The 144,179-nt window shown below is 43.2% G+C and overlaps 4 protein-coding genes across 5 annotated transcripts in view; 1 reads left to right on the forward strand and 3 right to left on the reverse strand.

The window, feature by feature from the left end:
- Positions 1–10,743, reverse strand: part of paox (polyamine oxidase) — a 17,119-nt gene extending 6,376 nt beyond the window's left edge. Inside the window, exons 1-8 of the mRNA XM_035753845.2 lie at positions 10,506–10,743; positions 4,402–4,578; positions 3,987–4,117; positions 3,707–3,894; positions 2,714–2,904; positions 920–1,089; positions 710–795; positions 499–611 (exon numbers count right to left, since the gene is read on the reverse strand). Coding sequence (XP_035609738.1) covers positions 499–611; positions 710–795; positions 920–1,089; positions 2,714–2,904; positions 3,707–3,894; positions 3,987–4,117; positions 4,402–4,578; positions 10,506–10,665 — 1,216 coding nt within the window. The 5' untranslated portion in view covers positions 10,666–10,743. The remainder of the gene's footprint in view (positions 1–498; positions 612–709; positions 796–919; positions 1,090–2,713; positions 2,905–3,706; positions 3,895–3,986; positions 4,118–4,401; positions 4,579–10,505) is intronic.
- An 18,195-nt stretch (positions 10,744–28,938) lies between these two features.
- On the reverse strand, positions 28,939–93,294 carry rassf4a (Ras association domain family member 4a). 2 transcript variants are annotated; one of them, XM_052498296.1, is made up of 12 exons: positions 93,142–93,277; positions 92,874–92,918; positions 51,768–51,831; positions 51,490–51,565; positions 39,647–39,762; positions 39,479–39,561; positions 36,794–36,957; positions 36,178–36,279; positions 36,026–36,077; positions 35,673–35,794; positions 33,537–33,634; positions 28,939–29,362 (listed from the first exon to the last, which is right to left on the reverse strand). In XM_052498296.1, exons 3-12 carry the CDS (start codon positions 51,809–51,811, stop codon positions 29,299–29,301), a joined length of 921 nt encoding a protein of 306 aa, XP_052354256.1. In that variant the 5' UTR covers positions 51,812–51,831; positions 92,874–92,918; positions 93,142–93,277; the 3' UTR covers positions 28,939–29,298. The 2 variants fall into 2 exon arrangements, with proteins under 2 accessions (XP_052354256.1, XP_035609739.1); XM_035753846.2 differs by lacking the exon at positions 92,874–92,918 and having other exon boundaries at positions 93,142–93,294.
- On the forward strand, positions 61,858–65,374 carry LOC118369459 (uncharacterized). The gene is made up of 4 exons (XM_035753848.2): positions 61,858–62,011; positions 62,220–62,349; positions 62,919–63,002; positions 64,302–65,374. Exons 1-4 carry the CDS (start codon positions 61,948–61,950, stop codon positions 64,435–64,437), a joined length of 414 nt encoding a protein of 137 aa, XP_035609741.1. The 5' UTR covers positions 61,858–61,947; the 3' UTR covers positions 64,438–65,374.
- Positions 93,295–98,066: 4,772 nt separating the features above from the next.
- Positions 98,067–103,655, reverse strand: tmem72 (transmembrane protein 72). Its single transcript, XM_052498297.1, has 5 exons — positions 103,336–103,655; positions 100,741–100,807; positions 99,927–100,001; positions 99,547–99,683; positions 98,067–99,315 (listed from the first exon to the last, which is right to left on the reverse strand). Exons 1-5 carry the CDS (start codon positions 103,409–103,411, stop codon positions 98,903–98,905), a joined length of 768 nt encoding a protein of 255 aa, XP_052354257.1. The 5' UTR covers positions 103,412–103,655; the 3' UTR covers positions 98,067–98,902.
- Positions 103,656–144,179: the final 40,524 nt, after the last annotated feature.

Genomic DNA, 144,179 nt, shown 5'->3' on the forward strand with positions numbered 1-144,179 from the left:
GGGGCGCATTGGTCGCTCAGACCTGTGTTAAGGCCCCTCGCTCCGGCGGTTAGCCTAGCCAAGTTTAAAGGGGCTGCTTCCTCATCGGAGGTGCACGCAAGACCCGATTCCTCGAAATCCTCCAACTCCAGGAATTGGAAATAGGAATGGGGTTGCCATTAAGCTGGGGGAAAGATTCATTCACAGGAAGTCAAGGCTGCTAGCTGATGTTAGCCAAGAGTCTTTTCAGTCCAAGCTAGGCTAGATGGCCTTATTGACCAAAGCAAGGTCCGTTTAGAATAAGTGACTTAACACTATACTAAACAATAGAGCTACCCAAGCAATTCCACTGTGGGGAAGCAGGAATACCTAGTAGTAGCTAGTTCGCCTCTACGAACAAAAAGGGAACAAAAGATTAAACACACTACTGACTGAAGTGTAGATTACAGACATGAAAGTACAATGGGTTAACCTGCCTATGAGGCATGTGATGGAGGGGTTAGATGTTAGAAGGTTTACCTGTGAACCTGCGTATCAGGTGTGTTACGGAGTGTGTGACGTCCTGTTCTGGCAGAGTCTCCATGAACTCAGACTCATGACCAGCGATCCAGCCACACAACACATGGCCATACCTGGAGAGACAGGGGTAGAGAGGGGGAAAGAGGGTGAGAGGCAAGAAGCGTGGGGAGTTCAAGACTGAGTTTTTAGTTTGTGTGTAAGTCTTAGTTACCGCTCAGTGGGTTTGAGGACAGTGAAACCAAACAGTTTCTTGATCCAGAGTCTCTCCACATCTGATACCTGGTCCACCAAGTCTGACTAGAGGGCAACAGTAAAACTACTGTTACTGTCTGTGTGTTTGCAATGATAGATCTATATTGTGTTCCTCAAGGATATGTTTTGGGCCCAATACTCTTTTCACCGCATGCTTTGTGTTTCATACCTCGTCTTCCCAGACCAGGTATATGACCTCACAGTCGTCGTCCCACCAGGGTTGGTCAAACTCCACAAAGATCTTGTTGTTGGTTCCAAAGCCCATCCTCTGAACAGAGTGCAGCTTGTGGAGGGGTAGAGGAGGGGAGAGGAGGGTACCATGATGCTTCTTCAGATAACCTGATAGAATAATAGTAGATATTATTAGGTACACTGAACAAAAATGTAAACACTTCATGTAAAAACTATTGGTCCCATGTTTCATGAGCTGAAATAAAAGATCCCAGAAATGTTCCATATGCACATTATGCAAATTTCTCTCAAATTTTGTGCACAAATTTGTTTACATCCCTGTTAGTGAGCTTTTTTCCTTTGCCAAGATAATCCATCCACCTCACAGGTGTGGCATATCAGGAAGCTGATTAAACAGAACGATCATTACACAGGTGCACCCTGTGCTGTGGACAATAAAAGGCCACTAAAATGTGAAGTTGTCAAACACAATGCCACAGATATCTCAAGTTCTGAGGGAGCGTGTAATTGGCATGCTGACTGCAGGAATGTCCACCAGAGCTGTTGACAGATAATTTAAATGTTCATTTTTCTGCCATAAGCAGCCTCCAATGTCATTTTAGAGAACTTGCTAGTATGTCCAACAGACCACGTGTAACCATGCTAGCCCAGGACCTCCACATCCAGCTTCTTCACCTACGGGATCGTCTGAGACCAGTCACCCCTGACAGCTGATGAAACTGGGGGTTTGCGGAACCAAAAAATGTCCATACAAACTTTCAGAAACCGTCTCAGGGAAGCTCATCTGCGTGTTTTGTCGTCCTCACCAGGGTCTTGACCTGACTGCAGTTCAGCGTTGTATCCGCCTTCAGTGGGCAACTGCTCACCTTCGATGGACACTGGCACGCTGGAGAGGTGTGGTCTTCAAGGATTAATCCTGGTTTCAACTGTACCGGCTTGCTGATGTCAACATTGTGAACAGCATGCCCAATGGTGGCGGTGAGATTATGGTATGGGCAGGCATAAGCTATGGACAACGAACACAATTGCATTTTAGCGATGGCAATTTGAATGCGCAGAGATACCATGACGAGATCCCGAGGCCCATTGTCGTGCCATTCTTCCGCCTCCATCACCTCATGTTCATGTACGGCCCCATGTCGCAAGGATCTGTACACAATTCCTGGAAACTGAAAATGTCCCAGTTCTTCCATAGCCTGCATATTCACCAGACATGTCACCCAGTGAGCATGTTCGGGATGTTCTGGATCGGCGTGTACGACAGCGTGTTCCCGCCAATATCCAGCAACTTCGCACAGTCATTGAAGAGCAATGGGACGACTTCCCACAATCAACAGCCTGGTTTTCTGACACACGCCCCTACTTTAAAAAAAATAGTTATCTGTGACCAACAGATGCAAATCTGGACTGATTTCCTTATATGAACTGTAACTCAGTAAAATCTTTGAAATTGCTGCATTTATATTTTTGTCCAGTGTAGTTTTGGAGGTTGTTCTAAAAATAAAAATTGTAAATGAGAGAAGAGAGACATGGCATGGTGCCTATTTTAGGTAGCCTGTCAGCACAGAAAACTAAGACTTCCAGTTCTTTGAGAAGGTACGGTCACAATGTTTGTTACTGGTTATAAAAGGTTAATGTTTAGAAACTTAGAAGAGATGTCATAAAATGTAATATAAGATAACATTTTAACAGTAGTCATTTGACATCTGTGTGTGTGTGTGTGTGTGTGTGTGTGTGTGTGTGTGTGTGTGTGTGTGTGTGTGAGACCTACCGAGAGGGACAGTGAGGATGACGTGGTCCGCTGGGATTCTCTCTCCATCTTCACACTCCACCACTACAGGGTACTCTCTCCCTCCTTTCCTCACCACCCTCTGCCAGTGGACACAGCTGACTGGTCGATGGTAGGAGACTATCCCAGTAGGAAGCTCTTTCATCAAGTTGTCGATTAACCCTTCATAACCTCTGAAAGAGACAGAACAACAGTCTAGTCAAGTCACTCACACAGCGATGGCACTCAGCGGTAAACTGAGAAAGGTGCAATCGATGTCTATACACACACACACACAGGATTTTTTGACAGCCTAATTTAGATATTTTATGCTTAGAATTTACGACATTTGGTAGGCTATTTGTGACTCAACTTGTTTAGAATTAGACACACGCAGCTTCTCTTCGGTCATTACTTGTTGCCCTAGAACACTTAATAAAGCCTTGCTCACCAGAATAACATCATAAAATCAATAGAATAAATGTATCAATAATCTAGCTGACGTCTAAAGTTCTTCTTTAACGTTTAGAGACCTGGGAGAAACTGCAATAACCCGGAAAGATGTTCTGTAAAACTTCCAAATGACATCAGTTTGACCGGTTTTATGAAAAGCTGTGAAAACAATCCAACAAGATTCGGATAACAATATTTCAGTTGGTCTTGGATGCATATTTTATGTGGTTAAAAATAGCCTACTGTCAGCTTTATTTCTCCGAAAAAGATAGCACGTTTGCTAAGTACTTAATGGTCCATTCGCAGTCTCTCAAGATGCTGAAATAAATACAGAAATTCTCTCCACTTCTGTTCCAGAGACAAAATTGTTGCTTGCCGTAAAACGATACACCAAATGTCAATTTTGTATCCTACTAATATTATATTAGGCTACATTGTGAGAGGTTATAGGAGTACAGTCATTGTGCAGATTTCAGTTACTATTCCATTTAACCCAGCCGCACCCCTGCTTTCTCCATCCCCTGCGAGCCCACACAAACTGACCGGGGGAAGGTGCAGTCCAATCCAGGCAAGGTCTTGTACAGTCCAAAGGCTCCCAGGCCCAGCGTGTCCAGAGTGTGTGTTCCATTCACACAACACTCCACCTTCAACAGAGTACTGATCAAAGACAGACGGACAGACTGACAGGACAGACTGTCACCTTGCCACCGCTCTGCTGCACGCTGACGCACCTACACACACACACACACGCACGCACATTTAACAGGCAGACAAGAGATATAGGTATACGGTGTGTGTATGTGTGTGGGCGCATGTGACATACCTCTGTCCTTATGAACTCTCCAACACTGCTATACGGTTCTCCTCCCTGTTCGCTGAACTCGCCTCCCTCCTCCAACACCTCAGCAAACAGCTCTACAGCAGGACCCGTCAGCTCTGGAGTCAGCTTATGACCTGGTAGAAACATAACACAATGCTAACGAACTACTGACTAGCTAAGACTTTGTATGAGCCAATGTTTTTTCTATGGGGTTCATACATTGACCGACAAAAAGAAAAAAAGGGAACGGAGAGCGCATCCACAGTTTGGTCTGTCGCTTGTACATACACAACTCATGTTAGTTCAACTCATTTTAACTTCTGACGGACAAAAAAACTGAAAAAAAAAAACTGACTGGGTGACATAATATTACATTTTCATCCATTAAAATCAGTCTCTGTCTGGCCCAACTTTTTACCAGAGCTGGAGAACCAGTTTGGTACCCATGGTGGGTGACCTCCTATAGCCAGGTCCTGGTTCTCCGGAGTCAGGCTCTCTGGGTCCAGCAGGCTGTACTGTCTGGACAGACAGAACACTGGGTTAGCCTCCGACGGACCATGGATCCAGTTAGCACCAATCTCTATGATGTTATTACCTAGAGGAGAGAGTGGGAAGGGAGAAAGAGAGAGAGAGAGAGTGTTATACATTCAAACAAGTTATAATAAATAACAAGTGCTATGGTTTTATGATACAGACTGCAGTTAAAGACTCATCATGGTTTGATATATTACCGCATATTGATAAAGCTACAGCCTACTGTATCACATGCTTTTTTGACAATGTTTATTGACAGCGGTCATATTCAATGAGTGTTGCCCATTTATAAATTCTTCAGTTATTCTGCACTCTGGCACAATCAGACGAGAGTGCCCTGAAATCGAAGTAGATGGCCAGACTGCAGGAATGTCCACCAGAGCTGTTGCCAGAGAATTGAATGTTAATTTCTCTACCATAAGCCACCTCCAACGTTGTTTTAGAGAATTTGGCAGTACGTCCAACTGGCCTCACAATCGCAGACCGCGGGAAGCCCACGCCACCCAGGACCTCCACATTTGGCTTCTACAGGATTATTTAGGGTGGGGGGGTTATTTCTGTCTGTAATAAAGCCCTTTTGTGGGGGAAAACTAATTCTGATTGGCTGGGCCTAGCTCCCAACATGACTGTGACATTGCACAGTCAGATTATGGCTTAATAAATTTATTTAAATTGATTTCCTGATATGAACTGTAACTCAGTAAAATCTTTGAAATTGTTGCATGCTACATTTTTGTTCAGCATATATTGGATCTTTGTCCAGCTACTGTGAAACGTTTGGATGTGGGTAAAACCATCCATAGTCTGCGTTGTTTTAACATTATATGCCCACAGGGAGAAAGGATGGTACCTGTAAGTGTGACACAGCCTATTTAGAATTTGAATTTTATTATTCATTCTCTTTTTAGGCCTTATCAATAATTAATTAATGTAATCTTGTTTATTGACAATGTTTGGCATGTCCATGCACAGCCATAATGCAATTTACAATAGGCCTAGATCCTATTTCAGTGCGAATGCTATTGCAGCCATGCAATTACTTAGAACAATGTAGACTGCAAACAGATGTAAGTTAACATATTTATCAAAGATTGGTCTACATTGTTATTTTATTTCTGTAAGCCAGTAGCCGATGTGAGTAAGATCTTTAAACAGGTCAACATTCACAAAGCTGCAGGGCCAGACGGACTACCAGGGCGTGTACTCCGAGCATGCGCTGACCAACTGGCAAGTGTCTTCACTGACATTTTCAACCTGTCCCTAGCCGAGTCCGTAATACCTACATGTTTCAAGCAGACCACCATAGTCCCTGTGTCCAAGAACACCAAGGTAACCTGCCTAAATGACTAGCGACCCGTAGCACTCACATCTGTAGCCATGAAGTGCTTTGAAAGGCTGGTCATGGCTCACAACACCATTTGTATACTGCCGCAACAGGTCCACAGATGACATAATCTCTATTGCACTAAACACTGCCCTTTCCCACCTGGACAAAAGGAACACCTATGTGAGAATGCTAAAAAAATTGACAAAGACTCCAACCACCCAGCCATAAGACTGCTGAACAGCTAACCAAATGGCTACCGGGACTACATGCATTTTTACGCTGCTGCTTCTCGCTGTTTATTAACTATTATCTGTGCAAAGTCACTTTACCCCTACCTACATGTACATATTACCTCAATATAGCCCCGTTATTGTCATTTTATTTTTGCGCTTTAATTTTAGTTAATTTAGTAAAACGTTTGTTTTTTCTTAACTCTTATTTTCTTAAAACGGCACTGTTAAGGGCTTGTAAGTAAGCATTTCACGGTAAGGTCTACTGCACCCGCTGTATTTCGGCGCATGTGACAAATAAAATGGTATTTGATTTGATTTCGAAATTAGCCTTGCTGTCACCATTCAGACATTGATACCACATATGCATTTGCTCGTCGTGGAGTTTGTCTTACACAGTGTCGTGCATTTTAGAGTTGAAGAATGTAGAATCAGTTTAACAGGTGACAAAGAGATTATTTTACTATTGTAACATGCAGTGGGGAGAATTCTATTGTCCCCGTCAGGAGTCCAGGCTTTTGACATAGATGGTAGAGCTCTCATCTCTGGACCACACAAGCCTGAGATTGCATACTGCTAAGGCGCTCTCTACATCGGTCAGCAACATTGGTGACCAGGGTGGGATCCTTTCGATCAGTGGAGGCTGTTGGAAGGAGCTATAGGGGGACAGGGTTATTGTAATGGCTGGAATGCAATGGTATCAAACTCATTAAACTTACGGAAACCACGTTTGACTCTGTTCTATTAATTCAATTCCAGCCATTACAATTAGGCCACCTCCTATAGCCCCTCCCACCAACTGCCACGGCTTTCGACATCCCTATGGGGCCTAGGCACACAAATTCTCCTAGAGAGAAGGGGGAACACTGAAGTATGCGTTGATGACAGTTCTACAGTCAACAGAGGCCCAGGCTTTTGGCATAGATGGTAAAGCTCTCCTTTCTGGACTGCAACATGGTAAGATTGTGCCCTCCACAGCACTTGATATACATTGATTGGTAGTTTAACCTATAATTAGATACTTCAAATACTGCCTGAGACACCTTTGCTATTTGTCTCCGTACTCAATAAATGGTGAAACACGGTCATGGTGTTCTTTGTTTTCGAATGTATATGCATGAAACACACATCATGAAAACCATGTCTCACACTCAGTCATAGTTTGTAGAATAACAAATGGATTGGTAAGATTTAGGCACAGTCACCTTTTATGAGGTTAGTGGGAAAGTTAATCATTTAAACCACCTAAATATACGCATACTCACTTAACATTTAGTATTCATCATTCTCCATACCTTACCATGGAATTGGTCAGCTGCTATTTGAGAACTAATCTGGTTTAGAAATCAAAGTGGTTATCTTATTACACAGATTGTATCGCAAGGTGCCACAGTGCTTTCAGAAAGAATTCGTACCCCTTGATTTATTCCACATTTTGTTGTGTTACAGCCTGAACTCAAACAGATTAAATATATTTTTCTCAACCATCTACACATAATACCCAAAAAGTGAAAACAATTTTAGAAAAATGAAATACAGAAATCGTATCTATATAAGAATGCACACCCGAGTCAATACACATTAGAATAACCTTTGGCAGCGATTAAGACTAAGCTTAATCGCTGTTTAAGACTAAGCGCTTTGTACACCTGGATCGTACAATTTTTTTATAAAATTCTTCAAGTTCTGTCAAGTTGGTTGTTGATCATTTCTAGACAGCCATTTTCAAGTCTTGCCATAGATTTCCAAGCAGATTTAAGTAAAACTGTAACTAAGTCACTCAGGAACATTCTTGGTAAGCAACTGCAGTGCATATTCAGCCTTGGGTTTTAGGTTATTTGTCCTGCTGAAAGGTGAATGTCTCCCAGTGTCTGTTGGAAAGCAGACTGAACCAGATTTTCCCCTCTAAGATTTACCTCTATTCTGTTTCTTTTTAATGTAAAAAACGCATTAGTCCTTGCCGATGACAAGCATACCCATAACATGATGCAGCCACCACCATGGTTGAAAATATGAAGAGTAGTACTCAGTGATGTGTTGGATTTGCCCCAAACTTAAGGCTTTGTATTCAAGACAAAGTTAATTTCTTTGTCACATTTTTTAGCAGTTTTACTTTAGTGCCTTGTTGCAAACAGAAGGCATATTTTGGAATATTTTTAGTCTGTACAAGCTTCCTTCTTTTCATTCTGTCAATTAGGTTAGCCATGATATATCAGACCTATACCACAGGTATGACAAAACATGTATTTTTTCTGCTCGAATTACGATAGTAACAAGATTATTATAGCAATAAGGCTCCTCGGGGTATTGTGGCAACGCATTGCATCGTGCCTAAGAACAGCCTCTAGCAGTGGTATATTGGCCATATACCACACCCCCTTGGGCCTTATTGCTTAAATATGTTTTGGCAAATATGCATATTGCAGCAGTCTCCAACACGGAACCCAAACTGTCTGTGCGCGCACCATCGTGCATACATTTATTTCGCCCCCGCCCCCCCCCAATGCGATCACGACACGCAGGTTAAAATATCAAAACAAACTCCGAACCAATTACATTAATTTAGGAACAGGTCGAAAAGCATTAAACATTTATGGCAATTTAGCTAGCTAGCTTTCACTTGCTAGCTAATTTGTCCTATTTAGCTAGCTTGCTGTTGCTAGCTAATTTGTCCTGGGATATAAACATTGAGTTGTTATTTTACCTGAAATGCACAAGGTCCTCTACTCCGACAATTAATCCACACAAAATGGCAAACCGAATCGTTTCTAGTCATCCCTCCTCCTTCCAGGCTTTTTCATCTTTGAACTTATATGGCGATTGGCATCTACACTTTCATAGTATATAACCAATGAGGAGTTGGGAGAGGCAGGACTTGCAGCGCAATCTGCATCAGAAATAGAAAGGGGTTCTGTTTTAGCCCATGGCATCGCAGACGCTCGTTGGCGCGCAATGATTGAATAACATAGATTTCGAAATGTATTTTGCGACGCGGGTGGTGTAGTCAGCCTCCATTCTAGCATATATGATTACACACCTTTCCACCTTTTTGCTTTTATATGGGATTCTATGCAAAGTATATTATTGAATGTTTCGTTAAGCTTGCAGCTAGTTCCTTGAAATGAGACACTCATGCCAAAACATTTTAATTCACTGACAGAGATATGGATTAAACACAAATTGACGTTTGTAGTAGCTGGCTAGGCTAGTCAAACTGTAATATTGCCTAGCTTTCAATAAATTGGCTAAATGGTCAACAATGTTACCTCTTCACAGGATCAAAACAAATCGTATTGCATGCTGCATATTTCAAGTGCACTCGAAAACAGATATTTATCTATAGCTATTGTTGGATCCTGTGTTTTACATTATAGCCATTACCATATATATATATGACTGAATATTATCTGCTGTTGGCTTGTGTGGATGTATGTATGTGTTATGCAACATAGCTGACTTGAAACATTGTTAAAAGCTTCAGGGCCATGGGCCTTTCTCATGATGGAAATGATGGAAAAAAGAGAGGAACTGTGCAATGAGTTAGGGGTGGCACATTCAGAGCCAGGTGCGAGTTAACCGTATGGAGCATGAGAGCCTGAATGTTCTTCACATCTATCAACAGAAGCGCCAAGAGGCGGGGACCCGCCTGAGCGCCTGCAATAGGCTGAGCAAGTTTAAACCACGCCCAGTCTCTACTGTGATAGGCCAACAGACGTGTTGGAACTGTCTATCACAGTATAAAGAATACTGTTTTACATACGTCTTGTCAGTTCTATGTTCTGCGGCATTACAGTGAGCCCGTATATACGAAAGTTGCATTTGCCATTTATTACTTAGCTAATAAAAAAATACATAGTATAAAATCGGTGACTCATTGTTATATTTATCCTGATACCAGATTTGAATTTACGCAACCCTAACACTATTCCTCTTCATCTGACAGGAACTTGCGTTTTCACAACAGGCTGTGTTTACGACTAGAAACAGTAGATAGAAGATTGGCTGTCTTCATCGCGAGGTGTACGAGAGTTCAAATTCAGCCGTTCGCCACATTTTCTCGAGTAGACCGTGTTGAAGTATACTTTTTATGAGAAAATTCAAGGTGCCAACACCTGTTATAGTCATGATAAGAATGTTATACTGTCATATGCAACAACAACCAAAAACGGCTCCTTCCTAAGATTGGGATCGATCAACTTCACGTTTTTCGCCTATCATCTTGATGGCTGCAGTTGGTGAAGTGAAGACATAACTTCATGACCTTTGAACACATGATTTTTGTAAAGTTCCTGCAGTCGAGATATAAGCGTAAATCGGACGATTTTATCCCCATAATGCAACACTTTGAAAAGCGGTGACAATCGACTTGGCAAAATTAAGTTATCCGATCGAACGCACCCCTTTCTTTCCTCATGTTCCCTCTACACTCACCCATTTTGCCTGTCTTTATCCTTCCTCCACTCCGCCCCGTCGCCTCCAGGATCCTCACATTGCGGAAACCATGTTTGGTTAACTTCAAAGCTGCTCCAATACCAGATATTCCACAGCCAACTATTACTATCTGCGAGTCCAAACCGTGCCGCAAAGCCATAGCGGTATCCTCCAGTCTATCAACTGGTCTCCGTCTCTCCCTCTATCTTCTTATTCTTCTTCTTCGATGGGGTTTAACGGCGGTTGGCATCCAATGTTAATGGTTCATTACCGCCACCAGCTGTACGGGGTATTGAATAAGAACAACAAAAAAACATTCCGGGAAAGGTGGAAAACGACATCACACTAAATAAAACACGTAAAATAACAAGTAAAATAAAAACACCATACTTCTTCAATCACAGTCCACTCCAAAATGCATCCATACTTAACATTGCTTTCCCACCACACGCTGCTTTACATTTTCTCACCGCCTCCAGATGAGAGACAAGTTGGACGCTCATTAACCTTGCCACCTCATTCTCCTTCACCCTTCATAGGGCACTCCAAGAATTCAGGTGCATGTTCACCACCACAATTGCAGCATTTCTTCCACCCTGCACACTTGACATATGACCAAATATTTTACATTTATGACACTGAATGGGCTTGTGCACAAAAGCTCTTACTGCGCATCTCATGAATCCTAAGTGTATATGAGAAGGGAGCAGTGGCCTCACATCTTTTTTTGGGGGGGCTTGCCTGTTTGGCATGTTATTTTAGCATTAATACGTGTCACATATCAGTTTGCAACAATGTAAAAAATATATACAGAATTTAGTTATTAAAGCTGCATACAAACTTTGTCTCTTTTTTGTTTTCTTGAGTAAGGCAGCTCAAATGCAGGTGTTTCGGGCAAGCTCAGTGCTTTCTGTGGTGGTGGTGGTGGTGGTGGTGGTGGTGGTGGGGCAAGCCAGCAGAAAATACGGAGCGTTGCGCCATGATTGGCTCAGTGTTCTCTCACTCATGGGGACACTACTTCACCGTCAAGTCTAAGGGTAGACCTAAAAAATGTTTGCCCTTTGGATGCTGCCATAGAGTTACAATAGAAGTGCCCAGCCAAGAAGGCTCAAGGTCATTGGCCACAGATAAAATGACGTCAAATCACATTATATGTACAGTAGCTTTGATTGGACTGATCGTGTAAACGTAATACTTTCACAATCTTAGCTGGCAGTCATCATCATGAATAAAGTCAACAATCTAATGGTAAATCCTTTTTAATCCATGTCATAATGAAGAGAAAAAATGAAGAGAAATTATAGATAAAATGTATCGATGCTCATCGGCCATTGGACATAAACATTACACAACAAGCTGGAAATTGCAACTTCAACAATGAGAGGTTTGGAAGGAATCAGTGACAGTGGCTGTGTGGTCCCAAATCTGGAATTAAGGGTCTATTTTACAAGTTTAAAATGCCATGCTGTCAATGAAGCTCAAAACTGTTAACTTGGAACTGTGAAAACTTGACTTCAGTGAGTTCAAGTGAACTGGGAAGTCAGAAATAAACGAGCTCCGACTGGGAAAATACGCTTTGAACGGTCATCCAACTCAGAATTTGTAAATCCGTCCTCTTTCTAGAGCTACGACCTGAAGACCACGTCATTTGTTTTGAAAGTATCATAAATCCAGAGAATGCCAGACTTGATGACAACATTTTCCCACGAAGGACCACAGCACAACAAGGTGAGTCCAAAAATGTATTATATGCTGCTGCATAAATTATGTAATATGTCGGGAAATGTATATTCTGTAGCTAAGAATGTGATACTACGTGTATGTTGTGCAGTAAAATGTTAGTAGCCCATGTGCCTCACCCTAATGCTTTGGTCTATTTACCCCTATTATTTTGCCTACTGTTCTGACTTGGTGGTGCACATGTAGCCTATAACCAGACTGCAATTTCCGGGCAATTTCTCAGCCAAACGTGAAGAACAAACAGAGCTATTTCGTCTACAAAAATACGTTTTTGGGAAAAAATTTACTTTGGCTATCTACCCGGGAGTCTCGTGAGTGAAAACATCTGAAGTTCATCAAAGGTAAACGATTTAATTTGATTACTTTTCTGATTTTCGTGACAAGGTTGCCTGCTGCTAGCAAGGCATAATGCTATGCTAGGCAATCGATAAATTTACACAAATGCTTGTCTAGCTTTGGCTGTAAAGCATATTTTGAAAATCTGAGATGACAGGGTGATTAACAAAAGGCTAAGCTGTGTTCCAATATATTTCCCTTGTGATTTTCATGAATAGGAAGATTTTCTAGGAAGATTTATGTCCGTTGCGTTATGCTAATTAGTGTCAGTCGATGATTACGCTCCCGGATCCGGGATGGGGAGTCACACTGGGGGCCTGTTCGGCCCGCCTTTTCCTGTAGTCCACGATCAGCTCCTTTGTCTTAATCACGTTGGGGGAGAGGTTGTTGTCCTGGCACCACACGGCCAGGTCTCTGACCTCCTCCCTATAGGCTGTCTCATTGTTGTCAGTGATCAGGTCTACCACTGTTGTGTCTTCAGCAAACTTAATGATGGTGTTGGGTCGTGCTTGGCCATGCAGTCATGGGTGAGCAGGGAGTACAGGACGGGACTAAGCACCCACCCCTGAGGGGCACCCGTGTTGAGGATCAGCGTGGCAGATGCATTGTTGCCTACCCTTACCACTTGGGGGCGGCCCGTCAGGAAGTCAAGGCACTATAGTGTTGAACGCTGGGCTGTGGTCCTTCTGAACTCAGTTGGTCACATAGGTGGCGCTTTGTCCAGATGGGAAAGTGGGTTGGATGCCCCGGGACCACATCATATGTGGATCTGTATGCATGATGATGATGATGATGATGTTGTTGATGTAAGTCATGAAAAGCATTCCTGCACTAAATGGCTACCAACATGATTATATTATATCTGTTAACTTATAGCAAAACAGTGCTGAACAGCATCCTCACCATAGGTGTTTCCCTTTGTTTTTGCCAGAATGGGTAGAAAGGGCAGTGTGGATGCGAGGTGAGATTGCATCATATGTGGATCTGTTGGAGGCACGTGGCATGCTGGTAGAAATGAGGTCAAAGTTTTTAAGTTTGCCTGCATTTATGATGATTAATGATGATGATGTTGTTGATGAGCATTTTCATGACCTTATGGCATTATAAAGCTTTTGAGTGTGGTCTAGTGCCAACATGTGGTGCTATTCAAATATAGATCTGTGCTAGATACTGTGCTACAGCAAAACAGTGCTGTCAGCGTAGCATCTGAGACGTCTTAATATTGACCACTTCCAGCATTGAGAAATATACACTGGTATTTCCTGCTTTACCAGACATTTTTCTGTCTTGCCCATGCAGGAAAATCAGCCAACTGTTTATTATCTTGTCATTTTTCAAATGGATGACGATGGTGAAATTTGACACAATCTCTGTGTGGATGTAAAGGTTCCACATTTTTTCTTCCTCTGGTTGCACGTGGCATGCTGGTAGAAATGAGGTCAAAGTTTTTAAGTTTGTCTGCATTTAAATTTACCTGCATTAAAGTCCACTAGGAGTGCCTCTTCTGGATGAGCATTTTCTTGTTTGCTTACCACCCACTCCCGTCTAATCTCTCTGACCCTATTAAACAACCTCTCCCTTTCTACATCATTCATTTCACAACACAACCGTTTCCTCTACCATACAGTCATTACACATTCCAGCACCATGTTTCCCTATCAATTTCAAAGATGAATTCAGTCCTGTATGCCCTAATCTCATCCTACACAACATAACCTCCTCCCTTCTGTTCCCATTATATGAGAGCATCTCCCGTACAGATTTCCTTGTACATGTACTATAAAAATGTGACAGGATTACTACGTTCATTCCATTGTCTCTGGAATCCAAAAGAACTGAATTTCAATACAATTTTTTTGTAACCCCAATAGCAGCATCATTATTTCTAGCCAGAAATCGTCACGTTCTGACTTTCCAGATCTTAAACTACACAAAACTGATGTAGAGTCCAAACATATTACTACTCTTCTTGGTTGCACCTCCTCTATCCACTGCAATGCAGCAATTATCGCAACCATTTCTGTTGAATATACAGATAAATCATTTGTTAGTCTCTTACATAGATTAATATCGAACTCACGAATAAATACACCTGCTCCTGTCTTCCAATTCATGGGATCCTTTGAACCATTTGTATACACTGCAAAGCGAGAATAAAACTGATTACTTGTCACGTCCTGATCTGTTCTGATCTGTCACGTGTTCTTGTGATTGTCTCCATCTCCTCCAGGTGTCGCTTATTTTCCCCAGTGTATTTATCCGTGTTTCCTGTCTCTCTGTGCCAGTTCATATTGTATGTTCCCGTGCTCCTGTTTTCTATTCTCCTTTTCTAGTCTCCCCGGTTTTGACCCTTGCCTGTTTTTTTCTGGACTCCGTACCCGCCTGCCTGACCCTTCTGCCTGCCCTGACATCGAGCCTGTCTGCCACTCTTTACTTCTTGGACTCAGAATCTGGTTTTGACCTTTTGCCTGTCCACGACCATTCTCTTTCCATCCAAACTCTAACCATCTGCCTCCTGTGTCTGCATCCGGGTCTCGCCTTGTTCCCTTATATTACTAATATCTACATCCACTATTGTTCCTACATTAACTTCTTCACACCACTGTTTATTTTCTTCAGACTAAGATCAACATATGGTCTTGTATAAAACTATGGTGGCACATTTCCTAATGCCACAGATGGCCATATAACAATATCTCGGTGTCCATATTCTTCAACCCTTTTTCAAATCTCTGGGCCAAAACCCCTCTTTTGATATCATTCTTATTCCCAGCAGTCTTCCAATACTGTCAGTGTAGGATGATATACTATACTACCCTTCAGTCTTGCCCATTCTGCCAGGGCTAGCTTAACTCTTCTAAGGGATAGTGGCATTTCCCCAGTATCTAATTGTAAAGCCTCAACCGGTGTAGTTCTAGATGCAAAACGCAACAGCAATGTAAAAGCCGCAAAACCATATACAAAGCACGCATCCATTATCTATGGACGATCTCATCAAAGTACAATAAATATTCAGTAAAGATAGCCCATTTGCCCCCCAATCATGCCCAACTATTGTCCTCATTGTCACGTTCTGACCTTAGTTCCTTTGTTTTGTCTTTTGTTTTAGTATGGTCAGGGCGTGAGTTGGGTGGGTTGTCTATGTTAGTTTGTCTATGATTTTCTATTTCTGTGTTTGGCCTGATATGGTTCTCAATCAGAGGCAGCTGTCAATCGTTGTCCCTGATTGAGAACCATATTTAGGTAGCCTGTTTTCCATTGTGTTTTGTGGGTGGTTGTTTTCAGTCTTTGTGTGTCTGTGTTACGCCCCTGAAAACAGGGGAGAAAAAATCACGAGAGTGATACGGTGTTGTTTTCTCAATTCAACTTTTAGTTCAATAATTGTACAAAAGTAACACATTACAAAACAACAGAAAAACCATTATACAAATAACACAGCAAAATATCTTATTAACAACACACATGTTCATTCACAATCGACATAAAATGGTAGCTACTCTCAGTACGATGCTATTTTTCGCTACAACCGAGCAGGGCTCATATTACTCTCTTCAAACTTAACTCTAACTTCCTCAAGATGTTACTAAGACACACCTTAAACACTCTTGACATGTTAGCGAGTTATAACATTTAAATTACATTTTTTTTTATCATCAACAAAGTACCTGAAAACAGGGGATAAATAATCACGAGAGTGATATGGTGTTGTTTTCTCAATTCAACTTTTAGTTCAATGAGAAAAGACCGTGATTTCCCCAGGAATATGGGTGGAGACCAGAGCAATCGATCTCCGGCTCATAGATTAAGAGCATTTCGTAGATCACAGATTTAACACTTTTAGGCACCACAAAATAAAGTAATCAATATAATGTTTACACATTACTCTCACAATTTGTACCCTTTGTACGCTTGACGGATTTGAACTTTAACACAATTATGAATGTTTTCAATCTCTATCAACTAATACTGAATGCATGATCTTTTTAACCTTATATGTTTTAAGATCCTCACATACTATGAACTTACTAATACTTTTTAATGTATAACAGGCTATGCATATTTCCTTTAACCTGTTACATCTGCACCAGACAGAACTGTTTCGGTTGTTTCTTTGTTGTTTTGTTATTCAGTGTTCAGTTTACTTTATTAAAAAGATGAACATGTACCACGCTGCGCATTAGTCCTCACCTTCTTCCCACGACAGCCGTTACACTCATAAGATGTAATACTTTCTTACAATTAGTCTCAATACATGTAATGTGACATCTCCATGTAAGCTTTTCATCAAACTATAGCCCCAAATAATACAATTCTGTTACCCTTTCCATTCGTTCTCCAAAAAATTAAACACTAACATCTTCCTTTATCTTTTTATTAGTGAACAACATCTGGCAAGATTTAGATAAAGATAACTTGAAACCCCATAATAAGGACCATTCCTCTACTGCTACAACAGCACCTTGCATTTTCTCTATTACATAAGGAATATTCATTCCCCTTTTCCAAATTGCACCATCATCTGCATGTAACGCTGCCCCTATACCCTTTCCAATATCCCCAAAGATATCATCAATCATCAACGTGAATAAGATAGGACTAATAGCACTACCCTGTGGACTTCCATTTTCCACCTCATATTCTCTTGATGACACCAATCCCAGCCTAACCTGGAAGATTCGGTCAAACAAGAAATCCATAATCCAGTTATATGGGGTAGATGGGGTACTTGAGAAGACCATAGGCCTACTGGTAAAATGCACATGAGTGGGTACTTTAGGGGTACTTCGGGCAGAGCAAATTTCATATGGTAACTGAAAAAGGTTGGGAACCACTGTTCTAGATAATACATCAATCTTCCTACAATCAACTTTTCCATTCATTTAAAGAGATTTGATGTACATGCAATAGGTCTATAACTAACAGGACTGGATGGATCTTTACCAGGCGTGACAAAAGGCAAAACCACAGAACGTTTCCATCCTGATGGTAGCACTCCTGTCCTCCATATTTTGTTAAATAAACTCAAAATCTTTCCCAAAACTGCTGTAGGCAGATGTTTAAACATATTGTAGCATAATCCATCCTCACCTGGAGCAGTGCAACCCCACCCCTCTAAAGCCCTTTCAAACATGGCGAATTCAGCATCCAATGAATCTCCAGAATCACACTTCTTACGGTTTACATCTTGATGCATTTGTATAATTTCTTCCTTGCGTCTTTTACATTCATCTCGTAGATTGCCAACTTTATGCACTGCTGCAAAAGCTCTTCCTAGAGCGTCTGCTTTTTCTTTGTTTGGAACAGCCATAACATATTTCTCAGCTATCACAGGTATCTGTCCTGTCTGTCCTTTCCCCATCATCCTCTTTAGCATTTTCCACACATCCCCCAGTTGTGTTTCCCTTCCTATAGAAGAACAGAAATCCCACCATGCACCTTTCTTTGTGTTCTTAATGACTTTCCTATAGCCCAATGCTCTCTTTCTCTGAAAGACTATCATGCTATCAAATGTCAAATTATTCTTCAACGTTTTAAAAGCATTATCACGATCAATCACCTTATTACATACTTCCGTCCACCAAGGAACTGTCTTTCCGCTACCATCCCCCTCATCTTATTGGAATAGCCAATACGGCAGCATCCAACACGACTGAATTTACAGGTGCAGCGCAGTCTTCTACTGACCTTTCCATTGACAATTTATGACTCTCCTTTTTACACAAAGTGTAAAAACGTTCCCAGTTTGCTTCGTCAAAGCACCAATTTGAAACCAGTTCCCTTTTCTGAAAACACAAGTCAAGCTCTATGTTGCACATGACTGGGAAATGATCACTACCTATTGTGGAATCGATTGTCAAATCCTGCTCACATATAATGGAGTAATAGAACGGAGGAGGACACCAATGTAAGATCTAAACATGACGATGTACCTCTAGTCACATTTACCCTTGTCCCCCCCGACCATCGTTTATAAAAACGAGTCCCCTCCGCTCCATAACATCTTCAACCACTTAACAATTGGCATCTGTGGTATTGCTGCCCTACAAGGTGTTATGCACATTGAAATCTCCACACCATAGCTCCTGATCACCTTTACTGGATTTCGCAACTATGTCCAACTCAGATACAACGATGGGCTTACAAGGATTATTTGTCATTAAAACACTCCAGTCTGAACTTAAATGACTTAAACCAGGTAGAACGTGTGTAGAAATGATAATACATTTGCATTTTTTATAATTCAATCTTTCCTCAATAACAGTATTTTTAAATATTGGCAGAGCCATTTTGGTTGATTTCATGGTGTCAAACCAGTGAGTTTATTTGACTAGGAAAGTCAGTTAAGAACAAATTCTTATTTTCAATGACGGCCTAGGAACAGTGGGTTAACTGCCTTGTTCAGTGGCAGAACGACATATTTTTACCTTGTCAGCTCGGGGATTCAGCTCGGGGATTTGCAACCTTCCGGTTACTAGTCCAACGCTCTAACCACTAGGCTATAAAGAAGAGAGAGAAAAGAGGGACCGGTTAAATTTTTTAAGTGGGATGCTGCAGTTTTGCACGTTGTTATTTATTTTTCCTTGATATGGAGCAATATTCTATTATTATGTTGTTCAGATTGTATTCGTTTTGAATTGTTACATTTATATGCACTTTTGTTAATATACATTAAAAAAGTTCTACTTTTAATGCACGTGTGATAGCATTGAATGGTTAGATTTACATGCACTTTGTTTATATACATTAAAAAGTTTTCCTTCAAATGCTCATTTTTAATAGCATTCTTTGTCATAACAAACCGATGCATTTTTAAATACAAGGTGGTTAATGTAGAGTATGAGTTCATCTAATAATTTATTTAGAATTGTTTTAACACCAATCATAGTCAAACTACCACAAACAGTTTGACTTGAAAAAATATAAAACATATTTTTATTAAAGAGCCATTTGGCAGCCAAAAGAGCCGGCTCACTGAAAAGACCTGGAATTCCCATCACTACTCTGCACACCTCCTCCACCACCTCCCATTCCTCTTGGGTCAGAGCATGAACAGGTGCATTGACAACGGCCAGGGTAGAGATGATGACATGCTTTGACTCAAGAAACCGCCTCAACTTATAAAATGTTGAATTCCACCTTGTAGTGCAGTCTTGTTTTAGGCCTCAGCTCAGGCATCCCCATCTGGCGTTGTGTAGACTTAAGTTTTTCAGCACCTACTGTGCTCCTGTGGAAGTATTCCACAGCTGCTTTCACTTTGTCCACAGTGGGCTTCATCACCTTCAGAGCATCTCTTACAATCAGGTTGATTGACATGGATGATGGGTCCATTTAAACATTTTCATGGCTTTGGTTATGTTAGCTGCATTGTCGCTAACACAACAGACCACTTTTCCATCTACTTGCCATTCTCTGGCCACTCTCAACAGTTCCTCTGCCAAGTTCTCTGAGGTGTGTCTGTCGCTGAACTCAAAGCAGTCCAGAAGACAGCTAGACATTGAAAAATCTTCAATGAAGTGACATGTAACAGACATGTAAGAAGTGGTTGCCCTTGATGTCCAGCAGTTAGTGGTAAGGCAAACTGCAGTAGATATTTGGACTCTTTCCCACGCTGAAGCCTGTGTGCTCTCGTACAGTTGTGGAATACTTGATTTTGAAAGGGGTTTCCTGCTAGGAATGGTCTATATTGGATTTAGACTATTGCTATAATTTCTAAAACCTCTGCCCTCCACGATCAAATATGGCTGGTAATTGGTGTCGAACATTTTAGCCAGTGCAATATCAATTTGTCCTTGTTTTGCTACAGACATAGACTTTGGCATAAACTGGTCCATAGAAGACTGCGTTGCTGTGGGTCGCGGAGTAGGCCTACTTGACTGAGTGGATACATCTCCACGTATGGAGGTGCTGGCTACACCACTATCACTAGCAGGCCTACTTGACTGAGTGGATACATCTCCACGTATGGAGGTGCTGGCTACACCACTATCACTAGCAGGCCTACTTGACTAAGTGGATACATCGCCATGTGTGGAGTTGCTGGCTCCACCACTATCACTAGCAGGCCTACTTGACTTAGTGGATACATCGCCATGTGTGGAGTTGCTGGCTCCACCACTATCACTAGCAGGCCAAGAAGTGTTTTTATTTGAGATTTTGTTTTGGCAAATTCTACACTGTGCTCTAACATTGTCTACATTATTAAAATGCATCCAAATGCTACTGTGCTTCCGACTCATTTTCCAGATGTTGTTTTCACAGCTGTCCTTCCTCTCTCTCCTCAGCTGCTAAGTGTGTGACTGTGAGTGAGTTGGCTCGGGCCTCCCTCACGCATCTCAAATCAATTTTTTATTTATTTGTCACATACACATGGTTATCAGATGTTAATGCGAGAGTAGCGAAATGCTTGTTCATTGGTTGACACTGTGTGTCTTATTTGATTTATTTTTTAGTTCTTTGAATTAATTAATTCTATTCATTTAAATCTTTTGATTATTCATATCTTAATTTTAAAACAATTTTTATAAATAGAATCGGCTCTTCTGATATGCGAGCCGGCTCCCAACTTTCTCCTACAAGAGCCGCTCCTAGAGCCTGGTTTCCGAACGACCCATCACTAGTCCTGAGGAGTATTTCTGTTTATAAAAAAGCCCTTTTGTAGATAAAAACTCATTGGCTGGGTCTGGCTCCACAGTGTGTGGGCCTATGCCCTCCCAGGCCAACTAATGGCTGCGCCCTTGCCCAGTCATGGTGAAATCCATAAATTAGGGCCAAGTGAATTTATTCCAATTGACTGATTTCCTTATATGAACTGTAACTCTGTAAAATATTTGAAATTGTTGCATGTTGCGTTTATATTTGTGTTCAGTATAATTTTCCACATTGTATTTTGGCGATTATTTTTTGCGATGCGAATATTGGGTCTCGACAGGCAACCTGGTTCAATTCCGGTCCCGTCTCAAAACCAGTTGAAAACCCCTGCTCTTTTCTATCACTTCTCAGAGAGACAAACCCAGGTATAATATAATCCAATTGCGGTTTAAGCCATGTTTCTTGTACAGTATATCCGGTAAAACATCTAAATAATGTTTCAACTACTTCAATTCTTATCCATTGGCTATCAAACTCCTAGCATTCCATTGAACAACAAAGACCACCATAATACTATTGATTTGAATTCTGGTTCAACATCCGATGTATCATTTCTACCGTAACTTCAGATATCCCTAGTCTTTGGCTGCCTTACTACTTTTGTTATTCATGCAGTCATATTGATTTCCCAACACGTGAAGTCCAAGAGGTCTACATATTTTCCGACCATGGTCCTCTCTGTAATTGACCATTTATGCTCGCGTATCCCATTAACAACCCGGCTGAGTTTCCACTGGCGCCTTCGGAGCCGCCACTATCTGCCAATGTGTTTTATCTGCAGTAATTTGAACCCTAGGTTTGTTATTCACTTTCCGAACAGCGTTAGCATAGGATACATTGTTTGTCATTTTGTACCGCTGCGCTTCCATGGCTTTATGTTGTACTTCACATCCTTCGTGTGATGCAAATGTTCTCCGTCACAGTTACAACGTTTAACTTTAGCTTCAGGATCACATTTCCCACACTCGGGATCCCCACCACACTTAGCACATCTCATTTTATTGATAAAAAAATAAATATATATTCTTATTTTGCACATCTCATTGAACCTTTTCACACATTAGCAACATGCCCTATCCGTTGGCACTTAAAGCACCAAAGAGGACTCTTTAACCAGATAACTGAGTGATCCCCTCAAATTGTAACAATACAGTTGTAGTGTCCACTCGACTGCCACTCTTTTTTGCTTTCCATCCTTTTCGTGTCAATAACTTTTCCTCCTGTCAGGGAAGCCTTGACTGCTTTCCAATGGAATCTCAAATTTCACCAGACCCCCATTTTGTGAGTTTAATTTAGACTATTTGCAAGGATCAGGACCATCCCATTATCCAGCAGGTTGGCAACCTTACATCACCCCAATCTCTTTGCTATAACTGCTTTTGTCAAATGCAAGGGATGGAAGTACTTACTTGCTGGTTCTGGGAACACTACCATATCTTTTTAACTTTATACTCTAACCTCTTTGTCTACAGTGGTCCTGCACTTTACAGTTCTACAGTACTCTCAACACTACTCATTGTCTCCCCAGCAGTATTCATCCCTCCATCACCCTCATTACGATTTCTCTTACTCCTATTTACAACAGGTGTAAATAGCTGATCATCACTGGTTTTTTGTCATCATTATCAATAGCCCTAATGTTACCATCTGAACTATCCGCCATGCCGACCCCAGTCACAGTACAGTTGTGCCAAATCCGCCAAAAAACAAACAAATAAAGATACAGTTTACCAACTGTCCAAAGCCAAGGTGCGCAGCTACGCTGACTTTGAAAATTGTCCCGCTGCCGCCTCGATCACGTCAGGACAAGAATACTTTCTTCTTCGTGGTATAGTATATGGTATATTGGCGATCACACAATTTAATGTGCATCCCTCCACCTACCGTGCGGGATGGAAACAGGATTCCCCCCAAAACTGCCCCCAAAAAACTACAAAAAAAACGAAATAAATAAACTAAACTAAATCAAAAAACTTTTCTGTTAAAAAATAAACAGATCTGATCCCTACACAGGGAGGGGGGCTCTTCCGGCGCCAGTACCTCTTGCTAGTCTTTAGATGTAAACGTTTCTTAGACTTCTTTGAGACTTGTGCTGTACAGTTAATAACTGTGGCGGTGAACGCAACAAAAATCCACCTTTTTAACACACAGGGTATCTTTTGTCTTGAAGCAAACATTTACTGCAGGCTGCGGTGCATCCACTACCATATCTTCACTCGCATCCCTTCGCATAGGAGATTAGATTGACTGCTTTAACTTTTGCCACCTCAATCTCCTCAATCACCACAGTTGCAACACCATCGTTCTTCAGTATACTCTGTCCATCTGCACACACTCGAACCTTGGCAAAGTCCTTTACAATTATGACACTGCAGTGGTTTGGGAACGAAAGCTCTTAGAACATATCTTTCATAACCAAGCTTCACATGTGTAGGTATTTGCTCTTAATCAAACAACGACAGGACCGACAGACTTTCTTCTTTTTCTCCATTCACCCAGCGGGTCAGAGGCCGGGTACCAACTACACCAGGTATTCTCTTCAGGTATTCAACCTGAACATACGTCGTCACCCCTGAGATGACTCCTTTGACAGGTGCTCTGTTCCGAAGTTCAAAACACAAAACTTCTGTTGTCCGGATTCTTTTGAGGCCCGCTGAAATCTTCCCTCTGTTCTTCAGAAATGAAGTTAATCAAATCGCTGCTTGATTCGAACTCAGCATCCACTTACACCATCTTATTGCTTTCTTCTTCTTCGGTGGGGTTTAACACGGGTTTAACATCCAATAATGTTTCATTAACTCCTCAAACTGAACTATAGTATAAATCCATTACAGTTTGTGATACAAAATTGGAAAATGGGCAATGGGAAAAATAAATTAAAAGTATATTTTGAATTGCCCTACCAACTAACTCTAAACTCATTAAAACTCACCTTTTGTCAAATGTACATAAAAAGTATGTTTTGGGATTTTAGCAAACAGGGAAATGGTTACAATCCCTTTTCCACCATACATTTTTCCTATAGGGGATTTTATTAACACTTAAAATAAGGTCTGTGTTTCGTGTAGGCTTACCCTGGCATGACGTTTTGATAACTGTGTAAATCTCTCTAGGACAAGGCGACTTTTAGTCATCCTAATGGATCCTATAGCATTCTCTCAATCCTATAAAATTGTGTCACCTCTATCAGAATCCTATTTGACTACTTTTTTTACAATTGGAATTCAAAAGTCATCCTATTGGATCCTATTCTTGTAGGATTTTGTCAGCCCAATCAGAATCATAATTTTCAGAAATGTATTCAGTTATAATTTGTTCTCATTTGTTTTAGTACAAACATTAATTACCAAATTTTTGTTGATCGGAAATATTAATTTATGTTTTAATCACTACCACAATGTGGGAGTGATTCAAGTCTGAATTCAAGGTTTTCCCCTTTACATTGCTTATATGCAAATACAAATTAGAAGGAACAGACATTTTTAGGTACAGTTTTACAAAGATATTAGTATTTCTTTAATTTCATATACACTGCTCAAAAAATAAAGGGAACACTAAAATAACACATCCTAGATCTGAATGAATGAAATATTCTTATTAAATACTTTTTTCTTTACATAGTTGAATGTGCTGACAACAAAATCACACAAAAATTATCAATGGAAATCAAATTTATCAACCCATGGAGGTCTGGATTTGGAGTCACACTCAAAATTAAAGTGGAAAACCACACTACAGGCTGATCCAACTTTGATGTAATGTCCTTAAAACAAGTCAAAATGAGGCTCAGTAGTGTGTGTGGCCTCCACGTGCCTGTATGACCTCCCTACAACGCCTGGGCATGCTCCTGATGAGGTGGCGGATGGTCTCCTGAGGGATCTCCTCCCAGACCTGGACTAAAGCATCCGCCAACTCCTGGACAGTCTGTGGTGCAATGTGCCGTTGGTGGATGGAGCGAGACATGATGTCCCAGACGTGCTCAATTGGATTCAGGTCTGGGGAACGGGCGGGTCAGTCCATAGCATCAATGCCTTCCTCTTGCAGGAACTGCTGACACACTCCAGCCACATGAGGTCTAGCATTGACTTGCATTAGGAGGAACCCAGGGCCAACCGCACCAGCATATGGTCTCACAAGGGGTCTGAGGATCTCTTCTCGGTACCTAATGGCAGTCAGGCTACCTCTGGCGAGCACATGGAGGGCTGTAAGGCCCCCCAAAGAAATGCCACCCCACACCATGACTGACCCACCGCCAAACTGGTCATGCTGGAGGATGTTGCAGGCAGCAGAACGTTCTCCACGGCGTCTCCAGACTCTGTCACGTCTGTCACATGTGCTCAGTGTGAACCTGCTTTCATCTGTGAAGAGCACAGGGCGCCAGTGGCGAATTTGAAAATCTTGGTGTTCTCTGGCAAATGCCAAACGTCCTGCACGGTGTTGGGCTGTAAGCACAACCCCCACCTGTGGACGTCGGACCCTCATGGAGTCTGTTTCTGACCGTTTGAGCAGACACATGCACATTTGTGGCCTGCTGGAGAACATTTTGCAGGGCTCTGGCAGTGCTCCTCCTGCTAATCCTTGCACAAAGGCGGAGGTAGCAGTCCTGCTGCTGGGTTGTTGCCCTCCTACGGCCTCCTCCACGTCTCCTGATGTACTGTTCTGTCTCCTGGTAGCGCCTCCATGCTCTGGACACTACGCTGACAGACACAGCAAACCTTCTTGCCACAGCTCGCATTGATGTGCCATCCTGGATGTGCTGCACTACCTGAGCCACTTGTGTGGGTTGTAGACTCCGTCTCATGCTACCACTAGAGTGAAAATACCGCCAGCTTTCAAAACTGACCAAAACATCAGCCAGGAAGCATAGGAACTGAGAAGTGGTCTGTGGTCATCACCTGCAGAACCACTCCTTTATTGGGGGTGTCTTGCTAATTGCCTATCATTTCCACCTGTTGTCTATTCCATTTGCACAACAGCATGTGAAATTTATTGTCAATCAGTGTTGCTTCCTAAGTGGACAGTTTGATTTCACAGAAGTGTGATTGACTTGGAGTTACATTGTGTTGTTTCAGTCTTCCCTTTATTTTTTTGAGCAGTGTATAATATTCAGCTATGCCTACAAAAAAATGGAATGTTCCCTTTACCCTCTTTATGTTGGGACAAGGTGAGGAAAATGTAACCCTGTACCACCCGTGTGTGCCGTTAACCACTTTCTGTACCCCTCTCTATATCGGTCTCCTGATCTGTACTTACATCTGCCCAGTCAAAACAACTTGGAATTGGAATCCCAACAAAATTGGGATTCCAATTAAAGCATCTTATGAGTATCCAAAATAAAATCCTATCAGATTTCAGAACCAGTCCTATTCTAGATACACTTGTATAGGGTAGGTTCTATCCTATAGGATAGGATCAAATCCTATAGGAAAGGTTCCAAAATCTGATAGGATTTTAAAAATTATAATCCTATAGGATTTTTTGACTCTGTCATAGAGATAGATAGAGGACTCATCTTTGTAGCTGTGCCATTATAGAACCTGTGACAGAATCTGTCACGAGTCCGACCGAGGGTGGCTTCCCTTCCCGGTCGGGTGGCGCTCGGCGGTCGTCGTCACCGGCCTATTAGCTGCCACTGATTGTCTTTCCTCCCCCTCCTTGTATGTTTATTGGTAGCACCTGTTTGTAAATGATTAGTTGGGCTTTATTAGACAGCCGGCCAGCCTGTTTGTTGTGCGGGATTAATTATTGTGACCTTCGGCTCTGTAGTAGAGGAACGTGTTTGTTCCTGTTCGTGTGTTTCAGTTGTACATTTTTCATTCCCCGTGTATGGGGCCGTTATGATTGTGAGCACCCTGTGGTGCGTTGGTGCATTAAAGAGCACAGCATTGCACTCTCTGTCTCCTGCGTCTGACTCCACACCCACGACACCCGGAGCATTACACTATCTCCATTTTAAAGAAAGACTTAACTTCTTCTTCATTTGCTGATTGCTCCCAACTCTTAGGAATCCCACCCAGTTGACAACTTTAAAATGGCGGAAGCCCTCAATGGCAATGTCCATGTTGAAACTGGTTAAATCCACGATGAGTCATCTATCTCTATGATAAACAGGCACAATTCCTGCATGTGGGAATATCTGCATCTGCAGGAACACCTCTTTATACTTCTTTTGGTCCATTTTTAAGCTAGGAGTCGGGGGCCACTCCAGTACAGTAGGTTGCAGTAATGCACCATAACGTTGGATGTTAACCGCCGATACATCCGACAGTAGAAGAAGAGGCGGTGGCAATGACAGTAGCACAGATAGAACAAGGAGCAGTTAAGGTTAGTTATAAATATCTTTGATGGTAGCTAGGAGAGGTGCGAAGGTCCGATTTAGGGCCTAGTAAAACCTTGTGGACAGATTTATTCCTCGCTCAGACTGTCAATGGGGTCAGGATAATTCCAATATGTCAGACCTATCGTGCAGTCATCAATAATTAAATGTGTCTGGTTGATTTCTGACTACTCTACTTTCCCCAAAACACTGAATATGGTGACTGTATGTGGATACTTCTATTCACTATATTCTATTATATTCTTCAAATACAACGTTCATTTGGCACCAGACCACAGTACTGTTTAATACTAAATGCAGAAAAATTGCATAATAACAATATGGAGCGTAATAATACATTACTGTCATTTTCAGTGAAGTGCTTTTTCACCAGATCCGCTATAACAGGGGAACCGTGTGAAATCTGCAACAGAATGTTGAACAAAGGTGCTGGTCATCTACACTGGAGTTAACCCTGCAGCTTCCTCGAGCTGCCGCTGCTAAATATGACAACACTTTTTTATTTTCGGTCTTTCACACGTGTCTCCATTGTGTGATGAACCATTGAAAAGGGAATCCAAACGGTCATATTTTTTCAACTGTATATAATTTCAAACTAAAACTCTCCTGTCTTTTTTTACATACAGTGAAATGCTTTGTGTTTGTGTGTGTGGTAATATTTATTATCCCCACACCCCGGCTGTATAACCCTGATGGGCTAGCCAATACTTTCTCTTTAACACACACACACACACACACACACACACACACACACACACACACACACACAGGTTGGCAGGAGTCCAAGTCCTATTAGAGTTACAGTATTTATTAGAACAGAATGGAACAAAACCTCTAACCTCTCTGATGAGAGAGACATACATCCTGTAAACAGTCTGTTCTGATTCAACTACTGTAACAGAATAAAGGACTGGCGTGACCAACTCTCTCACTCACACACACACACAGGTGGAGAGGGTCACTCACTCCCAGAACAATACTAACTCTGCTTCAGTCACCCTGGAAACAACTCTACCCCTTTCTGTGGGAGAACAATGAGGTGTGTGTGTGTGTGTGTTTTATCTGTGTGGTAAAATACAGTATGGGCCTTACAGGTCTGCTAACCCTGCAGAAACCTGTAGCATAGTTATGTGAACACAAGTTTAGGTCAGGGTTTCCAACTCTGGTGCTGGAGATGTGTGTTCGACGTGCAGAGCTGGGGGAAAAAAAGCCTGCACGCCCTGTAGCTCACTTATAATCTGTTACAGTGGCTAAATTAGAAATTTGGCCTTGACAGAAATGTTGCCTTTCCAGGAAAGCTCAGTTTTAGAAGACCTTGACCTCTAAGACACACAGGAATCAGTATTTTACCAATGATAGTAAACAACAAGATTAATGGAAAGTATTCAATCAGACAATACAGTAGCAAAACAGTTACAAATTCTATGAATACAGTTCATTTGCGAAGTGACAAACATTGATGCAAGATGTGGCAGTATTGCATTCTTATTGCTGTTTACATTACATTCACTACGGTAGAAAGCTTTCAACATGTCTGTAGTTTTCATTACTAGAAAAAGCTATACATGCTATGGTTCAACTGTAGTTGTACATGAAGAAAGGTCTCAGTGCTCAAACAATCTGCTTGACTTCCTCTCACTGTAACAGTGTAATGGTCCTGTGAACACGCACGCACACACACACACACACACACACGCACGCACGCACGCACGCACGCACACACACACACACTCAGACAGTAGTGTCAGTGATGCCCTCCAGCTGCTGTAGAATCATGGACTTCAGTGCGCTGTACCTATGGACACACACACGGTATGGTGGTGAATGGTAGTGGCCTTATTACACATGGACAAAAACTGATTTCATGTTTATATTCTCCTAAAGGCATCTACAAATAAAAGCTTATTGGTTGCGTACAGAGTTTAGCAGATGTCATAGCGGGTGCAGCGAAATGCACGTGTTACTAGTTCCTGTGTTACAGTTCAGTAAACATTTTTAAAAAGTACACAAATAATCAAAAACTTGAATCAAGAAATAACAAATGTCAGGACAAATCCAGTTGAAAACCCAAATAACACTATACCAGTTATACAAAATGCAATCTATGCGAATATACACCAAAACTACCTACTAAGATTGATATGTACAGCAGTATAAATATTACAGTGAGCTATGTCAAGAATCCAGTATATAAATACACGGTGTGTATAAACAGTGTAACAAAAATGCAATTATGTACAGTGGTAGAATATTAGAATGAGCTATGTGAAGAATACAGTATATTAATAAGAATCCAGTATATAATCCAGTATATAAATAAGAATACATTTTTATAATAATAATAATAATAATAAATATGCAGTGTGTATAAACAAACAAAGATGTAATTATGTAAAGTAGTGAAATATATTCGAATAATGTCTCATACATTGTACAGCAGCATTGGCTGTGTGTGTTTGTGTATTGGCGTAAGCGTGTGTCTTCGTAGACTGCATGTGTACAAGGTGTCTGTGTGTGTTTTGTGTAAGTGAGTCTATCTTTGTCTCATACTACTTACTACTCTCACTAACTACAGGATGGCTGTTCAGCAGTCTGATGGCCGGACTCTCTCCCTCTTTGGCTCTCTTTACCACACCTGCTGTCTGAACCTCTGAATGCTCGGCTATGAAAAGCCAGCTGACATTTACTCCTGAGGTGCTGACCTGTTGCACCCTCAACAACCACTAATTATTAGTTGACCATGTTCGTCATCTATAAATGTTTGAACATCTTTTTTAAATGTTTTATTGTATTTCTTTATTTCACCTTTATTTAACCAGGTAGGCCAGTTGAGAACAAGTTCTCATTTACAACTGCGACCTGGCCAAGATAAAGCAAAGCAGTGCGACAAAAACAACACAGAGTTACACATGGGAGAAACAAACATACAGTCAATAACATAATAGAAAAACTGTATACAGTGTGTGCAAATGAAGTAAGGAGGTAAGGCAATAAATAGTAATTACAATTGATCAATTTACACTGGAGTGATACGTATATGCGCAGATGAGGATGTGAAAGTAGAAATACTTTCTTTTTTGCAATATTTTTGCAATATGTTCCAGTCATTGGCAGCAGAGAACTGGAAGGAAAGGCAGCCAAAGAGGTGTTGGCTTTGGGGATGACCAGTGAAATATACCTGCTGTAGTGCGTGCTACGGGTGGGTGCTATGGTGACCAGTGAGCTGAGATAAGGCGGAGCTCTACCTAGCAAAGACTTATAGATGACCTGGAGCCAGTGGGTTTGGCGACGAATATGTAGCGAGGACCAGCCAACGAGAGCGTAGAGGTCACAGTGGTGGGTAGAATATGGGACTTTAGTAACAAAACGGACGGCACGGTGATAGACTGCATCCAATTTGATGAGTAGAGTGTTGGAGGCTATTTTGTAAATGACATCGCTGAAGTCAAGTATCAGTAGGATAGTCAGTTTTACGAGGGGAAGTATGGCAGCATGAGTGAAGGAGGCTGTGTTGCGAAATAGGAAGCCAATTCTAGATTTAACTTTGGATTGGAGATGCTTAATGTGAGTCTGAAAGGAGAGTTTAGTCTAACCAGACACCTAGGTATTTATAGTTGTCCACATATTCTAAGTCCGAACCGTCCAGAGTAGTCATACTAGTCGGGCGGGCAGGTGCGGGCAGCGATCGGTTGAAGAGCATGCATTTCCTTTTACTTGCATTTAAGAGCAGTTGGAGGCCAGGGAAGGAGTGTTGTATTATGCTTGTTTGGAGGTTTGTTAACACAGTGTGCAAAGAAGGGCCAGATGTATACAGAATGGTGTCGTCTGTGTAGAGGTGGATCATAGAATCACCAGCAGCAAGAGCGACATCATTGATATATACAGAGAAAAGAGTCGTCCCGAGAATTTAACCCTGTGGCACCCCCATAGAGACTGCCAGATGTCCGGACAACAGGCCCTCCGATTTGACACACTGAACTATCTGTGAAGTAGTTAATGAACCAGGCGAGGCAGTCATTAGAGAAACCAAGGCTGTTGAGTCTGCCGATAAGAATACAGTGATTGACAGAGTCGAAAGCCTTGGCCAGTTCGATGAAGACCGCTCCACAGTACTGTCTTTTATCAATGGCGGTTATGATATTGTTTAGGACCTTGAGCGTGGCTGAGCTGCACCCCACGACCAGCTCGGAAACCAGATTGCATAGCGGAGAAGGTATGGTGGGATTCGAAATGGTTGGTGATCTGTTTGTTCACTTGACTTTTGAAGATGTTAGAAAGGCAGGGCAGGATGGATATAGGTCTGTAACAGTTTGGGTCTAGACTGTCTCCCCCTTTGAAGAGGGGGGTGACCGCGGCCGCTTTCCAATCTTTAGGAATCTCAGACGATACGAAAGAGAGGTTAAACAGACTAGTAATAGTGGTTGCAACAATGGCAGCAGATCATTTTAGGAAGAGAGGGTCCAGATTGTCTTGCCCAGCTGATTTGAAGGGATCCAGATTTTGCAGCTCTTTCAGAACATCAGCTGTCTGGATTTGGGTGAAGGAGATGCCGGTGGGGCTTGGGCCAGTTGCTGTGGGGTGTGCAGAACTGTTGGCCGGGGTTGGGGTAGCCAGGTGGCAAGCATGGCCAGCCGTAGAGAAATGCTAATTGAAATATTGTGGATTTATCAGTGGTGACAGTGTTTCCTAGTCTCAGTGCAGTGAGCAGCTGGACTTTACAGTTTCCCTAAACTTTTTGGAATTAGTGCTGAAGGGGATGCACATTTCTGTTTAAAAAAGCTAGCCTTTGCTTTCCTGACTGTGTGTATTCGTTCCTGACTTTCTGTTAGTGCAGTTCGCCACAGGGTGTTTTTTTGCTGGTCAAGGGCAGTTAAGTCTGGAATGAAGGGCTATATCTGTTCTTAGTTCTACATTTTTTAAAAGGGGCATGCTTATTTAAATTGATGAGGAAAGCACTTTTAAAGAACAACCAGGCATCCTTCCAGGATACCCGGGCCAGGTCGATTCGAAAGGCCTGCCCGCAGAAGTGTCTTGAAGAACGATCTCGCCTTAATGGCTATGTACTCTTATAATCTCCACCGGCACAGTCAGAAGAGGACTGGCCACCCCTCAGAGCCTGGTTCCTCTCTAGGTTTCTTCCTATGTTCCAACCTTTCAAGGGAGTTTTTCCTAGCTTGATCTTTGGGGTTTTAAGCTGGGTTTCTGTTTTTTTGTGACATCTGCTGATTTAAAAAGGGCTTTATAAATAAATTGTATTGACTGGCTTTATAAATACATTTGATTGACTGAAGCTACAGACAGGATTACATAAGCATTTAAGTAATTTAGCAGATGCTCTTCTCCAAAGCCACCTACATTAGTGAGTGGAGACATGTTTCATACTGGTCTCCCTAAGGAAACGAACCCACAACCCTACATTGCAAGTGCCATGCCCTACCAACTGAACCACAGATATGGTGTGTGTGTGTGTGTGTTTTGTAGTTTATATCCTCCTTAAGGTGTCCTGTCAACACAGAGTAATGTTGTTCAGTAGGACATTACATTTTGTTGGTGGGTGAAAGTCATTCTATTCAGCACAATGTTTACAGAAATAACACACTAACAACACACTAAAAGACAAACCATAGACAGACCATAGAAACAATACACAGCAGTACAATAATGACAAGATGAACATCCAACTCTTACAAGACATCTTCCTCTCACCAAACTAACTGTATCAATGGCACAGCACATTATCCAAGGCAAGTTCTGAATACTGCAGCTAGCCATTTGTGTCACGTTCTGCAATGTTTACTTCCTTTGAATGAAAGTTAAAACATAAATTGAGTTGTACAGTACTTTTTGCACAGCTCAGAATTGTTTTGCGAGAGGAAATGTTGCTCAAGAACACTAAAAACACATAAAACACGTAAAAACCACCCAAACCCTTAAGTAAATGTGTTTGTTGTGAAGAGTGACATACTTACTTTCTGGTCAGTTTCGAAATCTCTCTCTCCTCTTCCTCTTTCAGTTTCTCTACAAAGCTATCCAGGACTGGCATCTCAAAATTAATGTACTGAGCCACCTGGGGAGAAACAGAAGTATTGTCATATAACACCTGCAATATTTTCTCATAACATGAAGTAAGCCTATCATTTCTTTTTTACACGTGAGTAGAAGAAGCCAAAACGAGAGTAGAATGGTTGGACTCTTGCACACTATGTACTTGCAAATAAACATTTATCAAATATGTTTATATGACGACAGATCTGTCAGATATAGAGTTAAAATGTACTACATTGAGTTCGCATCCCAGAATTACACTTTATATAAACTAAGCAGGACCCTGTCTTTCAAAGATAATTAATAAAAATCCAAATAACAGATTTTCATTGTAAAGGATTGAAACACGCTTGTTCAATGACCCATAAATTAATGAACATGCACCTGTGGAACGGTCGTTAAGACACTAACAGCTTACAGACAGTAGGCAATTAAGGTCACAGTTATGAAAACTTAGGACACTAAAGAGGCCTTTCTACTGACTCTGAAAAACACCTAAATAAATTGCAATGTCTGTACTGTGAGACGCCTAAGACAGCGCTACTGGGAGACGGGACGGACAGCTGATTGTCCTCGCAGTGGCAGACCACATGTAACAACAGCTGCACAGGATCGGTACATCCGAACATCACACCTGAGGGACAGGTACAGGATGGTAACAACAACTGCCCGAGTTACACCGGGAATGCACAATCACTCCATCAGTGCTCAGACTGTCCGTAATAGGCTGAGAGAGGCTGGAAGAATCGTCGAAAGAATGAGCGTTACACCGAGGCCTGTACTCTGGAGCGGGATCGATTTGAAGGTGGAGGGTCCGTCATGGTCTGGGGCGGTGTGTCACAGCATCATCGGACTGAGCGTGTTGTCATTGCAGGCAATCTCAAAGCTGTGCGTTACAGGGAAGACATCCTCCTCTCTCATGTGGTACCCTTCCTGCAGCCTCATCCTGAAATGACCCTCAAGCATGACAATGCCACCAGCCATACTGCTTGTTCTGTGCGTGATTTCCTGCAAGACAGGAATGTCAGTGTTCCGCCATGGCCAGCGAAGAGCCCGGATCTCAATCTCATTGAGCACATCCGGGACCTGTTGGATCGGAGGGTGAGGGCTAAGGCCATTCCCCCCATAGAAATGTCAGGGTTGCAGGTGCCTTGGTGGAAGAGTGGGGTAACATGTCACAGCAAGAACTGTGAGATGTTAAAAATCTTGTGCAGTCCATGAGGAGGAGATGCACTGTAGTACTTAATGCAGCTGGTGGCCACACCAGATACTGACTACTACTTTTGATTTTGACCCCCCCCCCCCCTTTGTTCAGGGACACATTAGTGACTGTTAGTCACATGTCTGTGGAACTTGTTCAGTTGTCGTCTCAGTTTTTGAATCTTGTTATGTTCATACAAATATTTACACATGTTACGTTTGCTGAAAATAAATGCAGTTGACAGTGAGAAGACGCTTCTTTTTTTTGCTGAGTTTACATCACAGAAGACTGAAATATAACAAAACCGCTTGACATAGAAACACCGGAGTTTCTGAAATAATAACAACAGACTTTCTGGTTTTTGAAATAAGGTTGATTAATGATCAAATTATGAAAAATATGATTAACATTCCACCTATGAGGCCACTAGGGCATTTGATTGCAGGAAAGAGCTACTACATGTTTACTTGCAAGTCTACACAGTGCACCAGAGTCCCATTAAGCTGAAGATAAATACAACGCACCCACATAACTATGATGACACAGCTGTATTGGAAAAACAACAATAAAAGTATTTCAATTTGAGCCTAACATTACACTGAACAGAAGGATATATTCACTGTCAACAATAATGTAGCAGCTGCAATTACAGTCTGCAATTAAACAGCCACTGCCCCAATTGTTAATACAGTCCTAACAGGGAAGTCTATCATCAGCATTCCATTAGATCAAATACCACTGATTATGTCACTGGGATATCGCTATGGGTCTGTATTTGGAGGGCCACCACAACATGGAGGTCCAACCTCTTAGAATACACATACAGTATGAAAGAGAGAGAGAGAGAGTGCAGGCTCACGTCATGTGTGACCTCCTCCCCAAGATCCGTCTCCATAATAAAGATTTTGGAGATCTTCTCACAGGGTCCATGAAGCACACGGTACACCAGAGGATACGCACTGTCCTTCAATGGGGTTCTTTCTGCAACACACACACACACACACACACACACACACACACACACACACACACACACACACACACACACACACACACACACACACACACACACACACACACACACACACACACACACACACACACACACACACACACACACACACACACACACACACACAAATATACTATTCCATACATACCCAAGCATAAACACACACACACGGCACAAAGGAACGAGATGTGGTCACTTACCACCAGACTCATGGACCATGTAGAGAACAAACTCATCTGATTTATTCTCCACCTGGAGACACAGAGAGTCAGAAACATGACAATCACATCTGAGAAACTAGTGTGTGTGTGTATTGTGTGAGTGTGTGCTAAAATGTGTGTGTATAACTCACTCTGAACTTTTGTAGCAGCAGGTTGAGGACCTGTAGTGTTGTCATGGAGCTGTTGACTCGGACGTTAGTGACCGACCCGAACGCTGGAGTAAATACTGATGTCTGGCGAGGACACATGCACGAGTGCACACACACACACACACACACACACACACACACACACACACACACACACACACACACACACACACACACACACACAGCAAATATATACAGTGAAAAGGGCAGTGGGCCCAAAACGGATCTTTGAGGAACAATATCATTTACATTTACATTTCAGTAATTTAGAAGCCTCTTATCCAGAGAGAAGTGTGTGCAGTTAGTGCATTCATCTAAAGGCAACTAGGTGAGATCTCCACGTATCACAGTCATAGTAAGTTCAAAAAAAAAATGCATAAATAAAGCAGATATCAGTAAAGTCAGTGCTATAGTAAGAAAAGACAAGTGCGAGTGTTAGTGGGATTAATCAAGATACTTTTTGAAGAGGTAGGTTTTCAGATATTTTCTGAAAAAGGGCATATAAAACTTTGGAGTCACCAGTACGCACAGCTATGTGTGTGTGTGTGTGTGTGTGTGTGTGTGTGTGTGTGTGTGTGTGTGTGTGTGTGTGTGTTACCTTGTGGTTATAGAAGTGTCCATTGATGGAGAATCTGTGTGAGCGTAAGTGCTGCAGGTCGGAGTGTGCGTGTGTCTTTGACCTTCTGGTGACCCCCATGAAGGAGGCATCACTCCTGGTTCGCAGCAGCTGGGGGACCTCCTCATCATCCTCCTCCAGACTACCTGAGGGAGAGAACAAAGAATTAGAACTTCCTCTTCCTTCTGCTCCTCCTCCTTACCCTCATCACCCCCCCCCCCATACACCAACTCAAAAGTAATGCTTATACAGTGTCTGTACAGGCCATAATACTTTTAGTGTATTTATAGATATGTACAGGACCTTCGGAAGGTATCCCTGACCCCTTGACTATTTCCACATTTTGTTACGTTACAGCCTTATTCTAAAATTGATTAAATCAATGTTTTTCCACAACAATCTACACACAATACCCTATAATGACAAAGCAAAACAGGTTTTTAGAAATGTTTGCAACATTTTTTTTTTTAAATAACAGAAATACCGTATTTACATAAGTATTCAGACCCTTTGCTATGAGACTCCAAATTGAGATCAGGTGCTGCCTATTTACCTATACAGTATAAAGTCCCACAGTTGACAGCCCATGTCCGAGCAAAACCCAAGCCATGAGGTTGAAGGAATTGTCCGTAGAGCTCTGGGACAGATCTGGGCAAGGGTAACAAAACATTTCTGCAGGTCCCCAAGAACACAGTGGACGCCATCATTCTTAAATGGAAGAAGTTTGGAACCACCACGACTCTTCCTAGACCTGGCCGCCCATCCAAACTGAGCAATTTGGGGAGAAGGGCCTTGGTTATGGAGGTGACCAAGAACCCAATGGTCACTCTGACAGAGCTCTAGAGTTCCTCTGTGGAGATGGGAGAAACTTTCAGAAGGACTATCATCTCTGCAGCCCTCCACCAATCATGCCTTTATGGTAGAGTGGTCAGACGGAAGCCACTCCTCAGTAAAAGGCACATGCCAGCACACTTGGAGTTTGCCAAAAGCCACCTATGACTCTCAGACCATGAGAAACAATATTCTCTGGTCTGATGAAACCAAGATTAAACTCTTTTGCCTGAATGCCAAGCGTCACGTCTGAAAGAAACCTGGCACCATCCCTACGGTGAAGCATGGTGGTGGCGGCATTATGCTTTGGGGATGTTTTTCAGCGGTAGGGACTGGGAGACTAGTCAGGATCGAGGGAAAGATGAACGGAGCAAAGTACAGAGAGTACAGAGAGATCCTTGAGGAAAAGCTGCTCCAGATCTCTCAGGATCCCAGACTGGGTTGAAGGTTCACCTTCCAACAGGACAATGACACTAAGCACACAACCAAAACAATGCAGCAGTGGCTTCAGGACAAGTGTTCAACCTTCCAAAGTTCTCCCATGTCACACGCACCTCCGCACATTCCACTGGCTTCCAGTCAAAGCTCGCATCCCCTACAAGACCGTGATACTTGCCTATGGTGCGGCAAGAGGAGCTGTCCCTCCCTACCATCAGACTATGCTCAAAACCTACACCCCAACCTGATCACTCTGTTCTGCCACCTCTGGTCTCTATGACTGTGATATGTGGTTGTCTAACTTAGCTACATTACGTGAACAAAAGTATGTGGACACCTGCTAGTCGAACATCTCATTCCAAAATCATGGGCATTAATATGGAGTTGGTCCTTCTTTGCTGCTATAACAGCCTCCACTCTTCTGGGAAGGCTTTCCACTAGATGTTGGAACATTGCTGCGGGGACTTGCTTCCATTCAGCCACAAGAGCACCACCAAGGCCGGGAACTGATGTTGGGCAATTAGGCCTGGCTCGCAGACAGTGTTCCAATTCATCCCAAAGGTGTTCCATGGGGTTGAGGTCAGGGCTCTGTGCAGGCCAGTCAAGTTCTTCAACACTGATCTCAACAAACCATTTATGTATGGACCTCACTTTGTGCATGGGGGCATTGTCATGCTGAAACAGGAAAGGGCCTTCTCCAAACTGTTGCCACAAAGTTGGAAGCACAGAAGCGTCTAGATTCTAGACTCTAGAATGTAATCGTATGCTGTAGCATTGAGATTTCCCATCACTGGAAATAAGGGGCCTAGCCCGAACCATGAAAAACAGCCCCAGACCATTATTCGTCCTCCACCAAACTTTACAGTTGGCACTATGCATTTACATTTACATTACATTTAAGTCATTTAGCAGACGCTCTTATCCAGAGCGACTTACAAATTGGTGCATTCACCTTATGACATCCAGTGGAACAGCCACTTTACAATAGTGCATCTAAATCTTTTAAGGGGGTGAGAAGGATTACTTTATCCTATCCTAGGTATTCCTTAAAGAGGTGGGGTTTCAGGTGTCTCCGGAAGGTGGTGATTGACTCCGCTGTCCTGGCGTCGTGAGGGAGTTTGTTCCACCATTGGGGGCCAGAGCAGCAAACAGTTTTGACTGGGCTGAGCGGGAACAGGTAGCATTCTCCTGGCATCCGCCAAACCCAGATTCGTTCGTCGGACTGCCAGATGGTGATGAGTGATTCATCACTCCAGAGCGGAATCCACTCATTTGAAGCGGTGTCCACATACTTTTGTATAAAGTGTATCTTAAGATGAATGCACTAACTGTAAGTCGCTCTGAATAAGAGCGTCTGCTAAATTACTAAAAAGTAAATGTCTGTGTGTGTGTACTTACTGGTCAAGGCAGGGTCAGTAGTTCTGTCGAGTATGTTGTTGTTAGATTCTGTCTGCTTTTGAAGAACCTGGGTTCTCTCATTCCTACAAACACAAATTATTGACATAACTGATTGGCACTCACATAGGCTTAGTGCATTTGTGTGTGTGTGTGTGTGTGTGTGTGTACCTGTTGACTCCTCCATAGTGGAGTCTCTCGTTGTCGTCGTGCATCTGCAGTCTGATTGGTCGCCGCAGACCCCAGTAGATATTCAACAACCCCTCGACGACCAGTGCTTGATCCTCCTACACACACACACACACACACACACACACACACACACACACACACACACACACACACACACACACACACACACACACACACACACACACACACACACACACACACACACACACGGTGTGTCTGTATAAAACGTGCTGCCTTATGCTCTACTCATTCTCTCACTCAATCACACACGGTCGTGTGGCCGGTCACACACTTACTCTTCGGACCAGCTACAGGTCTGTCAGTCTCAGAGAAAATTCACCATAGAAAATTCCTTAGATCCTACTATCCATGTGGGTTTTCCAACATACGTAGATGTTGGAATATAGAATGGTAATGGTAGTGGTAATAGTAAGGAAAAAGACACGCGAGTCCTCGCGACTCATTGATACTATCATTCCTCTAATTTAGTAATTGTCTTACATACAAACACAACACACAGATCTCTAACCCTCCTGTCTCTCCTCTCTCTCCTCTGTAATATGAAGCATAGATGGCTGCTTCTGCCCCTACCTCCCCACCATCACTGAGACCTTGGAGGTCCCGGCCCACCAAGCACAGTAATTCTCTCAGTCTCCATCCCAGTGCATCATTACTTTAAGACATGAAGGTCAGTCAACATGGACATTTTCAAGAACTTTGAAAGTTTCTTCAATTGCAGTTTCAAAAACCATCAAGCGCTATGATGAAACTGGCTCTCATGAGGACCCTGTCATGACTGTCCCTCTTGAGTGAGGATCATAGCTGCCAGATCAGCTCCCCCCCTCTCTCCCACCAGAGTTTTATGACTTAACTGCCGGGTAGTTTAATACCTTGCAGGAACTCTCTCCCACTCTGCAGAAATGGAAGTTGAAAATCCCTTTGTTACAACAGAGAGATTTTGGAGTACAGTAACATCCAAGACTGGATAATGAAACAATATTTCTGTAATCTAAACATTTGGAATGGTTTGTGGCTATTTAAAAAATAATCATGTCCAACATTTATTGTTTTGTGATATCATGAAAGACATTGTAATGTAAACATTGTAACTTTAAGAGCTTTCACAATATATATGTCAGAGTTATATCTAAATGTTGTAAAACTTATATGATTAAATACGAAACTATTTGTGAGAAGATAAAATGTGATTTTAGTATAAACCTGGGCCTAGTCAAGTAAAAAAAACCTCGTGACGAAATTCACATCAGACCAAGTAGGATGACGGTAAACCTGACGCCACGAATGGTTAGACAATAGAGACCATAAAAACGTGGAGTGTTGGCTGCACGTTGAAATGGTAGGAATTTAAAGCGGTGTCTACGCGGCTGAGAAATGGTTTACAGGTTTAAGTAGACAATAGACATTAACTTCACATTTCATGTTTGCATATTTAATGCATCAAGATCTATATATAATATATTTTAGGAATACTTGTCACAGCCGCCGAAAGAGGTGGACCAAAGCGCAGCGCTGTGAGCGTACATTTCCCTTTTTATTTAAAATGTCGCCAACAAACAAAGAAACAACCATGAAGCGTACAGTGCTATAGTGCCACTAACAAAAATAACTACCCACACTGAAAGGAGGGGAAAAAAAGGGCTACCTAAGTATGATTCCCAATCAGAGACAACGATAGACAGCTGTCCCTGATTGAGAACCATACCCGGCCAAAACATAGAAATAAAGAAACATAGAAAACAAAACATAGAATACCCACCCAAATCACACCCTGACCAAACCAAAATAGAGACATAAAAAGGCTCTCTCAGGTCAGGGCATGACAATACTAAAGATTCCAAACTGAGAGCAAGATAAATCTAAATGTGATACAAGTGCCTGATTTGGTCCGGAACACACCGGTACTGAGTACTGGCACCTTACATTATCTACTGCTTGATTATCGGCAGATAAGAAATATTGGCACAGTACCGGCACCCAAAACGAGTGCCGGCACCCATTTCAGTCCACTTCAACCACTGTCTGAAATAAATTTTACTTCTGAGATTCTGTTCTCTGTGCCGCTGATAAATAGTGCTGAGCGACTAGTGCTTTTTGAGGCCTGTTCGCTGTCAGTTTGATTGAACGAAATTTAGACCGTTATCAACTTCAGTAAAAAACAACAACATTAAATACACTTTGCATTATGTGGGTTGAATGCTGTAACAACACAGAATAACACAATAAAGTCCCATGATTGTAGTAACTGCCCATTATACTCCTTATCACTTATTAACCATCATTTATTCACATTTCTTTACTTCAATAAAATATGTGAGTTGTTGTATATTTAATTTGTTTTATTTGATGACTATTATTTCATTCCAAGTCATCATCTCATCTCTATAGAACTGCTGCCTATGCTGTCTGACAAAATCACTATTTTGTAGTTCTTCAAAGTAAATAATGCATACTTTTATGAACGCTAAATACCAACTATCAATCACTTAGATTGTGTATTTTCAGGTAGAGATGCCTCGGGAAGCAACCGCTGCTTTCTGTATCACCTCACGATAGCGCATTGTTCTCTGTTCCATAGCAGTAATAAAATAAACAAATACAGTTAAAGTAGATGCGCAATGGATTATGCTCATTGTAGTTAATTACCACGTTTTATGAGCTAAACTATGTCGAATATTAGCCTGTTAGAAACTACAACTCCCTATAACATCGCACAGTTCAGGCTTGATCCGATTTATCTCTAGAGAAACTGTGCGATGTGCGCATTGAACTCACAGAAGAAAAAATAACAACATGGAAATCAAATGATTGAACTGAAGTTGGTAAAATAGTTGTTTAAAAACAGAAAAATTACAGAAATTTCAGTTAAATGTCGAAGCACTATTGATAAGTCATCCTGACAGAGTAGCCAGTGAATCTAAGTAGCTCTCTCTCCCCCTCTGGTGGTGGTCTATGGAAACTGCAATAACGTAGGGGACGACAATCGGATAAGAGGCAATCTGTAATTTCGATTAAGATATTAATGAGCGAGCTAGGACCGACGTAGTCAATATAACTATTTGTTTAGCACTTTTGAAATGTCCAGCGACAGAATTCAGAACATGGGCCATTCTTACAGTGTTCTCCCTGTACACCAAGTCAGGACCGTAGGATAAATGAAGGGGGCACTTAAGCAGACAATGAAAGCTCTTAAAATGTTTGATGATTACATTTCTCTAAGGTTATAGGTTATAGGCTGCATGTGCACCACCAAGTCAGAACAGTAAGCAAAATTGAGGGGTAAACAGACCAAATTATTAGGGTGAGGCACATGGGCTACTAACATCTTACTACACAACATACATTTAGTATTACTTTCTTAGCTACAGTATACATATCTCCCTGGGATATTACATCATTTATGCAGCATAATAGAATACATTTTTGGACTCTATCTTGTTGTGCTGTGCTCACTTGAACAGGAAGGTGGCACGGCGGTCCTTCGTGGGGCAAATTCAAAGTCTGGAATTCTCTGGATTTATGGTGCTTTTAAAACAACCGAGAACTCTGAAAAAAACCTCATTGGTCATTGGTCTTCAGGTCGTAGCTCTAAAAAGAGGCCAGATTTACAATTCCGAGTTGGATTATCGTTCAAAACGTATTTTCCCATTCGGAGCTTGTTTATTTCCGACTATCCCGTTTACCTTGAACTCACTGAAGTCAAGTTTTCACAAGCGGGCACAAATCGTGCTTCATTGACAGCATGGCCAATGTTAAAATGTTTATAATTTTAAAATTGTAAAAGAGCACCTTAATTCCAGATCTGGGACCACACAGCCATTCCACTGAATAGCAGGCTAGTGATTGTTTTGCAATGCTTGCAGTTAGCCACTGTCACTGATTCCTTCCAAACCACTCATTGTTGAATTTGCGATTTGTTGTGTAATGTTTAAGTCCAATTGCCGATGAGCACCTGTACATTTTATCTATAATTTCTCTTCATATGACAAGGATTAAAAATGATTTGCCAGTAGATTGTTGACTTGATTCATGATGATGACTGATAGCTAAAATTGTGAAAGTATTATGTTTATATGATCAGTCCAACCAAAGCTACTGTACATATAACATGATTTGACATAATTTTATCTGTGGCCAATGACCTTGAGCCTTCTTGGATGGGCACTTCTAGTGTAAATCTATGGCAGCACCCAAGGGGCAAGAATTTTCTAGCTCTAAACTTAGACTTGGCAGTGACATAGTGTCCCCATGAGTGACAGAACACTGAGCCAATCACGGCGCAACATTTACATTTAAGTCATTTAGCAGACGCTCTTATCCAGAGCGACTTACAAATTGGAAACACTGAGCTAGGCTGAAACACCTGCATTTTGGAGCTGCCTTACTCAAGAAAACAAAAAGAGACCATGTTTGTATGTGGCTTTATTAAATCAATGATATATATACATATATATGGCCCTTAGCTGTGGTATATTGGCCATATATCACAAACCCCCGAGGTGTCTTATTGCTATTATAAACTGGTTACCAATGTAATTAGCAGTAAAAATAATTGTTTTGTCATACCCGTGGTATACTGTCTGATATTCCACAGTTGTCAGCCAATCATCATCCAAGCTGGAATCACCCAGTTTATAATTCCCATTATAACCTGGGTCGTTTGAGCCCTCAATTCTGATTGGCTGATAGCCGGGGTATATCACGGGTATGACAAAACATGTATTTTTACAGCTCTAATTATGTTGCTTACCAGTTATATGACGCGTTGCATCGTGCCTAAGAACATCCCTTAGCCGTGGTATATTGGCCACATACCACACCCCCTCGGGCCTTATTGCTTAAGTGGCAACCAGCAGGGGTAGCTACAGTCATAAACTTCAGCTTGATTTATCTCTTCCATGGCTTGAACCTTCAGTGTGACAGTGGCTCCGACCAGAAACAGCCCTTAATCCATAACCCTAGTCCTGTAGCCCTAGAAATGACCTCTACCCCTACTCCATTGCCAGCAAGCAAACCTTGGCATAGGATGTCATAATTACTGTAAAAGCTACACATGACGATCAAATGAATTAATTATATCTAATTACCTTCATAGCTTTAAAATAAGCTCAACCAGCATAAAGCTACCAGAACATGTAGTTAGAATAATAGAGAAGCTATGTATGCTACTTTCGCAACACTGCTCACATACTAAGTGGGTCTGATAATGCACAAATGGCATGCATGCAGACAGACAGACAGACAGACGAGTCTACTGGCACTTTTACTACCATCAACAATGTATGTAGGGCATTATAAGTACATCACCTGACAACTGTTCAGGTCATATGAGCTTAAAGTAACAATGCACCCATACTCAATAACACACATGCACATGACACACACACACACGCACATGGCACACACACACACACACACACACACACACACACACACACACACACACACACACACACACACACACACACACACACACACACACACACACACACACACACACACACACACACACAACCGGTTTACCTGGCAAGGAATCCAACTACAGGTCCTTACAAAAAGGATTTCAGTGTTTGAGACTGTGGCGAACCATGACTATTGGATGTACAGTGCCTTGAGAAAGTGTTCTTATACCCTTATTCCACTTTTTTGTTGTGTTACAGCCTGAATTCAAAGTTCTGGCTTCAGACCAAGAAGTCCTTGAGTGCCCCAGCCAAAGCCTAGACTCGAGTCCCATGGAAAATCTGTGGAAATACTTTCTGTTCACTGCCACTCCCTGGCGTGGCAGGTAGCCTAGTGGTTAGAGAATTGGGCCAGCAACCGATTGAATCCCTGAGCTGACAAGGTAAAAATCTGTCGTTCTGCCCCTGAACAAGGCAATTCACCCACTATTCCCTGGTAGGCTGTCAATGTAAATAAGAATTTGTTCTTAACTGACTTGCCTAGTTAAATAAAGGTTAAATAAAAATATCAAACTCAACAGAGCTTGAAGAAATTTGCATGGGAGAAAATCCCCAAATCCAGACATGCAAAGAGGATACAGGCATACATAAAATGACTCAAAGCTGTAATCACTGCCAAAGGTGCAAAGTATTTCATTTTTAATACATTTGCAAAACTGTCTAAAAACATGTTTTCACTTTGTTATTAAGGGGTATTGCGTGTAGATGGGTGAGAAAAAAAATATGTTTAATCAATTTTGAATTCAGGCTGTAACACAAAAAAATGTGGAATAAGTCAAGAGGTACTTTCTGGTATATCCAATTTGTTAATCAAGAAAAAAATAAACAGAGCATCACTTAATGCGCACAACATTATATTGTGTAGTTGGACCGTTCTAGTGCAGACTCTTATGCAGGAGAAGCAATGCTTTTTGATGACAACATCAAACAGGCTTGAGCCGTGCTTCAGGCTGCAACTCACAGAGACAGCACAGCTGCCCCCACCCCAGATATAATTTGTGCCCCCCCAGTTTTGCTTCTCCATAAACATAAGAAATAGTAGACAAATTAACTTGCCTGTTTTTGCCAATGTAGCGCTGCCAGTCCTGCCAGAAGGCGCAGAATGGAACAGAGGCTTTGTCTCTGCCTATCCCAGTCTGCTGTCCCCACATGCTTCAAGATGGCCACTATTGTTCCTGTACCCATGAAAGCAAAGGTAACTGAACTAAATTACTATCGCATGTAGCACTCCCTTTTGTCATCATGAAGGGCTCTGAGAGACTAGTCAAGGATCATATCACCTCCACCAGACCTGTCACCCTAGGCCCACTTCAATTTGCTTACCGCCCCAATAGATCCAAAGATAATGCAAACACCATCGCTCTGCACACTGCCCTATCTAATCTGGAAAAGAGGAATACCCAGGTAAGAATGCTGTTCATTGACTATAGCTCAGTATTCAACACCATAGTACCCTCCAAGCTCATCATTAAGCTTTTGGTCCTGGGTCTGAACCCTGCCCTTTGCAACTGGGTCCTGGACTTCCTGACGGGCCGCCCCCAGGTGGTGAAGGTAGGAAACAACACCTCCACTTCGCTGATCCTCAACACTTGGGCCCCACAAGGGTGTGGGCTCAGCCCCCTCCTGTACTCCCTGTTTACCCATGACTGCGTGGCCATGCACACCTCCAACTCAACCATCAAGTTTGCAGACGACACAACAGTAGTAGGCTTGATTACCAACAATGACAAGACAGACTACAGGGAGGAGGTAAGGGCTCTGGGGCTGTAGTGCCAGGAAGATAACCTCAGAAGGCTGAAGAAATTTGGCTTGGCACCAAAAACCCTCAAAGTTTTACAGATGCACAATTGAACAGTCTGACCTCGCCTTCATCCCATCGGGCTGTATCACCACCTGGTACAGCAACTGCACTGCCTGCAACAGCAGGGCTCTCCAGTGGGTAGTGCGCTCTGCCCAACGCATCACCGGGGGCAAACTACCTGCCCTGCAGGACACCTACAGCACCTGATGTCACAGGAAGGCCAAAAAAACATCAAGGACAACAACCACCCGAGCCACTACCTGTTCACCCCGCTATCATCCAGAAGGCGAGGTCAGTACAGGTGCATCAAAGCTGGGACCGAGAGACTGAAAAACAGCTTCTATCTCAAGGCCATCAGACTGTTAAACAGCCACCACTAACATTGAGTGGCTGCTGCCAACACACTGACACTGACTCAACTTCAGCCACTTTAATAATGGGAATGGATGGGAAATTATGTAAAATATATCACTAGCCACTTTAAAAAATGCTACCTAATATAATGTTAAATACCCTACATTATTCATCTCATATGCATACGTATATACTGTACTCTATATCATCTACTGCATCCTTACGTAATACATGTATCACTAGCCACTTTAACTATGCCACTTTGTTTACATACTCATCTCATATGTATATACTGTACTCAATACCATCTACTGTATCTTGCCTATGCTGCTCTGTACCATCACTCATTCATATATCTTTATGTACATATTCTTTATCCCTTTAAGGTAGTAATTTTGGAATTGTTAGTTAAATTACTCGTTGGTTATTACTGCATTGTCAGAACTAGAAGCACAAGCATTTCGCTACACTCGCATTAACATCTGCTAACCATGTGTTTGTGACAAATACATTTGATTTGATTTGATTTGAATGTGTGAACATTTCATCCCAAAATAAACTGGTCACATTATTTATCCTTTATTTAACTAAGTCAGTTAAGAACAAATTATTATTTTCAATGACGACCTAGGAACAGTGGATTACCTGCCTTGTTCAGGGGCAGAACAACAGATTTGTACATTGACAGCTCAGGGATTTGAACGTGCAACCTTCTGGTGACTAGTCCAACGCTCTAACCACTAGGCTACCCTGCCACCCCAACATAACTTTCTAAGGACTGTTTGAGCAAAATGTTTCTGTGAAAAAAACAGTGTGGCTAGCTCAAATGCTGACTGTTGCATCAATCAAAACTGGACGTTCTAAATAACTGTTCTAATCACACGGATTTGAGCGTACTCTGCATAGATCACTGTAGAATGATCACACCCGTTTGTTGGTGTGTGTGAAAAGGTTAATGGAAGCTTCTCTAATGTCAAACATGTAAAGTTTGGTGTACAGCAGGGGAGGTCTCTAGGCCCTCTACCCTTTTCTATTTTTCCCAATGACCTGCCACTGGTATTAAACAAAGCATGTGTGTCCATGTATGCTGATGATTCAACAATATACGCATCAGCAACCACAGCTAATGAAGTCACTGAAACCCTTAACAAAGAGTTGCAGTTTGTTTTGGATTAAGCGGGCAGTAATAAACTGGTCCCGAATAGGGCTGTTGGGGTGACCATATTACCGTCACACCGGCGGTCATGAGTCATGAAGGCAGTCAAATTCCATATGACCATGTTGTCACGGGAATTAGGCTTCTCCAAGCTCTGATGCTGCTGGTCATTAGTAGCCTACCAAACTTGCTAACTGCCTGGTACCCAGCACTCTAGTGTCCATCTAAATCACTCTGACATCAATGCAAATCTATTTAAAAATCTAATGAAACACTTCATGAGAGCCCATGAGCTCATGTTGTGCATTATTTCTATAGGCTATGCAATTGCAGGAGAAAACAGAGTGATGGTCGCTAATAAAAAGAGGAGGATCCCATCAGCTTTCTATTGGCTAGGCCTACTATATTTATTTCTCAACTTTCCTAGTATTAAGCACATTGGTTATATTTACAACAGAAGTATAGCCTACTCGGCTGGCATCAAGAAAAAAAAACTGGGAAAAAATGTCCTCCATTCGCTATTTAAATGCAAAGATACCTTTTTTAGATGTCTTTTTCCCACTGTCCCTGTTTCGATACAGGTGCATGATAATGGTCCATTCTAAATCAAAACAAATGTCACACATATATTGTTCAGTATATGTAAAGACTAGATTAAATCAAGAATAGTCTGATGGGTGACAATATTAGCTTATCACTTGTGAATTATATGTTATCATGATTATCATGAATGATGCCCAGCATAAGAATCAATGCGACTTGTTCGAATCATAGTCCCACACATCATGTAGCCTAGCCCATAGGCTTATATGTTTTAATAAGATTCGTATCACTAAAGTGGCCAAATAACTTCTTAAAATTAATCACATTAATCCGCTTTACAAGGGGTGTAGAGCCTAACTGGCATATATAAGCAGTGCGTGAGTTTCAATTTTTTGGGAAGATCATTTTCACCATAAAAATGCATCTTTATGATAAAAACATTACATGCATAATTGCATTTGCGGTCACTTTTGATCATGATTTTTTCCGCTAATGGAACATTTGCGCTTATAGCCTACTACCATGTGCGCATTGCTGCACTTATAATGTTAAGAAATAGCCTAATAAATTTCTCAACATTTTACGCTAAACGTTCTTATCTGTTGCGTCAGCCACAGTGCATAAAAGTATGCTATTGGTTGTATTCATTTGTGATCTATTGCATCCCACAACTGTCCCAGACTATGTTTGTCATATTTATTTATCTAACTATAATGCAGGGTTAATAATACTACTATAACAGATCTGCTCTCGGAACTCAATATAATAATTATTTCAGAATGTTAAACCCATAGGTTTTTAGGTCTGTAGTAGGTTATAATAAACTGAAAATTGCGTATCAATTCATAAACCATGTGCCATGAAATCGGGACATCGAAAATCTCTTCCCAACCTTTTTTCAATCCATATGACAGAGCTGTCAATTTTTTGGTCCTCAAATGAAACTGGTATATATTTTTTTATTTATCACAATTTTCTTTAACCAATTTTGTTCTTTAATGCAGGGCCGACAGACAAGTTCCTTACTTTCCCCCCCTTCCACTTGATAAAGGTTCCAATTGAGGAAGATTATTTTATTATTAATTACTATATTTGAGTTTAACCACAGTATTTGAGGTATTATTTGTTTAGACTTTTCTGGTGGATTAAACTGAAATTGCAACCAACTTTCTATGGCTTGTTTAAAAAAATTACGATATTTTGGAGATTATTTTCATTTTCAAATAACCGAAAGTGAGCGGTTGTAAATCTGAATAAAGGGAAAAAGGCCATTATTGAACAGGTGGTGAGACATTCTTACTAATTTGTAAATAAAGCCAGTTTGTTATCTAGAATTATTTATTTTCTGTGTTAAGAGGCGGAGAAACCAAATGCCCATTTTTAGAAAATTGTCAGTCCACATGTCAAGTGTAAATCCCCCATTGTATTTACCCATGTTCTCTCTTAACTCCAGGACCACTGACATGTTTTGTTTGTTGTTGCCTGATGCAGGACTCTAGTGCCAGAGAAGAGAGACTCTCAGACTGAAAACACCTCCATTAATTTACGAAAAGATAGTCAATTTGTGCCACAGTTTAGACAACCCATAGATCAGCTTTCTAACTCCCCCTTGTGATGGTGTGGTGCAATGACAGAATGCCACCATCTACCACTAGCGGCCACGGCATAAGCTCGTAACTTTCAAAGGAAGAACCCCTGTACCTAGTCAGTTGCAAAACTGAATGTATTCAACCAAAATGTGTCTTTCGCATTTAACCCAGCCCCTCTGAATCAGAGACAGAGACACTCATGGCTCATCCATCCATTGATCTATTAATTCACAGGAACTTCCTCCCATCACTTCTCACACTACATACATGATAAATAAACATCACTTTAGCACATAGCTTCACTGCATTAGTTGGCTACACCACAAGAACACAAACATTTACAGTATAACTGCTTTGCTAAGCACCTCATGAAGACGTAATTTGTTAAAAATAATATTTAAAAAAGCCTTTGTTCATGTGTACTGCAAAGTTCTGGTGAATAGGTTTCTAACTATTGCATTGTAAATCAGTAGAGCTGTCAGTGAGTGTTTGTGTGTGTGGAGAAGCAATAGATAAACTGGTTCCAGTTCAGTTGGATGTCTTCATACATTAATCTGACCCCTTTAAGACGGTATAACTGAACCGCCAAACTGATAGGCAGGCGCGCGCACACGCACACACACACACACACACACACACACACACACACACACACACACACACACACACACACACACAATGCAATAGTTAGAAACCTATTCAGCACAACACATGAACAAAGTATTTTATTTTTTTGCCTTTAGTCAGTCCTTATCAGTATGGGAGTGTAGATGAGACCTGCTGATTACCTACCGCAAGGTGAGTAAACTGATCCAGATACAAGTGAAAGAGTTCCCACGACTATAGGTGACTGTTGGACAGAGTAATTTAATGTACCAGGCCAGTTTACAAAGGGCTCCTACCTCTCTGTGTCTGAGTTGGAAGCTCTTCCCCTCATGGTAACAGTTGTAGGTCCTGAGCATAGACAAGATGTCTGACCTGAATATCAACACAACACCAGAGAGAGACAGACAAGGTTAATGTAGGCATTGATGCATTCCACTCGTGGTACATTAACATTGGATAAGTAAGAAGCTCTGTATACGTTAGTTCATAAAAAATAAAAAAATTACACAACTACATACATGTGGTACTACGTAATCTGAGGTCATATGCAGGACAGACACACAGCTGGACTCACTTTGGGATAAACTTCTCCTCATCCAGCTTCACATAGTCAGCCATTCTGAGATTCTCTCTCCTAGCTGTGAGAGAGAGAGAGATTTATGTTAACAAAACAACGCAATAATTTGTGTTGGGATGTAACCAGAGCTTTCTGTTCTATAGAGAGATGCTGTAGGGGGAAAAGTATACACGCTGTACAATATACACACTGTAATAACATGAATGTAGTTACTAACATTTTCAGAAACATAGACTCAATTTCAGAGCACATACAGTAGTAACGTGTTGAATATGAATTACGGAGACAACACTCCTTCCACTTTTCATGCTACATTTCAAGATGGTCATGGTATGGAATTTAGGAACTTATTTTTTTCTATTTTCCCAGGGAAGTACCTAGCTCTCAATGGGGGAAAAAATAGGGAATAGTTGCATGTAAATACCTGTCTGGACTAAAGCATGTATGGTGTGGGGGTGTGTGTTTGTGTGTGTGTGCGTGTGCGTGTGCGAGCGCGGGAGCATGAGAAAGAGAGCCGAGCTAGCACATTTGGTTCCTTGGCAGTTGTTGAACTTTGGTAAAATGGAACGTTTTTTAAACGTTCTCAGAATGTACATTTTTAGGTTGCAGGGAGTTTCTGAGAACGTTTTACTATGGTTCCCTGAATGTTTTCCTGGGAGGTTTTATTAACATACTGAACATATAGAAATGAATTTGCTTGGGCATTAGTCATGCAAACACATTTCCTTTTAATTGTGTGTCATGTCGTGTGTGTAGGTGGCAGGGAAGTCAGGTGCAGGAAAATCAAACTTGGTATAATGGAGTAGTTTAATAACGTAAAAACAAAACTCCAAAACCAAAGCACATAATAAAAATAGACGTGGGTACAAGAATCCGTCGCACACCAATCATTAAAACACGAGCATAACAATAAACATTCTCTGACAAGGACATGAGGGGAAACAGAGGATTAAATACACAACATATAATGAATGGGATTGGAACCAGGTGTGTAGGAAGACAAGACAAAACCAACGGAAAATGAAACATGGATCAATGATGGCTAGAAGACCGGTGACGTCGACCGCCGAGCACTGCCCGAACAAGGAGAGGCTTCGACTTCGGTAGAAGTCATGACAGTACCCCCCCCCCAACTCTAGCCGCGCGTCGACACCAGCCTTTGGGACGACCTGGAGGACGAGGCGCAGGGTGATCCGAATGGAAACGGTGGAACTCTCGCAGCAGGGAAGGATCTAACACGTCTAACACATCCTCCACCGGAACCCTGCATCTCTCCTCCGGACCGTATCCCTCCCAGTCCACGAGGTACTGAAGGCCCCTCGCCCGACGTCTCGAATTCAGGATGGATCGAACGGAGTACGCCGGGACCCCTCGATGTCCAGAGGGGGTGGAGGAACCTCCCGTACTTCAGCCTCCTGGAGCGGGCCAGCCACCACCGGCCTGAGGAGAGACACATGGAACGAAGACTTAATACGGGAAACGGGGGGGAAGCTGTAACCTATAACACTCTCCTCAGGACTTTAAATGGCCCCACAAACCGTGGACCCAGCTTCCGGAAGGGCAGGCGGAGGGGCAGGTTTAGGGTTGAGAGCCAGACCCTATCCCCCGGTGCGAACACCGGGGCCTCACTACGGTGACGGTCTGCGCCAACTTTCTGGCGCAGTACGACACGCTGAAAGTGGACGTGGGCGGCGTCCCATGTTTCCTCTGCACGCCGGAACCAGTCGTCCACCGCAGGAGCCTCTGTCTGACTCTGATGCCAAGGAGCCAGAACCGGCTGATACCCCGATACACACTGAAATGGAGAAAGGTTAGTGGAGGAGTGGCGTAGTGAGTTCTGGGCCATTTCTGCCCAGGGCCCACTCCCACGGCTGGTCCTGGCAATAAGACCTCAGAAACCTACCCACATCCTGGTTAACTCTCTCTACCTGCCAGTTACTCTCGGGGTGAAAACCTGCAGTAAGGCTGACCGAGGCCCCCAAACGTTCCATGAATGCCTTCCAGACCCTTGACGTGAATTGTAGCTTGTCGTCACCCCAATCAGACACTATATCCTCAGGCACCCTGTTGTGCCGGAAGACGTGTGTAAACAGGGCCTCCGAAGTTTGTAGGGCTGTAGGGAGACCGGGCAAAGGGAGGAGACGACAGGACTTAGAAAAACACTCCACAATGACCAGGATCGTGGTGTTACCCTGTGAAGGTGGAAGATCGGTTATAAAATCCACCGACAGGTGCGACCACGGCCGTTGTGGAACGGGTAAGGGTTGTAACTTACCTCCGGGCAGGTATCTAGGAGCCTTGCACTGAGCGCACACTGAGCAGGAGTAAACATAAACCCTCACATCCTTAGCTAAAGTGGGCCACCAGTACTTCCCATTAAGAATGCGCACCGTCCGACTGATCCCAGGATGACCAGAGGAGGGTGACGTGTGGGCCCAATAGATCAGCCGATCGCGGACAGCAAACGAAACGTACAGACACCCAGCTGGACACTGAGGGGGAATGGGCTCTGTACGTGACACCCGCTCAATGTCCGCGTCCAGCTCCCACACTACCGGCGCCACCAAACAAGAGGCTGGGAGTATGGGAGTGGTATCCATGGACCGCTCCTCTGTGTCATACAGCCAAGACAGTGCGTCTGCCTTAACGTTCTGGGAGCCTGCTCTGTAAGAGAGGGTAAACACAAAACGGGTGAAAAACATGGCCCACCTTGCATGGCGAGGATTAATTCTCCTCGCCGCCCGGTTGTACTCCAGATTGCGGTGGTCAGTCCAGATGAGAAAGGGGTGTTTAGCCCCCTCAAGCCAATGTCTCCACACCTTCAAAGCCTTAATGACAGCCAACAGCTCCCGGTCCCCCACATCATAGTTTTGCTCTGCCGGGCTGAGCTTCTTAGAGAAGAAGGCACAGGGGCGGAGTTTCGGTGGCATAGCCGAGCGCTGAGAGAGCACAGCTCCTATCCCAGCCTTGGAAGCGTCCACCTCCACTATGAACGCCAAAGATGGATCCGGATGGGCCAACACAGGAGCCGAGGTAAACAGAGCCTTCAGGTGCCTAAAAGCTCCGTCCGCCTCAGCTGACCACTGCAAGCGCACCAGGTCCCCCTTCAGCAGTGAGGTAATGGGAGCAGCTACCTGACCAAAACCCCGGATAAACCTCCAGTAGCAGTTGGCAAACCCTAAGAATCGCTGCACCTCCTTCACCGTGGTGGGAGTCGGCCAATTATGCACGGCTGTAATGCGGTCACTCTCCATCTACTCCTGACGTGGAAATGCGATGCCCTAGGAAGGAGACGGACTGTTGGAAGAATAGGCATTTCTCAGCCTCAACGTGCAGGTCATGCTCCAACAGGCGACCAAGCACTTCGCGCACCAGGGACACATGCTCGGTGCGTGTAGCGGAGTATATCAGAATGTCATCAATATACACCACTCACCCTGCCCGTGCAGGTCCCTGAAAATCTCGTCTACAAAGGATTGGAAGACTGATGGAGCATTCATCAACCCATACGGCATGACTAGGTACTCATAATGCCCTGAGGTGGTACTAAATGCCGTCTTCCACTCGTCGCCCTCTCAGATACGCACCAGGTTGTACGCACTCCTGAGATCCAGTTTAGTGAAGAAGCGCGCCCGTGCATTGACTCAATTGCCGTGGCAATAAGAGGTAGCGGGGTAACTGTACCTCACCGTGATTTGATTTAGACCTCGATAATCAATGCACGGGCGCAGAGCTCCATCCCACTTCTTCACAAAAAAGACTAAGGCATTTGTGAAAATTCGAAAGCAATATACAGTGGGATAGCGACCGTGCGTTTGGACAATTAATAGACACTGCAGGAAATAAAACTGAATAAAAACATCTGTCTTGTACGAGACCGGAGTCTACACAGACCGGTGCACTATAGCCAATCAGAACTACAGTAGGCCTTTAGTCACGACTTCCGCCGAAGTTGGCGCCTCTCCTTGTTCGGGCAGTGTTCTGTGCTTGTCGTCACCGGCTTGCTAGCTGACATCGATCCGTGTTTCTGTTTTCCATTTGCTATGTCTTGAGTGTACACACCTGGTTCCCATTATGTTATTATTATTTCCCTATTTAACCCTCTGGTTCCCATGATGTGTTGTGCATGATTGTTCCTGTTATGTGTTAGTCTTGTGTGTTAGGGTTTGTATTTCCCTACGTGGATACTTTGTACGGTTTATTTTTTGTTGTTGAGTAAAGTACGTTATTTTCACTCAGTTCTGTTTCCTGCGCTTGACTCCGTCCTCACCTATACACCACTGACGCTGACAGAATCACGCACCTCATTATGGAGTCAGCAGGTACACCCAGTCCTCCAGTACCAGTGTAGGAACAAGTCCAGCAGCACGCGACGATGCTTCAACATCTTGGCAAAGCTATGGATCGCGTGCTGCTCAACATGGAACGATGGGAAAGAGGGGTTTTTCCTATAACCTTATCAACTTCTCTCCAACTAACACCACAACCCACACCGCTGTTCACCCCTCCGTCATCTGGACCCCATGGGATTCGGCTCTCGCTCCTGAGCGCATATGATGGGACAGCTGCCGGGTGCCAGGGTTTCCTTTGCCAGTTGGAACTCTACCTGGCGACCGTTCACCCGGCTCCCTCGGGATACAAGAGCGTGTCCGCCCTCATCTCCTGTCTGTCTGGGAAGGCGCTTGAGTGGGCCAACGCTGAATGGGGAAGTATCGATGCAGCGTCGTTCGGCTGAGGATGAGGATTTCAAGCTTGTTCCATATCAGACAGGGGATGGGGAGCGCACAGGAATTCTCACTGGACTTCAAGACCCTGGCTGCCAGCGCAGGATGGAATGAGAGGGCCCTGATCGACCATTACAGATGTAGTCTACGTGTGGATGTTCGTCGGGAGCTGGCCTGCATGGATATCACCCTTACCCTCGACCAGCTGGTGGATTTATCCATCTGGCTGGATAACCTGTTGGCCACCCGCGGACGTCCATCCCACAACACCTCCGTAGATACACCCATGGAGCTCGGAGGTGCTGCTCTAAGGGTGACCGGAGGGGGGGCTGTCTCCTGCACTATCTATGGCCGCAGAGGACACACTGCTGGTCGGTGCTGGAGAGGTTTCCCAGGAAGTCGAGACGGCAGGCAGGGCACTCACCCAACCCACCCAGAGCCTCCTGTTGTGCACATGTTTATATCTATAGAATTTCCTGAGTTTTCCCCGCATTCCCAGCATAAGGCACTAGTAGATTCAGGTGCAGCTGGGAACTTTATTGACCATTCATTTGCACTTAGTTTAGTGATCCCTATTGTTCCTGTTGATGTGCCTTTCCCTGTACATGCCTTAGATAGTCGTCATTTAGGGTTGGGTCTGATTAGGGAGGTCACGGCTCCACTATGTATGATAACGCAGGGGGGTCATGGGGAAGGGATTAGTCTATTCCTGATCGATTCTCCTGCGTTTCCTGTCGTGTTGAGGTTTCTCTGGTTGGCCCACCATGACCCCACTATTTCGTGGCAACAGAGGGCTCTCAAGGGATGGTCACATCAGAGTTCAGGGAGGTGTATAGGTGTTTCCATATGTGCAACTACGGTGGAAAGTCCAAACCAGGTCTCCACCATGCACATCCCCCCTGAATATGCCGATTTGGCTCTCACGACTCAACTACCACCCCATCGACGGGGGGATTGTGCGATAAATCTCCAGGTAGACGCAGCACTTCCCAGGAGTCACGTGTATCGTGTGTCACAGGAGGAGACGGCGGCTATGGAAACATATGTCACTGAATCTCTGGAACAGGGATACATTCGGGCCTTCCACTTCACCTGCCTCCTCGAGTCTCTTTTTTGTGAAGAAGAAGGATGGTGGTTTACGCCCGTGCATTGACTATAGGGGTTTAAATCAGATCACAGTGAAGTATAGTTAAAGTGAAGTAAATGTTTACTTGCACAGTGGAGTCTTTGTTTAGACATATAGTTAGCTTAACTTGTGAAAAGTGAAAATGACTTTCTGACAAAATTAGAAATGTGTAATATCTGTAAATATAGCTAGCTAGACTATCTTACATGGATGGACGCTTCTACTTCTGTCACGGATGCTATGGTTGCCCTTAGTTTGAAGATGTAATCCAGAGCCTTCTGTGTGTTCTCTTTTTGACTCCCTCTGCATATTTCCAATCAAAACGCCAGATTTTTCTCCATCTCCTTAATTATCATACTCTAATTCCATTTCGCATTCCACTGAATTCCAAACTCGGTCCTCCAGAAAGTGGAGAGCAACAGTTTTGCAGTTGAACTATGTGATATCTTTCAAAAAAGCTGCATTAGAAAGGATGATCTACACGTACTGACCAGCTCATGTTATAGAGTGCTACATGGCAGACCAATCCAAACTCATCTCTAGGCTTGTCCAGCCCATCCATTATCTCAGAAAATCATGGCTAGCGGGAAGGTTGCTGACTTTTTCCGTGGCTATACCAACTAGGCTCTTAAATTAACAATTGTAGTTGTACTTACAGATGGTATACACGTTTGTTATGAAGGCACATGAACATTCACATGTTTCAGAAGACATTTCTGCAAATTGAGAAATCATGTTACTAAACTGAATAAAAATAAGAAACTACACTATGAAACAAAGATAAATGACAAAGAATGACAGGCAAACCCAGATCCACCATTCAATGAATCAGATTGGATCATTCAGAGATCCTCACTGAACTTCTGGAGAGAGTTTGCTGCACTGAAAGTAAAGGGGCTGAATAATTTTGCACGCACAATTTTTCAGTTTTTGATTTGTTAAAAAAAGTTTGAAATATCCAATAAATGTCGTTCCACTTCATGATTGTGTCCCACTTGTTGTTGATTCTTCACAAAAAAATACAGTTTTATATCTTTATGTTTGAAGCCTGAAATGTGGCAAAAGGTCGCAAAGTTCAAGGGGGCCGAATACTTTCGCAAGGCACTGTATGAATACAACATTAGCTAAGATGGGGAGAAGTCTGCTCTGCCTTCTTAACAGCGCCATCAACAAGGCAGGTCCTACAGGCCATAGTTTTGTCGCACCCGGACTACTGTTCAGTCATGGGGTCAGGTGCCACAAAGAGGGACTTAGGGAAATTGCAATTGGCTCAGAACAGGGCAACACGGCTAACCCTTGGATGTACACAGAGAGCTAACATTAATAATATGCATGTCAATCTCTCCTGGCTCAAAGTTGAGAAGAGATTGACTTCACCACAGAGGTATTGACATGTTGAATGCACCGAGCTGTCTCTTGCTACTGGCACACAGCTCGGATACCCATGCATATCCCACAAGACATGCCACCAGAGGTCTCTTCACAGTCCCCAAGTCCAGAACAGACTCTGGGAGGTGCACAGTACTACTGCGAGCCATGACTACATGAAACTCTATTCCACATCAAGTAAATCATGCAAGCAGTGAAATTTGATCAAATAAACAGATAAAAAAATACACTTTATGGAACAGTGGGGACTGTGAAGAGACACAAACACAGGCACAGACACATGCATCGTTGAGAAGCTAAGTTATTGAAATGACATGGAGCTGTAGGCCTAACAGTCCTGCTTGCTGTAGCTTTTTTTTAACACAAGTTACTTATTAGCATAAAGGCTTACTTCAACATACAGTATATCAATCAATCATCCATTTGTGCATGTCATCACACAGCATACAAGTCATCCATGTCTTTAAATACAGTCAAGCATTTTAGTTATAAAACTAAATAACAAAGGGAGCCTTGAATAATTAAACAATGAATAAACCTAAATATGTCGGCTAAAGTGATTGAATTCACAAATGCATTTGACTGTTTTTAATATTGGCTGTACTTGAGACTTTAAAACCTTTTTTTTGTTTATAACAGACTATATGGTATTGATTATAATTTGTTTGTAAATTATTATTGTATTTGTTGTGCTGTTTACACTGTTAGAAATGTAGCTTAATTCAAATGATTAATATTATGATTTTTCTATTCCAAGGAAAACAAAAATGCATTTTACAGTAGCCTATGTAGGCCCAAGGGTTTCCGTGAGGAAAATATTTGCACTGTACAATGTGACCGGTCGGGAGTAGGCCTAATCGAGTGCGAGTGAAGAGCAAAATAATCCTAACATTTCCATATCCTAATTGTAGGCTAACCAATACCCAAACAGAGATTCAGTGAATATAAAATCAGATTGATTTATGAAGACCAGTCAACATTGCTGGTCTCAAAGCAGAGCGAAACGGTGCTGAAATCGTTAACCACACGTGGGTAGTCTATTGCTTCAAATCCTATTACAACAATTGGATGACTTTGGGTGTTTTCAGTAAGCAACAATTGCCTTCAATTGCATTAGCCTACTTTATTTCAAATATTTCTGTCATTCAGTGATATTTATTCCCATAGTAATTTGTTATGGATCCATCAAGATGTGGTTAGACAACAGTGCATGTGGTGGGCTATGCAAAGAGATGGGAGAAGTAGCATGCCTTGCAAACATCTGTTTTTCTTCATCCTCATCATACAGTTAATTTAAATTCAATTGTAATACATTTTGTCACTCCTGTTCAACAACTACAAATCACTTTTGCATGTGCTCCAAAGGGACAACTTGAAATAACATGATATAGGTTAATTAAATAATCGAAAGGACCATTTTCATTATTTACTAGTCTAGCGGACAATTATTCTTAGCATATAATGTGAATTAGGCCCCATGTAAAATCATTGACAAAACCGCGAGAGATACTGTTTTCATGACCAACAGGTGCTGTTAGATTACAATATAATTGATCTGCTAGTTTGGAACAGTGTAATCAAAACTACAAAATTAGAAGTAATACCAGAAAGTCTGTTTCGAATGAATAAAAATGATAAAGCCTTTAGTACAGCATAGGAAAGTTTAAAAACAGCTGGATTTGCAGAATTTGCTTTGTCCAACATTTTGCGGTGGCATGAGGCTTGGTGATCATAGAATCAGTAGGATATTATTAAACAAACAGTCAAATAGGCCACAGAAGCAGGAATAGCATAGGATTGAGTGACTCACTCAAGTTATAATGCAGGGTTCAAGACATATTCTGATTGTCTTTATGTAACAGTATAACTTTAGACCGCCCCCTCGCCCATACCCGGGCGCGCAAGGGGAACCACTACTTCAAGGTCTCGGAGCAAGCGACGTCACCGATTGAAACGCTATTTAGCGCGCACCACCGCTAACTAAGCTAGCCGTTTCACATCCGTTACATTTAGCATGCAGTCTCTCCTCTCGCTACAGCCAATTTTGTTTGAATTATTATGTGGATTATAATACATTTTAGGGGTTGATGCATTTTTCGTCACAGCGAATCTGGTCTGTGATATTGAGTTAGAAATTTAAAACTTTAGAGTAGTTAAGCATCGAATACATTGCAAGTTCGCCCTTTTTTGGCCATTAGGCTACATTCCACAATATGACTGAACTCTGATTGACCGCAGCATCTATCCGTAGTCTAAACTGTGGCACAAATTGGGGGATTTTTCATACCTAGCCGAGCTATTAGACTATCATCTTGTAAATGAATGGAGGTTTGAATGTTTCAGTCAGTCTCTCTCCTATCGCAGTAGAGTCCTGCATCAGGCAAAATAAATCAGCTGGCGGGTCGTCCCGGAGTTGAGAAAGAACTTGGGTAAATACAAACACCCATCCTCAACCCAAATGAGATGGTTTGGGATGAGTTGGACCACAGAGTGAAGGAAAAGCAGCCAACAAGTGCTCAACATTTGTGGGAATTCCTTCAAGTCTGTTGGAAAAGCATTCCAGGTGAAACTGGTTGAGAGAATGCCAAGAGTGTGCAACGCTGTCATCAAGGCGAAGGGTGGCAATTTGAAGAATCTAAAATCTAAAATCTATTTGGATTTGTTTAACTCTTTTTTGCTTCCTACATGAGTCCATAAAATGTACAAAAAATATTTATATATATTTTCCTTCAATATTTTCCCCTAACCCTACCACCCCTCCCCTCATTGGAGTTAACCATTGGACAACAACACTTAGGATTCATCTTTCAGCTTATACATACTCATATTTACTTTCGCTGAAAGGGAGAAAGGGAAATTCCAGTAAGGGGGCGGAGTGTGTGGATACATAACAGAGGCTCAGGCAGCTCTACTGTTCACTTCAGTTCTCAGTTGAAATATGAACTCTGTCCTGTCTGTCTACCTGCTGGCGAGTCTGTCACTTTACTGCCTACTGCTTACAGGTAATAACCATACACACACGGACAGGCGCACACAGGTTGGGTTAAAGTTTGTATAAGCAACATTGTGATTGGGAGTCAGTCTGTCGGTCTGTTTTTCTGGAATATTATTTTCCCACGTGGTGTAATGAGAGTTAAACTGTGTGTGACATGATGACATGAGGAATTTCACCTGAATCACCATTTGCTGTTTCCGTGCCCGTCTCTACAGCGGGTAAAAGTGAGGGGCAGTTTGTTCCAGGGAGGTGTGAGTGTTATGACACAAAGGTAACTGTCAGCGGACCACTGTCTGACCTCAAAGTCACATTCAAAGGCCTCACCTGCAACACTGACCAAATCATGTAAGTATCAGACCACACATGCACACAGAACGGCCCACACCCAGACATGTGCACGCACACAGACAAGCTATAGTATAGTAAAATGTTTAACCTCAAAGCTATTTTATTTATTTATTTTACCTTTATTTAACCAGGCAAGTCAGTTAAGAACAAATTCTTATTTTCAATGACGGCCTAGGAACAGTGGGTTAACTGCCTGTTCAGGGGCAGAACGACAGATTTGTACCTTGTCAGCTCGGGGGTTTGAACTTGCAACCTTCCGGTTACTATAGTCCAACGCTCTAGCCACTAGGCTACCCTGCCGTAACTACCTACTAGGCACACACTGGTTGAATCAACATTGTCAACATTGTTTCCACAGTATTTCATTGAAATTACCTTGAACGAACGTGGAATAGATGTTGAATTGATGTCTGTACCCAGTGGGTATGAGTGTATGTGTGTGATAAAGCATGTGTTTCCTCCTCGTGTTGTGTCATGTCAGTGTGTGTGTAATGATTATGTGTAATGATTATCTGTGTCCCTGTGTTTGTGTGTGTGTTCACTGTGTCTCTCTCTGTGTGTTGTAGAGTGGTAATGAAGAGGACCAGTGAGCCTGTGTGTGTGAATCCAATGGGACAACTGGGAAAACAGCTACTGCGCTGCTGGAAGAAGTAAGAGACATTTTAACATCCAGTACTTAATTTACTTCACTTTACTTCCCAGTTAGCACATTTGGTTCCTTGGAAGTTGTGGGAACGTAAGCTTTTGGTTTCCCATTGTTTCTGGGAAAAAAAGCCATACAGTACCTGTTTCCTGACCGGTAAAACTGAAACGTTCTGAGAACGTAACAGAAAATGTTACCTGTTCTGGTAACTTACATTTTAAGGTTGCAGGAAGGTTCTGAGAACATTTTACTATGTTTCCCTGGCCGTTTTCCTGAGAGGTTTTATTAACATTCAGAGAACAGAGATGATAGGTTATTTGAAGGATTTTGAATAACTTCCGTAACATTTTTATTGAATGTTTCAATAAGACTTTTACTAACACTTGACAGTTTTGTTGACGCTGAGAACGGAATGGATATGTTTTTAAATAACATTCTTTGAACGCTACTAATGCTTTCTTGTGTTTTTTTTACGGAAAGTTTTCTTGATGTTCTGAGAACATGACTTTAAATAGAACAGTGAGGAAACCCTGCAGAAAACATCATGCTGAACTACTGAAATTCCCACAGAAGCACGTAGTCTCTTAACATTCTCTGAACTATGAGAACATTCCATATGTCAAACCAGTTGGAGATCCTAGAACATTACCCAAAATTGTAAATGTAACCATGTTTGAACTTTTTGTTCTGTTAAAGTAATGAAATGCCAATAAAATAATGTGCTGAGAATGTTACAAAGCCAAGCAAGTATCCTGCACCATTCCCAGAAAGGTGTGGGAAGTATGTATGGAAAATAACCACAGGCAACGACGCGCTCAGTCTCACCAAGACCTAAGAAACGTATGGTTTTCAGAACGTTATGTGCTAGCTGGGTTCACTTCAGCATTTGTTACTATTCTTTTCAGTACTTTACTGTAAGTGGGTAGTTATATGGCATACTTCCGAAAGACAATCTAGAATGTCTAACCAATTTGGCAACACAATGTAGCAAAGGTTGTTGAACGCAAGGCTGGTTTGCGATTTTAGTTGACTCTAGACGAAAATATGCATGTATGCAGTATGCTGCAGAGTAAATACTGACATGTGGGTTTGATAAAATTGAGTCGTTAGTTTCAGTTTGACTGTGATTCAGATCATAAAATCCTGTCAACATGTTGTGATACAAAGAGCCATTCAGCCAGTTTCTCTCTCTCTCTCTCTATCATTTATCTGTCTTCATTTACCCTCTCTTTTTCTCTCTCTACCTTCCTCTACCTCCAACAGCTGTACTAAACATATCCACGTATTCTCTCTCTCTCTCTCCCAGAACCAGCGGATTGGATAAGAAGAGGTGTCTGAGAAGGAGGAGAGGGCAGGGGAAACGAGGACAGAAACAGAGGAAACTCAGGGGACAATCTAAAGAGAGCAAAAGAAGGGCAACACCAATCCCTAACTTAGGGTGACCACAGAGCCAGTACCCGTCCATTCTCCTGACCAGTACTGTAGCGTTCTAGCTAGTTTACACTGTAACCCCAGACCAGACCAATACACTAGAGGCACTACCGACACCAGAGGCACCGGTACCAGAGGTACTACCAATTATAGACACCAGATAACAACTACAGACACCAGAGGCACTACAGACACCGAACCAGAATCTGGGTTTACAGGAGATGTTGAATATGGCGATTGTCCTTTAAGCCTAGGAAGTAGCCATTCAACTTGCCATTCACCAGCTTTTCAAGCTTAATAATGACAAAATACATACTTACCAAAAAAATGGAGTTTCGCTGAGCAACTATCACCATTACTGCCGTTATGGACTAACTAGACGATAGGCTATAAAGGCCTGGGGAAAGATGTACTGTACATCAAACATACCCTATAAGGTCTACATAATTGACTTGCATGAAATATTATTGCATTCTGTGTAGCGCGGGTGAAACAACAGATTGTTATGACGTTCTTACAATGTTGTCAATCAATTACCTTTCCTGTTTCTGGATCAGCCGACCTGTGCGTGGCAGTAATGGGGGATTTTATTGAAGGTGCAGGAGAGGTGGATTTAGCGCATGCACGCTTGGTCAAAAACAACACTTAGATTCAGACAACACATTTTTGGGGGGGTTGCATGTAACTTTCTATTTAGACTTTTGGAAGTACATACCGACCGTGAGACCCGGTTCTTGTTCATTCAGACACCAGAGAAACTATGGACAACAGAGGTTCTACAGACACCACATACAAATGTGTTGAATGGCTATCATTAATGTATCATTATGTTCGGTTACAGACATTGTCGTTTCTAACTGTTTATCGTAAACACTGTTGGTATCTATGTTGCTATTTGTAATACTTTTATACTTTTTCAAGGTGTTTTGTAATAAATATTAAAACTGATTCAGTGACTGACTGTTGTTCAATATGTTCTTGTTTTCTACAGCCATTATAACATTCTGTTATTATCAGTCCCTCTCTTTTTCTCTCACTCTCCAAAAACTCCCTCTCTTTCTCCAACCCCCCTCTCTTTCTCTCAGTGTCACACCCTGATCTGTTTCACCTGTCTAGAGCTTGTCTCCTCCCCCCACCAGGTGTCTCCCATTTTCCACTGTGTGTTTTCACCTGCGTTTTCTGTTTGTCTGTTCCCAGTTCGTCTTCTATTGTAAGGTCGTCCCAGCGTGTTTCCTGGTTTTCCCTGCGCTCTATCTTTTTGGTTTTGTACTTTTCTGGTTCAAAACTTTCTGCCTGCCCTGAGCCTGCCTGATTCTGAACTGGTTTATGAACTGCTGCCTGCCCTGCCCCTGTCTGCTGTCCAGTACCTGTCGGACTCTGGTCTGGTTACAAACCTCTGCCTGTCCTCGACCTGCCCTTTGCCTGCTCCTCGTGTTATAATAAATTATCTGAGAACTGAACCATCCGCCTCCTGTGTCGGCATCTGGGTCATATCCTGTGTCTGGATACAATGAAGAATTATGTAATAGACTATCTGTTTCCATGAAGGAACCGACTTCTTTTGTTAATCAACTAGAATTTCATATCAGCTACAGCAGGAAAGTAAATATTACACATCAAATATCATTACTAATGCTAAATATTTTACAACACACATATACACATCCAAACATCTTCTATAAATGATGCTGGTTTTATTGTCCTGAATAAGTGACTGTCACACGCATATGTGATTAGACCTGTTATCTCCCCAAGCTAATGCCCAAACTTGACTTTTTGTGAGGTGCTGAAGACCTTGGTTCAAACCCAGTTGGTCACATCCACACCATGGCACATGACAGCAGGTGTTTTAGTGTTTCTATCTGTCTCTGAAAGAGTTAACATAGAATCAAGGCAGAACAGATAACGTTACACTGGCTGAGCTATGGAAAAACACAGGAGACTTTTTTATTGAGCCTTTATTTCAACAGGGAGTCATGCTGAGACCTAGCTCTCTTCCACAGGTGAACCTTGTAAACACACAAATACACATCAAATGTACACTACACACATCACTGTTCACACAACTATTCACATCAATACACGAAAAGAAAAACACAATTATAGAAACCAACATTTTTCAGGAAAAAGGTCCTCAAATCAGCCTTTTGATTTGCCCTAGAGGTCCCAATTCCTCCAACTTTAGAGAGCCTGGAGACCATTACACAAGCAAGGTGCAAAACAAACTAAAAGCAGGTTTACTTAACTCAGTGGAGATTGAATTAGCCATCCCTGCGACCTGGTCTGGTGTCTAATACATCTATAAGGTAGCCCTTTTACACTCGTACCCGTACACAAGTTGAAAATGACTGATTTAGACCTAAGTGCCTAAATATGGAACGCGGTGGCTGTACAGTGTCATGCTATACATGAGGTCAGAGTTCAGGGTCTCTGCATCACAGCTCTGTATGAGTATTAACTGAGAGGCGTTCTGAACTTGAGCACTGCGTGTGACAAGAAGTTGCCCCCATCCCTCCTGCTAAATGGGCAAATATTGCCAAACAAACTGGTTGTCTGAGTGAGGGAAATGCTGTCAATTATGAGAACTCAATGTATTTTGAAAAATGGGGTGTCCTGAACAGAATGAGCCTGTTTGTTGTATTGTGAATACAATTTGCTGTGGACCACGCCTCTGAATGCACTCATGACCCCCTTCTACGCACACCGACATTACGATCTGCTTCTCTGAATTGCCTTGTGAAAGCCTAACAGTGTAGGACCGTATTTGATCATTTAACTAGTCATGTTGGCCACAGAACAAGCTTTGAAATGATACCCATCTGACTCAGATTGTGATTTGGATTGTGCAAACAACAATAGTAAGTGTGATAGCAGGGATGCAGGACTGTGTTCAAAACAACTACAACTGAACTTGCTGTAGTTCCTCAACGGCAAAGTTAGGAGAGCTAAAAAAAAAGTACCTTATAGTTGAAGACTCTTCTTCGAGTCAAAAGTACATTGAAATTACTTAGGAACTGTGCATGCTTTGGAGAGGTATGTAGCCACTTGAAGACACCAGGTAGACCTTTCACTTAAACCCGTGTTTTGTTGTTGTCTTATCAGTGCATTCAGAAAGTATTCAGACCCCTTCCCCTTTTCACAATTTTGTTTCGTTACAGCCTCATTCAAAAATCTATTAAATATGTTTTTTTTGTCAATTTACAAAGCGAAAACAGGTTGTTAGCCATTTTTGGAAATGTATACAACATAAAAACTGAAATACCTTATTTACAAAAGTATTCAGACCCTTTGCTATGAGACTCGAAATTGAGCTCAGGTGCATCCTGTTTCCATTGATCATCCTTGAGATGTTTCTACAACTTGATTGGAGTCCACCTGTGATAAGTTCAATTGACTGGACATGATTTGGAAAGGCACGCACGTCTATCGATATAAGGTCCCACAGTTGACAGTGCATGTCAGAGCAAAAACCAAGCCATGAGGTTGAAGGAATTGTTCGTAGAGCTCCGAAACAGGATTGTGTTGAGGCACAGATCTGAGCAAGGGTGCAAAAACATTTCTGCAGCATTGACGGTCCCCAAGAACACAGTGGTCTCCATCATTCTTAAATGGAAGATGTTTAGAACCACCAATACACTTCCTAGACCTGGCCGCCCGGCCAAGCTGCGCAATCAGAGAAGGGCCTTGGTCAGGGAGGTGGCGATGGTCACTCTGACAGAGCTCAAGCGTTCCTCTGTGTGGGAGAACCTTCCAGAAGGACAACCATCTCTGCAGCACTCCACCAATCAGGACTTTATGGTAGAGTGGCCCGAGAGACAGAAGCCACTCCTCAGTAAAAGGAACATGACAGCCCGCTTGGAGTTTGTCAAAAGGCACCTAAAGACTGTCAGACCAAGATAAACAAGATTCTCTGGTCTGATGAAACCAAGATTGAACTATTTGGCCTGAATGCCAAGCATCCCATCTGGAGGAAACCTGGCACCATGCCTATGGTGAAACATGGTGGTGGCAGCATTCTGCTGTGGGGATGTTTTTCAGCAGTAGGGACTGGGAGATGCGAAGGATCATTAGGGATCATTCAATATTCCCTTTATTTAGTTGTTCAGTGAAATCATCCCATGTGAAGAGTCAACTCATTTAATTCAAGTTCAATTCGTAAATAAATTGTTTTAAAAAATGTATATTGGAAAGACTTAATAATTTGCAATTATGTCTACTTGTGATAAACCTTTTACCTTATGTGTCTGTCTCCATACAATATGGTAAATTTATCCAACTCAAAAAACTCTACAAATCTATATTTAAATGGTAACAATATTAATTTGCATATATTTCTGGTAATTCCCATATACTCCCTTTAATTGCCACAGAAAGGTCTCTGAATATTCCCCAAAATGTGCAACCCTACATCAAACACATATCTTACAAGTAATTATATTTTTGTTTGGTTAGCCATATAACTTTCCCTGACATCACATTGTAATTTTCAATTGACCTGATATCGTCGGATGGCTAGTATTCAATGTCTGCGGATGCGTTGTCTTCTACCCAAGATATAAAATGCTATCATAATTGACCGTAGTGCATATAAAGCACACACAACACATCCTGGTGGTTTCATGATGACTGAAAACATAACCGTATGACAAACGAGTGAAGAGTTTCTGGGCAAGTGTGGTCCATTTAAAATTAACACATTCTCTCGCCCCTTGCCCTGCATGTCTCAACTCATCATACGTCATCAGAAGTGTCCACTTAATTTCAGGACTGAGGGGAGAGGGTGTGTCTTTTGCGTGTTTGGAATGCAGAGAGAGTGAGCTAGCCATATTTAGTATTATTTTCACTTTCAGTTACTTAGCTAGCAAATACAGCCGACTCAAACACCCAGCTCAAACAGAGAGAGATGCTATCTTAGCTAGCTGGCTATGGCTATCCATCACTGGAACTCTTCCAAGTCAAGGTAAGCTTTTGATTTTATAAATGTTTTGCCACTGAGGCCCCTCTGGGGTGCATGCTTAGTCCCCTTCTGTACTCTCTGTTCACCCACGATCGATTGGCCAAACACGACTCCAACACCATCATTAAGTTTGCTGATGACACAACAGTGGTAGCTCTGATTAACAACAACTATGAGACAGTCTATAGGGAGGAAGTCAGAGACCTGGCAGTGTGGTGCCAGGACAACAACCTCTCCCTCAATGTGAGCAAGACAAAGGAGCTGATTGTGGACAACAGGAAAAGGCGGACCGAACAGACCCCCATTAACATCGACAGGAGCGGGTTGAGAGTTTCAAGTTCCTTGGTGTCCACATTACCAACAAACTATTATAGTCCAAACACACCAAGGCAGTCGTGAAGAGTGCACGACAACACATTTTCCATCTCAGGAGACTGAAAAGATTTGGCATGGGTCCCCAGATCCCCAAGAAGTTCTACAGCTGCACTATTGAGAGCATCCTGGCCGGTTGCATCACCGCCTGGTATGGCAACTGCTTGGCATCTGACCATAGGGCACTACAGAGGGTAGTGTGAACTGCCCAGTACATCACTGGGGTCAAGCTTCATGCCATCCAGGACCTACAGTTGAAGTCAGAAGATTACATACACCTTAACAAAGTACATTTAAACCCAGTTTTTCCACAATTCCTGACATTTAATCCTAGTAAATATTCTCTGTCTTCGATCAGTTAGGATCACCACTTCATTTTAAGAATGTGAAATGAGGGTGACCAATCCGGGGCCCGCAACGAGTTTGCCCAGTCCGGGGCCCACCGCGAGGGTCCCGGACTGGAAAAATGCTGGAAATTTGCCGGAAAGTTTCCGACCCTTTGCAACCCCATTGCGACGTCATATGCACTGGCAGTTAAATTTCTAACTTATTTAAATTAGTTTTTATTTACACTTGTATATTGACTTTTCCATATTGAATTGATGTTGGTGTATTTCAGGCCCCGGAGTGAATAGAATTGTGTACTCACACACTCGATCAGAAACGAGGGCTGAGGGGCTTACTTTGCCAACTTCCCTTGCTTGGCTAATTGTTTGGACCGACAGTAAAGATGGCCATCGGGGATTCCCCCAAGGCATATAAGTGTAATTGCCTCTCTTTCTTTCGGGCTTCTTCCCTCATTTTTGAAGGAATTAATTTATTTAAAACTGTCCAACTATTGTCTTTCTCTCTCTTTGCGTCAACTATTCACTATATTTTATGTACTGCAGTGCTAGCTAGCAGTACAGGTCAGTTTAACAGGTCAGCTTACGCTTTCAGTACTAGATTCATTTTCTGGTGCTTTGATTGGTTGGATAACATGTCAGTTCCCGCTGCAGGAGCACTGATAGGTTGGAGGGCGTGGTCATAATTACTGTGTAAGTCTATGGAAGGGGGTGAGCCTCCAAGGTTTTGTATTGAAGTCAATGTACCCAGAGGAGGATGGAAACTAGCTGTCCTCTGGCTATGCCATGGTGCTACCCTACAAAGTGCTGTTGAGGCTACTGTAGACCATCATTGCAAAAGTGTCTTACCAAATAATTGATGACGTGAATATATTTAGTATAGTTTTATCTAAAATTCGATGGTTAATGGTTCAGTATTTACATTTCTCTGAAATTCACTGAGGAGGATGGTCCCCCCTGAGGAGCCTCCACTGGTACATATGCATAAATCATCAGATACATGTTTTTATTATTTGGAGAGCGTGTGTGTGTTATAGATCTATTGCAGTTCATAGGAGCCCTGTAATTTACTAGAAACCATGTGACTGGGAGCTGACTGGATATGGGAATGCAGGAAACAAGGGGTGAGGGACACACACACACAGTGCCTTTGTCCCTCGCACCACTTGTTTCCGGCATGCCCATATCCAGTCAGCTCCCAGTCACATGGTTTCTACTAAACCACAGGGCTCCTGTGAAACCTACTTTACCAGGCCATCTGGGGTCAGACAGACAGACAGACAGACAGACAGACAGACAGACAGACAGACAGACAGACAGACAGACAGACAGACAGACAGACAGACAGACAGACAGACAGACAGACAGACAGACAGACAGACAGACAGACAGACAGACAGACAGACAGACAGACAGACAGACAGACAGACAGACAGACAGACAGACAGACAGACAGACAGACAGACAGACAGACAGACAGACAGACAGACAGACAGACAGACAGACAGACAGACAGACAGACAGACAGACAGACAGACAGACAGACAGACAGACAGACAGACAGACAGACAGACAGACAGACAGACAGACAGACAGACAGACAGACAGACAGAGACAGACAGACAGACAGACAGACAGACAGACAGACAGACAGACAGACAGACAGACAGACAGACAGACAGACAGACAGACAGACAGACAGACAGACAGACAGACAGACAGACAGACAGACAGACAGACAGACAGACAGACAGACAGACAGACAGACAGACAGACAGACAGACAGACAGACAGACAGACAGACAGACAGACAGACAGACAGACAGACAGACAGACAGACAGACAGAGACAGAGACACAGAGAGACAGACAGACAGAGACAGAGACACAGACAGACAGACAGACAGACAGACAGACAGACAGACAGACAGACAGACAGACAGACAGACAGACAGACAGACAGACAGACAGACAGACAGACAGACAGACAGACAGACAGACAGACAGACAGACAGACAGACAGACAGACAGACAGACAGACAGACAGACAGACAGACAGACAGACAGACAGACAGACACAGACAGACACAGACAGACAGACAGACAGACAGACACACACACACACACACACACACACACACACACACACACACACACACACACACACACACACACACACACACACACACACACACACACACACACGACAAGGCTGCAACATGGAATAAAGCATCATTAGATACTAAAGAAAAACTAAAATAATACGGTCTCTCAATAATTACTAATCCACATCCTGTCCCGGCCCACTGTGTGAGGTATTACGTAATCTACCCTGACCTGGAGTAACACTAACCTATGACACCAGTAAAGCCTCTGTGTCCTGGAGTCGGCTAAACTGATTTATTTTAAACACTTGTTTCCTGTAGAACATGTTTTGTGACAGAGGGCAGAGAAGAGGGGACAAAGAAGGAGGAGAAAACAGAGGGAAGAGAGATAAGTGGAGAGCTGAGAGAGAGGGGGAGAGAGAAAGAGGAAGAGAGAGTTAGGCAGGACAGAGAGCAGAGTGCACAGAGGGACAAGAGGCTGACCAATTCGTAAGGTCAAATCTATGTTTGTCTTTCTGAGAGTAACAACCTGGGTAATAGACAGAGCTTTATAGAGTTAATGAGTTATATTGTTGCACATTAACACCATTGCTGACATAGACAACATCATTTTCTTCTCAGCCTGTTCTCTGACAGGTGAACACAAACGAATGCCTGAAGCACACGCACACACACGCATGCACACACAGTGTGTAGAGCAGGTATGGGCAACTTTGATGAGAGTGGGGGCCACAAAAAAGTGTCACATGCAACTAGAGGAAGGACATTTAAAAAATAAAACTCTAGTCCACCTTTACTCCACACACAGAGACGTGCACAAAGCTCTTTCTCGCCCTCTATTTGGCAAATCTGACCATAATTATGTCCTCCTGGTACCGGTTTACAAGCAAAAACTAAAGCAAGAAGTACCAATGACTCGCTCAATACGGAAGTGGTCAGATGATGCGGATGCTACGCTACAGGACTGTTTTGCTAGCACAGACTAGAATATGTTCCGGTATTCATCCAATGGCATTGAGGAGAATACCACCTCAGTTACCAGCTTCATCAATGCATTCATGCATTCACCCGCAGTGAGAGTACATACAGTGGAAGACTGAAGTTTACATACACCTTAGCGAAGTACATTTAAACTCAGTTTCTCAAAATTCCTGACATTTAATCCTAGTAAAAATTCCCTGTTTTAGGTCAGTTAGGATCACCAATTTATTTTAAGAATGTGAAATGTCAGAATAATAATAGAGAATGCCTTATTTCAGCTTTTATTTCTTTCATCACATTCCCAGTGGGACAGAAGTTTACATACACTCAATTAGTATTCGGTAGCATTGCCTTTAAATTGTTTAATTTGGGTCAAATGTTTTGGGTAGCCTTCCACAAGCTTCCCACAATAAGTTGGGTGACTTTTGTCCCATTCCTCCTGACAGAGCTGGTGTAACTGGGTCAGGTGTCTAGGCCTCCTTGCTCGCACACGCTTTTTCAATTCTGCCCACACATTCTCTATTGGATTGGGGTCAGGGCTTTGTGATGGCCACCCCAACACCTGACTTCATTGTCCTTAAGCCATTTAACCACAACTTTGGAAGTATGCATGGGGCCATTGTCCATTTGGAAGACCCATATGCGACCAAGCTTTAACTTCCTGACTGATGTTGCTTCAATATATCCACATCATTTTCCTCCCTCATGATGCCATCTATTTTGTGAAGTGCACCAGTCCCTCCTGCAGCAAAGCAGCCCCACAACATGATGCTGCCACCCCCATGCTTCATGGTTGGGATGGTGTTCTTCGGCTTGCAAGCATCCTCCTTTTTCCTCCAAACATAATGATGGTCATTACAGCCAAACAGTTCTAGTTTTGTTTCATCAGACAAGAAGACATTTCTCCAAAAAGTATGATCTTTTCCCCCATGTGCAGTTGCAAACCGTAGTCTGGCTTTTTTTTAAGGCGGTTTTGGAGCAGTGGCTTCTTCCTTTCTGAGAGGCCTTTCAGGTTGTCGATATAGGGACTCGTTTTACTGTGGATATTGATACTTTTGTACCCGTTTCCTCCAGCATCTTCACAAGGTCCTTTGCAGTGGTTCTGGGATTGATTTGCACTTTTCGCACCAAAGTATGTTCATCTCTAGGAGACAGAACACGTCTCCTTCCTGAGCGGTATGACGGCTACGTGGTCCCATGGTGTTTATACTTGCATACTATGGTTTGTACAGATGAACGTGGTACCTTTAGGCATTTGGAAATGGCTCCCAAGGATGAACCAGACTTGTGGAGGTTTAAAAAAAAAAAATTCTGAGGTCTTGGCTGATTTCTTTGGATTTCCCCATGATGTCAAGCAAAGAGGCACTGAGTTTGAAGGTAGGCATCTACAGGTACACCTCCAATTGACCCAAATTATGTCAATTGTTCTATTAGAAGCTTCTAAAACCATGACATAATTTTCTGGAATTTTCCAAGCTGTTTAAAGGGACAGTCAACTTAGTGTATGTAAACTTCTATCCCACTGGAATTGTGATACAGTGAATTATAAGAGAAATCATGTCTGTAAACATTATTTGTTTCATGCACCAAGGTAGATGTCCTATCCGACTTGCCAAAACTACAGTTTGTTAACAAGAGATTTGTGAAGTGGTTGAAAAACAAGTTTTAATGACTCAAACCTAAGTGTTTGTAAACTTCCGCCTCCAACTGTACATATCCCAACCAGTAGCCATGTACTGTATTACAGGCAACATCAACAACCGATCTAAAGGCTAGAGCTGCCCAAATTCAAAGAGCGGGACACTAATTCGGATACATAAGAAATCCCGCTATGTCCTCAAATGCCACCTGCACAGTGACATAACACGCTAAATACCTTTATGCTCACTTTGAGGCAAGCAAAACTGAAGCATGCATGAGAGCACCAGCTGTTCTGGACGACTGTGCGATCATGCTCTCCATAGCCGATGTGAGCAAGACCTTTAAACGGGTCAACATTCACAAGGTTGCTGGAGACGGATATCCAGGATGTGTACTCAGAGCATGCACGGACCAACTGGCAAGTGTCTTCACTGACATTTTCAACCTCTCCCTGATCGATTCTGTAATACCTATATGTATCAAGCAGACCACCATAGTCCTTGTGCCCAAGAAAGCGAAGATATCCTGCTTAAATTACTACCGCCCCATAGCACTCACGTCGGTAGCCATGAAGTGCTTTGAAAGGCTGGTCATGGCTCACATCAAAACCATCATCCCGCAAACCCTAGACCCATCCAATTCGCATACTGCCCAAACAGATGCACAGATGACAGTTTGTTAAGTGTAATGGGATTATTGCAGTAATCTTTTACTGATTTGAAGCTTCTGAAAAATAAAAGATCCTGCAAGGGGTATTTTAAAAAAGAAGTCTCAATGTCTAACCAAATTGAGGAGTCAACATTTGTGATCCAGTCAGAAATATAATGTAAGTGGGCACACCACCACCACAACAACCTAATATTGGGTAGATCAAATCCCCCCATAGAACCTGGCAGCTGCTATATCAAAACATCTTCAGCATACAAACTTATTTTATGATGAACGTCACCAATGAGTAGACCCTGTATGGCAGGTATTACTCTGATGGCCTTGGCCAATGGTTCCATAGCGAGCGCAAATAGGAGAGGGGACAAAGGACAGCCGTTCCTGGTACCTCTGTGTGTGGAGAAGCTATTTGACCTTAGCCCGTTAGCAAGGACAGCAGCCTGAGGGTCATCAAATAAAACCATAACACATTTTATAAAGTTGTCATCTAGAGTAAATTTAGTCAGAGCTAAGAATAGGTAGGACCACTCCACACGGTCAAATGCTTTTTCAGCATCTAGGGAGACAATCCACAGCACTTCGTTGGTAGGCTTGAATAACATTAAGAAGACGCCTGTCATTATTACGTGAGTTGCGGACCTTAATCAAGTCAGTTTGGTCCCCTTTCACAATTAGTGGCAATAACTCTTCTGAACATTCGAGACGTGTTCTGAACATTCGAGACGTGTAGTCCGCTTGTCATTCCAATTTCCTTGCATTAGCGTAGCCTTTTCTGTAGCCTGTCAACTATGTGTCTGTCTATCCCTGTTCTCTCCTCTCTGCACAGACCATACAAACGCTCCACACCGCGTGGCCGCGACCACCCTAACCTGGTGGTCCCAGCGCGTACGACCCACGTGGAGTTCCAGGTCTCCGGTAGCCTCTGGAACTGCCAATCTGCGGCCAACAAGGCAGAGTTCATCTCAGCCTATGCCTCCCTCCAGTCCCTTGACTTCTTGGCACTGACGGAAACATGGATCACCACAGATAACACTGCTACTCCTACTGCTCTCTCCTCGTCCGCCCACGTGTTCTCGCACACCCCGAGAGCTTCTGGTCAGCGGGGTGGTGGCACCGGGATCCTCATCTCTCCCAAGTGGTCTTTCTCTCTTTCTCCCCTTACCCATCTGTCTATTGCCTCCTTTGAATTCCATGCTGTCACAGTTACCAGCCCTTTCAAGCTTAACATCCTTATCATTTATCGCCCTCCAGGTTCCCTTGGAGAGTTCATCAATGAGCTTGATGCCTTGATAAGCTCCTTTCCTGAGGACGGCTCACCTCTCACAGTTCTGGGCGACTTTAACCTCCCCCACGTCTACCTTTGACTCATTCCTCTCTGCCTCCTTCTTTCCACTCCTCTCCTCTTTTGACCTCACCCTCTCACCTTCCCCCTACTCACAAGGCAGGCAATACGCTTGACCTCATCTTTACTAGATGCTGTTCTTCCACTAACCTCATTGCAACTCCCCTCCAAGTCTCCGACCACTACCTTGTATCCTTTTCCCTCTCGCTCTCATCCAACACTTCCCACACTGCCCCTACTCGGATGGTATCGCGCCGTCCCAACCTTCGCTCTCTCTCCCCGCTACTCTCTCCTCTTCCATCCTATCTTCTCTTCCCTCTGCTCAAACTTTCTCCAACCTATCTCCTGATTCTGCCTCCTCAACCCTCCTCTCCTCCCTTACTGCATCCTTTGACTCCCTATGTCCCCTATCCTCCAGGCCGGCTCGGTCCTCCCCTCCCGCTCCGTGGCTCGACGACTCATTGCGAGCTCACAGAACAGGGCTCCGGGCAGCCGAGCGGAAATGGAGGAAAATTCGCCTCCCTGCGGACCTGGCATCCTTTCACTCCCTCCTCTCTACATTTTCCTCCTCTGTCTCTGCTGCTAAAGCCACTTTCTACCATTCTAAGTTCCAAGCATCTGCCTCTAACCCTAGGAAGCTCTTTGCCACCTTCTCCTCCCTCCTGAATCCTCCCCCTCCCTCGTCCCTCTCTGCAGATGACTTCGTCAACCATTTTGAAAAGAAGGTCGATGACATCCGATCCTCGTTTGCTAAGTCAAACGACACCGCTGGTTCTGCTCACACTGCCCTACCCTATGCTCTGACCTCTTTCTCCCTCTCTCTCCAGATGAAATCTCGCGTCTTGTGACGGCCGGCCGCCCAACAACCTGCCCGCTTGACCCTATCCCCTCCTCTTCTCCAGACCATTTCCGGAGACCTTCTCCCTTACCTCACCTCGCTCATCAACTCATCCCTGACCGCTGGCTACGTCCCTCCCGTCTTCAAGAGAGCGAGAGTTGCACCCTTCTGAAAAAACCTACACTCGATCCCTCCGATGTCAACAACTACAGACCAGTATCCCTTCTCTCTTTTCTCTCCAAAACTCTTGAGCGTGCCGTCCTTGGCCAGCTCTACCGCTATCTCTCTCAGAATGACCTTCTTGATCCAAACCAGTCAGGTTTCAAGACTAGTCATTCAACTGAGACTGCTCTTCTCTGTATCACGGAGGCGCTCCGCACTGCTAAAGCTAACTCTCTCTCCTCTGCTCTCATCCTTCTAGACCTATCGGCTGCCTTCGATACTGTGAACCATCAGATCCTCCTCTCCACCCTCTCCGAGTTGGGCATCTAATTGCGTCCTACCTGACAGGTCGCTCCTACCAGGTGGCGTGGCGAGAATCTGTCTCCTCACCACGCGCTCTCACCACTGGTGTCCCCCAGGGCTCTGTTCTAGGCCCTCTCTTATTCTCGCTATACACCAAGTCACTTGGCTCTGTCATAACCTCACATGGTCTCTCCTATCATTGCTATGCAGACGACACACAATTAATCTTCTCCTTTCCCCCTTCTGATGACCAGGTATCGCATCTCTGCATGTCTGGCAGACATATCAGTTGGATGACGGATCACCACCTCAAGCTGAACCTCAGCAAGACGGAGCTCCTCTTCCTCCCGGGGAAGGACTGCCCGTTCCATGATCTCGCCATCACGGTTGACAACTCCATTGTGTCCTCCTCCCAGAGCGCTAAGAACCTTGGCGTGATCCTGGACAACACCCTGACGTTCTCAACTAACATCAAGGCGGTGTCCCGTTCCTGTAGGTTCATGCTCTACAACATCCGCAGAGTACGACCCTGCCTCACACAGGAAGCGGCGCAGGTCCTAATCCAGGCACTTGTCATCTCCCGTCTTGATTACTTTCGCTGTTGGCTGGGCTCCCTGCCTGTGCCATTAAACCCCTACAACTCATCCAGAACGCCGCAGCCCGTCTGGTGTTCAACCTTCCCAAGTTCTCTCAACCCCGCTCCTCCGCTCTCTCCACTGGCTTCAGTTGAAGCTCGCATCCGCTACAAGACCATGGTTTACGGAGCTGTGAGGGGAACGGCACCTCAGTACCTCCAGGCTCTGATCAGGCCCTACACCCAAACAAGGGCACTGCGTTCATCCACCTCTGGCCTGCTCGCCTCCCTACCACTGAGGAAGTACAGTTCCCGCTCAGCCCAGTCAAAACTGTTCGCTGCTCTGGCCCCCAATGGTGGAACAAACTCCCTCACGACGCCAGGACAGCGGAGTCAATCACCACCTTCCGGAGACACCTGAAACCCCACCTCTTCAAGGAATACCTAGGATAGGGTAAGTAAGGGTAGGTAATCCTTCCCCCCCAACAAGATTTAGATGCAAGTGGCTGTTCCACTGGTTGTCATAAGGTGTATGCACCAATTTGTAAGTCGCTCTGGATAAGAGCGTCTGCTAAATGACTTAAATGTAAATGTAAATGTCTTGTGGCTAGGATTTTAGAAAGCTAATTTCTATCCACGTTCATAAGGGCAATAGGTCTGTATGAGGAACAAGACTCTGGGCATTTCCCTTTTTGAGAATGAGTGAAATGTTAGCTTCCCTCAGTGTTTGAGGGAGACTTTCATTTGAAAATGATTGGTTAAACATATCAAGCAATGGCTCAAGTTAAGGCCATGGAACTCATTATAGAACTCACTACAAAACCTGTCTGATCCTGGGTCCCTACCATTTTGCAAATTCTCAATTCCAAACATTATCTCTTCCTTGGTAATAGGGACATTAAGGAGAGACCTCTGTTCTTCGGAAATAGTAATAAGCTTAATCTTACTTTGGGTGCATCATTTGTCAGTTCTGAGGCATAAATATTTGCATAAAATGTCTTCAATTACTAATTTAGCCATTTATTTGTATATAAATGGTTGCAATCAGAATCAGTAATAATAGCAATTGACTGGGAGTCTGCTGTCTTTTTAGCTAGGTAAGACAAATATTTTCCTGGTTTATAGCCATGTTCACAAAGCTTTCCACAGACAAATCTAATTTTATTTTCAGCGTCCTGTTTTAGGAGAGAGTCCAACGTTGATCTAAGGACTGATATTTTTTTAATAGTTCAGGAGTGGACATTTTTATGTAGTCTTCTTCAGCTGCCAATTCACCCTCTAATGTTTTTGCTTTTCATGTTTTTTTTCCATCTCTTAGTGGCTGAGTATGACATAATCAGATCCCTGGCGTACACTTTACAGGTTTCCCAAAGGAGTGACAAGCTTGTCTGTTGATTGAGAGTTAACAGAGAAAAATGCTTTAACCTCTGTAATAAAATATTATGTACAGTGCCTTCGGAAAGTATTCAGATTCCTTGACTTTTTCCACATTGTGTTATGTTACAGCCTTATTCTAAAATGTATTTTTATCAATTTGATGACAAAATAAAAACAGATTTTTAGACATTTTTGCACATTTATTTAAAATAAATAACAGAAATACCGTATTTACATAAATATTCAGACCCTTCGCTATGAGACTCGAAATTGAGCTTAGGTGCATCCTGTTTCCATTGATCATCCTTGAGATGTTTCTACAACTTGATTGGAGTCCACCAGTGGTACATTCAATTGATTGGACATGATTTGGAAAGGCACACACCTGTCTATATAAGGTCCCACAATTGACAGTGCATGTCAGAGCAAAAACCAAGCCATGAGGTCGAAGGAATTGTCCGGAGAGCTTCAAGACAGAATTGAGTTGAGTCACAGGTCTGGGGAAGGGCACCAAAAAAATACCTTCAGCATTGAAGATCCCCAAGAACACAGTGGCCTCCATCATTCTTAAATGGAAGAAGATTGCAACCACCAAGACTCATCCTAGACCTGACCGCGCAGCCAAACTGAGCAATCGGGCGAGAAGGGACTTGGTCAGGGAGGTGACCAAGAACCCGATGGTCACTCTGACAGAGCTCCAGAGTTCCTCTGTGGAGATGGGAGAACCTTCCAGAAGGACAACCATCTCTGCAGCACTCCAGAAATCAGGCCTTTAAGGTAGAGTGGCCAGACGGAAGCCACTCCTCAGTAAAAGGCACATGACAGCCCGCTTGGAGTTTGCCAAAAGGCACCTAAAAACTCAGACTATGAGAAACAAGATTCTCTGGTCTGATGATACCAAGATTGAACTCTTTGGCCTGAAAACCAAGCGTCACGTCTGGAGGAAACCTGCCACCATCCCTATGGTGAAGCATGTTGGTGGTAGCATCATGCTGTGGGGATGTTTTTCAGCAGCAGGGACTGGGAGACTAGTCAGGATCGAGGGAAAGATAAACAGAGGAAAGTACTGAGAGATCCTTTATGAAAAATTGCTCCAGAGTACTCAGTACTCTGAATGTCCTTGAGTGGCCCAGCCAGAGCTCGGACCTGAACCCGATCAAACATTTCTGGAGAGACCTGAAAATCGTGCAGCAATGCTCCCCATCCAACCTGACAGAGCTTGAGCGGATCTTCAGAAAAGAATGGGAGAAACTCCCCAAACACAGGTGTGCCAAGCTTGTAGCATCATACCCAAGAATACTGTAATCACTGCCAAAGGTGCTTCAACCTTGTACCGAGTAAAGGGTCTGAATACTTACTGCGAAAGTATTCACCCCCTTGGCATTTTTCTTATTTTGTTGCCTTACAACCTGGAATTAAAATATATTTTGGGGGGGTTTGTATAATTTGATTTACACAACATGCCTACCACTTTGAATATGCAAAATATTTTTTATTGTGAAACAAACAATAAATAAGACAAAAAAACAGAACTTGAGTGTGCAGAAGAAAGTCAATACTTTGTAGAGCCACTTTTTTTGCAGCAATTACAGCTGCAAGTCTATTGGGGTATGTCTCTATAAGCTTGGCACATCTAGCCACTGGGATTTTTGCCCATTCTCCAAGGCAAAACTGCTCCAGCTCCTTCAAGTTGAATGGGTTCCGCCGGTGTACAGCAATCTTTAAGTCATACCACAGATTCTCATTTGGATTGAGGTCTGGTACTTTGACTAGGCCATTCCAAGAAATGTAAATGTTTCCCCTTAAACCACTTGTGTTGCTTTAGCATTATGCTTAGGGTCATTTCGACTCTGTCAATCACCAAATTCTTATCGGCAGACTCAACAGCCTCGGTTTTTCGGATGACTGCCTTGCCTGGTTCACCAATTACTTTGCAGACAGAGTTCAGTGTGTCAAATCAGAGGGCATGCTGTCCGGTCCTCTGGCAGTCTCTATGGGGGTGCCACAGGGTTCAATTCTCGGGCCGACTCTTTTCTCTGTATATATCAATGATGTTGCTCTTGCTGCGGGCGATTCCCTGATCCACCTCTACGCAGACGACACCATTCTATATACTTTCGGCCCGTCATTGGACACTGTGCTATCAAACCTCCAAACGAGCTTCAATGCCATACAGCACTCCTTCCGTGGCCTCCAACTGCTCTTAAACGCGAGTAAAACCAAATGCATGCTTTTCAACCGATCGCTGCCTGCACCCGCATGCCCGACTAGCATCACCACCCTGGATGGTTCCAACCTTGAATATGTGGACATCTATAAGTACCTAGGTGTCTGGCTAGACTGCAAACTCTCCTTCCAGACTCACATCAAACATCTCCAATCAAAAATCAAATCCAGAGTCGGCTTTCTATTCCGCAACAAAGCCTCCTTCACTCACGCTGCCAAGCTTACCCTAGTAAAACTGACTATCCTACCGATCCTCGACTTCGGCGATGTCATCTACAAAATGGCTTCCAACACTCTACTCAGCAAACTGGATGCAGTCTATCACAGTGCCATCCGTTTTGTCACTAAAGCACCTTATACCACCCACCACTGCGACTTGTATGCTCTAGTCGGCTGGCCCTCACTACATATTCGTCGCCAGACCCACTGGCTCCAGGTCATTTACAAGTCCATGCTAGGCAAAGCTCCGCCTTATCTCAGTTCACTGGTCACGATGGCAACACCCATCTGTAGCACGCGCTCCAGCAGGTGTATCTCACTGATCATCCCTAAAGCCAACACCTCATTTGGCCGCCTTTCGTTCCAGTACTCTGCTGCCTGTGACTGGAACGAATTGCAAAAATCGCTGAAGTTGGAGACTTTTATCTCCCTCACCAACTTCAAACATCAGCTATCCGAGCAGCTAACCGATCGCTGCAGCTGTACATAGTCTATAGGTAAATAGCTCACCCTTTTTCACCTACCTCATTCCCATACTGTTTTTATACTGTTTTTATTTATTTACTTTTCTGCTCTTTTGCACACCAATATCTCTACCTGTACATGCCCATCTGATCATTTATCACTCCAGTGTTAATCTGCAAAATTGTATTATTCGCCTACCTCCTCATGCCTTTTGCACACATTGTATATAGACTGCCCATTTTTTTTTCTACTGTGTTATTGACTTGCTAATTGTTTACTCCATGTGTAACTCTGTGTTGTCTGTTCACACTGCTATGCTTTATCTTGGCCAGGTCGCAGTTGCAAATGAGAACTTGTTCTCAACTAGCCTACCTGGTTAAATAAAGGTGAAATAAAAAAAAATAAAAAAAAAATTGTCCTGCTGCAAGGTGAACCTCTGTTCCAGTCTCAAATCTCTGGAAGAGATGTCCCTCAATAACTTCCCTGTATTTAGTGCCATCCATCATTCCTTCAATTCTGACCAGTTTCCCAGTCCCTGCCGATGAAAAACTTCCCCACAGCATGATGCTGCCACCATGCTTCACTGTGGGGATGGTGTTTTCGGGGTGATTAGAGGTGTTGGGTTTGCACCAGACATAGTGTTTTCCTTGATGGACAAAAAGCTACATTTTAGTCTCATCTGACCAGAGTACCTTCTTCCATATGTTTGGGGAGTCTCCCACATGGCTTTTGGCGAACACCAAACATGTTTGCTTATTTAAGCGATGTATTTTTTCTGGCCACTCTTCCGTAATGCCCAGCTCTGTGGAGTGTACGGCTTAAAGTGGTCCTATGGACAGCTACGCCATTCTCCACCGTGGAGCTTCTTCAGGGTTATCTTTGGTCTCTTTGTTGCCTCTCTGATGAATTGCCCATTCTTGCCTGGTCCATGAGTTTTGGTGGGTGGCCAACTCTTGGCAGGTTTGTTGTGGTTTGTTGTGGTGCCATATTATTTCCATTTTTTAAATAATGGATTTTAAAATGGTTCTCTGTGGCATGCTCAAAGTTTTGGATATTTTTAAAAACTCAACCCTGACCTGTTTGGAGAGCTCCTTGGTCTTCATGGTGCTGCTTGCTTGGTGGTGCCCCTTGCTTAGTGGTGTTGCAGACTCTGGGGCTTTTCAGAACTGGTGTATATATACACTGAGATCATGTGACACTTAAATAAAGTCCACCTGTGTGCAATCTAACTAATTATGTGACTTCTGAAGGTATTTGGTTGTACCAGATCTTATTTGGGGGCTTTGTAGCAAAGGAATACAAAGTGAATACAAAGTGAATACATATGCATGCACCACTTTACAGTTGTTGGTTTTATAGAAAAGTATATTTTTTTCATTTCACTTCACCAATTTGGAATATTTTGTGTATGTCCATTACATGAAATCCAAATAAAAATATATTTAAATTACAGGGAAAATAGGAAAAACACCAAGGGGGATGAATACTTTTGCAAGGCACTGTTTCTAAATGTGATATTTCCGTTTTATTATTATTTTTCAGAAATTAGCAAACATTTCTAAAAAACATTTTTTCTTTTCCATTATGGGGTATTGTGTGCAGATTGATGAGGGGAAAAATTAGTTAATCAATTTTAGAATAAAGCTGTAACGTAACAAAAATGTGAAAAAGTCAAGGCACTAAATGATGGTCTTTAAGATTGAATACAACCAATCTCCAATGTCTTGATGGATTGGGTGACTGTCACGACTCCTACCGAAGGTGGCACTCCTTCCTGTTCGGGTGGTGCTCGGCAGTCGTCGTCACCAGCCTACTAGCTGCCACCGATCCCTTTTTCCCTTTTCTGTTGGTTTGGTGTGATTTGTTTCACCCATTTCTTGTTTAAATTGTTAGTTTGGCTATTTAAGTCGGTAGGCCCGCCTGCTCTTCATATGTTTGGCTAGTTAAGTCGGTAGACCCACCTGCTCTTCGTGTGGGCTTGTTTATTCCAACTTTGTATGTGTGGTAGTGCGATCTTGGTTTGGTTCCTGTTTTGGGCATTTGTTTTATGACGCTCAGTTTAGTTGTATAGACTATTTTGTCCGGTGCTGAATAAAGCGCTATTCAGAACTTTCTGCCTCCTGCACCTGACTCTGCAACCACTACGCCTTATATTGTTACAGAAGCCCGCACCACCGATGGAGTCAGCAGGAGCAGCGGCCACCCCCCTTCCATCGATGGAGGAACGAGTTCTTCATTCCCACCACCATCCTCCATCGGATAGGGTCAGCGATGGACAAGATGGAGAGAATGGACCGATGGGAGAGGAGTGGTCTCCCCACTTCACCTCCGGCTCCTCCAACGAGTCCACCTACTCCACCCCCAGTGTCCTGCTCCAGCGCACTTCGTATTGCACCTCCGAGGGAGTACGATGGAACGGCGACTGGGTGCCAGGGGTTTCTCCTCCAACTTGAGTTGTACCTGGCTACCGTGAGGCCGACTCCCTCCAGGGAGGAGAGTGTGCCTGATGAGCCGAGCTCTGGAGTGGGCCAATGCTGTCTGGAATGGCCCAGACTCGGCGAGGGAGCATTATCCAGAGCTCACCCGCCGTTTCCGGGCTGTATTCGACCACCCTCAGGAGGGCCGAGCGGCGGGTGAGCGAATATTTCACCTTAGGCAGGAGACGAGGAGCGCGCAGGGCTTTGCATTGGAGTTCCAGACCTTGGCCGCTGGGGCCGGATGGAACGACAGGGCCCTGATGGACCACTACTGTAGCAGCCTTCGGGAGGAAGTCCAAAGGGAGCTAGCTTGTCGGGACACCACTCTCTCCCTAGACAAACTTATAGACATGTCTATTCGGCTGGACAATCTGCTAGCTGCCCGCGGGCGTTCAGGAAAGGTCCTGTCAGTTCCCCCTCTGAGCCCTCCCGCTCCCATTCCTATGGAGATAGGGGGGGCTGCTTCTCAGTCACCCCAGGTGAGTCAGCATCAAACTCACCCAGAGCCCCCTGTTCGTCACATGTTTGTATACATTTTTTTTCCTTGATTTTTCTCCCTCTTCCCAGCATAAGGCACTAGTCGATTCAGATGCAGCTGGGAACTTTATGGATCGCGGACTCGCCCTCAAGCTGGGAATTCTGCTGGTGCCGATAAATCCCCCCTTCCCCGTGCACTCCTTAGATAGCCGGCCATTAGGGTCAGGGCTGGTCAGGGAGGCCACTGTTCCACTGGACATGGTGACGCAGGGGGATCATAGGGAGCGGATGAGTCTCTTCCTTATCAATTCACCTGCGTTTCCAGTGGCACTGGGGGTTCCTTGGCTGGCCAGTCAATCCCAGGATTTCGTGGAGACAGGGGGTTCTTCAGGGGTTGTCAGAGGAGTGTTCAGGTAGGTTTATGGGAGTTTCCACTGGTGCCACGTCGGTGGAGAGTCCAGACCAGGTCTCCACTGTGCGCATACCCCCTGAATGTGCCGATTTGGCTATCGCTTTCTGTAAGAAGAAGGCGACTAAATTACCACCTCATCAACAGGGGGATTGTGCGATAAACCTCCAGGTAAACGCTGCGCTTCCCAAGAGTCACGTGTACCCATTGTCACAGGAGGAGACGTTGGCTATGGAGACATGACACGGAATCTCTGAGACAGGGGTACATTCGGCCCTCCATTTCACCAGTCTCCTCGAGTTTCTTTTTTGTGAAAAAAAAACGAGGAAGGTTTGCGTCCGTGTATTGATTATAGAGGTCTCAATTCCATCACGGTGGAGTTTAGTTACCCACTACCTCTCATCGCTATGGCGGTGGAATCATTTCACGGGGCGCAGTTTTTCACGAAACTGGACCTCAGGAGCGTGTATAATCTGGTGCGTATTCGGGAGGGAGACGAGTGTAAAAACGTGTTTAGTACCACATCGGGCAATTATGAGTACCTCGACATGCCGTATGGATTAAAGAATGCTCCAGCCGTCTTTCAATCCTTTGTAGATGAGATTCTCAGGGACCTGCACGGGCAGAGCGTGGTTGTATATATCGATGATACCCTGATCTATTCCGCCACACGTGCCGAGCATGTGTCCCTGGTGCGCAAAGTGCTCGGGAGACTGCTGGAGCATGACCTATATGTCAAGGCTGAGAAGTGTGTGTTCTCAAAACGAGCCGTCTCCTTCCTGGGTTATCGCATTTCCACCTCGGGGCAAGTGATGGAGTGTGACCCCGTTAAGGCCGTGCGTAATTTGCCGACTCCAACCATGGTGAAGGAGGTACAGCGGTTTTTAGGGTTTGACAATTACTCCTGGAGGTTTATCCGGGGTTTTGGTCAGGTAGCGGCCCCCATTAGCTCACTGCTGAAGGGGGGGGCAAGTGCGTTTGCGGTGGTCGGCAGAGGCTGACAGAGCCTTCAATCGGTTGAAGGCGCTGTTCACAGATGTGCCCGTGCTGGCGCACCCGGACCCTTCTTTAGCATTCATAGTGGAGGTGGACGAGGCTGGGGTGGGTGCCGTTCTATCACAGCGTTCGGGTACACCACCGAAACTCCGCCCCTGCGCTTTCCTTTCGAAGAAGCTCGGTCCGGCGGAGCGTAACTATGATGTGGGGGACCGGGAGTTGTTAGCTGTAGTAAAGGCTCTGAAGGTGTGGAGACACTGGCTTGAGGGGGCTAAGCACCCTTTTCTCATCTGGACTGACCACCGGAATCTGGAGTATTTCCGGGCAGCTAGGAGAATTAATCTGCGTCAGGCAAGGTGGGCCATATTCTTCACCCGATTTAGGTTTACCATATCGTATAGACCAGGCTCCCTGAATACTAAGGCCGATGCGCTGTCCCGTCACTATGACACGGAGGATCGGCCCATCGATCCTACTCCCATTCTTCCAGCCTCTAGGCTGGTGGCACCGGTGGTATGGGAGGTGGACACGGACATTGAGCGGGCGTTACAGGTGGAACCTGCACCTCCACAATGTCCTACAGGTCGTAAGTACGTGTCACTTGGTGTTCGTGATGAATTAATTCGGTGGGCTCACACACTACCATCTTCGGGTCATCCTGGTGTGGCAAGGACAGTGCGGCATTTTAGGGGGAAGTACTGGTGGCCCCCCTTGGCCAGGGACGTTAGGATCTATGTCTCTTCCTGTTCGGTGTGCATCGGTCAGCTTGACCTCTGGTTATCACCCCGAGAGTAATGGACAGGTGGAGAGAGTGAACCAGGAGGTGGGTAGGTTTCTGCGGTCGTATTGCCAGGACCGGCCGTACCATGGGCGGAGTTAGCCCAGAACTCACTCCGCCACTCCTCCACGGACATGTCACCATTCCAATGCGTGTTGTGCTACCAGCCGGTCCTGGCGGGTGGCATCAGAGTCAGACCGAAGCTCCTGCGGTGGAGGAGTGGGTGCAGCGCTCCAAGGAGACCTGGAGGGCCGTCCAGGAATCCCTCAAGCAAGCAGGTGGATGGCAGAAGAGGAGCGCTGACCGCCACCGCAGTGAGGCCCCCGTATTTGTACCAGGGCACAGGGTCTGGCTCTCGATCCGAAATCTACCCCTCCGCTTGCCCTGTCGGAAGCTGGGGCCGCAGTGTGTGTGGCCCTTCAAAGTCCTGGGGGGGGGGGTAAACAAGGTGTGTTATAGATTACAACTCCCTTCCTATTATCGTATTAACCCCTCGTTTCATGTGTCTCTCCTCAGGCCGGTGGTAGCTGGTCCCCTGCAAGAAGGTGAAGTGCCGGAGGTCCCTCCGCCCCCTCTGGACATCGAGGGGTCCCCGGCGTACACAGTACATGCTATTCTGGACTCAAGACGCCGGGTGGGTACCGGTGGGGGACATCTTGGATCCGTCAATGTTGAGGGATCTTCATCGCCTCCATCCGGATCGCCCTGCGCCTCACGCTCTGGGTGGTCCTCGAGGCCAGTGTCGGCGAGCTCCCCTTCCTGTTCGGGTGGTGTTCGGCGGTCGTCGTCACCTTTTTCCCCTTCTCTGTTGGTTTGGTCTGATTTGTTTCACCGGTTTCTTGTTTAGACTTTTAGTTTGGCTATTTAAGTCGGTAGGCCCGTCTGCTCTTCGTGCGGGCTTGTTTATTATCACTTTGTATGTGTGGTAGTGCGATCTTGGTTTGGTTCCTGTTTTGGGCATTTGTTTTATGACGCTCAGTTTCGTTGTATATACTATTTTGCCCGGTGCTGAATAAAGTGCTATTCAGAACTTTCTGCCTCCTGCACCTGACTCCGCACCCACTACGCCTAATATTGTCACTGTGACCCTTTGAGTTTTGTGTCCAGGATCACCTCAGCATGATCCGATAGGACTATGCTTCCTATATTAGTGGATAAAACAGAATATAAAGCCACCAATTGTGCAAGTTCTCCCACTTAAAAAGATGAGGCCTGTAATTTTCATCATAGGTACACTTCAACTATGACAGACAAAATGAGAAAAGAAAATCCAGAATATCACATTGTAGGATTTTTAATTAATTTATTTGCAAATTATGGTGGAAAATAAGTATTTGGTCACCTACAAACAAGCAAGATTTCTGGCTCTCACAGACCTGTAACTTCTTCTTTAAGAGGCACCTCTGTCCTCCACTCGTTACCTGTATTAATGGCACCTGTTTGAACTTGTTATCAGTATAAAAGAAACCTGTTCACAACCTCAAACAGTCACACTCCAAACTCCACTATGGCCAAGACCAAAGAGCTGTCAAAGGACACCAGAAACAAAATTGTAGACCTGCACCAGGCTGGGAAGACTGAATCTGCAATAGGTAAGCAGCTTGGTTTGAAGAAATCAACTCAACTCGTCGTGTTTGGAGGACAAAGAATGCTGAGTTGCATCCAAAGAACACCATACCTACTGTGAAGCATGGGGGTCGAAACATCATGCTTTGTGGCTGTTTTTCTTCAAAGGGACCAGGACGACTGATCCGTGTAAAGGAAAGAATGAATGGGGCCATGTATCGTGAGATTTCCATCAGCAAGGGCATTGAAGATGAAACGTGGCTGGGTCTTTCAGCATGACAATGATCCCAAACACACCGCTCGGGCAACGAATGAGTGGCTTCGTAAGAAGCATTTCAAGGTCCTGGAGTGGCCTTGCCAGTCTCCAGATCTCAACCCGATAGAAAATCTTTGGAGGGAGTTGAAAGTCCGTGTTGCCCAGCAACAGCCCCAAAACATCACTGCTCTCGAGGAGATCTGCATGGAGGAATGGGCCAAAATACCAGCAACACTGTGTGAAAACCTTGTGAACACTTACAAAAACGTTTCACCTCTGTCATTGCCAACAAATGGTATATAACAAAGTATTGAGAAACTTTTGTTATTGACCAAATACTTATTATCCACCATAATTTGCCAAAAAATTCATTAAAAAATCCTACAATGTGATTCTCTGGATTTGTTTTTCTTATTTTGACTGTCATAGTTGAAGTTTACCTATGATGAAAAGTACAGGCCTCTCATCTTTAAGTAGGAGAACTTGCACAATTGGTGGCTAACTAAGTACTTTTTTGCCCCACTGTATAAAGCAACCACAAGCTATCGGTGGCTGAAAACACAATTGTCGCGGGATGAACAAGTGATGAATTTCCGGGCAATTTAAAATAAATTCCTTCCTCCCTCCACCCTTGTCCTGCAAGTGTATACTCGTCAGATGTCATGATACGTCATCAGAAGTGTCCACTTCATTTCAGGGCTGAGGGGGGAGACTGCGTCTTTTAATTGTTTGGAATGCAGCCACTGTTTTTTCTACAGCACCATTTTGTCCGAATACACTTGCTATTTAACACAACCGTTAGTGTGACAAAACTATCTGTAGAGTTGAAAATGCGATGGAAACACATTGAGCTTGAGATTTTATTCGATACATGAAAACTTTAGCGAAAAAGTACATTTTGTGTTCACTACATCATCACACACTGATTTTTACCCGCAACAAGTCAGTTTGGTGGAAATGTTTTTTAGCTGATGTTTTTATATTCACGTGAAAATCTGTTGCCAATTGGACTGACTGACATAACAAGAGAAAAACAAAAAACATTTTTGAAATTGCACCTTTGTATTCTACTATTCTAACTCTCAACATTAAGTTGAGACTCCGAATGAGTTCCACAAAAGTTTGCCCATCCCTGGTGTAGAGTACTTAAACAATTAGTCCATATTTTTCATTGTGAGAATCAATTAAACGCACAACACTGGCGTTCCCATGTCGTTGAGTGGTTCTCATTGGGGTTAGTGGGAGGACACTGGCACCTAGTGGTTAAATCACAAACTACATTGGCACTAATGATCAGTCTAACCATCTGTAAAGTCACCTGTCATCAGCTCATATCATTAGACTCGACCACAGCAGGACGAACAACACTAACCTATTATCTAACTCATATAGAGAAGAGGTCATGTTGGAGACTGCACTACAATGTCCTATTTAAAAATGTTTCAATTTACAATTTACATAATCAAATTACTTGTCCCATTTGTATCAATAATCATCCTCGATTCAATGTATTGTCACAGCCCTGTAGGTGCTGGTTGGTAAGAGTATCTCTCGCTCTCTCATTGAGGTTTAGTTAGCTCCACAGGTTGATGGGAGTGAACGATTTTACAGGACACTACAGGTGGGGTTAATCCATTAACCCTGGTCTGGGACCTTTAACTCTGTGACCACAGAATCAGCAGTGTGTGTGTGTGTGTGTGTGTGTGTGTGTGAGAGAGATAGGGGCCCAGTTCTCCTCTGGATTCACTGACAGAGATGACTGGATAACTGGATCATCCAGCATGGTCATACATATTCATAAACTCAAATAGATGTATAAATATTCCACAACGTTAAAGCATCTAAGTCTGTCACCATTTACATGACTTATTAAACCCCAGCACATGGACCTTCAGAGACAGACCGGGCATATGCTCCTCACAACTTCAAAAAAAAAATCTATATGATTGTAGGGGAAGACAGGGATACAAACCTGGGTAGCTGGCGTGAAAGCCAAAACACCCGATGCACCAATAGGGTTACCCACTTGATGAGAATTGTAACGTGGCTCAGATAGCAAGGATCACTACAATGAACAGGAAGGCACATCCCTGTGCCCTCACACATCCAGCCATGCGTTCCGAAGGCCTCACGGCCACCATCTCACTTCTGACACCAGTGTAGGGGAAGGTGGGGCAGGGAAGCAAACCCAGGTCACTGCTATGAAAGGCACCCTAAACGCATTGCCCCAATAGTGTTAACCCACTTGCTGGGAATTGCAAAGTGACTCATATAGCAAGGATTGCTAGTATGTGTTCTGTGGTTATCCATCCAGTGTTAATAACTTTGTGGTGATGCCAAAGGCAAATGTCCACCAGTGCTTGAACAATATAACTCATAGTCTATTCTATTGATGCTCCCTCCTATTATTCTCTGCCGATGTTTCCTATTCTCTTCTATTGATGTCTCTTATTTTATATTCAATAGCTGTTTCCTCTTCTATTCTAGTTTAGTCTGTTGTAGGCTATAGATGTCTGCCGTGTGGAGCCATACAGGCTCAGGTCTTTGAGGACAGTATCCCTGTGGACAAAGGCTCCTCAGACAGCAGAGCACTAACTAATTGATTGGATCAGGCAGAGCGAGACCCTGTCCATCTAATTGCTGCTCCCCTTCCCAGCTGGGACCAGCTGGTAACTGTCTATTGTTTGTGTAAAAGGATTTTCTCCAAAAACACAAGTAGGCGAAGAGGCACAGAAAATCTGCTGAAAATGCGATTATGCTTCGAAATCAAATCAAAAAGTAAATACAGTATTTTTTTTTATCTCAGTCTTTTGTTTTACTGTTCAGTGCCTCAAAGAGTTTTCCATAATAGCCAATGGCAACTATGATATGTTTTAAATTATCCAGTCAATTATGAATGACACACTTTATTAACTACCTCTGTCTGCATCATGAATCCGTGCGCTTTTTCCGAAACTCTTTTCTTCACCCAGTTGCCGACCGTGTATAACATTTGACAGATCAAGCAACAAAAAAACAAAACAACGAGAAGATTGTCGACAGTAGGCTGGCTATATGAACCACAAAAGAACGATGACTGACATAGTAAGGAACCGATGAGCATACATTTAACACAGCGGCTGTCATTAGCATGCTTTGGAATTATCTAATATAATATATTCCAACAATAACTGCAGATCTCTTACCATCACAGAGTGCAAAAGGAGGGTAGCGTTTTTTAAAATTATTATTCCAAAACCAGGCGGTCTCAGTCTGGTATTCGCTATATCTCCCTTATCTCGTATCTCCCTTAAAACCTCCTTGACCCTGCGCTATTCTGCTGTTGGATTGAAACCGGGTTGAGAGATTGACAGAAATATTATCCAGTAACGAGGCTGATTGATAAGACAAAACCAATAAGATTCATCTGTGGGCGAGTTTACGTTGCCTGAGGATCCAGCGCTGCGTACCTCTTATATGAATATACAGTTGAAGTCGGAGGTTTACATACACCTCAGCCAAATACATTTAAACTCAGTTTTTCACAATTCCTGACATTTAATCCTTTTAAAAAAATCAATATTTTAGGTCAGATAAGATCTCCACATTATTTTAAGAACGTGAAATGTCAGAATAATAGTCGTGAGAATGACTTATTTCAGCTTTTATTTCTTTCATCACATTCCCAGTGGGACAGAAGTTTACATGCACTCAATTAGTATTTGGTAGCATTGCCTTTAAATTGATTAACTTGAGTCAAACGTTTCAGGTAGCATTCCACAAGCTTCCCACAATAGGTTGGGTGAATTTTGTCCCATTCCTCCTGACAGAGCTGGTGTAACTGAGTCAGGTTTGCAGGCCTCCTTGCTCGCACTTTTTCAATTCTGCCCACACATTTGCTATAGGATTGAGGTCAGGGCTTTGTGATGGCCACTCCAATACCTTGACTTCGTTGTCCTTAAGCCATTTTGTCACAACTTTGGAAGTATGCTTGGGTTCATTGTCCATCTGGAAGACCCATTTGCCACCAAGCTTTAACTTCCTGACTGACGTCTTGAAATATTGCTTCAATATATCCACATAATTTTCCTTCCTTGTGAAGCCATCTATTTTGTGAAGTGCACCAGTCCCTCCTGCAGCAAAGCACCCCCACAACATGATGCTGCCACCCCCGTGCTTCATGGTTGGGATGGTGTTCTTCGGGTTGCAAGCATCCCCCTTTTTCCTCCAAACACAACGCTGGTCATTATGGGATGGTGTACTTCGGCTTGCAAGCCTCCCACTTTTTCCTCCAAACACAACGCTGGTCATTATGGACAAACAGTTCTATTTTTGTTTCATCAGACCAGAGGACGTTTCACCAAAAAAGTACGATCTTTGTCCCCATGTGCATTTGCAAACCGTAGTCTGTCTTTTTCATGGTGGTTTTGGAGCAGGGGCTTCTTCCTTGCTGAGCGGCCTTTCAGGTTATGTCGATATAGGACTCGTTTTACTGTGGATATTGATTATTTTGTACCTGTTTCCTCCAGCATCTTCACAAGGTCATTTGCTGTGGTTCTGGGATTGATTTGCACTTTTCGCACCAAAGTACGTTCATCTCTAGGAGACAGAACACGTCTCCTTCCTGAGCAGTATGACAGCTGAGTGGTCCCATGGTGTTTATACTTGCGTACTATTATTTGTACAGATGAACGTGGAATCTTCAGACGTTTGGAAATTGCTCCCAAGGATGAACCAGACTTGTGGCGGTCTACAATTTTTTTCTTCACAGATTTCTTTTGATTTTCCCATGATGTCAAGCAAAGAGGCACTGAGTTTGAAGGTAGGCCATGAAATATATCCACAGGTACAACTCCAATTGACTCAAATGATGTCAATTAGCCTATCAGAAGCTTCTAAAGCAATGACATACTTTTCTGGAATTTTCCAAGCTGTTTAAAGGCACAGTCAATTTAGTGTATGTAAACTTCTGACCCACTGGAATTGTGATACAGTGAATTATAAGTGAAATCATCTGTTTGTAAACAATTGTTGGAGAAATTACTTGTGTCATGCACAAAGTAGATGTCCTAACTGACTTGCCAAAACTATAGTTTGTTAATTAACAAGAAATTTGCAGAGTGGTTGAAAACCGAGTTTTAATGACTCCAACCTAAGTGTATGTAAACTCCCGACTTCAACTTTAAATCACAAAGCAGTATAACAACGTGCCTGAAGAGATTGATTATTATGAATGAATTGGTTAATTATAGTCTAGTGGTAAGATCATTTCCTTCTGCACTGATGTGAGAGACAGCTAGACAGGTGAAAGCAGGCTTCCAGAGAGCCACTTTATCCCTTCTTACATGTCGTGTATTTTCAGATCAGGACAGATGAAGGACAAGAAAGGTGGAAAGGAAGCCACAGTTGACTGTTGAGAAGCAGCCCTCACATCCTGTCTTTGAGACTGGATTTGGCATCTAGGAAACTATCACAGGGCAGGAGCTGGTATAAGAGAATCCGAGGAAGTGTGTGTGTGTGTGTGTGTGTGTGTGTGTGTGTGTGTGTGTGTGTGTGTGTGTGTGTGTGTGTGTGTGTGTGTGTGTGTGTGTGTGTGTGTGTGTGTGTGTGTGTGTGTGTGTGTGTGTGTGTGTGTGTGTGTGTGTGTGTGTGTGTGTGTGTGTGTGCATTTGTGTCTATATGTGTGTGTGTAGCAGAGGGTAGGTCAGTTATTCCAGCAACCAAGACACTTCTACCAGGGGAAACTCTTTGTTTTAGAGGATGTGATTATGACAAAACACATTCCAAATAAGGAACATGTTTTTAAAGGATGAGGAAGTTTGAGGAAGCAGACTGGAAATATTGAGGCTGCGTGTTAACACCTCTTTCCTGCCTAACTGTTCTCATTCTTTCTCTAAATATCTCCTGAGGTTACTCTGGCAAAAAGCAAGTTCTGTTTTTTTGAAAACAGTAACAAAATGTATTGTATCACAGTGCCTTTCTACTTTCTAAATATTTGTAACTGATTTAACTGTACTGTATATAAGAACAGGAATACAGTATGTGTATATGAATAGTGTATAATAATGATTTTTGTTGTCTCTTGGTGTCTGGACAATATATGACTCTCTTATCTTGTGTTTTATGTAATGTAATATTAGCTCATGCTGTTCTTGTATCTAGCTGTTCTGCACTGCTGAATGTACAACAGCTAATGTGGATCCCAGCTCTCTTCTCCTCTCACCCCAGCTCCCCAGGACACAGCTGAATTTGTGACAGTTCAGTCACCACCCCCTTTCAAGGGGACAATACAGAGCAAGGTTACGAACCATTCAGCTTCCTCAGGACAAAGAGTCCCTGTAACCCACCCTTAATAGCCCCTGGACAATAGCCAGAGAGACCCTGTAGAGGAGTTGTAGTGTATACTGAATTCAGAACTCTGATGAGTGGAGCAGCCTGCTTGCTAGTGTATGAAAGAGAAAGGGAGGATGACATAGAAGACAACCATGAGGGGATACCACAAGTCTGGGTTCTGTGTGTGTGTGTGTGTGTGTGTGTGTGTGTGTGTGTGTGTGTGTGTGTGTGTGTGTGTGTGTGTGTGTGTGTGTGTGTGTGTGTGTGTGTGTGTGTGTGTGTGTGTGTGTGTGTGTGTGTGTGAGAGAGAGTCTACCTAGAGTTCCAGCGCTCTAGGTGTTGTCTGATGAATGAGTATCTGCTTCTATTGATTCTCTCCAGAGTCTGGGTTCTGTCTGATAAAGGGTGTGTGTGTGTGTGTGTGTGAGAGAGAGAGAGAGAGAGTCTACCTAGAGTTCCAGCGCTCTAGGTGTTGTCTGATGAATGAGTATCTGCTTCTATTGATTCTCTCCAGAGTCTGGGTTCTGTCTGATAAAGGGTGTGTTTGTGTGTGCATGCTTTTGTGTGTGTATGCGTATTGATTAATAGCTAGAGTAGAAGAGATATGTCTGCAAGCATGGATTTCTAATGCCATAATTCCTTTTGAGGTGAGTTCTACAGGGTATATTAACAGGATTTATCTACCGACTGTTTGATAGCTAATTGAGAAGACACCTTTGTTGTTGACACCTGTGTTCCTCCCAGAGGAATTGTGTCTACCAGACCTGGGTTCAAATATTATTTGAAATCTTTCAAATACTTTGATAATTTGCTTTTACCTGCGTGTAGTGCCAGATGGGATGGATTATACATTTTGGGACTGTTTTCAGTGGCACAACTGGCTAAGGTGTTTCAAGAGGGCGGTCACCTGTGTTTGCAAGACAGTAGACACTAGATTGAGGCTGAGTACCAGCTTGTGATAGAGGAAGCTTAATGAAGAGCCGGGCTGGAGCAGAGCCTGTACACCCTGTAGCTACACCTACCTGTGTCTGATGTTGGTTCTACTGAGAACTCTCCCAGGAGATAGAAGAGCCAATTGTTTGTCAGGATCCCACTGGGCAAAAACTGGTTGAATCAAAGTTGTTTACACATAATTTCAACCTCCCCCCAAAAAATCTGTGATGTGTTGGAAAACTGATTGTCATCAACGTAACGGCAATTTTTTTTTTTTTACCCAACTTTTAACCTATCCGACGACATGGTGACCTATTTGTGGATTTCACGTTGAATTCACGTTAGTTGACAACTCTACTAAGTCAATCCAAACTAGACATTGAACTGACTTCTGTTCCCAGTGGGTGGCTAGGACAATCCAGGAGTAATCTCTTCCTGTGCTCCATCAGCATGGTCACCCCACCTAGGTGGTCCGCTACGACACGCACGCACGCACACACGCACACCCAAACAGGGAGTGTAATAAATAACCATACACACAATCCTTCACACACAACACAGAAGTAAGCACATATACACACACACACACACACACACTCACTCACTCACTCTCACATAGGGGACCAGGGTCAGAAGTTCAGGGACACAGAAAGGGTTCTTGCTGTATATGAATAATGCATGGGGGATGTAAGTGACCCTCTGCCCGAACAGACAAGCGCACACACACACTGCCCTGACCCTTAATGCTTCAACCACCCTACCCCCACACTTCTCCAGATATGTACAGTAAATCATCCATAGCATAAGACAAAGAGGATTTGGTCAAATTACATTGTAGAACAACACCATAAAGCCTCACAATCCGTCGGTTTCCAAGGTGGTTTTATTACTATAGAAATCATTCTACATGTGCAAAACATTATACACATGTTCTGTGTGCAGCTAAAACAGATTCCATACAGCACACCCATTCACTTTAGTGGACTGCCTCGCTTAAAATCAGACCCTTACTTTAAATGATCACCATTAAAATCATCATCATTATCATCTTCATCATATGCAATAGATTTAAGTCAAACTTAAGACTGTGCAGTCAGCAGTTAGTAACAGCAGCCTTTCCCAAACGTCTGTGTAGTGTGTGACCCTCCTACAGCTCGTGGAATGTGGGGCCCACACACCTGTATCATACAAAACCAGTGTTTCTGGTATTTATATTACCATTAGCTGACAGAAATGTGTTCAATCTAAGAAAGAAGTGGGCAAGCAAATAGTCTGTTTTCAATGAGTTAACTCTCCTATAGTATATAGACCATTGATTATATGCATTATTTGGCATTGGGTCATTGACTGATGAGTATCAGCATCCAAACGTTAGTCACCACCACCACAATTCACCTTTAACCTCAAGGCCCGTGGTTCAAACCTCACCTCAACTGTCCCCCTGCATTACTATAGTAGTGTATGTGTGGTGTCTGAGGAGTTCCCTGGTTCAAGCCCCGCTCCAGCTGACCCCCAACTGTATTGCTTCTGTAGTGTCACACACTCACTCGTCCACTCCTCTGCACCGACAAGGTTCTCCACTTCTGGCAGTCTTTGGCCATCTTCTCCACTGTGCCCCAGCTCTGCTGATGTTAATGGAGCTCAGTCGCTCTTCTCCACCATATTGTCCTGGGCCTTCAATGAATAACAGTAGTGTAATGTTCAGTTCGTGATCATAAGAGCGGTGTCCGAGGTGGTCTCTGGTTCAAAGTCATGGTACTCCTCCATTTCTGTCTCCTCTGTAGCACTGTTCTGGAAATGCACATGTCTATTCTTCTCTTTCCTCACTCGCTCTAGTTCTGACCCTGGCTGCTCCATCTCTACCTCCAGCATGGCCCGGCTGCTCTCTCCTCTCTCCCCCACTCCCAAGCCACTCTCCCTGGGTACGAAGGCCAGCCCTGCCCCTCTCTTGCCCATCGCCATGTGGAGGAAAGAGAAGGTATGTTCTGTCCCGCCTCTCTCAGACACACACACAGACGTTATCCCTACATTGTCCTCCAGGTCTTTAGGGGACACTGTTTCGGTATTTTTGCTGAGGATGAAGTTGAAGAAGGCTGTGACCAGGAGCATGATGCCTGGAATCATAGGAGAACTTTTCAAACTGAAGAAATACAATACATTTAAACATCAGATGTTGTTTTGAATTTAAACTGAATCTAAAATAAATGTTGGGTGAGTATCAATGTCTGTGAATTACATCAACCTTATTAAATGTAATAATAGTGTGTAGTAGTACCTGGTAATGATGGTTAGGTAAGGATAATGCCATGGTTAGGTAATGTTGTTACCTGGTAGAGTGGTGTTACCTGGTATAACAGCATGCCACACTAACACAGGGTGAAGGAAACACACCACTGACATCATGGAGTAGTAGAGGAACTTCTGAAAGCCTCCAAGACGAGCCATCTTTCCCCACAACACAAACACACGCCACCCTGGGGGAAACTAGAGAGAGGAGGGGGGGGGGAGCAGGGGACAGTATTATGTTTGAGTTTTTGTTGTTCACTTTACTTATGAAAGAAATAGCCACACATTTGCTATGATGACAAAGGACAAATTGCATCCTATTCCCTATACAACACTCTCGCCCTTTGGCTCCCATAGTAGTGCACCATACAGAGAATAATGTACAATTTTGGATGCACACTTAGACAAAGCCTTAGTTGGAGATTGTGGGTAGTGTACTCACGGCAGACACATCTGCAGGAGGGTATCTAGGAAGTAGGCTACCTCAAACACCATCATACCTGCCCCAGACACCCTAAGGGTTTCAACACACAAACAGATCAAAGAACAGACCAAGAACCAAACAGATGCTAGTGATCAACTATGGACCAGAATAAGGGACAATGTCATACAGAGTACAACCCATGACATTTCCTATCAGAAGACTCGGTCTCCACTGTTGATAAATGTAATAAACAGTCTTGCATTTCTCTACTCCTCAGGGAGATGTTTTCCTGTGCTGTGCAGTGCGTGTTGCTTCATGGGAGTTTAGCCATGGGTCACAGACATAATGTAAAGTAGGACAGTGACCCAGGTCACTTGCCTCTCCTCCTGCTTGCCCCGCTCTTCCTGTACTGCCTCCCCCACCCTAGACCACCCCTCCCCTAGCCACCCTCCTCTTTTTCCATTATGAGTGCAGATTGACCTGAAACACACATTCTTTCTTTTATTAAAGTAGTGTGTGTGTTTGTGTGTGTGTGTATGTGTGTGTGTAGGGGGGTCTAGAGGGACTCCTGTGTGACTTATTGGGAACTGTATGTACCAACAGTAACCTATCCAAGTGAAGCAGGAAGTTCTGTAGCTCAGTTGGTAGAGCATGGCGCTTGTAATGCCAGGGTAGTGGGTTTGATTCCCGGGGCCACCCATACGTAGAATGTATGCACACATGACTGTAAGTCGCTTTGGATAAAAGCGTCTGCTAAATGGCATATATTATTTTTATATAGCCTATCCGAGTTTAGCAGTGATCATTTCTATCCAATGAGAGTACTCACAGCAGGTAGATGGCCAGACTGTGGAACTTCCCCTGTCGTAACGTCTCCACTCCTACAACACAAAGCACTGGAGACAGCAGAAGGGCAGGTTACACATGAACACACACACACACACACACACACACACACACACACACACACACACACACACACACACACACACACACACACACACACACACACACACACACACACACACACACACACACACACACACACACACACACACACACACACACACACTTCACATTTAGCATTTAAACAAAATAGTGATGATGATTTAGATGAAATTGATAGTAAATTAACTACTGAATTAAGTACTTTATTCCAAACTAACTCCAGGCCTAATTGTCCAACAGGTTATTCGTACATGTAGTGGCCACTAGATGTCAGAATTACCACATGGCTGTCTTTCCTAAGTACACTATATATACAAAAGTATGTGGACACCCCTTCAAATTAGTGGATCTGGCTAGTTCAGCCACACCTGTTACTGACAGGTGTATAAATTCGAGCTCACAGCCATGGAATCATTGGCAAACATTGGCAGTAGAATGGCCTTGCTGAAGAGCTCAGGGACTTTCAACGTGGCACCGTCATAGGATGCCACCTTTCCAATAAGTCAGTTCGTCAAATGTCTGCCCTGCTAGAGCACTTAATTGTTAGTGCTGTTGTTGTGAAGTGGAAATGTCTAGCAGCAACAACAGCTCAGCCATGAAGTGCTTGGCCACACGTTTGAAGCGTGTAGCACTTAAAAATAATCGATTGCAACACTCACTACCAAGTTCCAAACTGCCTCTGGAAGCAACGTCAGCACAAGAACTGTTTGTCTGGAGCTTCATGAAATGGGCTTCCGTGGTCGAGCAGCCGCACACAAGCCTAAGATCACCATGTGCAATGCCAAGCGTCGGCTGGATTGGTGTAAAGCTTGCCGCTATTAGATTCTGGAGCCAGGAGAACACGCCATGCCCCAATGCATAATGCCAAATGTAAAGTTTGGAGGAATAATGGTCTGGGTCGGTTTTTCATGGTTTGGGCTTGGCCCCTTAGTTCCAGTGAAAGGAAACGTTAATGCTACAGCATACAATGACATTCTAGATGGCTCTGTGCTTCCAAATTTGTGGCAACAGTTTGGGAAGGCTCTTTCCTGTTTTTAGCATGACAATGCCCCCGTGCACAAAGAGGGGTCCATGAGGCTTCCCAAGTGGCGCAGTGATCTAAGGCCACTAGAGATCCTGGTTGGAGTCCAGGCTCTGTCGCAGTTGACCGGGAGACCCATGGGGCGGCACACCATTGCCTCAGTCTCCCCCTCATCTTTCCAACACTGCACTATCTCTTCAGTAAGGCTTTCACAAAATACAAAAGGAGTGGTACAGCCCAACTCCTTGAAAAATGTATTCAAATAAATACATATCTGCAGTGAAGTAGGTACCACTGCAGTATGTCTACATTACATTCAAGAAAGTGAAGCGAGAGTGAGTCAACTGTTTGTGGGTTGCTTGTTAAGGATACACTAAATTTCTTTAAATGGTTTACATTTTAAATAGGGATTGTGTGTGTGTGTGACTTTAAAACGGTTTAAATTTGTGTGTGTGTGCATACATGTGTGTGTATGTGTGTGTGTGTGTGTGTGTGTGTGTGTGTGTGTGTGTGTGTGTGTGTGTGTGTGTGTGTGTGTGTGTGTGTGTGTGTGTGTGTGTGTGTGTGTGTGTGTGTGTGTGTGTGTGTGTGTGTGTGTGTGTGTGTGAGTAAGGTGACAGGGTTGAAACGGTGGTCACTACATGTGGAAGTCATTGGTCAAATCTGTTTACCAGAAATGCGGTGCTGGAATCTGCACCAAGGGAATATGTCTCGATCAGGGGACCGAGGCTAAATGGTTAGTAAGGACTTTATGGAGTGTTTGGAGAATTAACGCTGCCTGTAGACTAGACCTAGTGGAAAATGACATGCTTCTCAAAGGGACGGTGTAGATCTAAAAAGTAAGTGTGTGTGTGTCAGCATATGGTCAAATTAGCCAATAAGACAGTAAGAGATGAGTTCTGTGTGATGTGAGACTAGACACATACCACTCATACCTCCCATGTATATTACACTGTAAATACCAGACCTTTAAATGGATATAGCAGGAGGTAGAGAGTGTACTGTAGCTGAAACAAAGCAGTATGTGATTCATGCTATGATATAGTATGAGAGTAGACTGAGGGAGCTCTGTGTCTCCGTAGCCCTCTAGGAGCACTAAAACACAGTTATATATCATACAATACAGTACGTATTAGTCTAGACTATTTAGCCTGCTGTTCTCACTAGAGAACAAGAGGAGATAAGCCTTAAGGTTCATGATTAATCCTATACACTCACTCACTCACTCACTCACTCACTCACTCACTCACTCACTCACTCACTCACTCACTCACTCACTCACTCACTCACTCACTCACTCACTCACTCACTCACAACCTCTGCGATAGATGACAAAATTAGTCTCACAGCTCCATTTTAAGGTCCAGGCCTACAGTCTGTCTCCTACCTGATGTTGTGTGAATGAGAAAGAGATAGTGTGTGTGTCCAGTCAATTACAGTCCTGCGGTCTCCTACCTGCTGACGTAGAAATACCCAGAATCCTGCAGGCAACCTCCACCACGACCCACCAGGCTGTCACCACGCTGCCCATCGCGCAAACACTTCTCTCCTCTTTTACAACTCTTCTTTCTTCCTTCTCTAATCCACCTCTCTCCAGTTCAAACGTCAGTCTGTGGGTTCTATTGGAGCCTATATTAATGTGACATTTTGCAGTACAATCTCACAGGTGAGCTTTAGTAGCTACAGATGCACTATGCAATTTCAGCTCCAGGGGTTACAGTGGCAACAGAGGCAGCATCCACACAGCTCCATGGGGCTCAGTCTTTCTGAGCCGCTCAGTGAGTGGCTGGGTACTAATCGGTCTCAAGCAGCGTTGAAACACACACACACACACACACACACACACACACACACACACACACACACACACACACACACACACACACACACACACACACACACACACACACACACACACACACACACACACACACACACACACACACACACACACACACACACTTAGTCGGTTTATACAGCATTCCACACACACAAGGTGAGTGTGGCCGGTCGGATCATGGTTGTGTGGGTATCGGGTGTTTGTGTGTGAGCGCTACAGGTTGGTGAAGGGTGTTTGTACAGAGTGTTCTTTCTGATGGCTGGTTAAAGATTACCTGGTTTGTGAATGACATTAAAAATAATGCTGTGGCTGGATTGCCCTTCCCAGAGGTGGTCATAAACACAGACACACACACACACGCACGTGCGTAAACGCCACACATGCAGGCAAAGACACTCACACACTGAGGTCAACGACCTTCAGAAGATAAGCATCCTAGCTCCCTTCACCAGCAGCATACCACTCTGCAGCCCACTGATGGCTTGCCTTGGGAGCTCGGCAAGGTTGGTCCTGATCAGTCCCTGGATGGGAGACCAAATGCTGCTGGATGTGGTGTTGGTGGACCAGTAGGGGGCACTCTTCCCCCTGGTCTAAAGTGATGCCCCAGGGCAGTGAAGTGCACATACGTAGCTGATGTTACTGGAATTCTTTTACCGCACTTTGCATCCGCACAGCTCTCCCAGTAAATGTTTTTTTGTAAAATATTCAATGTAAATTGTTAAAAGCAGTCCTTATGCATAGAGTTGTATGGTTTGTTCAACTTTGAACTAAATGTTTTTTGTATGGCATACGTTTTCGTGAAAGGGAAAGGGGGATACCTTCCGCATTTAACCCAACCCCTCTGAATCAGAAAGGTATGGGGGGCTGCCTTAATCGACATCCAAGTCTTCGGCGTCCGTGGAACAGTGGGTCTTTTGCTCGGTGACAGAACTTAAGTGGAATTGCCCCTTGTCTCTTTTTCTATCCATGGGAATACTTGGGGACATATTTTCTAAATAACATTTTAGCTGAATTCCTGGTTATTTTACAGTCTTTTTTTTTAACCCCAAAAAAAATCAATAGTGGCACGGTTTTGGCCCACAGGCTGCCTGCTGCCGACTCCTGCCCTAGATGTTTAGAACATACCCGAGATGCCTAGCTGTTTAAGCCCTGAGGAACTTTAAGAGTGTGGAAATGCTGTGAAGAGTGGAAAACATGCTGCCGCCGCCAACAAAGACCCCTTGATCAGCGGTGACACACACACACAGGCGCACACACGCACACACACACACACACACACACACACACACACACACACATACTGTAAGCTGGCACACACACTGAGTACCGGACCTGTGTTAGTCCTATTGGCAGAAACACAGACAGAGCTGGACCTCAGATTGACTCCTGTTGTGGGTTCAAGTATGTAAATCTCATTAAACACACACACACACACACACACACACACACACACACACACACACACACACACACACACACACACACACACACACACACACACACACACACACACACACACACACACACACACACACACACACACACACACACACACACACTCACAAAGGCACCTTTGTTTCCCAATCCAAGTCCACTTGTTTCCAGCTTAACAGCCAGGTTATTTGTGTGTGTTTAACCTACTGTGATGCTTCTGGCAATAATCAACTGTTTCAATCCAGATCAAACACAACACTCTGTGAATCCGGGAAACTACGGAGGCTAACTGCTGCTGGAGAGACTAAGTTTGTCCAGAAATGTTCATCAGAAAGAACACAAAATGTGTAGAATAATATGTAGGATTATTAAAGGGAGCCGTTTGAGTGGAGCATGAAGACCTGGGGTTAAAATAGCAGAATTTATGAGAGTGTTTTTCTCTCTTTAAGAGTTTTATATTTGTTTTGTCTCGTGGGTTTCATAACCACGTCTTTATAACAATTCAATAATGATGAGACTCTGCGGCACAACCCCAATAGATCGCAAAAGTATTCTCTGTGACCTAGGACCCAGATGACCATGGTCTGCAGCTGCAACTAGAAGATACTTGAACTGAACCACAGCAAATGTTGTAGTAACGGCCACAATCATATGTCCTAGAAACAATGTTGTTGTCCTATAGCTCTATTAAGTAGAGTTAGGTCATTGAAGCGCTGGGGAAGCGCAAAGGTGGAGTCATGCGTCCTCTGAAACATGACCTGCCAAACCTCGCTTCTTAACACCCGCCCGCTTAACCCGGAAGCCAGCGCACCAATGTGTCTGAGGAAACACTGTTCACCTGACAACTAAGGTCAGCCTGCAGGCACCCGGCCCAAGGAGTCACTAGAGCGCAATGAGCCAAGTAAAGCCCCTCTGGCCAAACTCTCCCTTAACCCGGACGACGCTGGGCCAATTGTGCTCCGCCTTATGGGACTTCCGATCACGGCCAGTTGTCATAAAGCCCGGGATCAAACCCGGGTCTGTAGTGAGACCTCTAGCACTGCGATGCAGTGCCTTAGATCACTGCGCCACTCGGGAGGCCCATCTTTGTATGTTTTATCATAACCTTAGACCACAACCACCCACACTAGCCTGTAAGGAGGTCTGGTCTGGGACGTGATGCTCTAAAACCTCTAGTCTCTTGTCTGCCTCGCCACCCTCCTCAGATGAGAGGGCATACGGGGCATACGTGTTTACATCCCTACGTACAGGAAATCACAGAAAAGACCACCCACTTATAATGCCCACATTTGAATGAAATGGCCTTACCACCATTAACAAACAATGAACACCACAACAACAAACAGAAAACATCACATTGCAGATACCGCATAACAAGAATATCAATGTGTGCCTTCTACCCCGACGTAGCAGTATACCAACAAGACTGGCTGGTGTAATCACTGCACATTTGTCTCCGATCTCTCCGACACAACAAACTAGGCATAAATAATAAAACACACACACACACGAAGACACTGTTTTGTGAAACTAAACCGCGATAGCCTGACCAAAATGGGAGGTGTTGTGTGTGCGTGCGTGCGCGCACGCTTGTGCATGTGTGTGTGCGTGTATGCCTGAGTTTGTGTGCGTATGTAATAAAACATGTCAGACACTAACCCAGTTGCAGTCCGTTGTTGGGGTGATTAGTGGTCGTTACTCTAAGAATAGAATATTGCATTACAGTGTACAGGTGGTGGAACAGACAGACTGTCAACTGTTCCCGTCGCATCCTCTAATCCTCCCTCTGCAATAACAAACGGGGCACTTTTCACTCCGCACACTCTCAGGGAAATTGGGCAGAGAACACAGTCTAATAATGGGAACACAAGACAGGTGTAGATAGAGTATGGTGTGGGTGAAAATAACGTAAGCAAGCTGACAGATATCCAGTATACGTGTGAATATAGTGTCACAGTGTAATTACAGTTCAATGTTTTAATTTTTTTTTCTTTATTGAGCTGCAGACTGACGATCTGACACATCGACAGGCCCCCCCTCACACAATCATACATGCATGCGACACATACACATACAAACACTGACACACACACACTCTTCCCATATTAGCCAGCGCTGAGACATGAGTCCTGGGCCTGTAGTCTACCCACGTGGGCATCTGTTACTCATGAAGAGTTACCCACGTGGGCACCTGTTACTCATCTTCCTACAGGGGATACAGCTCTAATGGCGATTACAGTGGCAGTTTTATCTGGTGGTTAAACCATTTTCAGACATCCTGAGTAATTACCCTTGTACAGAAACAGTCAGAGACAAATATAGCAGTGTACTTTTTCTAAAGGCTTCGCTGAGTGTAAATAGTGGGTTTTGTTTTCTGAAAAAAGACAAAGTCACAATGATTAATTACATATGAAATATAGCACACGCTTGTTAAAGCTGATTGTATCATATTCCAATGTGTCATTAGCTACACCCGATTGTCATACTGATAGCGGTGGTACAGTGTAGTGGAGTATTCACTACTCTAGACTGCCACCTTGTGGTGGTAATACTTCCCTACACAACACTGCTTTTACATCCGTTTGCATCAGTCTCTGTTACACACTGCCTTACTGTAGTGTTACAACCCTTTAGTGTTGTATTCATGGATGCCAAAGGAAGTGTTTCAATTCGCAAGAGGCGAACAAAACAGTGCCCCTCTGTCTCTGTATGTATAGCCCAATCTATCTGATGCTGTCTGGTCAAAAAGAGCACGACATTGTTGCCACCTGTAGCATTGAATGCAAGGAATGTCAGAGAGTGTTTGGCCTCCCTTTTAAAAAAAAGTATCAAACAATAGCCAATCCGCATTGAGATAAACTGAGTGAGCCAAACATGAATGGTCCTGGCAGACCAAAAAAAGAAGGGGAAGCCACCAAACACATCACATTAGAAATCAAACGTCATTTGACAGAAAACTTTAATTGTTGCATCTCATGTGTCGTTGTCCTCCAGTGGCTAGCTAGCTAGATAAAATGGCCCCTTTCCTAAATTAGCTATGGATAGCAAAATTAACTGAAGCTGGAGACTCATATCTCCCTCACTAACTTTAAGCACCAGCTGTCAGAGCAGCTCACAGATCAATGCACCTGTACATAGCCCAGCTGTAAATACCCCATCCAACTACCTCATCCCCATACTGTTATTTATTTCATTTATTTTTGCTCCTTTGCACCCCAGTATCTCTACTTGCGCACTCATCTTCTGCACATTTATCATTCCAGAGTTTAGTAGTTATATTGTAATTATTTTGTCCACTATGGCCTATTTATTGCCTTACCTCCCTTATCCTACCTCATTTGCACACACTGTATATCGACTTTTTCTATTGTATTATTGACTGTATGTTTGTTTATTCATGTGTCACTCAAATCAGATTAAGATTACGTTGATTGGACTAAATACATTTTTTTTGGTATATTTTAGTTGTCACTGTATTAGATTAAGCATATAGGTGATTAGATGCTGTTGAAATTGTCCTGGAATAGTGGAGGCAGTGCCTGTTTTCCTTGCAACTCGCTGTAATTCTCCATGGTTCTAAATCAATAGTTGTCCAGTAGTCAGAAACATTCACTTTCTTGACCATGCTGTCGGTCATTTAACTGTTTGTTACATGCAACATGTTTTGTGGACAGATGTTGCTCTCCGATTTTATGATGGAACAAAGGTGTGGTTGAATTTATTCTGCCACTCTTGTCCTATTGTCTCAGCCTTAGGCCGAGATATCACGGCCACAAGACATATGAACTAACATGTTATAGACCAAACAACGCAATCATAACAACACGTAGGCTGTAATATGGCATTCCTTTTCTTGGCTTCCACAGACATTTTACCCACGCATGTTCTTTGTCTCCTTTCCCTGTCTTTCTATGTCTGTCTCTGTCTCAGACCCAGTCTGCTTTATTTTACCACAGTCTCTGATGCTAAACATGACCAGGACACTGACCAGACTGTAACATCTGTTAGATAACTCAGACGGGAAGAATTGTGCTTTCTCATTTCTTTGACGTGACGAGACCGGTAGCGTCACCAGATGGGGAGGGCCGGGGAGGGCCGAGGAGGGCCGAGGAGGGGCGAGGAGGGGCGAGGAGGGCCGAGGAGGGCCGAGGAGGGGCGAGGAGGGGCGAGGAGGGGCGAGGAGGGCCGAGGAGGGGCGAGGAGAAGAGGACATTATACATGTCTGTGTAGAGTGACAGTGGCCAGAGAGTAGGAGAGAAGGAGAGAGGAAGAGAGGGTAACACTTTATTTGGGTAGTCCATCTGTAGATGCTCGACAAAAAATCTACAGACTATCAGTAAAATGTCGACAGCATGTTGGTTGACTTTCAACAACAAAGTGTTTGTCGTCCATCTGCAGATGTTCTACCAACTTTCTGTAGACCATCAGCAGCATTTCAACAGCATATCTTAAGCCTTTCAGGAGTGTCTCAACAGTATATCTCATCATTTTCAACAAAGTAATCTATAGTCCATGTATACAAGCCATCTGTAGACTATCAGCAGCATCTCAACTGCATATCAGTTACAATTGAACAGAATATTTGTTATCATTCTAGTAACTATCTGTAGATATGCTTCGGGACTATCCAAATAAAGTTTAAAAAAAACAAACATGTTAAGCTTAGCTGATGGACTACAGACTATCTACTTCACATTCAAATACGTGTCAACTGAGGAGCGTGTTTAGTGCATTCATTAACACTGTAATAAACCACGGTAGATGTGCATTGGGACTGAATAAACCACGGTAGATGTGCATTGGGACTGAATAAACCACGGTAGATGTGCATTGGGACTGAATAAACCACGGTAGATGTGCATTGGGACTGAATAAACCACGGTAGATGTGCATTGGGACTGAATAAACCACGGTAGATGTGCATTGGGACTGAATAAACCACGGTAGATGTGCATTGGGACTGAATAAACCACGGTAGATGTGCATTGGGACTGAATAAACCATGGTAGATGTGCATTGGGACTGAATAAACCACGGTAGATGTGCATTGGGACTGAATAAACCACGGTAGATGTGCATTGGGACTGAATAAACCACGGTAGATGTGCATTGGGACTGAATAAACCACGGTAGATGTGCATTGGGACTGAATAAACCACGGTAGATGTGCATTGGGACTGAATAAACCACGGTAGATGTGCATTGGGACTGAATAAACCACGGTAGATGTGCATTGGGACTGAATAAACCACGGTAGATGTGCATTGGGACTGAATAAACCACGGTAGATGTGCATTGGGACTGAATAAAGTGAACGTTTAATTAGGTAAATATGCAATAATCACTCAACAGATCCAAATGTGCGGCAGTTGTTAGGATGACTGAAATGACCTTTTGACACTGGAGCACCTGGATAAATAAATCACGTGGGAAACAAACAAACAAACAATGATTCTGATTCAAATCAAATCAAATCCAATTGTATTTGTCACGTACACATGTTTAGCAGATGTTATTGCAAGTGTAGCTAAATGCTTGCTCCAAGAGTGCAGTGATATCTAATAATTCACAACAATACACACAATACACACAACATAAAAGTAAAATAATGGAATAAGGGAATATATAAAGATGAAACATATCAGAGTGGCATAGACTAAAATACAGTAGAATAGAATACAGTATATACACTACCGTTCAAAAGTTTGGGGTCACTTAGAAATGTCCTTGTTTTTGAAAGAAAAGCAACAAAAAAATTCCATGAAAATAACATAAAATTGATCAGAAATACAGTGTAGAAATTGTTAGTGTTGTAAATTACTTGTCATGACTTCCGCCGAAGTTGGTCCCTCTCCTTGTTCGAGCGGCGTTCGGCAGTCGAAGTCACCGACCTTCAAGCCATCGCTGATCCTCTTTTCATTTTCCATTGGTTTTGTCTCGTCTTCCATCGCACCTGGTTCCAATTCCATCAATTACATGTTGTGTATTTAACCCTCTGTTCCCCCTCATGTCCTTGTGGGTGATTGTTTGTTGTAAGTGCTTGTGCTCGTCTGTCCTGGTGTGTGTTGGGTTATGGACCCATTTATTTTATTAGTCTGTTTTCCAGGGTTTTTGTTTGTTAATGAACTGCACAGTTGGAAACACAGTTATTTCTCTCCTGCGTCTCACTTCTCTGCCGCCAGTTCGCACCCCTATTGTAGCTGGATACAGCTGATTTTTGATGGAATATCTACATAGGCGTATAGAGGCCCATTATCAGCAAGCATCACTCCTATGTTCCAATGGCACGTTGTGTTAGCTAATCCAAGTTGATCATTTTAAAAGGCTAATTGATCATTTCTAAGTGACCCCAAACTTTTGAACGGTAGTGTACATATGAGATACATATGTAAACATTATTAAAGTGACTAGTGTTCCATTATTAAAAAGTGGCCTGTGATTCCAAGTCTATGTATATGGGCCAGCAGCTTCTAAGGTGCAGGGTTACGTAACCGGGTGGAAGCCGCCTAGTGATGGCTATTTAAAACCTCTACATTATCGGTGTCCCACCTGCGGGATGGTTGAGCTAACGTAGCCTAATGTGATTAGCATGAGGTCGTAATTAGCAAGAACATTTCCCAGGACATAGACATACAGTGGGGCAAAAAAGTATTTAGTCAGTCACCAATTGTGCAAGTTCTCCCACTTAAAAAGATGAGAGAGACCTGTAATTTTCATCATAGGTACACTTCCACTATGACAGACAACATGAGACAAAAAAAATCCAGAAAATCACATTGTAGGATATTTTTAATGAATTTATTTGCAAATTATGGTGGAAAATAAGTATTTGGTCACAACAAACAAGCTAGATTTCTGGCTCTTACAGACCTGTAACTTCTTCTTTAAGAGGCTCCTCTGTCCTCCACTCGTTAGCTGTATTAATGGCACCTGTTTGAACTTGTTATCAGTATAAAAGACACCTGTCCACAACCTCAAACAGTCACATTCCAAACTCCACTATTGCCAAGACCAAAGGGGGACCTAGTGAATGACCTGCAGAGAGCTCGGACCAAAGTAACAAAGCCTACCATCAGTAACACACTACGCCGCCAGGGACTCAAATCCTGCAGTGCCAGACGTGTCCCCCTGCTTAAGCCAGTACATGTCCAGGCCCGTCTGAAGTTTGCTAGAGAGCATTTGGATGATCCAGAAGAAGTTTGGGAGAATGTCATATGGTCAGATGAAACCAAAATATAACTTTTTGGTAAAAACTCAACTCGTCGTGTTTGGAGGACAAAGAATGCTGAGTTGCATCCAAAGAACACCATACCTACTGTGAAGCATGGGGGTGGAAACAACATGCTTTGGGGCTGTTTTTCTGCAAAGGGACCAGGACGACTGATCCGTGTAAAGGAAAGAATGAATGGGGCCATGTATCGTGAGATTTTGAGTGAAAACCTCCTTCCATCAGCAAGGGCATTAAAGATGAAAAGTGGCTGGGTCTTTCAGCATGACAATGAGATCTGCATGGAAGAATGGGCCAAAATACCAGCGACAGTGTGTGAAAACCTTGTGAAGAATTACAGAAAACGTTTGACCTCTGTCATTGCCAACAAAGGGAATATAACAAAGTATTGAGGTAAACTTTTGTTATTGACCAAATACTTATTTTCCACCATAATTTGCAAATAAATTCATTAAAAATCCTACAATGTGATTTTCTGGATTTTGTTTGTCATAGTTGAAGTGTACCTATGATGAAAATGACAGGCCTCTCTCATCTTTTTACGTTGGAGAACTTGCACAATTGGTGGCTGACTAAATACTTTTTTGCCCCACTGTATTCTAGCTTCTGGGCCTGAGAAATAGGCAGTTTCATTTGGGTATGTTTTTCATCAAAATACTGCCCCCTAGTCTCAAGAGGTTCATCCCGGCCATCCTACAATCTAAGCTTGATGCCCTCAACCTCACGCAAATTATAAATGAACCTACCAGGTACAACCCCAAATCCGTAAACACGAAAACCCTCATAGATATAATCCTAATTAACTCTTCATCATATATGCATAGTCTCTTTAACCATATCTACATGTACATACTACCTCAATCAGCCTGACTAACCGGTGTCTGTATGTAGCCTCACTACTGTATATTGCCTGTCTTTTTACTGTTGTTTTATTTCTTTACCTTCCTATTGTTCACCTATACCTTTGTTGCACTTATTAGTTAGAGCCTGTAAGTAAGCATTTCACTGTAAGGTTGTATCCAGGTTGAATTCAGCGCACGTGACAAATAAACTTTGATTTGATTTATCTTCAGAGCTCGTGCTGCTAGGTGACTTAAACTGGGACATGCTTAATACCTCGGGCCATCCTACAATCTAAGCTTGATGCCCTCAATCTCACACAAATGATCAATGAACCTACCAGGTACGACCCCAAATCCGTGAACACGGGCATCTTCATAGATATCATCCTAACCAACTTGCCCTCCAAATACACCTCTGCTGTCTTTAACCAAGATCTTAGCGATCACTGTCTCATTGCCTGCATTTCCTGGATAGATTTTAAACTCTCCTTCCAGACTCACATTAAGCATCTCCAATCCAAAATTAAATCTAGAATCGGCTTTCTGTTTTGCAACAAAGCATCCTTCAATCATGCTGCCAAACATACCCTCGTAAAACTGACTATCCTACCAATCCTCGACTTCGGCGATGTCATTTACAAAATAGCCTCCAACACTCCACTCAACAAATTGGATGCAGTCTATCACAGTGCCATCCGTTTTGTCACCAAAGCCCCATATACTACACATTTACAAATCTTTGCTAAAACCCTGCCTTATCTCAGTTCGCTGGTCACCATAGCAGCACCCACCTGCAGCACACGCTCCAGCAGGTACATTTCACTGGTCACCCCCAAAGCCAATTCCTACTTTGGCCGCCTCTCCTTCCAGTTCTCTGCTGCCAATGACTGGAACGAACTGCAAAAATCACTGAAGCTGGAGACTCTTATCTCCCTCACTAACTTTAAGCACCAGCTGTCAGAGCAGCTCACAGATCATTGCAGCTGTTCACAGTCCATCTGTAAATAGCCCATCCAACTACCTCATCCCAATACTGTATTTATTTAGCTCCTTTGCACCCCAGTATCTCTACTTGCGCATTCATCTTCTGCACATCTATCACTCCAGTGTTTAATTGCTATATCGGAATTACCTCGCCACTATGGCCTATTTATTGCCTTTACCTCCCTTATCTTACCTCATTTGCACACACTGTATATATACTTATTTTCTTCTACTGTATTACTGACTGTATGTTTGTTTATTCCAAGTGTAACTCTGTGTTGTTGTATGTGTCGTACGGCTTTGCTTTATCTTGGCCAGGTCGCAGTTGTAAATGAGAACTTGTTCTCAACTGGCCTACCAGGTTAAATAAAGGTGAAATAAAAAAATCTAATAAATCCACAGATGACACAATCTCAATTGCACTTCACACTACCTTCTCCCTCTGGGACAGGAGAGGAAATAACTATGTGTGAATGCTGTTCATGGACCTCAGCTCAGCGTTCACACCATAGTCCCCTCCATGCTCATCAACAAGCTGGCGACCCTGGGACTGAACACCACCCTCGCCAAACTGCAGTAAGGTAAATAGTCTGGTCAGGATGACGAGCATGCAGATGAGCTTCCTGAGACGGTTTCTGACAGTTTCTGCAGAAATGCGTCGGTTGTGCAAAATTAACAAGTTTCATCAGAAGTCCGGGTGGCTGGTCTCAGACGATCCCGCAGGTGAAGAAGCCGGATGTGAAGGTCCTGGGCTGGCGTGGTTACACGTGATCTGCGGATGTGAGGCCGGATGGACGTACTGCCAAATTCTCTAAAACAACATTGGTGGCGGCTTATGGTAGAAAAATGATGTGCACCTGTGTAATAATCATGCTGTTTAATCAGCTTCTTGATATGCCACATCTGTCAGTCAGGTGGATGGATTATCTTGGCAAAGGATAAATACTCACTAACAGGGATGTAAACAAATTTGTGCACAACATTTGAGAGAAATAAGCTTTTGTGCGTAAGGAACATTTCTGGGATCTTTTATTTCAGCTCATGAAACATGGGACCAACACTTTACGTGGTGTGTTTGTATTTTTGTTAAGTATATACCTCAAATACCTCACACCCTGCACATTGATCTGGTATTGGTACTACCTGTATATAGCTCCATCCATGTGTATTTTATTCATGGTAAAGTCTACACTTGTTGTATTAAGCGCGTATGACAAATAGTTTGATTTGATTTATATAAGTTGTTTGTCTCCTGAAAACACATGACACCTGGTCCTTTGCAGCTCAGTTGGTAGAGCATGGTGCTTGAACCCACTATGCCAGGGTAGTGGGTTCAATACCTGAGACCACTCATATGTAGAAGGTATGCATGCATGACTGTAAGTTGCGTTGCATAAAAACATCTGCTAAATGGCATATATTATTATGAGACTAAGGATTTGTATCCATTAGTGATGTCAAGCAGTTAAAATAATTAATTAAACGCAATTTTCTGTAATTGTTTTTTGATGTTGTTTGAATTTGCTCTTTACATTGAAGCTTTTGACATTTAAAAAGCAGTGCATTGAGTTCCAGGCATACTATACTAATGATTGTAAGGAAGGAAACACAACATAATCTGTATCAGAAACAAAATGCTCCAAATGTCTAGTCTGTTTTACCATTCCCTTACGGGATACAATTATTTCCTTATGGAGTTATCAAGAGATAATTTGATTTGATTTATTCTAATTTGTTTATTTTTAAATGAACATGCAGTGTTGTTGTTTTTTTTTCCGGACGCGTGGATCAGATTGTGAGTCATGTGTCCCAAGGGCCCTTTAATGGGACCTTTACCGGGACCTTTACCTGGGCCCTTTACTGGGCCCTTTACCGGGCCCTTTACTGGGACCTTTACCGGGCCCTTTGGTAAATATGCACAAAGATTTGATTCACATGCCTGATTAGTTGTCGTTTTCCCACCTCGAGTGATATATGTGTATTGCTGTTGTTTCCTTTTGTTTCCCTTTGTCTTTGTCCTGCTTCTATAACAAATCTCACCAGATTGGATCTGCTGGATGGTCGTGACTTCTTCCGAAGGATTCTTCTTCTGACTCCCTGACCTGTGACGCCACAGTGAGATCACCAAGATGATAGGGGATGGGGGGGTTAACGCCCAATTTTTCAGTTTTGATTTGTTAAAAAGTTTGAAATATCCAATAAATGTCGTTCCACTTCATGATTGTGTCCCACTTGTTGGTGATTCTTCACAAAAAAATACAGTTTTATATCTTTATGTTTGAAGCCTGAAATGTGGCAAAGGTCGCAAAGTTCAAGGGGGCCGAATACTTTCGCAAGGCACTGTAAGTGATGAGAAAAGCAAGGGTCTTAAATTAAAGTGATAGAACCAACGTGAAGCCCTAAGGACTCATTCTAAATTTGGATTAATAATTATAGTATAATTATAATTATGATTTGGAAAGGCAAGGCTTCTAGAGACTTCTAGAGAGCTGTGCCCTAAAAACTCCTTGCTGTCCCCAGTCCACCTGGCCGTGCTGCTGCTCCAGTTTCAACTGTTCTGCCTGCGGCTATGGAACCCTGACCTGTTCACCGGGACGTGCTACCTGTCCAAGAACTGCTGTTTTCAACTCTCTAGAGACAGCAGGAGCGGTAGAGATACTCTCAATGATCGGCTATGAAGAGCCAACTGACATTTACTCCTGAGGTGCTGACTTTGCTGCACCATCGACAAATCAAATCAAATCAAATCAAATTTATTTATATAGCCCTTCGTACATCAGCTGATATCTCAAAGTGCTGTACAGAATCCCAGCCTAAAACCCCAAACAGCAAACAATGCAGGTGTAAAAGCACGGTGGCTAGGAAAAACTCCCTAGAAAGGCCAAAACCTAGGAAGAAACCTAGAGAGGAACCGGGCTATGTGGGGTGGCCAGTCCTCTTCTGGCTGTGCCGGGTAGAGATTATAACAGAACATGACCAAGATGTTCAAATGTTCATAAATGACCAGCATGGTCGAATAATAATAAGGCAGAACAGTTGAAACTGGAGCAGCAGCACAGTCAGGTGGACTGGGGACAGCAAGGAGCCATCATGTCAGGTAGTCCTGGGGCACGGTCCTAGGGCTCAGGTCCTCCGAGAGAGAGAAAGAAAGAGAGAATTAGAGAGAGCATATGTGGGGTGGCCAGTCCTCTTCTGGCTGTGCCGGGTGGAGATTATAACAGAACGTGGCCAAGATGTTCAAATGTTCATAAATGACCAGCATGGTTGAATAATAGTAAGGCAGAACAGTTGAAACTGGAGCAGGAGCATGGCCAGGTGGACTGGGGACAGCAAGGAGTCCTCATGTCAGGTAGTCCTGGGACATGGTCCTAGGGCCCAGGCCAGTTGAAACTGGAGCAGCAGCATGGCCAGGTGGACTGGGGACAGCAAGGAGTCCTCATGTCAGGTAGTCCTGGGGCATGGTCCTAGGGCTCAGGTCCTCCGAGAGAGAGAAAGAAAGAGAGAAGGAGAGAATTAGAGAACGCACACTTAGATTCACACAGGACACCGAATAGGACAGGAGAAGTACTCCAGATATAACAAACTGACCCTAGCCCCCGACACATAAACTACTGCAGCATAAATACTGGAGGCTGAGACAGGAGGGGTCAGGAGACACCGTGGCCCCATCCGAGGACACCCCGGACAGGGCCAAACAGGAAGGATATAACCCCACCCACTTTGCCAAAGCACAGCCCCCACACCACTAGAGGGATATCTTCAACCACCAACTTACCATCCTGAGACAAGGCCGAGTATAGCCCACAAAGATCTCCGCCACGGTACAACCCAAGGGGGCAACCCAGACAGGCCGACCACAACAGTGAATCAACCCACCCAGGTGACGCACCCCCAGGGACGGCACGAGAGAGCCCCAGCAAGCCAGTGACTCAGCCCCGTAACAGGGTTAGAGGCAGAGAATCCCAGTGGAAAGAGGGGAACCGGCCAGGCAGAGACAGCAAGGGCGGTTCGTTGCTCCAGAGCCTTTCCGTTCACCTTCCCACTCCTGGGCCAGACTACACTCAATCATATGACCCACTGAAGAGATGAGTCTTCAGTAAAGACTTAAAGGTTGAGACCGAGTTTGCGTCTCTGACATGGGTAGGCAGACCGTTCCATAAAAATGGAGCTCTATAGGAGAAAGCCCTGCCTCCAGCTGTTTGCTTAGAAATTCTAGGGACAATTAGGAGGCCTGCGTCTTGTGACCGTAGCGTACGTGTAGGTATGTACGGCAGGACCAAATCAGAGAGGTAGGTAGGAGCAAGCCCATGTAATGCTTTGTAGGTTAGCAGTAAAACCTTGAAATCAGCCCTTGCTTTGACAGGAAGCCAGTGTAGAGAGGCTAGCACTGGAGTAATATGATCAAATTTTTTGGTTCTAGTCAGGATTCTAGCAGCCGTATTTAGCACTAACTGAAGTTTATTTAGTGCTTTATCCGGGTAGCCGGAAAATAGAGCATTGCAGTAGTCTAACCTAGAAGTGACAAAAGCATGGATTAATTTTTCTGCATCATTTTTGGACAGAAAGTTTCTGATTTTTGCAATGTTACGTAGATGGAAAAAAGCTGTCCTCGAAATGGTCTTGATATGTTCTTCAAAAGAGAGATCAGGGTCCAGAGTAACGCCGAGGTCCTTCACAGTTTTATTTGAGACGACTGTACAACTACTGTGATTATTATTATTTGACCATGCTGGTCATTTATGAACATTTGAACATCTTGGCCATGTTCTGTTATAATCTCCACCCGGCACAGCCAGAAGAGGACTGGCCACCACGCAGTCTACTGTGCACAAAAGTGTAGTATATACTACTGTGCAACACCCAACACTATTCCTATGAATTATTCTGGATATAATGACACTAAAATACATACAGTTGAAGTCAGAAATGTACATACACTTAGGTTCGAGTCATTAGAACATGTTGTTCAACCACTCCAAAAATGTATTGTTATCAAACTATAGTTTTGCCAAGTCGGTTAGGACATCCACTTTGTGCATTACAATACATTTTTCAACAATTGTTTACAGACAGATGATTTCACTCATATTTCACTGTATCACAATTCCAGTGGGTCAGAAGTTTACATACACTAAGTTGACTGTGCCTTTAAACAGCTTGGAAAACTCCAGAAAATGATGTCATGGCTTTAGAAGCTTCTGATAGGCCAATTGACATCATTTGAGTCAATTGGAGGTGTACCTGTGGATGTTATTTCAAGGCCTACCTTCAAACTCCGTGCCTTTATGCTTGACGTCATGGGGAAATTAAAAGAAATCAGCCAGTCTGGTTCATCCTTGGGAGCAATTTCCAAAAGCCTGAAGGTACCACGTTCATCTGTACAAACAATAGTACGCAAGTATAAACACCATGGGACCACACAGCCCTCATACTGTTCTGTCTCCTAGAGATGAATGTACTTTGGTGCGAAAAGTGCAAATCAATCCCAGAACAACAGCAAAGGACCTTGTGAAAATGTTGGAGGAAACAGGTACAAAAGTATCAATATCCACAGTAAAATGAGTCCTATATCAATATAACCCGAAAGGCCGCTCAGCAAGGAAGAAGCCACTGCTCCAAAACTGCCATAAAAAAATCCAGACCACGGTTTGTAACTGCACATGGGTACAAAGATTGTACTTTTTGGAGAAATGTCCTCTGGTCTGATGAAACAAACATATAACTGTTTGGCCATAATGACCATCATTATGTTTGGAGGAAAAGGGGGAGGCTTGCAAGCTGAAGAATGCCATCCCAACCGCAAAGTACGGGGGTGGCAGCATCATGTTGTGGGAGGTGCTTTGCTGCAGGAGGGACTGGAGCACTTCACAAAATAGATGTCATCATGAGGTGGGAAATTATGTGGATATATTGAAGCAACATCTCAAGACATCAGTCAGGAAGTTAAAGCTTGGTCGCAAATGGGTCTTCCAAATGGACAATGACTCCAAGCATACTTCCAAAGTTGTGGCAAAATGGCTTAATTAAGGACAACAAGGTCAAGGTATTGGAGTGGCCATCACAAAGCCCTGACCTCAATCCTATAGAAAATATGTGGGCAGAACTGAAAAAAGTGTGTGTGAGCAAGGAGGCCTACAAACCTGACTCGGTTACACCAGCTCTGTCAGGAGGAATGGGCCAAAATTCACCCAACTTATTGTGGGAAGCTTGTGGAAGGCTATCCGAAACATTTGACCCATGTTAAACAATTTAAAGGCATTGCTACCAAATACTAATTGAGTGTATGTAAAATTGTGACCTCCTGGGAATGTGATGAAAGAAATAAAAGCTGAAATAAATAATTCTCTCTACTATTATTCTGATATTTCACATTCTTAAAACAAAGTGGTGATCCTAACTGACCTAAGACAGGGAATTTTAGCTAGGATTAAATGTCAGGAATTGTGAAAAACTGAGTTTAAATGTATTTGGCTAATGTTTATGTAAACTTCCAACTTCCGACTATTCACAATATGATCTGGTATTAAAATAACATGACAAATACATTTTGTTTTCTTCATGTTACACATGCTAATTTTAAACAATACAAGGAGATTGAAGTATTCTACTTGAACTTCAATTTGGCCTACCTTGAGAATCAGACATTTTCTCAATTTGGTGCTAGAAAAATCCTTGTAATTATTGTAGATAATTTACGATTACAATTAAATGCTTGAAAAAGTCCCTGGAAGTCCTTGAATTTGACTTGCCAATCAATGTCTGTATGAACCTGCATAAAAGCCTATGTTGTTGTAGTTGGAGTTATGACTAGGGTCTGTCTGTCATATCTCGTGTAATTCTCCCGTCTTACCTGGTGTCTTGTGTGACAAACTGGTGACTTCTGGAAAATGGACTTTTACAGTAGAAAATGGCCTATGTGGCATCGGTAGTCGTCATATACATGATTTATAGTCCCAAAATGGACTAACAATTTTGCAGGATCTACATTCCTCTCTATAGTTTTCACTATATTCATTATCCTCTTCTTGTTGTGGTTGTGGTTGACATTGTGCACTCAATGTCCCCTCTTCCTCTCTGTTTGTTGTGCCATTCAGGGACTCCAGAATTCTCTCTGATGTCAAAGGTTATTATTGGCTGTCTTATTGGCTGTTGCTGAGGCTGTTCATATAGTGACAAAGTCGACCCCAGAGAAGACGTCTGTCACACATACAGATGCTGAGGATTAGACTGTAGCTTTAGCATCTACAGCTGTAACTACTGTAGCTACAGCAAGTACTTACTCCAGTTGTTCCCACATCTACTGGCCAGAGAGGGATCTGCCGACTTCGATGAGGATGAATTCTGTCCCTCACACCACACCATAACCATAATGTCTTATTCACTACAGTGTCTTCAGTACATCACCCCAGGTATAGGTCCTGCTCCTGGACTGGGGACATGCCTCCTTCTCTCTGTAATGTTGTAGTAGTGGAACATTCGCAGCCTGGGTTACTCAACATGTTTACTTCACATTTCAACATCTGGAAATATCTAAACCCTCTCCCACGCACCCATCAAATGTGTGTATATCCCTAGCATTTCTGTATCCTCTGCAGGATTGTACTGTGATTTGTGAGGCAATAGAAGAGTGACTCTGCAGATGTACTTAACACTCCCCCTTGTGTTTTCTCTCTTTTTCTCATTCATTCACTCTCTCTCTCTCTCTCTCTCTCTCTCTCTCTCTCTCTCTCTCTCTCTCTCTCTCTCTCTCTCTCTCTCTCTCTCTCTCTCTCTCGGGAAGGGGAAGGGGAAGGGGAAGGGGACAGTAAAGGAGGTGAGTTCTGACTCCAGGGAAGATTATATGTTTCATATGTTCATCTCATCATGTAGTTCTACTGGCCGTAAAGATATCTCTGGCAAAACTCTTCCACCCCCCTCTCTGCTATTGGTATATCCCATCCTTTACCATGTATGAGCACCTCCCGGAACCCAGACCGAACCGATTATTGGCAAAGTGGTGACCTCTTTTCAGAGAAATTATGTCAGAAATGAAATGGAGACTCAGGGATGTGACATTGACGCAGAAAGTAAACAGCATAGTGGGTCAATTTCCCCAACAACTAAGACAGTTGAAGCTACCTACCACGCTCTCACAGCGGGAAGTGAATCCGTGCGCATGTGCAGATACTGCATGCAACTGTGTGAGAGCTACTGTCTTGAATCTCGCTCACCTCAATATCTACAGTGCTGCTCGTGACAACGTCATTTCGCTGAGTCTAACTTTAATATTAAATACATATTATATATTTTTATTATGCTCTGTTTTGTCCCTGTGGGGCTATCAAACCCCACAGGGACAAACGGACTGACAGACATTTCCCAGGTGTCTCTCTGATGGTGATGTGTGTGAGTATGGAGTGTTGGGACAGGCCCATCTACCTGTGTCACAGCTGTCAGGAGAGAAGCCCCACCCATATCTTCATGCCTCACCTCACCTCCGCACTCCACTCCCAACGCCCCACGGTCAGAGTGTGTGCGTTTTTGTCTAACTTTTTATTCCACCCTTTATGTGGTATGACTGCTTCTAAATGACATCTATATAATGCTTATGAAGCCTTATGAACACTTTATAAAGTCTCTATAAATTGTCGTTAGTCGAAAGTGGGAGACGTATTTCGCTGTGTATCAGATGTACCGGAGTCCGAGCGCCGTTCGGCTGGGGGCCAGAGGTGGGCCTGGAGGTCCTGAAAACTCTGGCCTGGGAGGAGGAGAGAGTGAGAGAAGAGAAAGACAAGATACTAAAGTTAAGGAAGGATGGAGTCTCCCTGCGGTCTCCCTGCGTGACCACTCAAGCCATTAACTATCTAATGACTGTCCGTCTCATGATGTTGTGATGTTGTTTTTCTAAATAGATTTTCTTGTGTACTTTGAAGCTCTTTGAGATTCTTTGAAAAAGACCAAAAAATATAAATGCAACATGCAATCATTTCTAAGATTTGATTGATTTATAGGAAATGAGTCCATTTAAATCAATTCATTAGGCCCTAATATATGGATTTCACATGACCGGGAATACAGATATGCATCTGTTGGTCAAAGATACCTTTAAAAAAGGTAGGGGTGTGGATTAGAAAACCAGTTAGTATCTGGTGTTACCACCATTTTCTTTATGCAGCGTGACACATATCCTTCTCATAGAGTTGATCAGGCTGTTGATTGTGGCCTGTAGAATGTTCCCCCACTCCTCTTCAATGGCTGTGCTAAGTTGCCAGATAGTGGCAAAAACTGGAACACACTGTCGTACACGTCGATCCTTGCGACATGGGGACGTACTGCCAAATGATCTAAAACAATGTTGGAGGCGGCTTATGGTAGAGAAATGAACATTCAATTATCTGTCAACAGCTCTGGTGGATCGGTAGTAATGATGTGTAATGATCATGCCGTTTACTAATTTTCTTGATATGTCACACCTGGCAGGTGGTTGAATTGCCTTGGCAAAGGAGAAATGCTCACTAACAGGGATGTAAACCAATTTGTGCACAATATGACTCCTATCTGTCCCAATTGACGCAGGTACTTGCACAGACGTGTATGCTGGAACATTGGTACATTGTGGGAGGCAAACTCATTGGTCTAGAGCAGGGGTGCATTCACTCTTCAACGAGGTCCGGAGGGCCGCCCTAAAAAAAGGTATTGTATTTCCTTGTCGCCAAAATGTGCAAGAAATGGTCCTCTATCCATAGCTTTTGGATTTTTTCTATGCTTCCTGCTTTCGTTTCGATGACTGGTTAGCAAGCTGGGTAGAGTGACGAGACGATAAATGCAGGTTCATTATCATTTCTACACAGATTAGATTTGGTTTTAGTCATTTCAATGTTGTTTGAGATCATTTTAAATAACAAACGGAAAAAAATGAATCTAACAACCTGCTGACCGGATTGAATGGGCTGTATGTTTGACATCCATGGTCTAGAGAGGCTAGTAGGCTACCCCAACTCGGATGAGCTTTCTCTGGCTAGACATCATGTCTGCCAGTCTAGCACAGCCCACATAGAACTTTACAATGACTAGCTTTCACGGCACGGTACCGAACTCAATTCCTGGCTGGATAAGATGGCGTTCTCATTCGACACCAAACATATTCACGTACTACAACCATAAAACACATCGGAAGAGCAGTTTCATGAAAATTGAAAGTTGATATTACAGAGCACAAGAGCAACATCCAAAACTGTTCACAAGAAGTCCCCTGTAGCCAGACACTTCAATGCAGTGGGGACAATTTATATTCCAGGGAAACAAAATTGTACAGACACCAAGGGAGGAGGAGATAGAGTGAAACTGTTGTTACAGAGAGAGGCATACTACTATATATCCATGCCTTACACATTGAAAGCATTAGAGGCCTGAATGAAGAACTTCTGTGGCTTCCTGTGAGCAACATCTGAGCAGTACAACAAAAAAAAGGGTGAAACCTCTACGCTATATAGTCAAAGCGAATCTGTCCCAGTTATTAAAACACCTCCAACATAGAAAGGCACAGCAGAGCCAACAGAATAACAGGGATCTGCTGTTTTTTGTCCTGGCGGTCTGAACTCTCCAACATCTAGGTTCACATGCACACACACATACATGCACACACACATACATGCACACACACATACATGCACGCACACATACATGTGCATATATGAATGCAAACACACACACATACATGCACACACACATACATGTGCATATATGAATGCACGCACGCACGCACACACACACACACACACACAAACTCCTTGAACATCCCAACAGCTTAAACATCAGACAGACATTACCCAGAAAACAGTGTTATTCCACCAAGATTCTCTTCCCTCCTCTAACACTCATCTTCCTACTCTCACCTAATGACCTTTTAGTCGTGGAGTCCTATGGAGAAGAGTTGTGTGTCTCTGTGCAAGCCTACAGTGCCTTCAAACAGTATTCATACCCCGTTGACTTATTCCACATTTTGTTGTACCTGCATGCCTGACTATTTTGCCTGCCTTGATCACGAGCCTGTCTGCCACTCTGTACCTCCTGACTCTGATCTGGTTTGGACCTTTTTGCCTGTCCACGACCATTCTCTTGTCTACTCCTTTTGGATGAATAAACATTGTGAGACTCCAACCATCTGCCTCCTGTGTCTGCGTCTGGGTCTCGCCTTGTGGCATGATACTGTAGAATTAGAAATATGTATAAGGAGAAACTAAACCTGTATAACAAGTTGTATAACAAGTTGTCGATCATTGTCCTGTTGAACATTCACGTTAAATGTCACTACGATGACTCTACATAAAACAGTGTAAAGGTTGTAAACATTGTGTGTGTTGCTTTATTGAGCCATTCTATTCACTTTACCATTTTTTCCAACTGCTTACACACAACATATTTTCATGTCACACGATTTTTGAAACCTCTCACTCAAAGTGCAAAACTACACACCAAATATCCAAAACCATGAGTTATTTCTCAGCCTTTGACTCAGTTGTCAATTTCATAAAACACTTTTTTTTTTCAAAACAACAACACACAATTCTCTACCTAAAACACAAAAAATCTAACTGGAAGTGACTTTGCTTTCCTTTTCCAAACACAACCAATCAAAATGCTACACTTATTCACCAGGACACATACATTTTGAAGGAGATGTGAGGCATTTTGCATGTTGTGTGTGCAGTTTTGGGAATTGTGTGTAGAGTTTTGAACAAAGGGGACAGTTTTGAAAACGTGTGTAAGCAGTTGGAAAAAACTGTAAACAATTCCCAAATGTGAGAGAGAGGGAAAGATAAATAGAGAGAGAGAGAGAGAGAGAGAGAGAGAGAGAGAGAGAGAGAGAGAGAGAGAGAGAGAGTGAGAGAATGGTTAGCATGCTGCTACTGTGTGTGAGCGTGTCTCCTTTCTGCACTTCTGTAACCCATCTGAGGATGTTCGTCAAATGGAGCGATCTGCCACCTGGACACAGGGTCCCTTCCTGTCACTCTCGACTCTGATCTCTAATCCCTGACCCCGGAACCCCTGACCCAGCCCTGACCACACAGAAGCCTCAAATCAGCAGGTTCATGGCTGTGCTCTCACCGCCAACCACTTCTCTCCCCCCACTCCCTCTTGAAGCCTAATGTTGAACACTTTCCCTTTGACTGCCAAGAAAGATAAACAGGTCGGAAGGCAGTAACACAGTGTAGTGTGGGTTCTAATATCGGATTGTGTGGGTGAGATGTGAGAAGCAGAGCTCTCATCATGAGGTAATAGTTGCAGAGAGAGGAAAGGGTTTCTGTGAGGTGACAGATCCCCGAAGCCACATACCATGTCTAAACAAATGAAAACTCACCATGGTAATCAGTCATATCACATGCACACATGCGCATGCACACACATGGCAATAATTCATACTAGCGTAGTATCCAACAACACAGTGAAAACCAGCATTCACCACACAGTACATAGAGGGCAGGTAAATATGATGGACTATGATGGTCGGCCAGCTATAACAATGGCATTGTTTACAAAGCCTTCAATCTATTTTCAGAATCCACATTTTTTTGTGAATGCTGCTATGACTGACTCGGTTTGAACCTGAGTCTCTACGACTCTGTGTTAAGTCCGCTGAGCTGAAGCCGTATGGGCATTAGCAGTGTGCCTCCATGACACTATGGTGGAGGAAGGAGTGAGTTACTCCCATGAAATGTCAAGCAATTTGAGTTTGAGAAATGAGCAGTGATGTAAATCCTTGTATTTACCATTGTTCTATGCTAAATTCATTCAAATAATACAGATCGATTCCTCCATTTGGTTCTATTTTATATAACAGTTTTCAACAACAACACAAATACATAGTGAGCTTACTTCCTCTTTAGTTGTGACATACATTGAATTATGATTTCCTGCACATTTCTCCTCAACACTGTGAATTCATCACAGTCACCATCTGCCCCAAAGGAACTCAAGCTCTTAGGGCCAAGAATTAATAACCAGAGAACAGGTATACGGCGCTAAAGACATACACTTCTACAACACTGAATCACTAGCTACACTGCAGCCCACCTCTCAAGCCGCCTATAGGACCCAGGAGAGAGATGGCATAACAAGCATCATCTATCATTACTACGTTAAGAGTCAAATGTATGTACAGAGAGAACGCTGTGTGTTATCATACAAAGACTTGCATCTTGATCTATATAAATAATGGACTCTGATACAGTCCCATTTGATATCTTGACAAAATGAGATAACATGTGTATCTCCTATAAAAGCTTTGATTTGTACCTCTCGCACACATAGACACACCACACACACACACACACCGACACACAGATCAGTGTGAGGTGAGTAACGGCTGACACTGCAGCTTGTCCAGATTTCGTGGTCTCTCTCTGTGATGAGGGCGTCGTTTGTGACACGTCATTGGGTCTTCTGACCTCTAATCTCTGACCCTGTGACTCCTGGGGTTCTGTTAGTATAGACCCTCAATCCCAGGAAGATGTGATGTCAGACCCGCTTCACTACCCCCACCCCCTCACTGTCCAGGCTTTCTCTTAATTGTTTTTAACTCACTCATCCTTTAGCACTTAGCTGGTGGAAACACACTATGCACATGCATAGATATACACACACACACACACACACACACACACACACACACACACACACACACACACACACACACACACACACACACACACACACACACACACACACACACACACACACACACACACACACACACACACACACACACACACACCAGATAATCTTTATGATAATGAATGGATTTGAGAACTGATTGCAATCAGTGGTCCTATACGGTTTCATGTGTGCGTCCCCTGTGTGTGTACAATATATATGCAGTATGTGTGTGTGTGTGTGTGTGTCCTTCAGAGTAGAGTGATGTAAGCATGGCTCAATCAACATGTTGTGTTTAGCCCAGCTCCAGTGGATTACGCTCTGTCCAGTTGCTATTAGAATGGCGAAGTTACGGGATGAGCTATGGCTCCGAACATCGCAGGTTCAATCCCAGTGCTACCCACTGGGCACAAACTGGTTCAATCAACGTTGTTTCAGCGTCATTTATCAACGCATTGTGATGTGGAATTTACGTGGAAAATACATCGGATTCGCTAAAAATCATCAACGATTAAAAAAAAAATTGACAATGGGCTACATATAGGCCTAGGGTTTCAACCTTTGGTGATTTCAGACGGACTCTACAAGTTAATAATAAATACAGTGCATTCGGGAAAGTATTCAGACCCCTTGTCTTTTTTTCCACATTTTGTTACGATACAGCAGTATTCTAAAATCATCAATCTACACACAATACCCCATAATGAAAAAGCAAAAACAGGTTTTTAGAAATGTTTGCAAATTAAAAAAAATATATTCATATCACATTTACATAAATATTCAGACCTTTTACTCAATACTTTGTTGAAGCACCTTTGGCAGTGATTACAGCCTTGAAGCTTCTTGGGAATGATGCTACATGCTTGGCACACCTATATTTGGATAGATCGATCTCTGGAGAGACCTGAAAATAGCTGTGTAGCGACACTCCCCATCCAACCTGACAGAGCTTGAGAGGATCTGCAGAGAAGAATGGGGGAATTAAAGGGTCTGAATACTTATGTTAATTTGATATGTTATTTTTGTACACATTTTTACAAACCATCATGGGGTATTGTGTGTAGATTAATGAGGGGAAAAAAATATTGAATCAATTGTAGAATAAGGCTGTAAATTAACAAAATGTGGAAAAAGTTAAGGGGTCTGAATACTTTCCAAACATTATGCCTTGCAGTCGCTGTACTCTTAATATACAGGATAACTATTGCCTTACGGTGAGGATAGCTGAGTCGCAAGTGTTGAAGGAATTTAATTCCTCTGTTTTAATTCCTAATTCAAATTAAACACTGTCAATTCATAAGAATTTGTAAGACCCTTATTTTATAGGAATAGACAGAGCCCGGTCTTAAAAGTCAAGTAACGGCCTTTATTCAAGAGTGTACTGAGTACATACACATTTTACCACAGGTTATAAACTGAAAATGACGTCAGCGTTTTCGAAATGTTCCGTCTCTTCTTGACACTGGTAGAAAGGCTCTATAGCTCTCAAGCCTTTCCTCCTCGCCTAGAGCCAAGGCCAGTCAGTGTAGATAAGCATTCTAGACAGTCTGGATTCATAGTTAATTCATTTGTACCAAGGAACAGACCGTCATTGTTCTAAACTCTTGACTACATTCACTACATTATATTCCATACTGGGATCAAGAGAGAAAATTCATGCATGTACAGTAGCATAATAGTATTCTGATTAGTACATCCTGATTGAAATGTATACATAATTAGTCATTATAGATACAAATTCCCTTAACAGCAAGCTTGGCTTCAGACGCAATCATTAGGCAAGGGCAATTTAAGTGTAGGAAAGGATGAAACAGAATCTGTGCCACCAATAAATACAGATAGTAGTGTTAATCCCCCCAGCATAGTCCCAACAGCCAGACAATTTTCTCATAACTTCTGGAAGGAAATGCTGTTGGCATGCTCAACCGGTGTCGCTTATTCAGCCGATATACATTTTCAACAGGTTTTCCCCACTAAGCAAAAAAGTCGGAGTCAGAGCCTGACTATTCTCAAGTCTCTCCTCCATCCAATACAGGGTCTGATCCGTCGAAGCCTCCCACCTCCGACAAATTAAAAACCCTAGTCATTGGCGACTCCATTAAGTGCAATATTAGACTTAAAAAGAGTCTTCCACGGCCTCCCAAGTGGCACAGCAGTCTAAGGCACTGCATCACAGTGCTTGAGGCGTCACTACAGACCCGGGTTTGATCCCAGGCTGAGTCACAACCGGCCGTGACTGGGAGTCCCATAGGGGGGCGCACAAGCACAATTGGCCGTGTCGTCCGGGTTAGGGGAGGGTTTGGCTGGGGGTGTTTTACTTGGCTCATCGCGCTCTAGCGCCTCCTTCTGGCAGGCCTGGCACCTGCACCGATTTGTATACATTATTTGTCTTCAGGTAGAAAGCTTTTTCAAAACTGTTGAGTAGAATGGGAGATTCGATATAGTCCGATAGCTATTTATATTTTCTGGGTCAAGGTTTGGCTTTTTCTGGAGAGGCTTTATTTGGTACACATTTATTATGTTCAACATAGGAGGGCCAAGCACAGGAAGTAGCTCTTTCAGTAGTTTAGTTAGAAGAGGGTCCCGCAGGTAGCTGGAAGGTTTAGATGCCATTACTATTTTCACGAATGTGTCGAGAGATACAGGATTATAATACTTCAGTGTCTCCATTGATTCTAGATCCTGGCAGTTTTGTGAAAACTCAGAAGAAGAACTGAGTTTTGGAGAAATATGCAGATTGAAAGAGGAGTTCGTAATTTGCTTCGTAATGATCATGATCTTTTCGTCAAAGAAGTGATTGAATTCATCACTGCTGAAGTGAAAGCCATCCTCACTTGGGGAATGCTGCTTTTTAGTTAGCTTAGCGACAGTATCAAAAATAAATGTTGTATTGTTTTTATTCTCCTCAATCAGGTTGGAAAAGTAGGCTGATCTTGCAGCAGTGAGGGCTCTTTGATATTGCAGTTTGGTGGAGCGCCATTTCCCTTCCAATCTTCTGAAAGTGAGGGTATTGCACTAAGTTTAGATCCTTGATCAGGTGTTTTGTAACGTATACGCAGGGAGTCAGGAAGCAGGTGCAGAAGATGACTTTAATAATGAAGCAATACAAAAGAACAAACATGAGATGCGTACTAAATGTGAGCGAAAACAATATTGCCTGATGACTGAGGCTTACTGAGGGCTACATGAAGGGAGAGTAATGATGAAGTCCAGGTGTTCTTAACAATGGGGAGAAGGTGTGTGCAAAGATGTGCCAGGTGTGCGCAATGTTGGTTGTCAGGACCGGTGGTTAGTAACCTGGTGACGTAGTCCACTGCAGGGGCCTCGATCTGGCTTGGAGTCCACGGAGCCAGGGCCGGCTGATATCACAGGATGGACTGGAAGGGAGTCAGCCTGGTGGAGGGGTGGCGAAGTGAGTTCTGGCCCAGGGAAGGAACCACTCCCCCTTACGGTAAACAATTGTGATATCCAATTGCGATCCAATTACCATCTTGTCTCATTTCTGCAATTCCTCAAGTCTAGCCTATGGGAGCGAAGGTGAACAGCAAGGCACTGGATCGATGAACCCCGCTTGCTGTCTTTGACTGCCTGGCTCCTCTCTCTCCACTGGGATTCTCTGACCCTATTACGGTGGCTGAGTCACTGGCTTACTAGTAATCTCCCATGCTGTCCCTTGGAGGAATGTGTCATGTCTTGCAAGGCTTTTTTCCCCGCTATACTCGACTTGAGTGGGTTGAGTCACAGACATTATCTTCCTAATTGAGTGCTTATGAACTTCTGACCCACTGGGAATGTGATGAAAGAAGTAAAAGCTGAAATAAATAATTCTCTCTGCTATTATTCTGACATTTCACATTTCACAGTCCTAAAATAAAGTGGTGATCCTAACTGACCTAAAACAGGGACTTTTTACTAGGATTAAACGTCAGGAATTGTGAAAAACTGAGTTTAATGTATTTGGCTAAGGTGTGTGTGTAACGGATGTGAAACGGCTAGCTTAGTTAGCGGTGGTGCGCGCTAAATAGCGTTTCAATCGGTGAAGTCACTTGCTCTGAGACCTTGAAGTAGTGTTTCCCCTTTTGTGGAGCGATGGGTAACGATGCTTCGTGGGTGACTGTTGTTGATGTGTGCAGAGGGTCCCTGGTTCGCGCCCGGGTATGGGCGAGGGGACGGTCTAAAGTTATACTGTTACATGTGTAAAACATCCAACTTCAACTGTATATGCTAATCAATAGTAATACATTTCTGTTCTAGTAATGCTGTGTTTCTGTTCCACTCTAGCTCCCTGCAGCTGGTTTAGATGTATATTCAAGGACATGTGGCGGCTTGGGATAGAGATAAACTTGAGGAACAAAATAGACCTGTATTGTGACAAAATCCTCTTCGGTCTCTGAGCCTCTGAGAGTGACCACAGTTCTTTGCTCCATTCTGTTCGTTTCATAATCTTTCAAGGGCACAGCTGAGGTGAAACAGAGGCTGGCTTGAGCACTGTTAACAATTCTATCAGCAGAAAGGAGTAACGTTATCCCTTGTTTGTACGCCATGACCTCACAACCCATAGGCACAATAAGAAAACAAGGTAGTTTATGATGCTCTGATATACCGGGGAGGGGTGGAACCAGCCATAAGCATATTTAGGTCTGCTATAACAGACCCTGTATTCTCAACAGTGTGGGATCGTCCAGCTTCCTTACTGCAATTCCTGTAATAAAGATTGATTGTTTGAAGAAATGACAAAATCTCTCTCACTTAATTAGAATTTCCATGACACCATGTACTCTTATAATCTCCACCAAGGTACAGCCAGAAGAGGACTGGCCATCACTCAGCGCCACGTTCCTCTCTAGTTTTCTTCCTAGGCTCCTGCCTGTCTAGGGAGTTTGTCCTAGCCATCGTGCTTCTACATCTGCATTGCTCTCCGTTTGGATTTTTAGGCTGGGTTTCTTTAAAAGCACTATGTGACACCTTTATAAATATATTTGATTGATTTGAAAATGCATTTAACTGAACTATGCAAGCAGATGATAAATCTCCTTCAATTGTTGATATGTGCTTGCGACAACCAAACACAATTCCATATGACTTTTGCAATACAGTAATTAGTCTATTAATTTGTCGACAAGTTAACAAATGATATGTTGCATTCACATCTCCATCTCAACCAAAAATACCCTTACGAAAACAGATTGCAGTTTAGAGTGCAGTATGCTACAAATAAAAAAAAATGACTTAAATGACTTAAATGTAAATACTTAGTCTAAACTACTGTTTATATTACTGCAGCAATTTTGCAGTATATCTGCAGTTCCCATTTGAACTTTATTGTGCTTTAAAATGGTCGAAAATGCAGTGATAACCCGTTTAGGTGACAACTAAAACAAAAATCAGACATTGATTTTCCATTGGAATTTTGTTGTGCTTTTAGATGGTTGAATGCATAGTGATAACACATTGGAATTCAACAAACCTTTGGCCGTCTTTTTGATTCGGTGAAAATAGGTTGTAATATCATTGATCAACATATCAACCAAAAATCACCCAATTCTCCACATGGAAAATGACGTGGTGTGCCCAGTGGGTAGGCACTCATTTTGAAATGTTTGTTTTCTCGGTTTGAACCCTAACCCAAACCTTTACCCTGACCTTAACCAGTTGGAATTAAAGCCAAGCACCACAGAGTCTTTGGTATGTTGGCCCATTATTATTGGTATTTTCAAAAAGTAAAAAAGAAAAGTACAAACATTTATGAACATTTATATCTTCGTTAGTTTATCATACCGCCATGAATTGTAAGCACTACACTACATGACCAAAAGTATGTGGAACATCTCATTCCAAAATCATGGGTATTGCTATGGAGTTGGTCCCCCCTTTGCTGAAATTACAGCCTCCACTCTTCTAGGAAGGCTTTCCACTAGATGTTGGAACATTGCTTGTGGGGACTTGTTTCCATTCAGCCACAAGAGCATTAGTTGGAGACTGATGTTGGGCGATTAGACCTGGTTCGTAGTTGGTGTTCAAATTCATCCCAAAGGTGTTTGATGGGGTTGAGGGCTCTTTCCAGTGTAGTGAGAATGACTTTATCAATTTTTCTCAGCCTCGGAAGCATCTGTATTCACCAAATTTTGTGTGTTTATCCTTAGACGTATTCTCCAGACTTATACATAGGGAATTATTGATATATCAGGTCAAAAATGCTTTTTCCATACCTTTCTTAAGGGCAGAGAAAGCTTGTTGGACACTAAGAAAGCTTTGTTGTAGAGCGTTTAACACAAAATCTGGCGAGGGGCCAGCTGAGTATACGACTGTATAATCTGCATATAAATGGATGGGAGAGCTTCCTACAGCCTGAGCTATGTTGTTGATGTAAATTGAGAAGAGTGTGGGGTCTAGGATCGAGCCTTGGGGTACACCCTTGGTGACAGTGGCTGAGACAGCAGATGTTATGACTTTATACACTGCACTCTTTGAGACAGGTAGTTAGCAAACCAGGGCAAAACCCCTCAGAGACACCAATTATCCTTAGCCGGCCCACAAGAATGGAATGGTCTACCGTATCAAAAGCTTTGGCCAAGTCAATAAAAATAGCAGCAAAACATTGCTTTAGAATCAAGGCCAATGATGATCATTGAGGACCTTTAAGGTTGCAGTGACATATCCATAATCTGAGCAGAAACCAGTTTGCATACCAGAGAGAATACTACAGACATCAAGAAAGCCAGTCAGTTGATTATTGACAAGTTTTTCCAACACTTTTAATAAACAGGGCAAAATAGAAATAGGCGTACAACAATTAGTTATTGTGGGGAGCATGATCTTTGTGTCTCTAACTCATTATTCACAATTCATTCATGATTATCCATAATCATGGTAGCGTCCACATTAATGTAGAAGTGTTCAGAAACATATATTCTTACTTACAATAAAAGTGACTCCAGTATAAGAAGTCATTATTCACCCTTCAGTTCCTATTGGACAAAATAGAATCCAAAAACACAACCAAAGCAAACTGCAAATGCATCCAATACGTTTGTAGAGTCACAAGCTTGATGTAGTTATTGCGTGCAAGGAATATGGGACCAAATACTAAACTTTAACACACTAGAAGTGAATTTGTACCAAATACTTATGACTTCTTCAAATGGGGGGACTAGATACGTAAAGTGCTTTCACTTCTAAACAGTAAAACAGATCTGAGCATTCGGAACTGTCGCCTAATATCAAACATTTGATCTCAAATCAAAGTAAAGAGACAAATGAAAAATGTTAATGTTAACACTTATGATGTTGACTGTATAAACTCAAGATATGACGTCCTGACTTATCTTCATTTGACACTCTACTGAATCAAGTCTATTCTGACTTTGTTACACTTGGCATGCTGCTGTTCAATAACTTTGCTATCAGTGACATACACTGAGTGTCCAAAACATTAAGAACACCTTCCTAATATTGAAAAGCCCACCCCCCCTCACACACACACACACACACTTTTTGCCCTCAGAACAGCCACAATGCCATGGACTCTACAAGGTGTCGAAAGTGTTCCACAGGGATGCTGACCCATGTTGACTCAATTATTCCCGCAGTTGTGTCAAGTTGGTTGGATGTGCTTTGGGTGGTGAACCATTCTTGATAACGCGGGAAACTTTGGGGCGTGGTAAACCCAGCAGCATTGCAGTTCTTGACACAAACTGGTGCATCTTGGCAACTACTGCAAGACCCTGTTCAATGGCACTTCAATATTTTGTCTTGCCCATTCAGTCTCTGAATGGCACACATGCAACATCCATGTCACAACTGTCTCGAGGTTTAGAAATCATTATTTAGCCTGTCTCCTCCCCTTCATCTACACTGATTGAAGAAGATTTAACAAGTGACATCAATAATAAAAAGTAAAGTATTTGGTTCCATATTCATCGCACGCAACGAATACATCAAGCTTGTGACTACACATTTGTTGGATATACAGAATTTGCTGTTTGTTTTGGTTGTGTTTCGGATTATTTTGTGCCCAATACAAATGAATGGTAAATAAAAGTATTGTCCTTTTAGAGTCACTATTTTTGCAAATAAGAATAGAATATGTTTCTGAACTCTCCCGAGTGGCGCAGCGATCTAAGACACTGCATCTCAGTGCAAGAGGCTTCACTACAGTCCCTGGTTTGAATCCAGGCTCTATCACATCCGGCCGTGATCGGGAGTTCCATAGGGCGGCACACAATTGGCCCAGCCTCGTCTGGGTTAGGCCGGGGTAGGTCGTCATTGTAAACAAGGATTTGTTCTTAACTGACTTGCCTAGTTATATAAAGCTTACATTTAAATATTCATGTGGATGCTCCCCTGACTACGAATAAACCTGAATGAACCATGAATAAAGACGAGTGAGAAAGTTACAGAGGCATAAATATCATATCCCCCCCAAAACGCTAACCTCCCCTGTTATTATAGTGGTGAGAGTTTAGCATTTCTTGGGGGTTTGATATTTGTGTATCTATGATATTTGTGCATCTGTAACTTTCTCACTCATCATTATTCACGATTCATTTAAGATTATACATAATCATGGTAGCAGCCACATTAATGTAGAAATATTTAGAAACATATTCTATTCTTATTTCCAAAAATGACACAATACATTATTTATCGTTTACGGAAATCACATTCTCTGAAAACGCTGTCGGCGTTTGAAAGTCGATCTCAGAGCACAGGTTGTTTTTTTGTTTGTTTCAATCCCGACCCCATGTTCTTCCATGCATCAGAGGACTTTAACCCCAACCCTCCTATCAGGGACACCCATCAACCACCCAGTCCCCTGTCTATGGACCCAACAACCATGTAATGTTGATAGTTAACTTACATGTGTGGCCCTTAAGAGTATGTGTGTGTGTGTGTGTGTGTGTGTGTGTGTGTGTGTGTGTGTGTGTGTGTGTGTGTGTGTGTGTGTGTGTGTGTGTGTGTGTGTGTGTGTGTGTGTGTGTGTGTGTGTGTGTGTGTGTGTGTGTGTGTGTGTGTGTGTGTGTGCGCGCGCGAATAGGAAACCAGTCTACTCCACCAGGATCAACTCATTAAGAGCCAGACAGATTCAATTAAGGGAATAAATAATTACCTCTGGTCCAACAACACACATCTCGGGTGACATAACAACACATAGTTACCATCCCAGACGGTCAACCACTCACCACATGAAACATGAATACAAAACTGTACATTAAACTAGCAAATAAATCAAGCTCGTACTTGTATTTAATTTATTGTCTCTGAAATGGAGATCATGTTCCAGCAACTACAGAGATCTGAGGCCTGTAGGGAGATCATGCTCCAGGCTGGTTCATGCTGATCAGGATTTTGTGTCTCTGATCATGAGGAAACACTTCTCTTCGGAAAACAAACTTCTCACGGCATGCTTGTTAGGCGCATTAAACTTGTTAAGTGTTGAGAATTTCGTCCGCAAATTGAACTTAAGTAGAATAAGTTAATAAGTTTCAAATGAACCTTGTTGAGTTGTTCGAATACATGTTCCACCATGCCCTGCCCAGCTGGATAAATAGAACTGGAGGGACTCACAGGGAGTATAGCTTTCATTTCATACACGGGCATGAGGCTGCCATCGCCTATAGTTCAACCTTCCCTAACTGTGTGTGTGTGTGTGTGTATGTGTGTATGTGTGTTTGTGCGCGTGCATGCATGCATGTGTGACCAGGATGTACTGCTCAGTGAGCCTTAGCTGTGGGTATGGAAACAAAAGGACAGACGGTTATTCTTTTGACTGAGATCAGGGAGAAATAGAACATAGCCTTTTAATCTCGGTTGAGTTCATGGAATTCTCTACAGTGTAATATCCCCCCACACACACACACACACACACACACACACACACACACACACACACACACACACACACACACACACACACACACACACACACACACACACACACACACACACACACACACACACACACACACACACACACACACACACACCAGATGATCCTGTGGTCTGATGGCCTGGTAAAGGCATCTATAGCTCTGTAAAATAAAAATGAGATAGTGCCACACACACACACTCTGCTAGCCAACTGAGCCCATAATCCAATGCACACCTTGTGCGGACATGACAGGAGTGTGATGTTGTTTCTGAAGCGTAGAGGAAAGGACACACACACACAAACAGTGTATGTGTGTCCTTTCCTCAAAACCATAAGAGCAAAGGTGTTAGAACAAAATGACTGATGGAATCAAATAAGACATGGAAATAGTCTGGGATTAGAAAGTTAGAAACACATTATTTTGTCATCGTTCTTGGGTCTTTTGAGATGTGAAACAAACCGTCTTTTAGTCAACTGGGCCCATAATCTTTTGCAGAAAATGTGATTTTTGTAAACATCTGGGGAAAATAGCAAAAGTTGTAAAGCAAAAGTGATAGTTTGTGTTTCTTCTAAATAATCATATCAATATCGAGCACTGGTTCTGTGTTTGGCAGCATGTGCCAGTGAGAAGTTTACTGACACCCTGCCAATGCAGGTGGGCTCTGGGCTTGTGTGTGTGTGTGTGTGTGTGTGTGTGTGTGTGTGTGTGTGTGTGTGTGTGTGTGTGTGTGTGTGTGTGTGTGTGTGTGTGTGTGTGTGTGTGTGTGTATGTGTGTGTGTGTGTGTGTGTGTGTGTGTGTGTGTGTGTGTGTGTGTGTGTGTGTGTGTGTGTGTGAGAGAGAGAGAGGGTTGGGTGGAGGGGGGTAATGTTTGTGTAGCCCACAGTGGATTTTGGAGTGGAAGGGTTAACCGGCTACACTGTAAAAAGTAATTTAGCCTTTTAGTTGTTGCAGCTCATTTTCCATAGTCAATTCTACTGAAAAATATAAAATTATTTGAGATAACATAATTGTTTATGTTTTAATAGAGTCAACTAGTCAGAAAATGTGGAGAAGTTGACCCAATGAGTAATGTTGCCCAGTGAATTAAACAATAACTGTTACATGTTGACTCAACTATAATGAAATGACTGAACGTTACACCAGTGACTGCTAGAAACTACTTGTATGTTGCCTGTTGCTTGTTTCTCGAGTTGGCTCCGATTCGGTGGCCATCTAAGCATGAATTTCAGCTTTAGGTGAGTCTATATTAAAAACAGTTTCCATTAGTACATGATTTTAATAGCACTAGCTAGCTAGCTAACTGTGTCTTTTGAATTTCATGGCTAGCTAAGTAGCTAACTACCTCAGCTCAGTCAGCGATATTTAGCTAGTTAGCTACACACACACATTGTTCAGCCACGTGTGAAAGAATTGTGTAGTTAGCTAGTTTATATCAAATGATGTAACCTAGCCGGAGCTCCACATTAACGATGGCCCGGAGGCACAAGGCTAGTAAAAACATGGGTTGGGACTGGACAGTAATCTCGCAGCCAGTAGCATTTGAATGCATTTTGGCGTTTCATTTCCGTGCTTGTTCTGTCATTAAAAAGCTAGTGCTGCCGTACCACACATGCAATCAGCACATCATTGCGTAACGCACATTTGAGTTTCTGCCGCCCAAAGAGTGGTGGATGTGTGTCTTTCACAAATCATATTGACGCAAATGGAATTACGCAGTTGGTGCATTCATTAACAGAGACCTGAATCTCTTTTTCTCTGGATGGGCTTTCCTCCGATATTTATGCTAGTTAGAAAATGTGAAAATGAACACTGATGTTTGAGTATGACTACTCATGTCCATCCTTAATAACTAGCTGGCTGCATGTTGTACAAAATGTTTTTTTCTGACATTGAACCTTGTTCATCAACAGGACCTTGCATCAAGAGGCACAGAACAACCAATTACACAACATTTCCTGGAATTGTAATTTTTGCTTATTTTCTTCAGCAAAGTAACACTGCAATATGTTTCCGTAATTTGAACAGTAAAACACTATAGAATGCACAGTAAAATACCGTAAATGTGTTTTACAGTATTAATGCTGTAGGTTGCACCACGTTTTGGGTAAAATGCTGAAAAATACTGTTAACTGAGAGGCCATTGCTCTGGTGGTTGATGTTCTTGATGATCTTTTTGGCCTTCCTGTGACATCGGTTGCTGCAGGTGTCCTGGAGGGCAGGTAGTTTGCCTCCAGTGATATGTTGGGCAGACCGCACCACCCTCGGGAGAGCCCTGCAGTTGCAGGTGGTGCAGTTACCGTACCAGACAGGATGCTCTCAATTGTGCATCTATAAACATTTGTTAGGGTTTTAGGGGCCAAGTCAAATTTCTTCAGCCTCCTGAGGTTGCACCTTCTTCACCACACTCACTGTGTGGGTGGACCATTTCAGATTGTCAGTGATGTGTAGGCCAAGGAACTGGAAGCTTTCCACCTTCTCCACTGCGGTCCTGTTGGTTTGGATAGGGGTGTGCGCCTGAGGTCCATGATCAGCTCCTTTGTTTTGTTGACGTTGAGTGAGAGGTTATTTTCCTGGCACCACTCTCCCAGGGCCCTCACCTCCTCCATGTAGGCCGTCTCATCATTGTTGGTAATCAGGCCTACTATTGTTGTGTCATCTGCAAACTTGATGATTGAGTTGGAGGAGTGCATGGCCACGCAGTCATGGGTAAACAGGGAGTATAGGAGGGAGCTGAGCATGCACCCTTGTGGGGCCTCTGTGTTGAGCATCAGTGAAGTGGAGGTGTTGTTTCCTACCTTCACCACCTGGGGCGCGGCCCATCAGGAAGTCCAGGACCCAGTTGCACAGGAAGGGGTTCAGACCCAGGGCCCTGAGCTTAATGATGAGCTTGGAGGGTACTATGGTGTTGAATGCTGAGCTATAATCAATAAACAGCATTCTTACATAGGTATTCCTATTGTCCAGATGGGATAGGGCAGTGTGCAGAGCGATGGTGATGGCATCATCTGTGGATCTATTGGGTCGGTAGGCAAATTGAAGAGGGTCTAGGGTGTCATATAAGGTAGAGGTGATATGATCCTTAACTAGCCTCTCAAAGCACTTCATGGAAGACAGAAGTGAGTGCTACGGTACGATAGTCATTTAGTTCAGTTACCTTTGCTTTCTTGGGTACAGCAACAATGGTGGACATCTTGAAGCAGGTGGAGACAGCAGACTGGGATAGGAAGATATTGAATATGTCCGTAAACACTCCAGTCAGCTGGTCTGCGCATGCTCTGAGGACGAGGCTAGGAATGCTGTCTGGGCCGGCAGCTTTGCAAGGGTTAACACACTTAAACGTCTTACTCACTTCGGCCACGGAGAAGGAGAACCCACAGTCCTTGGTAGCAGGCCGCGTTGGTGGCACTGTGTTACCCTCAAAGAGGGCGAAGAAGGTGTTTAGCTTGTCTGGAAGCAAGAAGGCGGTGTCCGCGACATGGCTGGTTTACCCTTTGTAGTCATTGAGTGCCTGTAGACCCTGCAACATACGTCTCGTGTCCGAGCTGTTGAATTGCAACTCCACTTTGTCTCTGTACTAATGTTTTGCCTGTTTTATTGCTTTACGGATGGAATAACTACACTGTTTGTATTCGGCCATATACCCAGTCACCTTGCCATGGTTAAATGCGATGGTTCGCGCTTTCAGTTTTGAGCGAATGTTTCTGATTTAGGTTAGTTTTAATAGTCACAGTGGGTACAACATCTCCTGTACACTTCCTGATGAACTCAGTCACCGTATCCATCCATGTATTTGTCGATGTTATTCTCAGAGGCTACCCAGAACATATCCCAGTCTGCGTGATCAAAACAATCTTGAAGCATGGATTCCGATTGGTCAGACCAGACTTGAATAGACCTTAGCACGGGTAATTCTTGTTTATTTTTCTTCCTATTTCTTCCTATAGGTAGTAAAATGGAGTCATGATCAGATTTGCTGAAGGGAGGGCAAGGGAGGGCCTTGTAGGCATTTTGAAAAGTTGAGTAGCAGATATCATCGTGATACAACATACTCAATGGGGAGAGCATGAACATATGAATGGCAAACACACCGGGACAGTGTCCCTAGCTTTCACAACCCTGTGTGATTTACAGTGGTGACCCGTGTTTCAGGGCAGGTGCCCATCTGTTTTGAGCCCCACCTGTTTAGCAATTTTTTTATTTATATATATTTATTTTTCTGCCTGTTTTGCATGTTAATTTGGCATTAATACGTGTCACATATCAGTGTTATATATCACGTATTAGAGTCACATTAGAAGTGCCCATCCAAGAAGGCTCAAGGTCATTGGCCACAGATAAAATTATGTTAAATCACGTTATATCTACCGTAGCTTTGATTGGACTGATCATATCAACTTCATACTTTCAAAATCTTAGCTATCAAGGTAAACAAGCAGTCATCATCATGAATCACATTGACAATTGTTGACTAAGGGGTTGTAAGTAAGCATTTCACTGTAAGGTCTACCTGTTGTATTTGGCGCATGTGACACATTTGATTTTAATCTACTGGCAAATCCTTTTCAATCCTTCTGAAAAGAAATTATAAATAAAACGTACCGGTGCTCATCGGCCATTGGACATAAACATTACACAACAATTTGGAAATCGCAAATTCAACAACAAGTGGTTTGGAAGGAATCAGTAGCTAACTGCAAGCATTGCAAAGCAATCACTAGCCTGCTATTCAGTGAAGTGGACGTGTGGTCCAAGTCTGGGTTTAAGGGTCTCTTTTCCATGTTTAAAAGGATACACATTCAACACCATCAACTAGAAAAGGTTGAATACATTGGCTGTGGTGTCAATCCAGCTTGGCTGCATTCAAAACAACTGGAAACTCGGAACTGGGAAATCACAGGCTTCAAGACAACTGGGAACTCTGAACGAGCTCCGACTGGGAAAATACGTTTTCAACGGTCATCCAACATTTCAAAAGTGCTGAACAACACTTTTGAAATGTACAGCAACAGAATTCAGAACATGGACAGTTCTTACGGTATTCTCCCTCTACAACAAGTCAGAACAGTAGGATAAATAAAGGGGGCATATAAGCAGAAAATGAAAGCTCTTACAATTTTCGATGATGACATTTCTCTAAAACAAGCCATAGGCTACATGTGCACCACCAAGTCAGACAGAGGCTAAGTTATGAGAGAGAAAGGGACCAAATTATTAGGGTGAGGCATATGGGCTACAAACAGTTTACTACACAAATAGTTATATTGTCTACGTTTGTCCTAGCTCGCTCATTAATGTCCTAATTGAAATTACAGATTGCCTCTTATCCGCTCATCGTCCCCTTATGCCATAGTTTGTACATCTCAATTGTCAGTAGAAACCACATTTGTTTAAGCAAGTCAGCCATATCAGCTATGTTTTTTAAAAAGGCAATAAATGAGGCTGAATGAACTGTTTTTCTGCCAGACAAGGCTCCGCTGATAGCCAGGTGTAGCAGTGGTAAGGATTCACTCCATGCGCCATGGTGCTGAAAAGAAAGCTCTGCTGTTGGGACAGCTTTATGTAGGCCCTAACAGTTTGTGGGCACAGTTTGTCACTGTTATAGTGCAATTAATGTATTAATTAGTGTTGTGTTGTGGCTTTGCTGGCATTTATCTTAAAACATATATTTTTTTTGCCCCACCAAGACTTACATTCTAAAATCGCCACTGGTGATTCGGTTCACTCGGCTCTCAGCTGCGCAATATAAGTAATATTTTTGTAGGCCAGGAATGTTCGTATAGCCTCTCCCCACTAACCATATGTTTAATTTAAACAACATTGTTCCATAATGTTACAGTATTATCTAAAACTGTTCACTTTACCAGTAGTATGCAAACATTTGGTTGCACAGAAATAAAGGAAAATGGTTTGAGTCTGGTCAAATAATGTGTGGTTTTGTGTAGGCTATGGCAATGTTTTGTTAGTTTAGCTAGGGTTTTAAGTAGGTGCATCTAACTGTCTTATTTTTATTTGTTCAATGCTTCAATTGATTTCCTAAACGATATTGGATATATGGCTGTACAGATTTCTTAGTTTCCATCTCAACACTGTAATTTTACTCTGTCGCAAATACCCTTAGCACAGTGCTGTTTGGCACAACAGTGCGAAAACACTTTCTTTTCAAATGATGTTATCCAACTCAGCTCCAGCAACTGTTGTGTAAGAATAACCAAGCAAGCACAGTATCTCACACTCTCACACCAACCCACTCTCACACTCACTTACATTATTACGCACACACACACCAGACCTGGACTCAAATAGTATTAGAAATTATTACACACACAGTGGTGTAAAGTACATAAGTAAAAATACTTAAAAGTACTACTTAAGTCGTTTTTGGGGTATCTGTACTATTTATATTTTTGACTTATTTTACTTCACTACATTCCTAAATACAATTATGTACTTTTTACTCCATACATTT

The sequence above is a fragment of the Oncorhynchus keta genome, chromosome 36 (assembly GCF_023373465.1).
Source record: "Oncorhynchus keta strain PuntledgeMale-10-30-2019 chromosome 36, Oket_V2, whole genome shotgun sequence".
NCBI lineage: Eukaryota > Metazoa > Chordata > Actinopteri > Salmoniformes > Salmonidae > Oncorhynchus > Oncorhynchus keta.

Excerpts from the sequence above, each read along its gene's own strand:
- rassf4a (XM_035753846.2), bottom strand. The coding sequence starts at position 51,811 with ATGGCTGACTATGTGAAGCTGGATGAGGAGAAGTTTATCCCAAA. Across the intron at positions 35,795-36,025 it reads CATGGTCCATGAGTCTGGTG|AAAGAACCCCATTGAAGGAC; the intron begins GTAAGTGACCAC and ends TGTGTGTTGCAG. Across the intron at positions 33,635-35,672 it reads GGGAGGAGGTCACACATGAC|GTGGCTCAGTACATTAATTT; the intron begins GTGAGCCTGCAC and ends GTTTCTCCCCAG.
- LOC118369459 (XM_035753848.2), top strand. The coding sequence starts at position 61,948 with ATGAACTCTGTCCTGTCTGTCTACCTGCTGGCGAGTCTGTCACTTTAC. Across the intron at positions 62,012-62,219 it reads TTACTGCCTACTGCTTACAG|CGGGTAAAAGTGAGGGGCAG; the intron begins GTAATAACCATA and ends CCGTCTCTACAG. Across the intron at positions 62,350-62,918 it reads TGCAACACTGACCAAATCAT|AGTGGTAATGAAGAGGACCA; the intron begins GTAAGTATCAGA and ends TGTGTGTTGTAG.
- tmem72 (XM_052498297.1), bottom strand. The coding sequence starts at position 103,411 with ATGGGCAGCGTGGTGACAGCCTGGTGGGTCGTGGTGGAGGTTGCCTGC. Across the intron at positions 100,808-103,335 it reads GGGTATTTCTACGTCAGCAG|TGCTTTGTGTTGTAGGAGTG; the intron begins GTAGGAGACCGC and ends TGCTGTCTCCAG. Across the intron at positions 100,002-100,740 it reads AGTCTGGCCATCTACCTGCT|GGTGTCTGGGGCAGGTATGA; the intron begins GTGAGTACTCTC and ends TGAAACCCTTAG.